The sequence below is a fragment of the Poeciliopsis prolifica genome, unplaced genomic scaffold (genome assembly GCF_027474105.1).
Source record: "Poeciliopsis prolifica strain line A6 unplaced genomic scaffold, Auburn_PproV2 SCAFFOLD031, whole genome shotgun sequence".
NCBI lineage: Eukaryota > Metazoa > Chordata > Actinopteri > Cyprinodontiformes > Poeciliidae > Poeciliopsis > Poeciliopsis prolifica.
The window spans coordinates 3,778,929-3,885,910 of record NW_026562406.1 but is presented as its reverse complement, the minus strand read 5'-3'; the positions used below and the strand labels follow the sequence as shown (position 1 = coordinate 3,885,910).

The 106,982-nt window shown below is 41.2% G+C and overlaps 4 protein-coding genes and 1 long non-coding RNA gene across 6 annotated transcripts; 2 read left to right on the top strand and 3 right to left on the bottom strand.

Annotated features, from left to right (window-relative positions):
- The first annotated feature begins 684 nt into the window (after positions 1-684).
- neflb (neurofilament light chain b) lies at positions 685-3,383 on the top strand. The gene is made up of 4 exons (XM_055050844.1): positions 685-1,991; positions 2,094-2,218; positions 2,305-2,720; positions 2,792-3,383. Exons 1-4 carry the CDS (start codon positions 864-866, stop codon positions 3,007-3,009), a joined length of 1,887 nt encoding a protein of 628 aa, XP_054906819.1. The 5' UTR covers positions 685-863; the 3' UTR covers positions 3,010-3,383.
- Positions 3,384-12,766: 9,383 nt separating this feature from the next.
- Positions 12,767-76,620, top strand: dock5 (dedicator of cytokinesis 5). Its single transcript, XM_055050843.1, has 51 exons — positions 12,767-12,943; positions 26,293-26,376; positions 26,520-26,560; positions 26,647-26,702; positions 26,992-27,088; positions 27,267-27,415; positions 28,483-28,618; positions 28,725-28,882; positions 30,392-30,473; positions 32,656-32,785; positions 34,016-34,088; positions 40,184-40,326; positions 40,512-40,637; positions 40,777-40,901; positions 42,516-42,614; positions 43,721-43,793; positions 43,907-44,010; positions 44,240-44,420; positions 46,916-47,013; positions 47,100-47,189; positions 48,862-48,962; positions 49,055-49,189; positions 49,311-49,422; positions 49,689-49,759; positions 49,993-50,099; positions 50,242-50,378; positions 56,529-56,624; positions 56,784-56,882; positions 57,259-57,429; positions 57,549-57,649; positions 58,967-59,025; positions 59,300-59,454; positions 60,394-60,479; positions 60,673-60,829; positions 61,788-61,828; positions 61,904-61,994; positions 62,104-62,223; positions 62,463-62,552; positions 62,817-62,921; positions 63,247-63,388; positions 63,993-64,074; positions 64,199-64,283; positions 64,984-65,070; positions 65,161-65,337; positions 69,112-69,195; positions 69,300-69,437; positions 69,684-69,841; positions 70,027-70,150; positions 72,799-72,958; positions 73,182-73,300; positions 73,455-76,620. Exons 1-51 carry the CDS (start codon positions 12,901-12,903, stop codon positions 73,536-73,538), a joined length of 5,562 nt encoding a protein of 1,853 aa, XP_054906818.1. The 5' UTR covers positions 12,767-12,900; the 3' UTR covers positions 73,539-76,620.
- Positions 76,621-82,066: 5,446 nt separating this feature from the next.
- On the bottom strand, positions 82,067-87,596 carry LOC129372923 (uncharacterized). The gene is made up of 3 exons (XM_055050524.1): positions 87,524-87,596; positions 84,006-84,134; positions 82,067-83,385 (listed from the first exon to the last, which is right to left on the bottom strand). Exons 1-3 carry the CDS (start codon positions 87,594-87,596, stop codon positions 82,358-82,360), a joined length of 1,230 nt encoding a protein of 409 aa, XP_054906499.1. The 3' UTR covers positions 82,067-82,357.
- A 421-nt stretch (positions 87,597-88,017) lies between these two features.
- On the bottom strand, positions 88,018-93,499 carry vsig8b (V-set and immunoglobulin domain containing 8b). Of its 2 annotated transcripts, none has more exons than XM_055050817.1 (8): positions 93,386-93,499; positions 93,005-93,081; positions 91,240-91,400; positions 90,936-91,134; positions 89,200-89,352; positions 89,003-89,122; positions 88,687-88,825; positions 88,018-88,599 (listed from the first exon to the last, which is right to left on the bottom strand). In XM_055050817.1, the coding sequence occupies exons 2-8, from the start codon at positions 93,072-93,074 to the stop codon at positions 88,359-88,361; spliced, it is 1,083 nt and encodes a 360-aa protein (XP_054906792.1). In that variant the 5' UTR covers positions 93,075-93,081; positions 93,386-93,499; the 3' UTR covers positions 88,018-88,358. The 2 variants fall into 2 exon arrangements, with proteins under 2 accessions (XP_054906792.1, XP_054906793.1); XM_055050818.1 differs by having other exon boundaries at positions 93,282-93,498.
- Positions 93,500-101,044: 7,545 nt separating this feature from the next.
- LOC129373081 (uncharacterized) lies at positions 101,045-106,294 on the bottom strand. Its single transcript, XR_008607313.1, has 3 exons — positions 106,045-106,294; positions 101,498-101,568; positions 101,045-101,395 (listed from the first exon to the last, which is right to left on the bottom strand). It is a non-coding gene; the product is annotated as an uncharacterized LOC129373081 (long non-coding RNA).
- Between the last annotated feature and the right edge of the window lie 688 nt (positions 106,295-106,982).

Below are 106,982 nucleotides of genomic sequence, written 5' to 3'. Positions count from 1 at the left end.
CAGTGTTTGGCAAAAGCACTGTATCGCCAATTACGCGAAGTGTTTATGAGAAAAGAAGTGTACGTCCTGACAATTTACAGCACTGTAACATAATTTTGATCTGGGGCGACTGAGGTGTTGTTTGTTGACCTCTATTCTGAAACATGAAGTCTTCCAGAATTTCTGACCATTACAATAAATACATCAAGATACATTTTTTTTTATTTTATTTCGTATAAAATGTATGATGTAAAAGTTGAAAGTAACGTAGAAATATGAGTTTGTATCATTCGTTTTTAAACATATGTTTTTAAATTTAAATGTCTCAGTAATGTTCGAGCTGCATACTAAACACACGGCCGCTAGAGGGCAATCGTGTTCATGAAGTCCATCAATTAACTCTCTTTATTTCTTTTTTGTTTTCTTTCTTCCCTCTTTCTCCCTTTCTTCTTTTCTTCCTTCCTTCTGTCCTTTTTTCTCTCCTGTACCCTTTCCTTTCTTTTTTCCAATTTGGACCAGTCAATTGTTTGATCCCTTCGCTTTCCTTTCACATGACATATGAAATAATGATGCAAAACTCCAAAAATGCTTGATAGACGTATATCAAAAGGCTGATATCTTCCTAAGGATTTATGCAGTAAAACTGTAGCTTCCTCTGCAGTTTTCAGGAGTAACAGTAGACTGTTAATGTCCTCGATGACCCTGTGTGTTGCAGCCCATTTTGCTCCATCGTTACTTATCCCCGCCTCATCTACCCACACACACACACTCCTCCCCATCTCTGCTGGCTGGCAAGGACCATAATCAATTCTTTCCGTCAGCATTGTGGAAGGAAAAAAAAAGCTTACGTCACAGTCATTACGGTCTCTATAAAAGCCAGAGTAATGCAGATTCACTGTGCAGACAACACAGCTACATACCCTGGCACGAGGCGGCAGAGCTCCGAAATCATGACTTCAACTGGCTTTGACCCTTATTTCCCTTCCACTTACAAGCGGAGAGTAGTTGTGCGCAATGCAGGATATGGAGCTGGAGGAGGGATTGGATCCAGGTCTGCTTACTCCACGCATTCAGCCCCAATGCCGTCTTATGTATCTTCACGCAGAAGTTATACAACATCCACCAGGGCTCCTTCGAGCTACTCCCCCATCGTTCCTGCTGCAGCTGCCACCGAGCTTCGCCTTGAGCAAGCGGTCCAAGTTAGCTCCGAGTTCAAACAGCTGAGGACCCAGGAGAAGGCTGAGCTCCAGGACCTCAATGATCGCTTTGCGAGCTTTATCGAGAGAGTCCATGAGCTGGAGCAGCAGAACAAGCTGCTGGAGACAGAGCTGCTGCTGCTCAGGCAGAGGCAGGCAGAGCCCTCCAATCTTAGGGCCCTGTATGAACACGAGATCCGCCACCTCCGTGCTGCTGTGGAAGAGGCCCGCCACGAGAAACAAGCCGCCCAGGACCACAGAGATGAGATGGAGGATGTGCTGAAGAACCTCCAGAAGCGCTATGAGGATGAAGTCCTTGGCAGAGAGGAGGCAGAAGGACGGCTCATGGATGCCAGGAAGGGAGCGGACGAAGCCGCACTGGGCCAGGCCGAGCTTGAGAAAAAGGTCGGCACCCTTCTGGACGAGCTGGCCTTCCTGAAGCGCCTCTGTGAGAGTGAGATCGCCGAGCTGCAGGCCCAAATTCAGTACAGCGTCGAAGTGGCTGTGGAGATGGAGGTCGCCAAGCCGGACCTCTCCGCCGCTCTCCGTGACATCCGGGGTCAGTACGAGACAATGGCACAACGCAACCTGCAAGCGGCAGAGGATTGGTTCTGCAACAAGATGAGCGTGATGACGGTAGGCTCCACGCGCAGTACAGAGACAGCACGCACCGCCAAGGACGAGGCCGGAGAGTACCGCCGACTGCTCAAAGACAGAACCCTGGAGATTGACGCCTGCCGGGAGATGATCCAGGCTCTGGAAAACCAACTGCAAGAGGTGGAGGAGAAACAGAGTTCCGAGATCTCTGCAATGCAGGTGAGCAAACACAACTTTGGAAAGTAGGGGAGAAGAGCAATGGGTAAACTCATTTTAGATGTCAGACAAACTTCAACTTTATGGTGCTTTCTCTTTTTGCAGGACACAATAGGTCAACTGGAGGACGAATTGAGGGAAAACAAGAATGACATGGCTCGCTACCTCAAAGACTATCAAGACCTCTTGAACGTAAAGATGGCATTGGACATTGAGATTGCAGCATATAGGTAAGTGCTCAAGTCACAGTCACTACAGAGTTTTTATGTACTGCATTGTAACCGTGAGACTTTCTCCTGATGTCTCGTCCCACTAGGAAGCTTCTTGAAGGGGAGGAGAATCGCTTGAATGTGCCAAAACAAGGATCCTTCAGCGTTTATTCTCAGGCCCTGGGCCCTGCTCCAGCCTACGGAAGAGCGCAGGTCTCCACCCAGTCTCTGTTGAGCTCTGCGGCTCCATACCTGCTGAGCTCCCGCTTGTACTCGCCGTCACTTTTCACTGAAGACGTGATAACCGCAAGCCAAGCCCAGCAGGCGGAGTCCATCCCTCCTCAAGAGGAAGAGGAGGAAGAGGAGGAGGGAGAGCAGGTGGGAGACGAGGAGAAGGAGGGAGAAGAGGAAGAAGGAGCAGATGAGAAAGAGGATGAAGAAAAGGCTGAGGAGGAAGAGGGAGAGGAGGGAGAGGAAGCGGTAGAGAAAGAAGAAGAGGGAGAAGAGGAAGGAAAAGGAGGAGGTTAGTGTTGCCATTTTACCTTTCTGACAATGAATAGGACATTTCGATTGTGCTCAAGTGTTTCCTTACAGATGAAGAGGATCACGAGGAGGAGAAGGAGGAGGGTGAAGACAAAAAAGAGGAGGAAGAAGCGGGAGAAGAGAGCCAACCCCAAGACGAAGATGAGAGTGAGCAAAAAGAAGGCGATGAAGAGGGTGTAAAGGAGGAGGAGGAGGACGGCGAAAAAGAAGCAGAAGAAGAGGTGGAAACCAAAGAGAAATCCGCAAAAACAACTGATAAGAAAGTTTAGACTGACGAATCAGTTTTCTGGTGCTCAATGTGCAGAGATGCCTCATGGAAAAAAAAGAGAGAAAAAAAAGATACAAACCTCATGAACTCTGAATATTCGGTCGCTGAGGCCTCTGTATGTTTTACTTGAAACACTAACAGCATGTATGCACATGTTTACATGGCAACAACAAAGGCAAATAATAAAGACGGGAGATGTCAGGAGATGTGTGCGGATCTATTCCCAGGTGCTTTGACTGTCACCAAAAATGTGCTTATCCAGCTGTCTTTGGGTGCAACGCGCGGTTTAAAAATGCCTTACCTCAACAACCCCACTGAGTCTCAAAATGTGCTGCACTGAACCCCAATAAAGCCTTGAAGCCTTGTCAACCTGAAGCTGCCTCCACGCCTTTCATTTTACACTTACATAAACAGGCGGGTGCAGTAAGGAGTCAATCCAAATCATCTTCACCACACACAGAAAATGCATATTCACAAAATTAGACTCAATACCCAAGCTGTGTGACTCACAAACAAGAAAAAAGGATTTTGCATGCATTTTTTTTTTTTTTTTAGCCTGGAGCTGCCTGTTTATTCAGAGCTTAAAACAACACACCTCATTTTCAACAGAATGTTAATGGAGGCTAGTGGAGGGGAAAAATGGAACGTAAATGATGGGCAGAAGTCCACAGCTTGTATCTGCACTGATATATTGGCCTACGGCGGAAAGAGGCGTGGGGGAGAGTGTTGGAGAAAACCAGCAGAGTCAGCAAGTCAATTGATGCAGTAAAAAATAAAAAATAAAAATAAAAATACAGGTTGAGCAGACACTGATTTCCAGATTTAGTGTCTGGGAAAGCAACAGATTTCTGGTAACTTGCACAATCGACATTTTATCATGTTTCAATCTGCAGTTGCTCTCCTTCCGTCTTTGTCTGAAATCAGCAGATGGTTTCCGTGCTGACATATGTCTTTGTGATCAGCGAGCTGACGGCTGTGCTTTTTCCCGCTGCTTCACCCACCGCTCCGCCCCACCTCCCCCCAACCTGCAACACACCAGCCCCTCATCCACATCACTGTCCATAAATCAGGCCACTGAAACCTTTATGACTCAGCTTCTGCTGCACTGGAGAATCTAGCCAAGTGTCGATTTAAGCAGAGTGGCAAGAAGAGTGGGGGAGTCTTAGGGGGGAAAGAGAGGAATGCCATTATTTCATTAGGAAGAGAGAGACAGAGAGAGGTGGAGGAGGATGAAGAGAGGAAGAGAGACATATCTTCCTGCACTAAAACCTTGACAGAGGACAGACTGTTTATTCTTTGGCAGCGGGGTGGTGGAGATGAGGGCATCTCTCCACTTGTCAAATATAAAGATCACTTGATATTTCCCAAGTAAGCACAAGACACAAATTCACAGTTGGACTATTTCTCTCTAGATAAATACACATATCCCGAGCATGAGTTTGAGCTTCTGTCTGGTTTGTCGGTAGTTGCCCTGGATACCACTTTATCTCTCTAGCATAACCACATGCAGCGTCTTCTAAAAGCTCCCCAAAACATGCAATGAATATTTGACGTCTGTTGTCTGGACAGACCGAAACAAAGCAGAACGTAGCTGAGAATTGGAGGGAAAAGACCATCTGGTACCAGGCATAAGAAGACCCTGACACACCCAAAACTCGCTGATAAAAAGAATGTATAGGGGCTCCTGAGGACAACAATGACAGGTATGTCTGGCAAAGCAAACTCAAGCAAGTGGAACACAATGGATGAATGGATCCTTTTCTTTCCACTGCATAATTATGGACTTCTTTGAGTCGAAGACACTGAACCTTGTGGCTGCAATCTGACAAACTGCAGAGAAGTTCAGGGAGTATAAATACTTTTACAAGGAACTGAGTGTGACCATACAGATTGGTTTATGTTTGATCCATTTGAAATACCCTTGATACCAACTCATCACTTTTTAGCACAAATAAGACAACATTAAACATTGCACTGGTAAATAAAACAAGCCACAGTTTACCAGCATCTGTCGCCCTGCCTTGCTACAGACTCAATCCTGCCCAAACAGGCACTTAAATTAATTGTTTGACATTATACTTTGTAGAAGATGCTTTCTTTTGAGTTCTCATTTCATCACCAGCAGACACAGCAATACTCCAAATGCTTCCTCACCGGATTACAAAAAAAGCTGCAGTGATAGTGATAATGCCTCTTACAACAGACACCGTAAACCCTTCTCCCACTTGCTTCGCCTCCACAGCTCCGTTAGCGTGTCTTAGTGCATCTGAGGGCACAGTGGGGCACAGATCCCCTGTAAATGTAGCATATCAAAGCGTTGCTGTATTATTTTTATCACACTTCATCTTTCACACACCGAGTCTCCATCCGCGTTTCATCTTCCACATTCGGGCTGTGAACCGACTGCTCCACAAATCCTATGACTCTTTGCTTCCTCCGGGGGCCACACTATGTCAGAGGGAGGGGAAACCTGGAATAGTTTAAAGGAGCAGAAAGAAGCGTCAACAACAACTCCGGTTTCTGGTGGAAAGGGGAGATTAAATGATTGTACAGCTTGCTAACACAAAAAAGTAAGAGAAGAAAGAATTATTCTGAATGTTGTGAAAGTTTCAGGGCTCATTTTTTTCTCCTTCTTGTTTGTAAAGCACTTTGTACAGCATGAGTTGGTGTGGGAAAAGATGCTCCGGTAAAATTAGAACTTTTTTGGTCTACATGCAAAACATGCCATGTGGAGGAAAGCAAAAACAGCACCTTACTATAAACCATGGTGGTGGCGGCATCATGCTGTGAAAATGTGATTCATCAGCAGAAACTGACAGACAGACAGACAGACAGACAGACAGACAGACAGACAGACAGACAGACAGACAGAAAGATAGACAGATAGATAGATAGATAGATAGATAGATAGATAGATAGATAGATAGATAGATAGATAGATAGATAGATAGATAGATAGATAGATAGATAGATAGATAGATAGATAGATAGATAGATAGATAGATAGATAGATAGATAGATAGATAGATAGATAGATAGATAGATAGATAGATAGATAGATAGATAGATAGATAGATAGATAGATAGATAGATAGATAGATAGATAGATAGATAGATAGATAGATAGATAGATAGATAGATAGATAGATAGATAGATATGCATGCAATACTTTTCAGAAAAAAACAAAAACAATTTTGCATTTCTTTTTTTTTCTTGTTACACAAAATCCCACTACAATACACCGAAGTTACTGCTTGTATCAACATAGGTAACCAGCAACACTGACTGTTGAAATTTCAGCAAAATATGAAATTAAATGGAAAAATCAGTAGATGTGTTACTAAAAATTCAAATTAGTGTTTTCCCCCCGATCCCCCTCTAAGATTGATGATCTTTCTTCTCATGAAAAAGCCCGTTTTTCATCAGGATAATGGGTTTTAAATTCCTGGTGGCCACACGCAGCATGCGGGCTGTCATACTGCGGTCTGTCGTTTCAGATATCACACAGCGACGCTGAGGCTACCCACAGAAAAAGGAAATCTAGATAAGAGCTGGGGCTCCCTCTGCTGATCTAAGGCAATCGCACTAATTAAAAAGCGTCCCAGAGAGAGACTTTCCGATCTCCTGGAGGACACCACACAAGAGCCGTTTCATGCAAAGGCAACTCACTTCAATTTAAAAACCAGATATTTCTTTCTTGATGTACATAAGGATTACAGCTTCAAATGTCAGACTGTTTCATGTGCTCACCGCACTGAGAAGCATGGCCTCGGGGTACAATCTTATCTTGTGAAGGAATCTGGAAATAAGACGTGAATAAAGCTGTGCAAAATCTTTTTTTTTTCCTGTACAGAATCAAATTCTGAGATTGCCTCCATTTAACTGTGAGCTTGCAGCAGTCAGGTTAGTTGTACTTTAAAGTGAGTGACAAAAAAAAAGAAAAGAAAAGAAAAATGGCTGTGCAAAAATTACGCAATTTTCCTGGAAGACATAAAGTTATAGTAATTTAAATCACGAATCTGACCTTATACAGTTGCAGTATCTTCAGAAAGTATTCACACTTCTTTAACTTGGCCACATACTTGATCTTCAGTGCATCTCCTAGTTACAGCTTAGCGCACAAAGCAGAAGGAAAATAACAATACACACATCTGAAATGTTTTTGTAAAGAAAAACGTGAAATGTTTGTTTGCAAAGAGCCACTTTTCACTGCAATGACATCAGTAAATCTTTTGGGGTATGTCATAGCAGCTTTGCACTTTTAGGGAGTGAATTTTCTTTCACAAAATGATTCATGCTGCTGGGTGAGAATGGAGGGAGAGCGCCTGAACACTTACATGTTTAAACATTGCCTAGAATTCAAGGCTATGATTCCACCCCAGCTCTGACTGGATGTCGAAGGTTGCACGCTGGACGGTGGGTGGATGTGTTTGTATTTGTCCGACCTTCCTCCTCCATAGAGTGTGACCGCCAGGTGAGGCCTCCAGCCGGCGCTCATCAGCCGCAATCAGGGAGCATGGAAGCGAGTTTCCTGAAGGAGACTTGGTCCTTGTGGGAAACTGGCTCACTCGTTTCCTAGTATAATAATAAAAAAAAGGATTTACTCTTTAAAATACATGTATTTGTGTATCATAACCCCCCCAACAACGGACTGTTTACATGAAGTGACAAAAATGGTGGTGCTAAAATAGCAGCCGGAAAGTAAACAGCTCAAAGGTGAAGCGCTGCCCTGCTCTCTGGTCGTTTCTCCCAGGATTGCCAGGTATTTAGCGCCACTCATTTTTTGCCAAATAACCCAAACCATTTTTCTGAATCCCAGCTGAAAGAGAGCCTCCTCACAGCATGAGGCTGTCATGACCATAAAAAATTGCTAGAATGTGGTCCTGTGCAGATCCTCAAGCATTACCGCAAATGTCTTTGCATCTCGTATTGATGCTGACCTTGCCAGACATGTCAGGTTAAGTTGCAGGTTTGCTGTTCCTACTTTGTCCCTTTTCAAATGATTGTCATGATTTTTTTTTTGAACTGTGCTCAGACTGTCAAAACTAGAGATTGCTGCTTTTGGTCCAAAACCTGAGCTTCTTTATAAACAAATGCATGTAGGTTTTAGTTTCAAGAGTTACCTTTTTACACAACAATCCTTTGTTTTTGATGTTTTTAAAGTGTAGATGTTGGTGCTGCTCCACTTTGTCTTTAAATTTTCCATTGGGGACAAATAAAGTTTTATTGAACTGAATTCTTTACAGTCTGACGCTGCTGAAGATTTTTCTGCAACTGGTGTGTTTCTTGGTCCTTATGATGAAGCTTGTTTCCCAAAGGCACGAGGCTTTCACATATTCACTGGATTTACGCTGAACATAAATTACTAATTGATCTCTCAGTAGACTAAATATTACCGGATTACATTTTGGGTTATCAGAATAAAGGCAGCAACACATTATTGTTGTCGAAAATAAGAGAAAATCATACACACTGTGGTGCTGTCTATCACCTAAAATCCCAAAATTCAAGTTTAAGAAGCTATACAAAGCACTGTATCTCAAAATAAATAAATGAATACATTTTTCCCAGCCGGGAAAGTTGTTAAGTGTGAACACGGCATCCTTCCACAAAAGCCAGCCTCAGACGTAACCTCAGCCGCGGGATGTTGAGTACTTGTTCACAGACAGTGCGCTGACCTATCCTCAAAGAGCTGCTCGACCCACCAATTACCGAGACCTGTAGGCAGACAAGCAGGTGGATGCTCGACCCCTATTTGCTTCTGGCATCATGCGGTTCTGGCTGTGGACCCATAAATCCATTAGGCCTGTTTGGTCTGCCTGTATCTGAGGAATAGGACCCCTCCCGCGGGCCGTCCGCCTCTATGTTCGGCTCACTCTGATCACATCCCCTTCCTTCCTCTGACACTTCATTTTGTTTAGTTATGCCAGCTACTGATGAAGACAATTCAGGGGATCCAGTAGGATGTGCCTCATCTTGAATGAATAAAACAGTCGTGCATGCACAGGCATTAAAACACGGACGCACACAAGCAGAAAAAAAGAAAAGAAAAGCTGTGCAAGGTAGGAGAGAGAAAGAGTGTTAGGTGGGGAGCATATTTATTAGTCTGTCTGTCATTGTCGATGTTCATTCATCTGTTTGGCAACACACTGAGAAGCCCATAGGCAGAGTAAACAGGCAGTATAGCTCCATATGAGGACAACAACGGTACTTCCGTGGCTGTGTTTTAATCCACAATGACTGAGCCGCTGCTCAGCAAGACTTCCTCCAGCCTTTCAAACGAGGCACGCAGCCTTTTTATGTCCCAGCTGCTCGGGATCTCTGTTGACATGTACACCTGTTTCCATTTACCACACACATCTGCTCATGGCTTGATTATAAATTTAGATATATACAGACCACCCTTGCTTTTTTTTTTTTTTTGGAAAAAATACAACAACATTATTACTTAAACATGGCACCGCGTGCTTCTGAGGCTTCTCCAGCACATCTGAGACGTTTCATGTGTTGAAGATGAGAGCAGACAGGATGTCCTGTAAAGGCCCGGCTTGTCTCTCTCTATCTCTCTTTTGGTTGTGGTGCATTCATGCCCAACTGAAACGCAGAGCTCTACGTGTGTAGATTTGATCAGGAACGAACGTCTCACAAGATGCAATAACGCAGGGCAGACAGGTGATGGCAATGTTGTAGTTGTTTTTGCAAAAAAAAAAAAGTCTTCTTTTTTTTTTTAAACATTTTGAAAGCCTAAAAGCTGTTCTTTCTCTTTGATTCAGCTGGGTTTGCTAAACTTATTATAAAAATCAAAGGTGAAATTGGCATGAGGAGATAAGAAGACCTACCCCCCCCTCCGTTCTCCCCGCCATGTAATAAATCTGAATTCTCTGCAAGCACCTACAGCTCAGCCAGAAATAGGTCACAGTAATCTTGTGAAAAGCTCAAGTCATAACCGAGGAAGATACAACATAAAGTACATGTATAGCCCCCCCTATTACTTACTGGAGGCCCAATGGATAAAACCACAAAGCAGATAAAGACAATCACACATGTAAGTAGAAGTGATCCCCCTGGCAACGTCTCCGTGTAACTTGACATCATTCTGTGGGGAAAAAAAAGGGGCGTCAGTTCAACAAAACAATGTCCAGTGAGCACAGAGATGACTTATGACTTACTTAACTTCCAGTCAATCAAAGAAGAAAGGGATGCAGCGTTGAGGACCGTGGAGGCTCTGGTAAACAAACCTGAAGCTGCCGTCATAGTTGAAGTGTAATATTGAAGGAGCTCCTCTTCGCTGTTCTAATAGAATCGGGTCTGCAACTGATAATCTGGGCTCTGAAGCCCAGTTTGAGATACATAAAATGTTAGTTTCATTGGTAAAACCACAAGAAAAGTAATTCTCAAGACTGTTTTAAATATTAGGCCTAATTTAAATTAAGAGATTTGTGATAAATGTAACATAGACCATGTCTGTTCACATAGACAGACCTATCGAGGTGTTGAGGGCGTCATGTAAGAACCGCCACTGCACAGATTAACTATCTTGTTAAAACCATTCTCAAGCCCTATGTATACGCTTTGAACATTTTCTTTTGCATCTTTAAACCAAGCACATTTGTTAATCTGTTCTGTGTTATTTTATGTGCTCTCCAAGGGCCCCCTACGCCAGCAGGGGGCCGGCTGTGAGTAAGCAGATTGTCTTTTCACCCATAGATAGCCTATATAGCAAAGCTGCTACTGCTGCTGCTACTATATATGGTGCATTTTTCAACAGCACTGCTCTGAATTTGCACAACTAAAAGCCTTCAATGAAATCTCCCAATCAGATCGTGTCAGCCGTAAATCATCAGGAGCTGTTTTTAAAGCGGCCATTTCCACAATAGATGGCAAAGGATGAATGATTGGCAGCCTCCCCGAATGACAAGAAGCCGTTGACGGCTAAGCACCACACACAGCGCCATTTGGTTGACCGGTGGGGCTGCACAAACAGAAACACACACGGCGGGCAAACAAAAGGCTGAGCAGACTACCGAAATCTCTGAGCCAACAGCTGTAAATTGCTTCCCTGGGCTGGGAAGTCTCATCTCACTGATGGACAAGCCACCAGATGCATCAATTAATTGTGGAGCTTGTATGAAGCATTAGGTGCAGTCAAAGCAAATCACGCTCACCCGGTCTACACAGAAGGTGCTTGTTGGAAACGGTCAGAGTGGCTTCCTGCAACGCAATTCATCGAGCTTTAATTAAAAACAATAACCAGGGTGATCATTTATTTATGACGCGCCAGCGATTTATATCTCAGTTTCGATTAATTACCCCAAGTCCCCTCTGAATGTCAAGTTGTGTGCAGTTTCCTGCTCAAAATTAACCATTCGCACTAAAAGAGAGATTCCTTCAAGCTGAGCAAACGTCAGTGGCTTCAATCTGACTTGACATATGAAGCTCATTTGGGAACTAATGAGGAGCTGTAAGGGTGAATTCAGGGGCTGCAAAGTAGGACGAGATAATCCAGCTAGTTTTAACACGTAGACGGTTGAAAGCAGACCACCAGAGCTACAGGACATACAGGATGTAAGTAAACAATGGGCTAAGGTCACCATTTAACAGAATGGTGATTTGTGAATTCAGAAGTAAGAGAAATACGTATGACTAAAAAAACATGTGTGATCTAAAATTGCATCAAAACAAGAGTTTTTAAGATTTCTACAATAACGTGTTGCCCGATTTACCGGATGAAATACGGCGTGTAAAGGGTGTAAGCCTATTTCAAAGTCTGCCATTTGCAAATATGTCAACACACAACCAGACAGATGGCTATACTGCAGCTATGCTTTTATTTGTTTGGCCTATATTTGACAGTAGTCTGACAGGAAGGGGGCAGAGAGAGAAGGGAGGAAAAGACACGCCGCAAAAGAACAGAGGATGTAAGTTGACCACGGGACGGCCACTTCGAGGACGACGGGACTTTTTAAATATGGGACTTAAAACTGTGATCTGTCATAGAATGTGCAGGATAACACACTTTTTGTTTTGTTGTGTAGTCCTTAAAATAAAATTAAAACAAAAACAGAATCAGACTGATTTGGAACAAACAGGCTGAAAGAGAACAAAGGCACCATAAGGATCAAACTGCATTTCATTAAACCAATTGGTAAGGCAGACCAATGCAGCTTTCAGGATTTTAAATCAGTCTGAAACCTGATTTATCTGTAGTCAGCAGCACTATACACAATTATGCACACTTGCCCTGCACAACTTTGAGGGCTGCCCACTTGACATTAGCAGGATGCAAATTGACACCAGAAAATCAGGGCAGGGCGCTTTCAAGGCGGTGATGCCCTGGGCAGAGAGCCATATCCAACCCGCATAGCAGCAGGAGTCAGGTAAGAGTGGGTGGTGCCTGTCCCTTTAAGAACAGTTACTTTTCTCAGCGGGACGTTTTAACCACTACCTTAATTAAGCGACAAGGGACAAAATGACTGCTAGTGATTGAGATAACTATGGCAAATTGGATTCGGCTTAAGAAGGAAAAACAACTGACACTGAAGAGAAAACGGTCCTTGCAGCGAAACCAAGGCGCAGTTGTCTAAATCTAATATGACTAATTCAATTTGAGCTCATTTGGGGATTTATGAGCAACAGTTCGAGAAATAGGAGCAGTGATGTCAGGAGCTGAATGAGCCAGGCAGCCCGGGCTGGTGCAGCGGGTGTCTGTGTGGGTGACTCCCGCCCGCGCGCCCCCCTCTCCCCGCCGGGCTGCGCCCTCCTCTCCCCTCCCCGCTCACGAGTCATGATGGCGGAACTGTGAGGCTTTCGGGACGAGCTGGAGCGTTGAGCAAGTGTACATAGTAATTTATTTATTCGGCCAATTTTTTTTCTCCCTCCCCCCCTCCCGCTATGACCCGCTGGATTCCCACTAAGAAAGAGAAGTACGGCGTCGGTAAGTGCTCGCGTTCAACTCGGCGTGTTGTTTCCTTGCGCTCAGCCGACTCGCAGCTCCCAGCAGCAACTTTCTCCAAAACTTCAAAACAAACAGGACTCGGGGAAAAGCTGGGGAACTTGTGTGTTTTCATGTCTTGTTGTCCGTAGGAATTAGAACAGGAGGCTCTGGCTCTTTTAGACACAAGGAAGCTCACCTTCCTGGTTGTTTCTAACTTGGGTTTTGTTTTTTTGGGAGGAAAAAAAAAACAGAGAGAAGGAAAATACCAAAGCTGAACAATGATCCGCAAAAGGTGTTATGGAAACATGGAAAAGAGCCAGGAGTTCAGAGAGCATACCAGGCATTCCTGAGCCTAATCTCACTGAAGGGAACCGGTTGAAGTACCAATGAACTTATATGAGTCCTCGCTTTGCCTGAAGGTATTTTATTGACCCCCGTCCCTGAAGGTCTCCTTTAGGGACTCCCCATGGAAGCGCCTGAGGCGGTCTGTACTGTATTGTATGTAGGCTCAAAGCAGATGAGTCTTATTTAGCTTAGCTTTACTTGCAACAGCATGGGTAACTTTACAATGCAGCACAGTTTTGTGTTACTTCAAGAAAAGGTAGTTTCCACAGGGTTTTGCAACAAGGTGTGGCTCCTTCACCTACAATTGTATCTGCAGTCTGCATGAATGTGCAAGAGATCAGGAAGCTATTCATGCCCACTAGGTAATAATCTGCACAGTTCACTTTATGAGTAATCCCAACCTGTTTTTTGCTGTGTGTGAGTGTGTGTGTGTCCTGAACTGGCAGATGAAACATTTAGTCATGTGGGTCTGGTTGCCTTGGAGTGTCTGTTCAGATTCGCTTCACAAAAAGAGGGGAAAAAAAAAAAAAAGATTTTTGTGTCTTGTTACAATTTGATTTCAGTGCTTCATAAATTAAAAACTCTCACTATTTTCTGAGAAAATAAGAGAGTGAGAGAGAAGAAAACAATCCTGAGCAAGCTTCTGTCTCTAAATGTGGTTTGAAATGTCTTGTTCCTTGTGTGAATGTAATTGCGTGTGCAGCTGCTTCCACATAAATGCTGTGTTGGTGACTTTATGCGTTTGTACAGACACTTTGAACTTTCCCGCATTTAATCACATACTTCATTGGATTTTATTGGGCTTTTGTGTGAAAAACAAACACAAAGTGGCTAATAAATTCAAAGTTTCAGGACAAGCATACAAGTTTTGCGAATGAAAACCAGAACATTGTGATGGGGATTCGCATGGAACGCTGCTGAATCGATACTTTGTGAACCCACATATTGCTGCAGTCGCCGGTTTTGCACATTCAGACCTGGAGTCTTTTGGCAAAAAATGCTTGAGCTTGTTCAGTTTGGATGGAGAACATCTGAAAGCAACAGTTCTATAAGCCTCGCCACACGTTCATAACTGGATTTAGGTCTGGACTTTGACTGGGCCACTTTTGTAGATGAATAAGCTTTGTTATAAACCATTTAAAATTACCTTTCACTATGTTGTGGGTGGGTGTCCTTCCTCCAATGTATTTCACTCAATTCGTTTCTGCCATCAGATTTGACCAGCTTCCCTTTTTAATTAATAATATTTCCACAGCATGATGCTGCCAGCACTATGTTTCACTGGAAGGCCGTGTTATGGGTCTGTCTACAACGTGCACTTCTTGCCACTTTTGCATAAAGACCAATTTAGATGGTAGGCCATTTGTTGTTGGGTTTGGAGTAGAGTTGCACCGATCCGATATTAATATCTGTATTGGCTCCAAAAAAATTCTAAATCCGGTATCAATGACAATGTGCCCAATCTATTCAGTGTAATTCTTTTTTTTTTTTTTGTTCTCTGAGGGACGTCATGGTTCATTATTTGTTTTACATTGCGTTTAGAATTCATAATTTCCCTTTCTGAACCATTTGAAAGAAGTTGTGTTAGTTTATTTTTGCACGTTGGACCAACGTGCAAAACTGTTTTTGTCAGGTTTTGAAACAGTTTTTGTCAGTTTCAGTTTCTTTGTCATTTATTTTACATTGGCTGTTCTACTCTTAATTGCACTGACTGAAAAAATCAGATCTGTGTTGTTTCTACGTGTTTGTGAAGCTATTGCTGTATTTAAGTGTGCTGTAATGGGGCAGAGTTATCAAATGTATTTGCAATTTAGTACATTTATGTCTGCGTTTAAAAAAAGTGTTTTTAGAAAATTCAGCACTTTTTTTCTGCAACCGCCGATAATAAACCTCAGATACCCTTGTTGGTATCAGAAGTGAAAAAAGTGGATTGTGCCATACTATTTACATGTCGGTACAACGGATCAAACAGAACAATATTGGATCTCTAAAGCTTTGGATATTTCTTCAGAAACTGACCCCGCATGAAGCCAGTTGGTACATAGTGGGAGAAGCTGCAGCAGTGCTCTCTATCAGGTTATTGTTTTATGACCAGCACATAAACAATAACCTGACAGCCTACCAATAACCAGGTAGGCTGGTTATTGGTTTTGTTAGGTTGTCATTCCATAAATCTTAGCTTGAAGTCACACAGAACTTTCATCAACATTTCCTGATCTAGAAGCAAACGTCCTTGTCCTGGAGAGGAAAGACAAAAAGCCAGAATGTGACAGCAGTGAAAACATCCAGTTCTTTGCAGTCGGTGTAAATGTGTACTCTGACCCGGCTAATCTCTCCTTTTGACAATATAAAAGGCTTGAGCAAAGTCTTTTGAGCTTGAGCCGCTGCCGCCGCTGTTGTCACTGACAATATTTCAACCCATAATAACAGTCCTACCTCCTGGTTATATATGACCTTGTGTAAACAGCTGATGTTCAGGAAAATCTTTTACGATCCACCGTCGGTGTTCCGGAGCAGCGAGTGTGCTGCCATTCTCCCCAGAAACGGGGGCAGAAGTCACTGACATTGTTCTTAATCTTCAAAATGCCATCGGACCCTGTGGAAGGCTTACATTTTTAATCCTATTAGTGAACCTCGACTGCGCTCGAACACAGACGGCAGCATCTTTGGGTGGAAGAAGAGAAGAAGAGGCTTTTTTTTTCAAAAGAAGAAAAGAAAAGAAAGTTTTTTTAACACCATCAGTTGGATCAGTGTTTCCCAACACTGGCACACTGCCCTACATGTTTTAGGTATTTTCTTACTTTAGTCCAGCTGATTTCAATTGATGACTGATTAACAGGCGTTTGTTGAACTGCAATCAGTTGCATGAGGCACATTAAAGCAGGGAAACCTCTAAAACATGTAGGACAGTGTGCCTTGAGGACCAGGGTTGAGTTAGAGTATGATTGCTAACTGGAAAATGTTGATAATAGATGGCTTATCTTTTATGGCAAATCTGTGACAAAGTCATAATGGGAGAGCTTCCTAATTTTACATCCGGAGGAGGAGCAGAACTCCATTGAGGCTCAGATGAAGTGCTGAAACCGGCAGGTCTTGGAACGAGACGATGCCTCCAGAAGGGGCTTTGGATGAATCACCTCATTTGATGCCACTTTAGTTGACTTTGCCTGAAAAACAAATCTGCTGTTGTGTGTGTGGGGCGGGGGGATGATGTGGTTTTTAGCAGGCCTCTATTATTGCTGTTGTTGATATCTGCCTGAGACGAGGCGTTTGTGACTGCCTTCACTATTACAAGCACGGCCCACCCAGTTATGCACACATCTCGTAACTGTATAGCCCGTTGCATACATCCCAGTGAAACATGTTGCAAATGTTTTCCAGACTTCATAATTACAGCACACCCTGTCATGTGACACGGTTTTGCATTTTGAAGTCGACTTCATTAAAGCTTTTCCAAGGATCACTCGACTGGTGGTTAACATTTTCAAACAGTAATGATAAAGAGCTTGAATTCAAAAGAAACAAAACGTCTCATTCGCTCTACACGATGTTTCTGAAAGATGCATTTCATTTATATGTCAGAATTTTTTTGCTCAGAATTTGAAGATTAAGGCGTAGCGCAATCAGCCCTCCCCATTCACAAGGTGAAAGTCAGACGTTTCATACCAAGCCCGCTGCAAAATCCAATGTGGTCGCATATAAAAGCCAACACCAAGCTTTAATACCATTAATAAAAAGAAAAATGGCCACACCACTGACATTGCTTTTATGCTTCAATTAAACACCCCATAATCCTGTGCTGCATCGCAATCGCTGTCACATGACCAAACGCCACATGACCAAACGCCACATGATCAGCCCTTCAGAAACGCATACAGAAACAAGGTGAAAAAATAAACATCGGTTCTTATCACCAGCCCGGCTTTACTTATTAACCAATATGTTAAATGCATCACTATCATCAGGCGACGCCAATGTTATTATCAACATAGCGCTAAGGTGAAACATTATTTATATAAAAGGCTCTTTCTATTTGCAGAGAAATGCATTGACTTGCTAATAGTAGATCAGCCTGGTCACTGAGCAGCATTCAGACTGATTTTCAAACTTGGAACGAGAACAGAGTGGAGGGAATAATTAAACTTTCATGAAGAGATGCTGTGTGAGATTATTATAGTTCTCTTACCTGCAGCAGCCTGATGTTATATCACTGAGTGTTTTAGAAAAGTGAAGAAATCTTCAGAGCGGAAAAAGGTCAACAGCTTGACTCCCTCTTTTTTTTTTTTTTTAGCTGACTTTAAGACAGATTTCTGCATCCTTGAGGCACAAAGTACTATTACTGCAGATCCTTCCTCCCATCGGTCTTTACAATTCTGCTGTTATTGGCAGTTTCCTCATTTTATATAAGATTTCTGTTATTGCACACTTTTTGTAAATACAGTTTTGTGGGGGAGGTTTTGTGCACATATATACTTTTGTTTCTTTACATTCCAGCTGCACATTTCTTCTAATCTGAGTGTGCTATTTTCAACAACTATACTGTATTATATTTTTCTTATTTTGCAGCTTTGCCTTTGACGTATAGTCTGCAACTCTGCATGCTCTCAATTACCTTAACTTCCTGTTGTGACACATGAATTTCCCCGCTGTGTGACAGTAATATGACTTTCTATTCCAGGGATATAAGCATTTAAAGTTTGTGTCGTTTGAATTTAACCAAAGTGAAATCAACTTCTGTGATGATTTCTTGACTCTGTTTGAAATGGCATTTATTTTCTACAAGCTGGGGCAAGTACTGATAACAATGCCACAAAACTTCATTTAAAAAAAACAAAAAGTAGAAAAAGTGAACTATCCCATTGTGTGTGATACCGTTATCAGATTCGACCAAATAAGTAGAACTTGTTCCTGGTTCATCATGGTCCACTTCAGTTCATACTGGGAGTTCTTAACATTTTCTCCACAGCACTTAATCTTTTGAGAAGTTTTTTGTGTGCTCCAGCTCTTTTTGGCTGCGCTCATTAGTTTGACATCCCAGCGAGTTTCTCTGTGTTTACCATGCTGCTAATGTGTCAAAATGTCTTCTGGGCACCAGAAAAGCTCGGCCCGAGTACCACAATTGATACTTGTACCACAGTTTGAGAACTGTTTGTTCCAGATGGTTGGAAATGCCAAGATGTACAAATCTGGCCAAAACTACGATTCTTTTTATGTGAGAATTATCCCTTACTTTTCTAGAGTTTGATCAGAATGACTTTCACTGTAACTTTTCTAGATTTGCTTCAAACTCGCCGAGTTTGCACGGCTCTCCTATCTTGAAATCGAAAAATGGGGCCGTCTCCAGGTGACCGGATGAGGGTAAAATTACAATCCAGCTCAAGGGTAAAAAAAACCTGGAAACCGTGACTCTTGGTGCAGCTTTTCCGCTAGCTTTCAACTGGTTCCAAGTGCTGCGTGAAATAAGGACATATAAATTTAGAACTGAAAATGTTCACGTTCAAACTTCTCTGTATTGCATATTTACTTTGGAAAAACTAGAAGGATTTAAGGCCAGTAATTCAGATGTTCTGCCATTACATGGTGCTAAAATAGTAAAGGTACGACAGATTAATGGATATTATTAGCAATAAATAAGAAGTTGCCGTTTCCCTTCTCACTTTGCACCTTTTTATATTTTTTGGCCTGTTTGAGGGTTGTTCAATTCCTTCCTGTTTCTGTAGAAATCTTACCATAGACATGCTTATATGCACGTGTGGCTTATTGTGTCACTGTGAGGACATCTCTTCTGTGCTGATCACTAAATTAGATTTCTTTTAGCCTGATGATCTGCTGGTCATCCGTAAAAGCAGGCCAAGCTGAAAATTGAATGATTCTGGTCACCGGTCAAAAAAGCGATCGGCGCTTATAACGATTGACTTATAACGTCACTCTGTCTTCGATATGCACATGCATACAGTTGGAGCCATAAGTTTACCCATATTGTGCAAAAAAGAGATGAGATGCTGTCTGATATTAAATCCATCCCGACCTTTCCTGTTTTAGATCTGCTTTTAGAATTTTTAAAAGCTTTTTTGAATTTCAAAAGTTTCCATTTTCTTAGTTTCTGGTAGAATTGTCTTATCGGACTGAGATCAGAGCATTTGGATTGTCTTTTTAAGACATCAGCTTTGTTGTCCTTCAGTCACTATGTTTGGGGTCATTGTCTGTTTGGAAGAGCCCAAACTCACCATCCGGGCTTTTTTCTCTAATTGTGTAAAGGCATCGTAATCTTAGTGCATGCAAGATTCTTCTGACTCAAGAAATCAAAAGTGAAAAATATTAACAAAATAATAATAACACTTGTGTCTGCATGACAGTCGAGCAATGATTTCTGGGAAGAAATTTTAATTGAATTTAACTGAATCGTTCTTTTGGATTAATAAAGTGCTTTTGAATTGAATTCTTGAAAAATCCAATATGGCTTTTAAAACTGAAAAAAATATATCATGCTCAGACTGAAGTTCAAGGTTCACACTGAATATCATTGTCCTACAAAATGCAGGTAACAGGAAAGTTTCAAAAGCCTTTCTTTCAATGAATTCCTTCACAGCAGCCGTTTTCATGGCGTTCAGGTTTACAGGTGGTGTTTATACCCATTTCAGCAATAGTGAACCCTGGATGCATTACTAGACCCCCCCAGCGAAGGGCCTCTTCAAGTAAAAATAATTGGTAGGCAAGATGTGATCAAAACATATACTGACGACTCCTGCGTTGTGTGCATTATATTTCTGTTTGGTGAACATACTGTGATAATGATGTCTTGCACCTCCATATTTACAGGTCCGCTGTGGTCTGTTAGTGTGCTGAGATTTCTGCAGGGAGCAGCCATTAACGTCACAGAGGCTGAATCACGGGCACGCTCGCTTTGGTCCACCGAGAAATATTTTAAGCAGCCCTTTGACTTGAATGTATTGAAAGCGTGTCAAGTAGCTAAAATGTGTTTTCTTCCAGACGTTCCCTCCATCCTCTGCATAAGAAAGTGAATTATTTTCTTTCTGTTTTGCGATCCGGATTTCCACTCGCCCATGAATCACGGTGATTAAATCTGAAGGCTCACCTTGCAGTGTCAGGTCTGATTGCAGGTTGCGATTCGGAGATAACTGCTGACCTTGTTCCCAGCTTTAATAGGCTAACAAAGATGGAGAGCCAGTCATGACGTTGAAAGCCTGGAGAAAAAAAATTAAGTATTTTAATATTCAGCAAACTGCGCTATACTCTCTTTGCTCTTTCTCCCCCCTAATTTAGATAAGCCTTACATAATCTACTCTGGTGCTAAATGTTGAGGCAGGATTTTTTTTTTCAAAAGCAGAATTAAGAGATGAAGCTTCACAGTGATCTAATTTTGTTCCTTTTTGCACTATTAGCTCTGAACTTTGGAGTTAACTCTCTGATTTATGGGTAGCCCTATACGGTCTGATTAGCTGGAGAACAGTTTTAGGAGCCACAGATCATCTTTGGCTGTCTAGACAGTAAGTGTGAGGCACAAGGCTTTTCAATTGAGCCCTTTGCTTCTTTTTTTTTTTTTCTTCCTGCGACGTCCTGCCTGAGCAGAATGGGCTCGAATACAAACAGGGGTGGGAAATTGTACCTCTGAATGCTTTAGTGGCTGACAATACCATGACTCTTTTTCCGGGGGATGCAATAACAGAATACCTGTAAATATGGTCAAACATGCAGACACTGTATTCTTAAAAGCTTAGATCATAATCACATTTTAACTCTCCCCTCCTGGATGGACATGTACTGTGAAATTTGGATGCTTGTCTTTTACAAAAATGCTTAAAAAAAAAAAAACCTAAATGGCATCGTTCATAAGTTTTTCCTCTTTCTCATTTAAGAAAAATCTGAACCAAAGTAGCTTTACGTCACTGGAAAGAAACATTTGTGCACATACCATCAAATATGGAGGTGCAATACGTCTGTGTTACAAATCGACTAGCCGAGATTAGCTTGATATTTAGCCTGCCTACGTGCTCAGGTAGCCAGATTGCGTTTAGCTGATCTTAGCGATAATACTTTTAAACAGTATTACCACAATAAGAGTGGCAGGTGGTGCTCTGTTTGTTTTCGTACCCGGACAGTCCAGAAATGCTTGCATAAAGTTGCATTTTGCAAGAGAGGGGTGCAGTTAGTATCCTTCTTTTAGCTAGCTAACCAACAGTGGAGAGCAAAAGTTAGTGGGAGGGACTGCAAATTATTTACAACCAGAGAGAAGAACTTTAAATCACTGAAATGGGATAATATTAGGATTGGGTTGGGTTTTTTTTTTAGCAAGGTTTAAAGTATTTAATGCTTAAAACTTTAGATGCCTTGGTGCTGGGAATCAGCCCCTTGGTGTATTTCATCTAAAGTAAGCTGCTGTTATATCGCTCGTTTAAGTGGCCCTTGGTAAAGTATAAATATCATTGTGCAATATCATAAGCAGAAGGCATACCTTTGTACGAATGTTTTTGTATCCCTTAAAGTAGGCTGGTAAGCCTCTTGTGGATCATAACATCGTTATTAGAGCTAAAACCGAGGCTTACTCCCTCAGATGAAACTGTGAATACACGCAGTTCAGATTATCAGCGTTGCTTTGGCACATTAACGGACTAAAGCATCGTTTTCTTTTCTGCTTGGTTCTTCAACTTCCACTGAAGCTGAAGAACCAAATTTGGATTGTTTGGATCCCCTGCCGAGTAATGAAAAGTTTAGCTTGGCCGTAAATGCGATTGGACCAATCTAGTTATGTCATAGTCATATTTGTTTTTCTCCCACCACCATCTGTGACGATCCCACTGTTACAGTAAACTGTCTCTTCCTTGCCTGAATAGTTTCCTGTAAGAAAAGTGCTCCAGCAAGGAATCATCAAATAGTGCTGTAGAGTAGAGGTCTGTTGGAAGCATAAGTGTTTGATTGCAACAATCTGTTAGAATTGATCTATGTCAGCCATTTTCCCCATAATTGGCTCTGGAAGGTGATCGGCAGACTGCATGCTGAAAAGTCTGTATGTATTTTTATTCATTTTTTTGTGGCTGGCTGCATCACATCTGAACTGACAGTTGTTTCTGTTTTGTAAGTGTACCAACAAAGATGCTTTTCATGCATTTGAGTTTATTGAAACTCAATGTTGTTGACTAGATTCAGGTGATTTTTTTTTTTGTTTTGTTTTTTTTAGCTTGGTTGCCATCTGTCAATTTTTGATTAATTCCAGGAAAATGAGCAAAGTTTGCCAATTTCATTCTGAGTTGTATTTAAAATAAATAAAATAATAATTTGGAAATGTTGGCAGCCTTTTGCAAAAGTGAAGGCACTAATATATATCCTTTAGAAATAGAGGCATTGTGTACTATTTTGGTGATGCACGCTAATATAAGATATTAAAGACCACACAATTGAATCTATCTTTGCTTTAGAAATCAGTAAAGTCCTTTTTCATCATTATTGCGCTCACATTAGGCTTTTTTTATTTTATTTTTTTACCTCTTGTGATGAGGAAAAAAAAAATTGCTGTAACAAATTGGTTTTCTCTAAAATCCTGTATTGGAAAGTCAAGAGAGACACAAGGATCAGCTGCACAATCGCAGGGAATCGCTTCTTCGTCTCGATTATTTTCTCAAAATCTTACATATTTACACACATATTGTGTGCTGTGCTTGGTACAATAACGATCATTTTCTTTTAGCTTATATTTCTCTTAGTTTGAATTAGTACATTGCCTATTTTCAACACCCTGGCATAAATGTATCTGTTTTCTAGATAAATCTTTAAAAATTGGCTCTGTAGAAACTTAATTTGCCTCCGTCGAGATGAAAGGAGTGGTTGTTGTTTTTGTTACAGCAGTGCGCGCCTTCCTCATTAGGGCCTTTAGTATTCGCTTCCAAGTTGTCTGCCGAAAGCTGTACTTGTAATTCCAACTTGTATTTCCAAGGATCACGTGCAAGTCTGCGTCAGCGCGCACCGTTTCAGATCGAATTTGAGAAAGTCCCCATCATTTCTATATTCCTCTTTCTCCCCGAGTTGGCAACGAGAACAAGGGTTTCTGGTCATGTTGCGTTAACGCTGATTGGCTGCCAGCTGCTGCTCAGACCGTTTCAGCCGTGGTGTTCCTTAATTGTTGTCTAATCTACTTCAGTGCTAAATGATTTAGAGTGAATTAGGCTGACTTTGATGTAACATCGGTATGCACATAAAGCTGAACTTGTGCCAGCCAGGCTTTATTAGAGCGCACAGGAGGGGCGGTGGGGCTCCAGCATCTGAAGTTCGAGCGGACTCGAGCTGCACAGATGAGCCGCGGTGCCTTCGCTTTAAACAGTGTGGCGTCCCATCTCGCTCTGCTTGGACTCCCACCCTGGGCGTGCTGCCACGCCGTTGCCAGGCCCCAGACGCCGTGTCAAGTCGGTGAATGGACCATTGTCTCTCCTGGCATGGTTGGAGGCAGATGTCATTTCTTCACTGTAATTTCCCGGTGATTCATGCGATTGTCTGCATTGTAAATGAATCACTTCTGACAGTTATCTCTTTAAATTATAAATGGTGGGGTGGAGGTCATTAGTTTAATTTGATTTGCACGATTTTGGTGGGTTTTTTTTTCTTCACTCTATTTCTTGATGACTCAATAAGGCATCTCACAATTACAGCGTGATTATTCTCACTTGTGGACATGCATGCAGAAGACTGCCGGCATCGTGGATTAATGTAATTAGGTCAGAGCAATACAATATCCATCAAAACAGCATAAATGGAAACGGGCCAAAACCTAAGATGTTGTGGTTCTAGAGGGGGAAATGATCCAAACTTATGCTTAAAAACAAGTCTAAAAGCTGACTTTGTGTAGTTTGGATGACTGTCTGTTTCAAGACAAGCCGGTGGAGAATCTTCCTCTGTGAAGGAAGTCACAGAAAAGACGTGTATACACATATTCACTGATCTGCCCAATGTTCGCATTCAGGCTGAGGTGCGATGAGCTGAGCCAGTCAAAGCGTGCCGAGAAATCTGGCCTCCAGTAACGAGCATTATCGCCGTGCAAGTCGGGGCACGGATCTGCTCATAGTTCCTGCGCCTCCTTGCGAGATTAAGCAGCTGTGCGCGGCCACGACTCCCTCAAGTCAAGACAAAGTCCTCAACCTTCAGCAATGTTGCAAAAGGGCTTCTCTTTCGCAATGCCACTTTGGTAGGTTAACAAGCACACGTCTGGGTGAGCGATCCCTGCCATAAATGTGGAGGCTGGAGGTGGGAAAGAAAGGTGTTGCCTTCAGCAGCACCGGAAGGTGGACGCGGGAACAAGCAGGAGAACGGCGTCTGCAGGTGGTGCCATTTGGCGCAAAGTAAACCAGTGACACTATTTATCACAGGCCTGCGAGAAGGCGGATGATCGAATGCTACCAGCTCATTGGCTGCGTCAGAGAACACAAAGGTTAAATGAAGCGTACAGTTTTACAACTTCCATAATTTGTTGTCTTGCTGTTTAAACTTCCGTTCTTGAGGCCAGAGAAATTGACACACTTGAATGAAACCCTCCCCAGATCTAGGGGGGATGTGGCAGGAGTGCCCCCACCTGTTGCTGTGCACCACCAGTAGACCAGATACTGGTAATAAAGTTACATTTTCAAAGTGTGAAAACCTTTTCCTCATACTGTTCCAATAATTTTCATGATGGGTAAGTTTTTAAGACAGTTGACAAACTTTAAGTTGGTTAAAAAGCTGCTGTTTAAAAAAAAAAAACTACAGTGAAATTCTGCAGTTCGTAACCATTTCCTGTGGCAAAATCCTAATTCTACCCAAGCAAAGAGTTTATTGATTCTGACTTCTAGTTATCATTCTGGTGAGGGCAAAATCCTATAATGTTCTCTGAAATAAACAGAGAACATTATAAACAATACACTCAGCTTAGGAGACAAGATACACGATATTGGGCTCATTAGAACAAAAATACAGTTCACTACTATTCTTTCTAAAATCATTTCTATAATTTATGTCCAAGTTTGACTTGCCTATTATTTGTCTCATTGTAAGGTGGTTCCGATATTTTTCCACCCATAAAATTTAAACTTTTCTTTAAAAATGTTTTTAATATTACAATCCCTGTTCTGGTCTCACTCTTTTAAAGAATCTCTGTTCACTGCAACAATCCAGTTGAGGTTTGGCGCTAACTTTAGCGCCATTAGCAGCTAACAGTTAGCCGTTTTCTATGGCAAGCCACTCCAGAAGTGGTGCTTATTGAATCTGTTCATGCAAGCGAACAACTGGAGAACTATTTCCTTTCTTACTTCAAAAGTAGGTCTTGAGGAAAGAGCTTTATTTAACATTTTGGAAAAAGGCCGTAAAGTAACAAAATGTGGAAAAAGTGAATCGCTGTGAATACTTTCCGGACGCAGTGCGTGCTCACAAAGAAAACTTCAATCTGACATAAAATCTGGTGTCCTCTTTGTATTTTGCAATAATTTCTCGTTTTTTCCACCTGCAATACTCGATACGTTGCATTGTTTTAGCAGCAGTAAAAATTAATGTTGACTGTCTTTTCTTTGAAAAAACAAACTAGTAGGCAGCTGCACAACCTGCAAGTTTTGTCTAAATAGCATGAAACTGGCATTTTTATTCAAAGTTGCCTATCAGACTTATACCTATTTGCAGCCTCACAGTGAAACACCAAACCCCGCCTCGAGGCATGAGATTTGACTGAAAATAGTCAAAAGGCCTCGGACGCCTGAGTCACTCAAGCTTGCTTGCTGCTCTAAAACTGAGGAATAAATCTTAGCTTTAGATCCTTTGTAGAGCAACAAGGAGGATGAACTGGCTTGATTTGTTGGTGAGAAACTGCAGACCACTCAGGCAGAACTTTTTTTTTTTTTTTTTTGCTTTGCTCACTGTGTTGTAATTGATTGAGGGAGAGGATTTTTCTTTAATCCCAGAAAAAGTCAAGTGAAACCACTTTTTTTTTTTTTTTTTGCCACAGTAATGAAACGGATATATTTTTTCCCCCTTAGCGATCTACAATTATGACCCCCGTGGCGAACAGGAGCTGCGTCTACAGGTGGGGGACACGGTGCACATATTTGAGAAGCTGGAAGGTGAGTGGCAACCATGACGTCTCCCTGTTCACCGCTCTAAAAACATGATCTTAGCGCGACGTCCTATGCGATGTGTGTGACTCTGTGTGGTGCTGTTCCTCTACACCGTGTCACTTCGGTTTTGGTCCATTTCTGATCCCCAGGCTGGTACAGAGGCTACACACTCAGAAAGAAGACACAGAAGGTATGGACGTCGCAAAAGCTGCATTGTGCTGTGGCTCATTCTGTGATGCGGATGTATTTACTATTACTTTCTGATTGTTTCCTCAGGGCATTTTCCCGGCTTCCTACATCCACTTAAAGGAGGCCACAGTCGAGGGAATAGGGTGAGATCTCAAGTCAGCAAGCACTTCATTTTGACGATAATCCACTTTGCTCTGAGTTTGCCGTGTTGCGTTTCTGTTTGCCAGTAGCATAAGCGCAACACTTGTAATTATCATAAGTAAGAATGAAGTAATGCTTCTCTTGGCCGTGCAGACCAACCGTTTCGACTGTTTTCGCTGTAAAAAAAAAATTCACTCGAGTCATTCCAGATTAAAAGACATGATCTGTGAGCGACAAGCTGCTCTTCTGATATCTCATTACTTTTTTTTCCCCTTTCCTTGTGGCTTATAGCCAACAGGAAATAATTACTCCTGCAGATTTACCCTTGGTGCAAGAGATAGGGGCGACCCTCAGGGAATGGGTGCAGATATGGCAAAAGCTCTTCGTGGTACGTGTGAATCACTCGGTTTGCAGAACACACAGTTCCCTCACTGCTGGGATATATTTTCATCTTTCAAATGTTTTATTTTTAATTTTTTTTGCTTAGAAAAAAAAAAGTTCACTGCTGTTTCTTCTTATGAACTGCGGCGTATATATAACAAAGTGTGCACGTGTTTTTCTGACAGGCAAACAAGATAATGCTGTTCAGGAGTGTGCAGCAGATGGCCTACAGCCTCATTGAGTATCGATCTCAGATTGTGTCAGGAACGCTGCCCAAGGATGACCTTGTGGAGCTCAAGAAGAAAGTCACAGCAAAGATTGATTATGGAAACCGGTACGGCTCCCGCGCTTTTCAACGGACCCAAAAGAAATATATTCTTCTAGAGGAATTGTGAAGTTTACACTTTTTTGAGGGGAGGGAGGCCCTCTTGGTGAAGTTGTGTCATAAATCTTAAAATAAATGCGTCTTTTTATGCAGCAACATAATCCTGCACTGAAAAGTCTTACAAATCTGAGTTGAGTACATTTACAGTTTCATCATAATAATGTATTGAAATGGTATTTTATGTAACAGACGGACACAAATGGTACATAAAAAAAATTACATAGTAAAAAAAATGGAAGAAAAATAACATTCAGTTATTTGTAAAAAAAAAAAAAGGAATCTGAAAAGTGTGGCATGCATTTGTATTTACACTTCTTTACTCTGATGCCCCTAAACAAAATTCAGTGCAACTAATTCCTGTAGTTTAGTTACTAATTCCTGTAGTAATTACTAAAGGAATTAGAAACTGTAATTAGAATATAGTCTACCATTAGTATTTTAATTTCAGCCTAGAGATTATCAGTTTTTTTTATTAATTAGGCTGATCTCTGCATTTTCATTTGTAATGAAAATGGATACATTTTCATTACAAATGTGTGCAAAATGTTTTCGAAATAATCTCAAAAGAAGGTGTGAAACTGCCACTTTGTTAACCTAAACAGGACAAAGTAGTGGCAGCATAATGCTGTGGAGAATGCACAGAGTTGATGGAGCTTTGAACCTGGCATCCCAGGAAGAAAACAATGAAATGATTTGCATCAAACACTGTAATTTATATGTCTGAATGGCCTAGTCAAAGTTAAAATGTATTTGCCTCTGGGTCTTCCAACAGAATAATGACCCTGATGCTGAACAGAGAGGAGGAGTTTTCTAAGCATCGTACCAAAAAGAATAATCTAAAGTTCCTCTCACTTGTTTAACTTTGTGTTAATTTTGTTCTGTTATCAGTTTTTTTTTTAATGGAGAGATTATGATGCTGCAATAAAAGATGAATTTAAGTTTTTTGTTTTTTGCACATCTGTACCAGCTGTTTTAATGTTTTCAACACCGTGTGTGCCTGACCGTCTGCCACGCAGGATTCTCGGGTTGGACCTGGTGGTCCGAGACGAGGCGGGCAACATGCTGGATCCCGACCGAACCAGCACCGTCAGCCTGTTTCAGGCCCATGAGACGGCGTCCCGCAGCGTGGACGACAGGATACAGGAAGAGAAGGCACGACCCCCGTTTGGTCTCGACGCTCGCCGCCGGTTCAGTCCGCTGTGGCTGCCGGCTCCGATTCAGGTCTCGCACTCGCTCACGCCGACTCGTTTTCACGCAGACGAGACTGCAAAACCTGGAGATGAGGCGGCAGACGCTGTTCAGCTCCGTGCACACCTACAGCCTCCTCATGAACCTCAAGAACTTTGTGTGCAACATCGGGGAGGACGCCGAGCTGCTCATGTCTCTCTACGATCCCGACCAGTCAGAATTTATCAGGTCAGTAGGTGTAAATGTCACTTGTGTGATATTAATTTGTGTTACCCGAGTCAATAATTTACCTCTAATTGGTTGTAAAGCCACTATAAAATGGTCTTTTGATTTTAAAGCCACACTATGTTACCACTTCCCTTGGTCTGTCGCTTCTCAGCAAAAGTTACAACATGATAAATGAAGAATTTCTTTCAGCTATGAATAATAAAAACCTATAAAGGTTGTTCATTACTGTCCTGTAACTCTGTGCATGATGTTGTAGCTCCGGCAGTACATTAAATAAATATGCGGAGGGTGGAATAATATAATGAAGTGCATTGTTTAGGAGCTTAAAAGCATGTTTTGGACTTTCTGAAGTTGCAAGATAAATTCTTGGAGAAAAAGGAAAAAGCACCAAAACACTCGTGTCTCTTCTTTGGGGGAGATTTGAATTTAAAGATGTATTATTCAGGAAGCAGTTCAGATTTGCAGGGTGAAATGGGTTTTCTTTTCAGATGACAGAAAAACTGACTCTTTAAGAGGAATGTTTTTAATCAGATTTGCCTCCGTTTTTGCTGCTACATGATGTAAAAGCACAACAACGGTGTGAAGCAAAGTGACCAGCTTTTACAGGTGATGTCCCGGGGTCGGGGTCACCAGTGCAGAAATCTGGGAACTCAGGTCTGGGTGAAAATATTTAGTTTTAGTGTTTTTAAAATGCATGGATGTTTTATGCATTATTTTAGACATTTTCATAGAAATCAAACCCTAATTAGTGTGAGGCTTTCAATCTTTTGAATTTTTTTTATGCTGATAAACAAGACAAGTCTCTTTTTACTTTTATATATATATATATATATATATATAGTCTTATCAGCATAAAAATTTTCAAAAGATTGAAAAAAAAAATATTAAAATTAGGCAAAACATGTTTTATTTTATATATACAGAGTATGCAAAAATCTGTACTTGAGATTACGTATGTAACTATTAAAATATAGTAATTTGGGCACCAAAATGGGCTCCAGCCCAGGAGCCCACATTCTGGTAATTGTGGCCCTGCACGTCACAGATAAGCCACTGAGACCTGAAGCAAGATATTATGTCCGTTTTTTAAAAAAAATGGAGGGCAGCTGTGTTTTGCAGCTAAGCCCTGCTCTTGGGAAGTGACAGCACTGATTATAAACAGCATGGATTTTTATGAATTTTAATATTGTAAAACTAAAAATAAAAGCAAGAGTATGAACATGGCCCGACTGCGGGAGCGTTTGGCGGCAATTAAGACAATAAGCTCGACTCATTCATTTTTAAGAGTGAAGAGTTTCGGAAAGCTCTGTTGGGATCTACGAGATGACATGGTTACTAATCAAACAGTGCAAGTAGTTTAAGATTTATGTGATGCATATTTTCTGTTTATCAGGTGATGGGGAAAGAAATTATGAAGAATTTCTGCATGGCCTGCTTCCATTTTTCCACTTGTTCCGATGGCTCAGATAATGCGCTGTCTAACTGTGATTCCTATTTGAATTCATGCAGCGAGAACTTCCTGGTGCGCTGGGACAGTACGGGAATGCCGAAGGAAATTGAAAAACTCAACAACCTGCCGGCCTTATTCACGGTAACTGAGTCTCAATCTGTTGACTGTATTCCCTTGGTTTTAAAGATGTAAACAGTCTGAACCTTACCTGAAAGACTATTTGTTTCTGCTCGAAATTTAATGACAGGTTTTGTAAATTACTCACTTTCACGGGTGGCTAGATCAGTGAGTTGTGCTGCTGCCGTTTGTTGTACTCACAGAGTCGTGAGTCCAAGGAAAACGAGCAACGGAGCTACCAGGAAGTGGAGTTTTGGAGCAGAATCAAACCCTTACTGTCAAAGGCATATGAAAGTTAATTATTTGTGTCCTACGAATTAATAAGTGAGAGATTTACAGACTCTTCAGATACAAAGTGGACGGTTTTCAGCATTTACCTCAACTTGCAGTTATTGAAAACCGCAACATTCATAATTTGAATATTGCACGAGGACAATAAGATAAAGATTATCAATGAAATGTGTGCCTACTGAAAGGTATGTCAATTTACTCCACAGGATTCACACTCAATATTTGATTGTGGTTCCTTTTGCATGAGTTAAGCATCAATGCAGCGTGGCATGGAGGTGATCAACCAGGGCTTCTGCTGTGGTTTATTGCCGACATCTTCCTCTTGACAATGAAACAGATTCAGTGTGGCAGTCATTTTAGAGCTACTTCCCGCTGTAAAACGAAACCAGCACCTCCTTACGGCTTGTCAGCATGAAGAAGTGCTGTCAAATTTCTTTGTATGTGACTGCTGAGATGTTGGACTCCATAAAGCCCAGTGGACCAACAGCCACAGATGACACGGCTTCTCAAAGCATCGCTGTTTGTGGAAAACGTCACGTTGGACATCAAGCAGCTTAGATTAATCTCCACTCTTCCTCCAGATGCTGGGACCATGATTTCCAAATGAAATGCAGTTTCATCTAAAAAGAGGGCTTTGAAGCGCAGAGAAAAAGTTGTCATTTTTCTCCTTGGTCCAGTTGAGACACTTCTAACCGTCTTTTTTATGAACACAAGAAACTCAACGGCTGCAGCTCATTTCCTGATCCATCTGTGTGCATAGTTCCTGTTAAAGCCGTAATTCCAGATTCAGTCCATGGTGGATTTCTCCCCAACAATTGTACGACTATCTTCTCAAGACCTGCATGTGTCCCATTACTTTTTCTTCCATTCAACTTTCCGTTAGATTGAATACTTTTTGAATAGCCAGCTTTTTATCATTGCTCTTCAGCGATTTGCCTTTCTTGTGGAGAATGTCTGTCGAATGGACAAAGTTTATTTTCCAAGATGGCGTCTTCTGTTGGCCTGTGTCACCTTCTGCTAATTGGTGATTTCACCACCAAACAGACAAAATTGAGGACTCTGGTCTCCTTTCTCTGTGACAGAATTTCAATTAGCTGTCAGCTGTAAATGTCTAAATTAGAAACGAATGCTTAAGATGCACTGCATCTGGAAAGTATTCACTGTGCTGCACTTTCTCCACACTTTGTAATATTGCAGCCTTTTGCCAAAATGAATTAAATTAATGTCTTCCCTCAGGTCTTCATTTGTAGTCAGTAAGAAAGGAAATAGTTCTGGATTTGTTGGCTTATGTGACAGTCGGTGAATAGCTGGCCATCAAAACTAGCTCACTGTTAGCCGCTAATGATGCTAACGTTAGCATCCGCCAGACCTGAACTGGACTATTGTGCACTGAACAGCGTGAGATCTGCCCAACTACTTTAATGTTGAAAACATATTTTTAAACGGTGTGTTTTTGCTCATTTATCAACGATTAAAAAAAAAAAAGAAATCGCATATATTCAAGAAATATTTTCCATATTGTCAAAATGTATGTAGAACTTTAAGGAAAGAGGTTAATTTAATACAATTTGGAACAAGGATATAATGTAAAACGTGGAAAAAAGTGAACACTTTCTGGATGCAGTGTATGTTTTATTTTTTGAAACAAATTACTAAAGTATAGATTTCAAATATATTTTAATCATTATGCATCCATAAAAACAAAGGCTGAGACACTAGAACACGGACTTTATCATATTTTCTCCCAACATTTACACTGTGCTTTGGTCCTGCAACCTTTACTGTCATGTCTGCGTCTCTGGCCATGTGATCGTTCATAATAAACTATCGATGACAGGAGAAGGTCACTGCCTTTGTATCTAATGTACCTCGTATGTCGCCGCCAATCAGCTTTGTTTGCCTTCCTCGCGTGCAGGACCTGAGCAGCAGCGATCTGATGAGGGAGCGGCTCTTCCTGGTGTGTCAGATCATCAGAGTGGGCAGCATGGAGCTCAAAGAGGGCAAAAAGCAAACAGGTGGCTTACGGAGGCCGTTCGGCGTCGCCGGTGAGCTGCTAATTTTACTTCATAACCATTGGTAATAAAAGCCCCTTTTTTGTTGTCACACAGCTGCAGAGGGCGGGTCTTTTAAGATGCAGGAATGAAAAATGGAACAAAAAGAAAGGGGAACACCTGTTTCCTGACCCAGAAAATGCTTTTGCTCTGCCCTGGCGAGAGAGTTGGTGGAAACGGGCTTTTAGGCTCTGGCCAGATGGTTCGTGAGTTAAATGAGAAATGGTTTCCTCCAGCTCTTAAGCAAATGGAATAAAAATCTGAGTGTTAGTTGAAGCCAGGAAAAAGGAGGGGGGAATAAAAAACAAATAAAAAAAAAAGGAAAACGCAGCCACACTGGCAACAGAACCGGGAGGAATTTAAAGGAATTTATCGGCTCAGGAAATCGAGAACCCCTCAATCTGTTTAGCTGCATGAGCCAAACAACTCGGCAACGTTGAGTTTCTCCTACAGCAGCATCCCGAAAAGCCTCATCTTTAATTTGGAGAAATGAGGTTTTTATGTTCTTAGCAAAGTCGCCAGTGATGCAGTAGAGTCCCCCCTGCTGTTAACAGGTTCTCCAGCCTTTGTTTTTGCCAAAAGGGAAGAAGAACATCGTCTTCTTATGTAGCATTTCATAAAATTGGGGCATTTAGAGAGAGGCATCTTCAGCTATTCTTCTTTAAATTACTTTTCTAAATCAGAAGTGTCCAAAGTTCAACCTGGTGGCAATTTTTAATTATTATTTTTTTTTTAAATTTAAGAATGATGTAGTTTTACCTCTTAGTCTTGGTGATTCATGTGCATGGAAACTTTCTTAAATTTTTCATAAGAGCAAAATTATTAACGACTAATTAAAATCCTCTTATCATAAAAAATGTTAAGTCCAACACAATCTATTAATCTATTTTATAACCAAGCTTTAATATTAAATAGTACCACAACAAATTACTGATTTTCACTGAAAAATGTGGCTTTGAATGTTGCACCGAAATCCTCTTTTAATTTGTTAAACTTGGTAACTTAAAGCAAAATTATTAGCTAAATCAAAGTAAGCATTATGCAACATTTTAACTTTATAACTCTGGAAACTTGGGGTGAACTTTTATTTGGACATTTCCTTACATATGAAGATCTGCTTTACTTAAATGACATGTTTGTTTTCCCCTATTTTTAGTTGCTAAGGCACATTATATTGACCTTCCAGGGAAGTAATCTCATAAATAAACGTGTTTATCGTTGCAGTGATGGACATAACAGACGTCGCCCGCGGCAAAATAGACGATGAGGACAAGCAGCATTTCATCCCGTTTCAGCAGTGAGTCTTCTCATGTTGTCATGCTTCATTTATGTGATGCCACCTCAGTAAGAGGAACTTGTAAGTTAGACTAGTGTTCTCCCTTTGATTCCATCTTCTTCTTTTCCAATCGTGCTGTTTGTAAAGAACGAACGAAGAAAAAAATAAATAAAAAGAACTTCCCGAGTGTTGTGGCTCGTCATAGACCGACCGGGCTTTCGTGGCTCGTGCACAGCAGGAAGGATCAGGATGGTGTTTTCACAGAGATCTTAGATGGAAGAGTCGTAAACACAGCCTGGTTGATTCTTGTTATGTAAACCAAATTTCGAATGCATTGAAGCGGAGTTTGTTTCTCTTTACTGCTTTGTAAATGGGATGCTTTCCCCCCTCGAGAACCTACAGATAAACAAACATGTCTTATTAGCCCAGAAGATAACTCATGACCTATCAATTGTTTTAAATATTACATGTGTGTAATTTTTCTCTGCCGCCCAACTGAAGTGGTCCTCGGAGGGTTGCATGCAAATAAAGAGCGTTTGGTACATTTTATCTCCTGCGCAGAGGATGAATTAAACCCGCCGGATTCTTTGTTGGTCTTCTCCTGCCGTGACAAATGAATTTCTCGTTCATTAACACCCGGCGACTTATTTTGCTGTCCTAACAGCAAATTGGATGGTTTGAAAATGATTCCAGCAAAAGGTCACGCTAAATGAAATTTTAGAAAAGCTAAAGAGCGGGATAACGGGGAGCACCGATATCTGAAACGCTGCCGTGCTTCTGAAATCATCAGCAAAGCCATCAAAGTCATTATCCACCGCCGGTTCAGCTGTGCTGCCAGTTTTTGTGAGAAAGTGTGCCACAAATGAGTCATAGTGCTGAGCTCCGTTTTGTATTTATGCCATCTCCTGTATGTTACATGTGTGAACTCACTTCCTGATATTAACCGCATGAAGCACTGTCTGGTTTTTGTGTGTCTCACAGAGGAGAAGCTTTATTATTGAAACTAGTTTCACAATTATAGCAGCAAATATGACCAGTACAGAGAGTAGTGCATTATCGTATTGTTGAAGAAACTTTTTTTTTTTATTATTTAAAGTTTGGATTATTGTTCAACATTTGTTCAGCACATACAGTTTTGAACTTCTTTTAAACACATTAATAAACTGAAAAGACAACAGAAATAAATGTAGAAATTAAAATCCGAGAAAATATTTTGTGATCTGCTCTGCATCCCTTCAATAAAATCCAGTGCAACCGATCAGTATTTACCTAATCTGTCTGTAGAGTCCACCTGCCTCTCATTTAATCGAAGTATAAATTTAGATGTACTGCAAAAACCTCAGAGGTTAGATTGAGAACAATACACTGCAAAACCACAAAGTCGTACCAAGTGTTTTTGGTCTAGTTTCTAGTGCAAATATCATAGTACGCTTGAAGTAAGACGAAACAAACCTACAAGAGACTTTTTAGCAAGATAAAGGAGAATGTTTTAAGTCAATTATTCCTTAATATTGAATTTAAAGAAGTATTTGTTCCATTTGCAGCTTATTTCACTTTTAATATGGGAAAAAAATATATATTTTTTTGTAAATGAAATAATCTGGCAGTGGAACTAGAACTTTTTCATCAATATTAAAGAATTATTGACTTAAAACATGCTTCTTCATCTTGCTAAAAACTTACTTGTAAGTCAGTTTTAGTCTTATTTCAAGTGTACTAGAATATTTTCCATAGAAACTAGACCAAAAACACTTGGTCACGCAGAAAACCGGTGAGATTTATGCAGGTTTAGGGAACACTGCAAATGTAATTCCATCCGATTGGCTTGCAAATTTTGAGCAAACTTTTAAAATGAAACACACACCCAAACAAATAAAATGAGACTTTGGCGTGTTCCAGTGACTCAACAAGGGGATGAAAAGCATAGTTTGACCAGATGTTGACGGTAGGTGTGCCTCTATAAAACGATGCCCACAAGATGAACCAAGCATCTCGGACCAATGGAGAGTCCGCCCCTCTGTTTTAGACTTGGGGAATTGTTTTAAATGTTACATGTGTTGAATTTTTCTCCGCTGCCAAACTGAAGCGTTCTTCAGAGGGTTGCATGCAAGTAAAGACAGTTTGGTACATTTGATCTCGGATCCTTTCTTATAATAGCAACTAAAAATGGAGAAAACTGAAGCAGGGATGTTCCCATTTAGTGCATTAACTCCATCTTGGAAGCAGATCTTCATATGTAAGGAAATGTAGAAAAAAAAATTCACCCCAAGTTTCCAGAGTTAAGTGAAAATGTTGTATAATGCTTACTTTGATTAAGCTAATAATTTTGCTTCATGCTGGCAAGTTTAACAAATTGAAAGAGGATTTAGGTGCATCAAAGACACATTTTTTAGTAAAAATCAGTTATTTGATGTCCTATTTAATATTAAAGCTTGGTTATAAAATAGATTAATATATTGTGTTGGACTTTACATTTTTCATTATAAGAAGATTTTAATTAATAATTTTGCTCTAAAGAAAAAATAAAGTTTCCATGCACATGAATCACCAAGATTAAGAGGTAAAATTACATCATTCTTGGATTCTGTTGTTTGACAGAACATCAGTGAATCGGAAAATTTGTGACGTTATAAATTATTCTGCAAATCTGTTCCCATCCCCGCTGTAGTGCATTAACTCCATCTTGGAAAAGCCAAAAGCAACCATAAGCGAGCGTAAAAACTCCTGTAAGGATAGACCACAGTGTAAAGTTTTTGCCTACCTGCACACCATCCTCACGAGAAAACGTCATCCCAAAAACGGCATCTCCTCTGCAACATGTAGTACATGTACAGCATCATGATGCGGGGATGCGTTTTATCACCAAAGAGAAGGAAGCAGACGCTAAGAGCGACACTGGGATGGTTTAGCGTCAAAGTGGAATCCTTTATTAATTCCTGACCAAAATCAAACTCTTTTGCAAGTCTGCATGCTAGAAGAATTTCAGTCTTTAGATTCACAATACTGGCAGAAGTTTTCATCCCCCAATGTCCTGCAGTTGTAAATCGAGGAGGTAGTTTTTTACTTGCAGAAACGTTTGAAAACTGTTGTGCTTCATCCAGGTCACAGATTTGCACTGCTTTGTGTTGGTCTAGCATAAAGTCACTATAGAATAATTTCAAATTTGTGGTTGTAACCTGACAAACTATGAGGCTTGATGGGTATGAATATTTCAGCAAAGCGTTACATCTGCAGTGTTGCAAATAACGCTGTGTGCACATTCATTAGGAACGTTTTATTTCAATTCTAGGCGTCGATACACCTGAAGATTAAATGTTTAGCAAAGGAAATGTGACCATTAACATTCTCAGAGGAAGGATATGTGAGTGCACAATTCCTTGGATACTTTCAGGATGCATCATTTCTCTCAAATAAATACAAGACTAAAGAAATTCCTTCTTACTAATTTAGTCAGAGAAAATCGAACAAATGAACTCCTCAGGGTGAACTAATGAACATTTTAGACATCTAAAAAATGTTAAGTACCCAATATAGCCTCTCTTTTCTCTACTAACTGGATTTCTTTCTTGAGTTGTATTTTTTATTTTTTTTTGTCCAGCTGTCCTGCTCTAAGAGGTGAACTTTTCCCTTTATGTTTTTAAACTTTATGCTTCTGAAGAAGTTCACAAACTCCATAGGTAGATCTGTTGTTTTTGAGGCTTTTACCCAGCTGGCTGATTGGTCAAGTGCCTTCGTAGAAACAGTGTTGCGCCGTCTTGCTTTTTTTAAAAAAACGTGCTGCAGACGGCTGCACAAGTTTGTGCTTGAAGACTTGATTTCTGACCTGAAATGATCCAACTAGTTAATCGTCAAACTCTTTGTGCAAACATGAGTCCATCCGCCTGATCCATCCAGCCTTTCCAACTGCTAGACATTACAAGTCGATTGCATTTCTGAACAACCTTTTAGAGTAAGGTGTTCATTGTAGTTTATGTCGACTTCTTTTTAGTTCCTTTTCTTCTCCAAACATATTTGTACGACCTTGTTGGGATTTACAACCAAACCTTTGGTTTCTGGGCTTTTTTTTTGATAACCATGGCTTAAGAGCTTAGTCATTTCAAATATGCTTTAACCTTCTAAAAATACTTTTTTTTTTTTAAGTTTTCCGTTCTTACTGAATCCCAAATTTAGGTCCATTTCTCCTTGCCGGAAGATTTTTAGGTGTTGATTATTCTACGTTGCTCATTGCACAAACACACCTGAACGACAGCCCCACGAGAATTGGATTCAGTGTAGCTTGTAAAATGTCCTCAGACATAATGAAGAGCTGAACTGCTCACCTGCTAAATATTTATGCACACAAAAAAAAAGCCACACACACACACAATGGGAGATTGTACAGTAATGAGGAAGGATCTGTAAACACACAGGATTTTATCCAACCTGGATCTGACAGCTCTTGCAGTACATAAAAGCCTCTTGGCATGTAAACGCCCGCCCTGCATGTTTTTGCTTTCCTGTTTTCATTTCGTTAATTCAGTACAATGCTTTTCGCCTTTTCCCCTGCGTATGGATAATTGCTTGTTTGTGTTTTTTTTTTTTTTCTTCTTTTTATTTGTCTGGGTTATAACACGGTAAGCATTGCTTAACATTAGTTGGATTACATTCATTTATTTTACATCCAATCTAAGATGTAACAAAGACACATCAACCAGTGAACCAGGATAAAGTGAGCAGTGAATGCATCATCGGACGGTTCTATGATCTTGTTCACAGACGGTGATGGCGACGAGCGAATGTGTGGCCTCTTCATTTCACAGTTCATAAAACATTTCATTTTGATAATTGGAGTGAGCCAAATATCCACCATTCGATGACTCGCCCCTAAGCTTCTCGTTCAAAAGGACACTGAGTACATGGCCAATCAGACAAATGTCCAAATCCAAGTTGATAACCAAGATTAGCTGGTTCGGTACTGGATGTTTGTGCTCAGAGTTTGACTACAGATTATGGGGAATCGCTGCAGTTTTAATAAACATAAATGCCATCTGATGATTTTAGGTAGTAAAATTAGATTGACAGAAGCCATAATTAATAACTTGTCCTTATTAATATCTTTCTTTCTCTTCATTTAGCATATATGTTTGTTTGTGCTGTAGGAATAAAAGTGCCAAAAACAAAGTGAAATTCCTCTAGCGACTCTGATCTCAAGAACAACGATTGAGGAAATGGAGACTGTAGGTGGTACACACCAATGAGTGAAGAATGTATTGAGAATGGAACGATTTTTCACTTGGAGTAACTGCAAGTTAGAAAAATAAAACATTTCAAAAAGCATAAACATTATAGTAATCTTACGCAAATGCTGTTCTGTCCCTCATTAGACAGCCTTTGCTTCCAATGTTTCAGTCACGCTGACTGAACGCAGTACTTTGATACATTATGTGTTATCAGTGTATGTTTCTCTCAGGAAGTTTTTTGGTGGGACACCAAACCCAATTTCTGTTAATAGTTATCTATTTCTATATTGGAAATACCTGATCACTGCGAATGTGACAAAAAATAAATAAAATCATAACAGCATAAACCGCTGGGACGTTTTTATGACTGGAATTGACTTTGGAAGCGTGGATTGGCCGCAAATGGAAAAAAATGTCAACAGAATTATATAACATTGACCTCACTTTATCAACTCTGAACTAAGGTTCTCACTCAAAGTTCACCGGAGATTTCACTAATTAGACAAATAGTTAAATCCAAATGGATACGTAAGATTGGATGGTGTGACGCTGGATTCTACATTTAGCGTTTAATACGGATTATTGAATTTTGCAGCTTTTCTAATTATTGCAAATGCAACTGAGTGATTTTTAATATGAGATGCAGCCAATTGCAAATTGTTTATTTTAGTCATAAGCAGCTTCACATCTCTTCAGCAGCTCTGAGATGTTTAGCATTTCTCTTTTGCATAAGAGCTGCGGTAAATGACATGTTTGGAAGCATAATGGCACACCTTGTCAGCAGAAAGAGAGAGCCTCTCGATGTCTGAGAGTCTCTGCCGTCCATTTCTTTGTCACCTGTCGGAGTCGGCGGCGGCTGATTTAGTTGTTTTCCTCATTCCGAAATGTCTCCCCCAGGATCGCCATGGAGACCTACATCCGCCAGAGGCAGATCATCATGTCTCCGCTCATCCCTTCCAGAGTCATAGGAGAGAATGAGCCGCTCACGGCTGTCTTCAACAAAGTCATTGCCACGCGGGAGGTCAATCATAAAGGCCAGGGTGAGGCGGAGCGATGGCAGACGAGGGCTCTCCCCTGTGGTTTTCCTTTTTTCTCTTTCTTTCTCGAGGGCCGCTCTAAATGAACCCTTTTGTTTTGGAGTAAAGTTGAAATCAGTGTGAGGGATCTGTGAAACGTACCCTTTTGGTGTCTGCCTCATTGAATTTCTTTACATGCCGTCCGCCAGGGCTGTTTGTGACCCTGAAGCTCCTCCCGGGAGACCTCGCTCAAGTCAGGAAGGACTTCCCCCACTTAGTAGACCGCAGCACGGCGATCGTCAGGAAAATGGGCTTCCCAGAAATCATCCTCCCAGGTGGGATTTAAAGCCTTTGTTGCTGGGCACTGCTCCGTGTTCGCTCTGATCGCGCTCGTTTGAGTCTGGCGCAGAGGTGCGGGCGTGCTGCGAATGCCAGGCCCGTCCACCTAATGATCTCCTCTTGTTCCTTCTCCAGGAAATGTTAGGAATGACATTTACGTAACCCTGCTTCAGGGAGAGTTTGACCGAGGCAAAAAGAAGACCCCGAAAAACGTGGAGGTCATTCTCAGCGTGCATGACGATGAAGGCAATCCGATGCAGGTAAAACGTCTGCGTCGACATTTTTCGTTTTTATTTCAAGTGAGGCCTTTTTTCTCTGTGCCTTTGTCCATCTCCTCTTACAAGAAATTGCTGTGTTTACGTTTTTCTAGTAGACCGAAGTTTCTATTTGGGAGTTTCTGATACATGACATATGCATATAGGTGAAGAAAGGCATGCAACCAGGTATGCACCTTACAGCTGCTGTATGTAGCTCAATCAGAAACAGTCAGAGCCAGGAAAAGGGTCTTTGTGCTGGCAAGCACGCATGTATGTACCCTCTGATATGCTACAGCTTCTTCCTGAAAGCAGAGCCTGCCACCGCTGGTCAAGCTAGTTAGCATGACCGCTGCTGACAGCAGATAAACAGTTTTCCTGAATCGTTAAGTTGCTTCTCTGTCGTTAGCACATTTAGCAGCATGTATGCAAGGTTGATTGACAGCACTAAGACCCTCCTCCTGGCTCTGCTTGTTTTCGATCAGGAGCGTTACAGTGATGGTGTCACTGGGAGAAGCCAGACGATCTCAATCTTTTCACATTCTTTCTCATGTTACACTGTGATGACATATTTTTACATAGTTTTATGTAAAAATATATGTATTTAAAAAAAAGTTATTCTCAGTATACGCCAAAGCACACCATGTGCCAGGTTACAGCTTCTACAGTTTAAAGTGGTAAACAGAGTCCACTTCTCAAAATCCCGTCTATCTAAAATTTTTTCTTCGATTTTGGACCAGTGTGATAGATCCCAGAGCTCTCCCTGCTATTTAAGTGGAAAATTGTATCTCCCGTCCAGTCTGGCTGAGATTTTGAAGTGTTTTGCACAGCAGACAGGGAGAAAATGTCTGTTTCTGGACGTCCAGTGACTTCAGCAAATTGTGGCTTTGCCATGTGTTAGCTCATCACAAAGGCCACACTGTCCAGTTTTTTATTGAAACCATGTCTCCTTTCCCTTGCATTTTAAAATGATGCATTACTTTTCCTCTGTTTATCACTTAAACCCCAATAAAATACACTGAAGTTCATTGATGTGACATGAGAACATTTTCGCAGGAGTTGAATACTTCTGCTATGCACTGTCAGTGTTTTTATTGCAGAACAAATTTGTATCCAGTTTTTTTTTGTATTTTTTATTTTTTTTGCTTTTTCTCTCCAATCATAATGACCATATAGGAATTCCTGTAATATCTAGTTAATAGTTGGTGCGTCTGATGGTTTATGTCCGATATGGATCCGTCATTATGTGAGAAGCTTCGTTTATTTTTATTTCATGACCATATAGTTCCAAGATTAATGACTCAGGGCTCCTACCTCAGATATCCTCACTTACTGTAGTGATGGTAAGTTTGTATTTCACCAGACGATGGAAACAGGGAATGAATAACCCAATATTTCAGTCTGAATGAACTGCTAGTATATGCACTTTTCTGTGCTAATATTTCTCCCCCCCAGCAGGTTTATGTCCCTTCTATGATTCAGAATTTTTATATTTATTATGTGCATATATTTCTGTCATAAATACATAATTTTATTTTTTTGGTCAAAGCAGATGGATATCAAACGCAGCACCAGAAAAAGCTCTGATAGTGTTCCTCTCCTTTTTCCAACTTTCGCCAGAAAGCGATATTTCCTGGGGCCGGTTATGACGGCATAACGGAGTACAAGTCTGTCATTTACTACCAGGTGAAGCAGCCATGTTGGAATGAAACGGTGAAGGTAAGCCCATCCGTCAGGACCGGCTCTGCACCCGTCACACAGAGTGACTGCTCATAAATGCAGATCAGATTTATCAGCACTCCTATTAAAGAGGTTTAATAAGCCTCCAAATGAAATTAATCTTTTATCGTACGATCCCCACGTTTAAAATATTGTGGGGAAACCCTTAATTTAAGGATATTTGATCAAATATTAAGAAGAAGCAGACAGAGAGGGATCTTTCCAACGATGGATCCTCTCTTTTGCTCTCGTCTCCTATGCTGTCCTCACATCTATGAATGTTTTGAGTCATTATTGAGTCGTAACTGCTGGTAGTTATCTAGATTTCTTTTTGAAAATGCCCTAATATTTCAACGAGTTCCTGATGTTTTGCACTCTAAAAACGGACCCAGAATCACATATCCAAGACGGAATCTTATTATACGTGTATGAAGCGACAACAAAAAATTAAATTCAGATGCCATTCCTTCCTACTTGGCAGTAGGTTTTACTGAGCTTTGGAGATTTTTCCTATCTCCCTTGCCATCCTTACTATGATCCATGGTTGCAGCATAAATATGGGTCAGCGGACAAGCCAGGGGCAAAAGAAATTGGCCTCAGTGCGATGTGATATTTATGCGTAATAGGAACAGAAACAAATGGATTACTCTTTGGTATTTCTCAGGAACTTTGATCATGTTATAGTGTAAATTTAAATATGAATTTAAAAAATGTATGTAAATTAGATTTTTGATGGGAGTTTTTCAGACTACTGATAACTGCGCCAAAAAAATTGTGATTCCTCAACATGGGATTGTTGCCCTCCCCCCCATGACGTGTGAATGACTCAAATATTAAAGATATCATATAATTTTTTATATTTTTCAGTGTGATATTATTCCACTACAATAAAACATTGAATTTTCCCAAATCTTTAGGACATGTGGCAACAAATACAGCTGATACTGCACTTCATGTTCCCTGTTTGCTTTTGCTTGCTTTAATTAATTTTTTTGGGATTCCTCCGTGTAGCCAAATAATTCTTGAGAGAAAACATGTGTTTAATGGACCCGTCATACCAATCTGACACCTTTCTGTCTATTGTTCTCTCCCCACGTTGTTGCAAGGTGACAATTCCCATTGAAGACGTGTGCCGCTGCCACCTGAGGGTGATGTTCCGACACAGATCCTCCCAGGACTGTGAGTTACTCTTGTGTTTTGTTTTTTTTCCTGTGGCAGATCCTGCCACCATGTTAAGCAAAGCTGCAGGTGAATCTGCTCCTTCCTGTCTCATGCTACTGTGTATCCTTCAGCCAGGGACAAATCAGAGAAGCCCTTTGGCATGGCGTATGTCAAGCTAATGAGAGGAGACGGGACCACGCTGAAAGATGGCAGGCATGAGCTTTTCGTCTACAAGGTAGCTCTCCAGGATGGCGCTCGAGTGTTTGCATCATAAATTCACAGAGCATAAAAGATAAGCATGATTATCCTAATTATGCAACGAGGTGTCATGAATAGCTGCCCGTTGGCAGGTGGATTATGTGCGGGCCTCTCTTTTAGTCAATAAATATAAGATTACATCTCCATCGATCAATGTGTTTCATTATTCATCCCCCCTCTGTCGTGAATTTTTAAATTTTTTTTAGGTTGATGTGAAAAAGGCAGACGATGCAAAGGTTTATCTCAGCCTGCCGGCCACCTTGGCCGAAGTGGAGCAGATTCAGAGGCAAACCATGAAGCCGTTCCACCATTCAGGGGTAATTCCAGTGACTAAAGACAGCTTCCAGATCGCGACGCTCACCTGCTCCACTAAACTCACCCAGAATGGTACGGCCGGGCTTATTTCTAATTTTACCTGTGTTGAAATGGCTCGGTGGTAATTGACAGGAATTGACAGAAATAAATGTGGGCTTACAATTTATTTTTGTAATTTGTTTATGGCGGGATAACTTGGACAGGTCTTTATAAATGCAAGCAGGTCTTATAAATGCAAGCAGGTCTAATAAAAGGTCTTAAACTTTTAATCATGTCAATATTTAGTTAGGTCTTAGATTTGCTTTTATTATTATTTCCATTCAGTTTTTGTATTTGTGCAATACTTTGCCTGAATTTGCCATGTCCTCGCTGGAAAATGTTGGAGTTATGACAAAGTAGGAGATGCAAAAAATAACTTTTTTGATTTTTGCAAGCAAAGGAAAATCTTCATAGCCTATTTTTTAGACAGATTTGTGCAGCAACAGGTGGAGGAGGGACACTGTTTCATGACTGTGCTCTATGTAGGCAGAGAAAACACAAATGCACTTTCTCAAGCATTTTACTAAAAGCCATGGTAACAATATAATGGAAAGCTTGAGTGCTTTACACTCTTTTTTTTATTTTCTTATTTTTAAACCCCATCTACTTCACAAAACCAGTAACAGTAACCAGTAACCAGCCCACATGACCTTCAGACATTCTGTAAAGGACAGCAAGAGAAGCTGCGACCGCCATACAGATCTCTTTAAAATGCCAACAAAACGATGTGAGTTGCTAATAATACGCTGACGCGACGATGTTACCAGCTGCAGGTTTAATTAAATTTGTATTTAAATTTCCGACGTTTAACAGAGTTAGCGTAATTGAATTTGTAACAGGTGACCTTCGGCTGTGCAGGATTGAAGGAGGACAAGAGAAGTTAGACCGGGACGTAAATGATTGAAGCTGAAAATGCTTTTTCAAGCAGCGGTGAAACTCAGGAAGAGAAAAATGTTAAATATACGGTTCTGGCAAATAGTGTGTGCTCTCCTGCAGATTTCTTTTCTTTTGGATGTTTTGTCACAATTATAGACGGCAGTTAATTAACGCAGTCGAGAGAGGATCATTTAATTTATGATCTTTCTAAAACGTTCAGCATATCTTTCAAAACCTACATTTGGTCTCTGAAAACACCATTAAAGATCTTGAAATTTGTTTAGAAAACACATATGTTGCATTTCTCCTGTATTTTATAGTCATTCTTTAATGATTCTGCGCTGCAGACGCATGTTGTCAGTTTTACATCGTGAACATGCACAGCAGGGGTAACTCACTGTCCTTAGGTTTCCAGAGAAGTGTGACTGACTGGTGGCGGAGAGAAAGCTTAATCCTGCTGCTGGAATAGCAAATAGTTTTCATGCTTTTGAAAAAAATTATGAAAATAAATAATTTTTTTTCTATTAGAGCAGATGAGAAAAAATGTAAATAAGGAGACTTTCTCACTTGCAGTTCTTCATTATGATAATCTCTCAAAGTTTCCCTTTAGATTTTGTTCTGTCATAAATTTTTATACCAGGTTGTATTGTGCTTTAAAAATTAACAGAGCTGACAAATGGAGCACAGAAAGAGTGACAAGTCTGAAAAAAAAATTAATTAACTGAGGTAGAAAAACTCCTCCAAAAATCCTTACAGAAGGTGTGAGAAAAGCATCATGATTTAGTCGATTAAAAACTTGGTGCCTGAATAATTCCTAAATTAGTGCCAGGTGGCTGAAGAAGAAAAAAAAAAAAACCCAAAAAATCAGAATAAAAAATTAATAATTGGATAAATTATTGCATATTATATAATCAAATTAGATCATTTTTATAATCAAATTCAATAAGTGAAACTATGTGAAATTTTCCTGGTGATTTTCTGTTAGTTTTGATTATATTAGCTTACAGCCAATAAAAACACTCTTTTCTCAAAAAAAGCAAAAAAACAAAACAAAAAACAACAATACAAGATCAATAAAAGTGATTTTTAATCCAGAAATGTTTAAACCTGTGTAATCATGAAAGACTGCATTCATAACACTTGTTCAGAACCATCGTCTCTTTTCATAATTAGGGGAAATAAGCAATGAAAGAGTCTTACATTTAGGCATAATAATGGAATGTTGAGTGGAAGGGAAACATGACTTTGAAAAGGATAATCTTGATCAAAATGAGCAACAACAAACAATTAATTAGCTATACTGGACAGTGTGTCGATTTGATATTAATGTAATGAGCATAATTCATATATATTCTAAGTCATTTGTGATTTAGACAAAGTGGCTTTTTTCATTATTCCTACCCTAAAGTTTTTCTTAGAACGTCATTCCAACTGCAATCAATAGAAACGTAACTTGAACACGTATTATATTTATTCACATTAGGTCATAAAACCTTAGAACTTGCAGCATATCACTTGTTTTATATTTATATATTAAATTAGCTAGAAATTATGCTGCTGTATTATAAAAACTCAACTATTTCAAGGTCCTATGAATGCCCGTTTGACTGCTGATGTGTTTTTATTTTTTTATTTATTTATTTATTCTGCAGTGGATCTGCTGGGTCTGTTGAACTGGAGGTCTAATTCCCAGGATCTGGACCAAATCTTGCAAAGGCTCATGGAAGTGGAAGGAGGGGAGATTGTTAAAGTGATTTCTTGCATGTGCTTAAATAAAAACAGTTTGCTGCTCTGTTGGATGGCATTTGTGTTAACATTTTCCTGTTTTGTCACCAGTTTCTCCAGGACACTCTCGATGCTCTGTTCAACATCATGATGGAGACTTCAGAAAAAGAAACCTACGACTCTTTGGTGTTTGACGCCCTGGTTAGTCCTTTTTGGAGATGCAGAGAAAAACTTCTAGCTGTTAGTTGAAGTATGCAGATTTGTTTTCCTTCTGCCTCTTACAAAGATTTAAGGCTAAAGTGTAAGGCATCAAAAACAGATTCTTCCTACGACCTCAGAAAGCCGCTGTCTTATTCCTACAAAGCGATGTGGATTTAAGCTTCTCTTTCAGCCTTTTTTTCCCACCCTAAATCTTGCATAGCAATTTTCCTGCATTTTTCATGTAAACAGTTGAATGCCTCCAAGAAGAAAAAGCCAGAAAATGGTTGTTGTCAGCTCCATATTTAAATGATATCATGTCCTGCCTGTTGGCTGCAGCTGCAAATTTGGCGATTCAAAGAAAAGCAGAGAGTGCGCTTGCTTCATCACATTACCCCCCACTTCTCCAGCAAACCGTTACCCTTAATGGAAAAAAGAAGTCAGACCCTGTTTGAATTATTTCCCCTCTTTCATATCAGAAGAGGAGTGAACACTAGACCTAAAATCAACCTCCAGACTTATTGGCACCTCTACGCTTTAAAAGAATAATAAAAAAATTGTATAAATCTAACATGATTTTAAACTAAAAATGGTTGAATACACAAGCTTTAAAGTACACACATTTATTCAAAATTATTTTGTTGAAACAAAATTAACAACAGTTGAAACAATCGCTGCTATGCTAACAGTTTTTGGGACGTAGCAACCGATAGCACGAGTCATGTTAAATGTAAGACTTAAGTACTTAAGTACATTTAATACTTGAGTATTAAATGTACCACTTAAGTACTAAAAAGTAGGTTTAACCTACATTTAGGTTTAACCTACATTTAACTTAGTTAAATGTATGTTTCTCAGGCAATAACATTTTACCAACAATGTAATAAGTTAACAAAAAAGTTATTTAAAGATGTGTTAACCTCAGTCAATAGTAATATTTCATAACTAGGACTGTGCCTCTTGAAAACATACTATTTATATTTACATATTTGACAATCGTATTTTCATTTATTCAGTGGTTTGTAATACGCAGCACTCATCAAAAGTTCTGGCGCCAAATTAAGAATTATTTTGCCAAACAAAATCTAGATAGAGAACCCTGGTCATGTGACAACCCTGGTCATGTGACCTCAATTTGTTATGCAGTCATTTGCTAAATTACTAAATGTTGTCATTGGCTCAAAAAACACAGCAAATTTTGCAAAGTCACTGTTATTAACTTTAGTGCATGAAACAGTTCAGATTATGTTGTTGACAGGTGTTACATTTTTGCCTGTTACGTTATTAGTTGAGTTTTGAAAGCTTGAAAGTTTGCATAATTCTACTTGGACATATTCGCCAAGAAAACTGAAATAATGTGCAAAACGTCTTTCTGCCCAGAGTTTTTATGTTTATGGTGGAGCATCCGTGATGCTGCAGACTTATTAAATAAAAATGGTGAGCATCTTCCCAGAAAACTGAAAATGAGCCATCAATTTAGCTTTTTGTGATTAACCCCAACCCTGGAAAAGGAACTGCAGTATATTTTCTGTGTAAAATTGAGCGGAACAGATTAAAGATAAATTTAAGATCCTTCAGACATTTTTACACAAGATGGCCTTGACTGCGGAGGATGGTGTACATAAAAGACAGATTTTATTTTTATTTTTTTTACCGTCTTTCTGTTTATCACCAGGTATTCATAATCACACTTATTGGGGACATCAAATTCCAGCATTTTAATCCCGTCCTGGAAACGTACATCAGCAAACACTTCAGCGCCACTTTGGCTTATAGGTGAGTTCACCTGCACAAGGTTTTCTTTTTGTGTTTCACTCCTTCAAAGAAGCAGAAAACCCCCAAATGGCAGGCTTCTTCGTTTTTCTCAGGAAGCTAACCAAAGTGCTAAACTACTATGTGGGCCATCCTGAGGAGCCCTCCCTGACAGAACGGCTCTACACAGCACTCAAAGCCCTCAAGTATCTGTTCAGGTTTATTGTGCAGTCCAGAGTCCTCTCCTTCAGGTACGTGGGGCATGAAATCTCTTTGCATTGAAATATTTTTATGAAGGAGGGCTTTCTGAAATGTAGTCTGCATTCTGAAAGAAAAGTCTATTTTTTTTGTTATTGTTTTTTTTTTTTTAAGATTTCCCGAGAACAGCGAAGATCCGGGCGCTTTCTCCACCTCCATACGTTTGCTTTTCTTGTCTTTCAACACGCTTATGGACAGACCTCTGGACGAGGGAGTGAAGATAAAGGTAAAGTGTGCAGTTTATGCTTATTTTCTGTCTGTTTTTGACTCCTGCGTGAAGAATTCAGTTATCCATCTGAAAGCACCTGGTGCTCTTAAGGCTGTTATTGAAAAGTCGTGCGACTGACAGCAATATAAAGACAACTCCCTGTTGGCGCTTTCAGTAAATGGAGGGAAGGCGCCGTTTGTTTTACTAGAGAACAAAACAAAAAAAAGAGAAAACCCTCCCCAAGCTCCAGTCTGATGCTTTCTTTTTTGTTGTTGTTGTTGCAGGGGGCAATATTGAAATACCTCCCCAGCATCATTAATGACATCCAGACTGTGTTTGATCCCGTGGAGCTCAGGTAACTCTCCAGAGGGTTTTGCGCCACAGGAAATGGTAATTGCCTGTCTCAGCGCAATTGATTATGCTTACTTCAGAGTAAAGGTGTTTCTCTAATTCTCGGCACTGTAAAATCAGGAGTGTCCTGTGTGTGCTCCTCATTAGCTCTCACCGACTATAATCACAAGTGGTGGAATGGATTTGCATTGTGATTGTCACAGCAGCCTTGTTCCTCCGTTTTCGTCTTCTTTGCAGCGTTCTCCTTTCAAAGTTCATCGAGAGCATCCCCGACTCCCAGTTTGTGCGTCAGAAACTGGGCTGCATGTGTAAAATCATTGAGAGCGACCTTTTCAAGCAACCAGGTAAGGTTTTTGTTGTTGTTGTTGTTGAAACTCCAAACACACATACTGGCATTTCAAACAGAATGAATGAGAGGGACGGAAGAACTCGAGTATAAGTTTAAGGTTTGATTCTGAAAATGCTGTCTTTTCTTTTTGGCTCCAGATTGTCGCGACGTACTCCTGCCGCTTGTCAACGACCAGCTGAGCGGGCAGCTGGATGACCACTCGAGTAAACCTGACTATGAAGCCTGCGTCCAGCTGCTCAGCACCGTGCTGGACACCCTGGACCGCAAAGATGTGGTAAGTAGTTTCAAAAGCAACATACAGAAGCATAAATTATGGAAGACGCTTTAAGTGTACAAATTGGAGAGAGGCTACTTTAGTTTTTTTAGTTTCCCTGGTGTGGATGATTGAAAGGAACATTGCAGTTTTCTGGTCAATCGCTGATTTTTAAAACGTCCGATGCTGCAGAAAGCATGGTCAGCCATGGTGAGTAGGATCAGCCGGAGCATCATGAGTTCTGGAACAATCTTTAGACACCGTCTATGCGTTCTATGCGTCACTTTGGATATTTGACCATGATGCCAAACCCTACACAACTTGTTAGTCCTTCCGTCGAAAACGTAAATATGCAAAATTCTTGACTTCGACTGAAACTATGTTTTTGTTGTTAGTGTTGTTAGTCAGATGAAATTAAGATCAAGGTCTTCATCAACATTCAGTCAAATTTATTTGCATGGTACATTTCAGCAACAAGACAGTTTAAAGTGATTTACATCAGAAAAACATTTAAAAAATTAAACACAATTGAAAAACTAGTAACAGAAGTTACATTTTGTCATGTATTGTCAATACATGGTCAGATATTTCTGTCAATGTGCCACTTATTATGGTTGAAAAGCAGCTATAAACAGGAGGGTTTTCAGACTTGATTTAAAGCAACTCAGTGTTTCGGCTGTTTTGCAGTTTTCTGGAAGGTTGTTCCAGATTTGTGGTGCATAGAAGCTGAATGCTGCTGTTTTTTCCCCCCCATGTTTGGTTTTGTTTCTGGGGATGCAAAGCAGACCAGTACAAATGAACAGAAATTAAACAAAGGATGAAATTTGGACATTGCCTGTTGAAAGTTCAGTACAGTGGAGGATCTGTGATGCTGTGGGCTCAGAAAGCCCTGGAAACCTGCTTGGCATCGCAACATTTTGAAAATGCATATCTGATAGAAAACTTAAGAAAAATTGAAGTGTATATCAAATCAAAACGTAAGGCCAAAACTAACAAAATCAAATTCTCATCAGACTTAGGTCTCAGTCCTCAGACCTAAATCAAGTAAAAACACCTGTTTTTTAAGCTGAAGGGAGCGAGGCAGAAAAAAAGGCATTAATAATTATGCCACCGGTGATTTTAGTTCAAAATAAATGCAAAATAATTGGACTCAGATGAAAGATTGAACTTTCATCTGAGCAACGGCAATAAAAACCTAATTCATTTTTAAGGCTCCTTACACGTCTGGGTGCAGATGAATTCACGGCACGTAGCGGGATTGTTGTGCTGAATATCGCTGGCCAAAGTGGGTTTAATCCTCGCGGCGTCTGACTGCGCCGCGTGAACCGGGGCCAAGGCACTCAGACGTCCGCGGGGACACGAGAGGAAAAACCGTTGTTGTCCCGCAGAGACGATTCATCTTCTCTTCAGAGGTTATCCAGGAAAAGTTCCGCTGGGAAGGAGGCCTGTAGGCAAACCCCGAGCACGCTGGAAGGGATTAGATATCCCAGCTGCCCGGCAAGAATCCAGAGTCGCAGCTGAATAGTAATTTTATTTTATTTATTTATTTATTTTTTGCCGCAGAGTGAAATGAACCAGAAGCATCAAAGAGACAAACACGATAAGAGCCTCTCGAATCGTCTAAATGCAAAGGAACATTTATTTGGTTCTTGCTTATCTGTACATAGCATGAGTTGAAGCATGCTTTATTGAAGGGAAAAGCTGATGATGCAGAGCCACTATTCATTAAGGCTGCGGCTTGCAACACTTTGAATGGTAACCATAAGAGAGGTTTGTCTTCAAGGGGATTTGAGATATATTTGGATAAGAGGGTGAGCAATCAAAGCAGGAAGCCTTGAGAATTTCAAATAAACACGATTTTGTAAAAAAACAACATATTACGCCGCTTTATTCATTTAAGCTGAAAATGTATGTATTTATCTATGAAGAAGAGTAGATTTTTTTTCTTTAGTTCTGAGAAAAACTAAGTCCAACCTAGAAACTTTTAAAGAAGTGAAGCGTCTGCTGAGCCTCTTAACCAGCCAAGAGCCTCCAACTAAATTCTGACGAGTTCTTGTCGATGATGAGGAAATAACTCGGAGACGACATCATGAACTTGTAAAAAGAAAGACGGTAAAACCTACTTTTTGTAGCGTCTGTTTTATTAACCGTCTTGTATGTTAACATTATATCATGGCTTGATATATTAAAGTCTAATGTGTTTCCGTAGTGTTTGGGGAGATACATGTCAGTCATATCTCTATAAGATTACAATAATTCAAAATGATTTTTTTAAATAAACTTTTTATGTTTTTTATTTTTATAAAACATAAGGCCTTGACTACTTATGTGACCTTTTATTATGTCTCTATGTAGAAGTATGTTCATTTAGCTACTGATTTCTAAGTGGTTTACCAAAATGTTTTTCCTAATTATTCCTTTCCCCCTCTTATTATTCAGATTTTTCAAAAATGCACTGTTGCATCTGAACAGTAATTAAGCAAAGGACACTTAATTATAGAGGGTCCTCTCTTTGGAATAACCTGCCACCAGCTCTTCAATCCACTAGTAATACTCAGTCTTTTAGAAAACGTTTAAAAATAATGCTAATTTCAAATGACGTGTGATTTCGATTGCTTCTTATTAATTTGTGTAGTTTTTGACTCTTTTTGTTTTTCCTTTTTCTTTTGGCTTTCTATTTATTTTATAATGTGACATTGGAGATGCTGCTGATATATTGGTCTTACGGTTTCTGTATTGTTTCTATGTGTAAATAACATCTTCTGTGCTGTTCTATGCTACTTCAATACAGTTCAGACCTTTAATGTCCCACAGAGGGAAATTTGGTTTACGGAAGCAGTTAAGATAACAAAAAAAAAGATAATTGTAAAACTGAAGGGCACAAGGCAACACACAGGTCATTACAAGCAGCCTGACCAAGTTCAAACATAAAATGAGATCAGAAATGAAATCGATGAATTATCTGTTAAAGGGGAGTGCTTTGCAAAATCAACTTTTTTGAGCTCTGTCATGTGGTTCACATAACCCAAACCCATTCCCTCATCGAAAACATGCCTGGACTGATTCGGGAGAATCCTTGAATATCCTGTGGCAACCAATGCGCCGCCTGCTTACCCAAAGCTTCGCTGTGGAGCTTCGGTCCCTGGCCGAGTCCCTGGCCGAGTCCCCAGCCTCACAGAGCCTCACAGAGCCTCACAGCCTTCCTTAACCCCCCCTCACACTGCTCCTCTGGACTAGCGGCAGCAACGGTTAGCTAAAACCTGGTGGAACTGCACATCTGCTCTGCTCCAAAGAGCGCTTGGATACGACATCAATGGCCAACATGCTTGTTGTGATGACTAGTGACAGAAAGGGCAGGAGGTTCTTAAAGAGACGGAGGCCAATTTCAAGGCATCAGAGACCGCTTTGATGCAAAGTAAAATTAAGATAAGTTTTGTTTTATACAGCATGTTCATAACTAGTGAAGGTATCGTAGTCCCTTGATTGTGCTATAAAATGACACAATGTGCCACAAAAATTCGTCGTACCGGCCCTTTAAAGTAAACAAAAATATAAAAAACTACTTAAAATGCCATGGAGGATTTGGCTTATTTCTGCATTCAGAGCAGAGAATGTTGATCAAACACACTTTTAATGAGACTGGTACTTCCCCGTTTCACAATGTTTAGGTTTGTGAGAATCCAAGTTTAAAGAGGAAAGACAGTTCAAAAAAAAAAAATCAAAAACATGTCGGTCTTTCTGGGAAATACTTGGTCCATTTTGAATCAATGTGACGGTCCATCCTACTAAAGCAGGCAAATTTTACCCCATGGTCAGATCGTGCAATATATAGTGAAAATTCCCAGGGAAAAAGCCAAAGAGCTGCAAATGAACTGCATCAAGACTCGGCATATTAAATGTGGGAAAAAAGAAGCTGGAACGTGTGTAGCGGCTGCCAGAAGAAAAGCCTCTTTTCTCCATAAAGAAAACTGAAAGTGTACATTTGTGTAGTTGAATCTGAACCAGTCGACAACACAAATGGGACAAAAAAAACATTCTGCACATAAATAGGACCGAAACGAGGGCCACGTGTGTCTAAAAACAAACGGCGTGTCGGCAGTAAGCTCCTCGTCTGTGAAGGTGACGAGGAGTTAATGATTTGGACCCAATTTCCCGCCGCAGGACCCGGGCACCTTGCAGCCAGAGACACAGTCCAGGGCATCAAAGTTTTCTGGAGCGAAATGCGAGGCCATCTGTGCGACAATGGAGGCTTTTCCGAAACTGGGTCAGGCGACAGGACTGTGATCCCAAAAGTGCAGCAGAGAATCTACAAAAGAACGGCTGAAAAAAAAAAAACAACCCCGAGTCACAGTGTCGCCGTAACTTCAGTCAAAATCCAGACTAAGACCCGATTGAAATGTTGTCTGAGCATGAGAAATGAAAACGCGCTTAAAGAAATGAAAAGGTTTCAGAGAACTTCTGCATCAAGTTGTAGCTGCTGAAGTCGGCTCTCTGAGCTGCTGCAAACATATGAGGGAGATTAGTTTCTACATTGTATTATAAATATCATGACTGTTTAATCGGCACCCTGCTGAGATTGAGACGAACGTTTTCTGCTCACCAGGACAGATTGAAATCTCAGCGTTAAAATGTCTTTTATTGGACATATCTTTGATTAGAAATATAGAAAAAAGAAAATAATTTTTTGAAATAAAGTTGCTGATAATTCTCAAAATTCCCTCTATTATTTTACTCCTTCTGGGTGCAGACGTGATCTTTCGATTGGTCCTACTGCTGAAATTTCTATTCTGTTTTATGATAAACCAACTCAAAGTCGTGTAAACTATCAAAAATAAAAATCAGAAAAAACACAGCAGCCATTTCAGTTCAGCCCACTTTTACTCCGATTCCCTTAAATAGAATCCAGAACGGCAGATGCCTGAAGAAGCTTTTTATAGAACATTAGTTACCATTATGTTTGCCAAGAAACACAGCAGATAAAGGTTATGAAACACTGTCCCAAGCTTTAAACGTCAGCATTCAATGCATGATGCAAAAACAGAATAAACATGTGACGACATGGTAAGAGCAGCATCATTCTGTGGGGATGCTTTCTTTGGCATCTGTCTGAAAGATGAATGGAGATAAAATGGAACAATCCTAGAAGAATACGATGTTTGTGCTTGAAACGAGAGTTAATTAATCATTGAAATAATTGCCAAATAATAGTCAATTGAGTCTGTAGACTCAAACGGCCATATTCTGAAAGAATAACACAGTCAGAGCAGTATTTAAGCCACAACTGCATGAAAATACACATTTCCTAGTAAGGATAGAAAAAATGAAAAATTTAAACTAAGAACTCATCAAATGGCAAAGTTTTAACTTCCGTAGAAAAAAATAAAACGCACAAAAACAAAAAAAAAAGCTCTTACACACAAACGCACAAAAACAAGCATAGCATGCTCTTACTAATTTGTTCATCCAACATATAGTCAACAGATCAACTCCACATTGTAGTGATGCTAGAAAAAATCTAAACTAAATATAATTAGGTATTTATTTGCATCTATCAATGTATTTCTGATGTTGTATAAGAAAGGCTTAAGTGATGACATGAAAAATTCACACAATTTGCCAGTTTTATTATCCGATTAATCAGAACAGTGGATGGAACAATCAATTACTAAAATAAGCGCTAGCTTCAGCCTGGCTTGAAAAAGGCAGAAAATGCAACAAAGTTATTGAGAGCTGATATATTAATGTGTTAAAACCAACCAGTCAAAGTTTAGACGTGAATCCAAGTGAGGTATAAAAATACATTTCACAGCCCCCCTCCGTGCAGCTTAACTGAACTTGACCTTTTTAGCAAAGAGCGAACAAAGATATCCGTCTCTACTTGTGTGGCGCTGGCAGAAACGAATCCCAAAAGGTCTTGAAACTGTAATTTAACCAAACTTTGCCTCTGCAAAGGGAGGCCGGACTCTTAACGCCCACTGAGGTCTGCAGATTTGAATTTGCAACACACGCCGCCTCTGACCCTGTACCCTCCCGGTTCTGATCTAATTTAGATTTGCTTATCACACAACAATCACAATAAAATGCACTGATGTTTGGTTTGCAGTGGCCCTTTTGACCCTGACATGTTTCGGCTGATAAGCGTTTCTCTTCTCTCTCTCGCTCTCTGTGCAGGGTCCGACCCGACTCCACATCCAGCAGATAATGGAGCGTCTCCTTCGCAGGGTCAACCGGACTGTCATCAGCATGGACCGAGCCTCGCCGCTCATCGTAAGGCGCGCCACACTCCTCCGAATAATAAAAAAAACAAAAAACTAGCAATGCGGCAAATTAGCGCGACGCGGGCCTTTTGTTGTGCAAGCGCTGCCTTTTGAGGAGGGGATTTTCCGCAGAGATCCGCTGAGTAATAGCTGTCACTTGTTTTGGCAGGGCCACTATCTCGCCTGCATGACGGCCATCCTGAAGCAAATGGATGACATGCATTACACCCACTACATCAGCACCTTCAAAACGAGACAGGATATCATTGTAAGTGTCTCGGCTCCTCCGCCGTTGGCTACATCGTGTCCCAGAGCATCCCATCAATAACGGGCAATAAAACAACCCGGCCACTTACTGCTCCTTAAGGGAATATTGATTACAGACATTTCATGCACTTGATTAAACTGACAGAATCAGGATGTTCCTGGACCTCTATTAAACTAAAATGTGGAGGTAGGGTGGAGCGGGCGGAGCGTGTGTGAGTGGCGGTCAAGAGCGCTGCAGCTGATTTACCTCGTGTGTGTTTGGTTTTTGATCCCTCCAGTGTTACTCAATGCGTTTCTTTTAAGAGACAGAACTGATGCGTTTGCAGTAAAGATTTTATCCTCCTCACCCAGAACCCTGCGATGTTTTTTCTTTTTAGGACTTCCTGATGGAGACGTTCATCATGTTTAAGGACCTCATGGGGAACGTGTTCCCTGCCGACTGGATGGTGATGAACCTGGTGCAGATGCAGGTCTTCCTGAGGGCCATCAACCAGTACTCAGACGTGCTCAACAAGCTTTTCCTGGACCCGGCGCACTTTGAGCTGCAGGTCCGCGCCGCTTCCCTTTAGCAGAGCGGACCGCTTCCGAAATGCAGATCAGGGTTTGGTGCTAGGCAGTGTCAATATTTTTGAAAGCTTGTGTCTTTTTCTGTTTTCATTCGCTGCAGCTCTGGAATAATTACTTTCATTTGACCGTGGCCTTCCTCACTCACAAGACGCTGCAGCTGGAATCTTTCTCCCAGGAAAAACGAACTAAGATCCTGAACAAGTGAGATGTTTTTACACGTAATCTGTAATGGCTTCAGTGCTGATCACAATTCTTGGTTCCCCTGGTAAAAATATGGAAAAACCCTTAAAACTGTTAACAAACTACCTTCAAAGTAAATGTAGCTGAAGCATTTTTCATTAGTGTTGATCAGTGATCCATTAGTCCCTCATTCCCTGAGTAAAAACCACAGGCTCTTTTCTCTTCAAGACGGGAGAGACAAGAGAACTCGCCATCCAAGTAACGCAGCTCTGATCCGACATTCAAACGACAAAAAGACAATACACTCGAGCTTAAACTTGCTTTTGTATCTAAAGTCGCAACTATATGAACAAAACAAACCCAGAACTGTGACAAACGTAGCTAAACGAGGGCCCGCATTTATCCTGCCACCATGTGCAGCATGATGGAAACATCTGAGAAAAGTTCACTCTCTGGGGACCGCAGCAAAAAGTGGCACCTTGAGGTCTCCATGGCAACAATGAGATGCTACCAACAGCTCCGGGTTAGTTTGCTTCTTCGCCAATTTGTACCCACTATCTCGCCATTTGATCTCCTCTTATTTCTCCTCCTACCTGTAAAAAAGGCTCTGCGCTCGAGCCGTGGCAGAAGAGAAAGGTTTTCACTGTAGCTCAGTGTTTTAATGATCCTCCGTGGATTATGGAGTTAAATCTCAATTATTGCAATAATTAGCAATAGTTTATTGTTAATTATTGTCTCAAAACTGCACTAAATTCAATATCTATTTTTATTTTGATTTGTTTTTGAGCTGATTCACTCTTGGTGTTAAATGTGGGAAATTTCCATCGTCATAGAAGGAAGCGAACAGCACAAGATGAGAGCAGCAAAAATGAAAAAAATAAATAAATAAGAGACTACAGAACAAAAGTACACTATTCCACTTTTCACTCAATAATATTAAAATAATGATCCATCTCAAAGATTGTCCTTGTCAGAAATTATACTTTGGAAAAACATTGCCCGTGAGATTCTAGCATCCACTGTCATGGATGTGCGTGTGTATGCTGCTCTGAAGCACAGTGATGTCTCTGTGATGCTGTGGGCCCCTTGCTTTATTGGGAGAAATAGAGAAATGTTCAATAAAAATCTGATTATCTCTTTAAGCAAATGTCTCATGGGGCATCGCTGGGCATTTCAACAAGATGATGCTCCAAAACCAGTAGACCAATCTACACAGAAGTGGTTCATCAGACAGATTTTTAAGGCTTTTTAGTTATTTTTACTACCAGTAAATGTGTCTTAATTTGTACCCAGAAGACGGGAGGTTTGTCGAACTGCTTGATCTGATCTGTGTTTCAGATATGGAGACATGAGGAAGAACATGGGATTCAGAATCAGAGACATGTGGTACAACATCGGTGAGCTTTTTGTCCTTCTGAAAACGCCGTTGTCGCCACACGGCTTGTCAGGGGGGGCCGCCTGCGACGTGAGGGGAATAACAAGACAATATTTTTTTATTGTCCAGTTTCAGAAAATGTGCCGCCGCCGCTGTTGTTGTCGGCGGTGGTGGTGGTGGTTTCTCGGGCACATTATTAGATTCCTCCTCTGTTTGTCGAGACGTGAAGAGGCAGCATATTGCCTTCTCAAGTCGTGCTGTAATATTTCTGCGCGATAATATTTTCCGTCCCTCAGGCCCGCACAAAATGAAGTTTATCCCCTCCATGGTCGGCCCCATTCTGGAGGTCACCCTGGTGCCGGAGCCGGAGCTCAGGAAGGATACCATTCCCATCTTCTTCGATATGATGCAGTGCGAGCACAACTTCAGCTCGGCGCGCACTTTTGAAACGGTAAAACTCTGCATGAATCTGAGTTCTTTCTGGGCAAGGGGGATAAATGCATATTAAGTTTCCCTGGTTCAGAGTTTAATTCAGGTTTATATTTGAAATGGTATAATGAGAAACACGAGAACAACCAGAGATTATGCATACTTGTATATTGTTTTTTAGTGCTAATTGGGGTTGGATGATGTGCCTGAAAAACGTATCATGATACGAGCATTTCATATCACCAGCTTGTCCATAGTTCTTTTTATTTATTTTTATTTTTTTGTCACGTCATTGGTTTTCAAAACATTTTCAAACAGTGATGAGGCTCAGTGGCGAAACCTGAAACTGCTGCTGCGCAAGTTACTCAACAGATTGTTGCTTAGCTCACTGCGGCTAAATCCTTTCGTCTGCCTACATCTCCCAGAATGCTGTGCGGTTCAGTGAATATTTTGAATATTGAATATTCTGTCAATACCTATTGATATTGATCATGTATCTATCACAATTGGTTTATTGTCCAGCCTTAGTACTAATGTTCATGATTATCAAACTAGGTAGATTTAAATATGTTGAGCTCATATAGAGTTATGTTCACCTTACCTGAAATTATATTGGAGATGCATCAGAAGAATGAATTTCACAAGTATTTCCTAGAAAAACAACTATACTGAATTATTCTTATTGTGTCATATTGATTGTTTGTATGAGTTGCTTGACCTATTGAAGTGAATATCATATTTTTCACTATCATTCTATTCATTTCTTTTTAAATCTATGCCCTCTATCCTGTATTTGTTTACTTTCGTAGTTTATTTTGAAGTTTTTTTTTTAGTGTTTATGTTGAATCCCAGGAAGAGTAGATGCAGGGAATTGCAACTGCCTGGGATCCAAGTTCAAGAGAGAAATGCATTATTTTATTTGTGCGAACGCGTCCCTCTGATTCCCCACTTTTCTTTGCAGTTTGAGAACGAACTCATAACAAAATTGGATCAGGAAGTCGAAGGAGGTCGAGGAGATGAGCAGTACAAAGTCCTCTTGGAGAAAATGTAAGGCGGAGGATCAGAGCAAAAAAGCATTTCTCTCTCAGCGAGACGTCGACGTCTTTGAAGTACACCGTGTCAATGCAAAGCCAAAGCAACTTCATTAAATTTATGGCGAGCTGCACAGCAAATGTGATTTTGAATCGGTTTGCCACACAACTTCCTGAGTTTCTCGGTGGACCGGTGTTTGCTTGTTCAGATTGTTGGAGCACTGCAGACGACACAGATACCTGGCCCAGTCCGGAGAGGAGCTGGCTCTGCTGCTGAGCAGCCTGCTGGAGAAACTGCTGGCGTACCGCACCATCACGCACGACGAGAGTCCAGAGCACCGCATGAGCTGCACCGTCAACGTGCTGGTGAGCCTTCAGCCTGCTCCCACTGGAAGGGGCTGAAGGGCCGGTTACTGTCAGGTTCTGTTTGAAACCATCTTACACGCTGCAGATTGCTCTCTTGGCAGCTTCTTTTATTAGAAACCCAGATCAGTTTGTCCCGGAGGCTGACGCTAACGGCTGCTTCAGGAGGAGTCTGAACAACTCTCGTCTTAAAACGGAAACAAAATTTTGTGAATTTTTAAACTGTTCCCCATGTTTGTATTAGACTCCATTTCCACAGATTATTATAAATGTTAGTATGAAACACTGGAAGAAGAAAAAGGTATTAGGCATCTTCCTGTTTGAAACTGCATGTACACATTAGCGGGGTAACCATGTTCGGAAAGAGATTGATTTCCCAGGTGGTTGATAATAATGTTTGTGTAGAAATAACCACCCAGTGGAAATGTGACGAGCTTTTAGTGGATCATAAAGTAACATCCGTTTCAGCTGCTAGGATGGTTTTGAGAATTACTTTATTTTAACACCGTAAAAGTTCGCTTTTGTTCTTGTCCGCTATTCGAGAGATGCTATTTTTTAAATATATATTTCATTGCATTTTCTTGCACAATGACAATAGAGGATTTATGATTTTTTATTTTCATATAAAGTTTTTTTTTTAAAAAGGTACGAAAACATTTTAATTATACTGCAAATTCCAATCCTTTATTCTGGCTTAAAAACAAAACAAGTAAATTTAAAACTTCGTAAATACTTTTCTTTTTCTTGACTCTTAGAAAAAAAAAATGACAAGAACATATTTAATATTAAAGTTAATGGCTTCCGTTGAGAAATAATGCACAATGCAATATTCCATCATGTTCCATAAGAGATTTTCCATCACAATCCTCTGACCTCGAACAACCCCTTTTGACATCACTCATTTAATTATTTCCAAGAGGTTAAGAGACTGTTTCTAATTCAATTGTTCTTTTTCCTGTAGAATTTCTACAAAGAAAAGAAGAGGGAGGACATTTATATCCGGTGAGTCGGAAGGAATCGGTGGCGACGTTCGTTTTTACCCTCGCCTGCCTCTAACTTCTCTGTTCTCTTAACCAGCTATCTGTACAAGCTGCGAGATTTGCATCTGGATTGCGAAAACTACACGGAGGCCGCCTACACACTGCTGCTACACGCTGAACTCCTGGAGGTCTGTCACCCTCCAGACTCCTAGAAATCTTTTTTTGGGGGGATTTATTTTCCTTCCGGCATTTAAACTCAACCAGTTTTTCTGTGCTTTTCTGTTTCGGCTCCTGCAGTGGTCAGACAAACCGTGCGCCCCTCATCTGATCCCTCGGGACGGAGAGCACGTTTGGACCCAACAGGAGCTCAAGGAGAGGCTCTTCCAGGAGATCATATGCTACTTGGACAAGGGCAAGGTAACTCCTCGGCATGACAAAATAACCTCAGCTTAGTCTGTGGTCGCATGGCGAAACCCACAAGTAAGCTTGCGTCAGCCCAGACTCCTGCCGCAACATGCCGTGTCGTAACGGCCAGCCATTTATTAACCGTTCAGCTGGAGGCAGGTGGCAGTCTGTGTTGCGCTCCGGCTTTCTAAGCTGGTGTTTTATGGTTCCTCCCCCCCCCCGTTAATTGAGCACATCCCCTGTCTTGTCAGATGTGGGAGAAGGCCATCGAGCTCGGCAAGCAGCTGGCCAAGATGCACGAGATCCACATGTTTGACTTCATGGAGCTGAGCGAGCTGCTGGTAAGAGCGGGCGGGCGGCAATTAAAGCGTCCAAGATTCTAAAGTTAAAAAGAATTCAAATTTTGATGTAAAAGTGATTCTTTTGCAAAAAAAAACAAAAAACCCACTGAAGACATAGACCTAAAACCGCCTACAAGGACAAAGAGCGCTCTTCTTTTCAGCTCTACTGTAATTGTTTCTTCTTCTTTTTCAATTTGCAACCGCTGACATATTTGCAACACACTTAATTACATCATGCTGTCTCAACGCCTTTTGTCATCGCAGAAAAAACAAGCCAAGTTCTACGAGCAAATAATGCACGCCATGCGGCCGCAGCCCGAGTACTTTGCTGTCGGATATCATGGCCTTGGATTCCCTTCTTTCCTCAGGGTAAGAAAATGATTACCTGTTTCAATAAGTGGAGACTTAGAGACAACCTCATATTGCTGGGCTTATGCAACGGGTTGGCATTTTGAAATATTTCTTGGGGCAATGTGCAATAATTCCAATAAAGGTTATTGGCTCTTTGATGCCACAAGAGAATGTCAGAATGAATGCAGTCTTGTTGAAGGTTTAATCATTTCCCCTCCACACACACGCACACACACACACACACAGCCTCATTAAGTATGTAAATTAACCTTGATGATAATTCTTTTTATTTATAGGCTTTGATTTGATGTTTTTTTTTTTTTTTTTTTCACATATTCTGCAGAACAAAATGTTCATCTACCGAGGCAAAGAGTACGAGTGGCTGGAAGATTTCAGCTTAAAGCTGCTCTCTCAGTTCCCGAATGCAGTGCGGATGACAAGCACAGCGCCCCCTGGGGACGACATCTGCAACTCACCTGGGCAGCGTATCCTTCAGAAGCCAAGCACTTAAAAGTTATCCAGTTTTTTTCTCCCTAAAAATTATAACACTCTTTGTTTTCATAGTAATAATAATAAAAACACCTACTGTGGAATTCCTTAGATCAAAACATATTCATGTGATAGAATGGCCCAGTCAAAGCCCAGACCCGAATGAGAATTTGTAGTGAAACCTCAAAGTTCTCTTGATCCAATCTGAGTTTGAGCCGCTTTGCGAAGAAGAAAAAATCCTCATCTAAATTTACGGAGCAGTTTCAGCGAAAGCCTGAAAGACAACCGACGCCCCCAAAAACCATAAAGTCCAAATAACACAAGTTGCAGTTTGTGGTTTTAAAGCGACAAAACAGAAAAAATATAAACTTGTATGAAACCCAACAAGGTATTGTGCTCAGAATAAGCGGTACCAGCTCAGAACGACATGTGTTAAGTTCCCCTTGTAAGCTTTCAGCTTCAAGTGCCACTCTATCTAATTGCAGCCTCGCAACTTCCAACAAAAAAGAAAAAAAGTACAACACAGAATGATTCAGAGCAATCTGTCTCGTCTCGTCTCGCTCGTTGCTTCTGGTTTTTATCCTTAACTGAGCCGGACAGACATCCAGTGCTTCACTGTGAAGCCTGTTCTCACGGTGCCACAACGATTCAAAGACAAGGGGGTTCCAGAGCAGATATTAAAGTGTGTGACACAACATTTAAAGGCTGATTTATTTCCTATTCAGTCTAAGGCCGGGGGCGCAGGTGGGGGTGTAGTTCTGTGGACAAAGTGCTAACTCATCGCTGTCCTCTCTTGTCCCCTGCAGCTATTATAGACACAATGAAGTGGACCAGTTCCAGTACTCTAGGCCCTTCAGGAAAGGTGAAAAGGACCCGGACAACGAGTTTGCTGTGAGCTCTTTTTACATTTATCTTTGAGTCTGTAGGGGTGCATTGTTCACACGGGCCCGGCTCGTTCCCTTCAATTGGACTGCAGTTTGTTTTACTGGACTTCGCTTGGGGAGGCGTGAACGTGCAATCAAACTCAACTCTGACACGGACCGAGAAAAAGCAAACTGCGGTCCGCCTGAAATCCTCGGTCTCGGTTTGTATGCATGTGCGGATGCCATAGGGCTGGAGACCGCTCCAAAAGCAGGGCATTCTGGGTAATTCCTGCAATGAGTCCAAATCCAATGCTTTTTCTTTCCCTACACTATATAACTGAGCAACCACGTGATCTGACTCTGCTCCATTTTTGTTTACATTTCGTGATGACACATTCACGTCTTCTTCAGAGGTTTTCATGTCGTTTCCTTCGTTAGCTTTCGGTGCAGCGCCACCACAGACGGTGAGGAGAACAATTTTGTCAATTTGTTTGGTTCGTTTCACACAGCACAGCTGAAAATGTAACAAATTTTGCAATTTTGCTCCCCAATCGAACTGATTGGGGAGCAATCAGTTCAGTGTTTTCACACCTCTCAGGTGTGAAAACACCCTACGACGATGGAAAAGCACAAATTTGGAGCAGCAGGGAAAAAAAAGAAAGCCCTTACATGAATGAAGCAATAAATGTTTTACCCCTTGAGCATTGAATTAATATTCTGCCCCACAGACCATGTGGATTGAGAGAACCACTTACATCACCGCCTACCGCTTCCCTGGGATCCTCAAATGGTTTGAAGTCAAATCCGCCTCGGTGGTGAGAAGCAGCACTCATTCCTAAATCATGTTGTTTTGTTGTATTGTCGTTTCTTAAGTTATTAATGACGGATGCTCGTCTGCGTGTCAGGAGGAGATCAGTCCGCTGATGAACGCCATTGAAACGATGGAGATGGCCAACGAGAAGCTGAGCAACCTGGTGCAGCAGCAGGCCTGCGACCGGTCACTGTCCATCAACCCGCTGTCCATGATGCTCAGCGGCATCGTCGACCCCGCCGTCATGGGCGGCTTCTCCAACTACGAGAAGGTCTGTCTTTGTGATTTAGTATGACAGATTTGCTGCAGAGTGCACTTTTTCTGCCTCCAGTGGTTGGATTCTTAAATATTTCATGTCATCTATGCACATATCCTTTCTTTTATTCAATATCTACAGAACAAACACAAGTGACTTTTTATTAATTAATAATATTTTTTTATTTTTTGTTGTCTTCAGACTCCACACACATTTCATTTTGGTGGTCAAAGGGCACTGCCACTTTGACCTTTTTGAACATCCTTTCGGTGGAGTCTTAAATAGTCGTAAGGTAGTAATAACACGATCTCGCGCGGTTGTCTGCTCGGGTGGAATCATAATTCGCTGACATTTAGCAATCAAAAGGTCAGACTGAGTGGCACCGAGTGTGAACTGGAGAAGCATGCCGCCGCAAGGTGCTAATTTTAATTTGGACTGCATCAAATCAAATGCGTAATTTAACTGAGTCATCCTGTAACCCAGTTTAGACTCAACATTTAAACAGAGGGTTTTTTTTTATACCTTTTTTACAAATAAATAAATAAATAAAATAAGTGCCTATAACAAAATGAGTAATTTCTGAGTGTTTGCCCAACAAACAGAGAGGCCTCAAGCATTTTGATTTGTGAAATCCACTCCCATTGTAAGTTTTTTTTTTTTTTTCTATTCAGTGCCTTTCTGCGTCATTAATGAACAATAATTGGATGTACGTTATGACGCATTAACGTACTAATGACAACAAATTGTTTCTGGCCTCCATGGTGCAGGCCTCAAGTTTGAAAACTCGATACAATTTTAATATTCTTAGGTCAGGACAGGCTTCCATTAGCTATAAAGTATTCTGATTTTAATGCAAAAGTTGCATAATTTTCAAAATTTTCCAAAATAAATATTATATCTGTTGTGTAACCAACCAACTTTTAAGAACTAAATCAATGCGACATGATTAAAATTCATTTTTCAATGTTGCTTTCTACACCTTGTTCTACTAATAACATTCTTCCATTTTTCTACCAAGTTAAACATAATTAGATTAGACATGTGGTGTCCATTTTCTGATCTCTGGCTTTGTGAACTTCTCTGATTTTAACTGACTCCATTTTGCTGTCAATCAAATATTACTTTTTGCTGCATCGCAATGTGCAAATTAAAAATCAATTTTATTTTATTTATTTTTTTACTTCTCAAAAACAGGCTCAGGATACAGTTTTGCAAACACAATAAACTGAGTTTTTTTTTTAACTTTGAGTATAATTCTGGTGAAGAAAGCAAACAATTAAAAAAACAACATATATTTTCTAATTCTAAATCTAGCTTGGTGACTAAACTCGATCCAATTTCTTCATATTTGCTCAGACATAAGCAAACACACAAATTGATCACTCAGATGTTTAATCTGGGCCCTGATCTCAGCCTTTCGCTGTCCTATATTTGAACTATTTGAACTTATTCTGACGTAAAATCCTTTTATGTTTTTAGATCAATATTTTTCTGCTAAAAGAGTAAAAGTACTCAGCAGTGAATAACCAGAGAAGCTTACTGATTCTCTTAAGATCTGCCTAAACAGAATAAAATTTTTATCTTTTGTTTCCTGTTAGAAAGGCGCCGACTGATCTCCTCGCGAACGCTGCGCCGCTCTGCCGCTAGACTAACAGACAGTAACGTCCTCTCCAACTCCTCAGCTTCATATCCTCCGCTTCCCTTTATAATAAATGTTTTTATGTCCACAACAATATCGAACCACCGCTCGATGCCAAAAGCTTTTACTCCAGTGAACACTTTCTCCTTCTTACTCTGCTGAATAATAAGTGAAGGAGAAGATTTCTGGATGAAGAACAAGAAGACTGGAACCTAGATTTCTTGTGGGGTTTTTTTTGTTTGTTTTTTTTGTTTTTTCAACCAAGCATGCAGTTGAAACCAGATGTTTATTTTTAATGTATAAAGAGACAGAACTTTTTTTTTTTTGTCACTATCCGACAATAAATCGGCCCAAACTTTTCTGGTTTCAGGTTTGTTGGGATTCACAGTTTTATTTTATTTGCTAAATCTTGGAGTAATAATCATATTTTCAGAGATTTCTGTTTTTAATCCTGAAGTATACATACAGTAAGACTATTGTGACTGGAAATTTTTCTACGAAAGCCCAAATAGTGAGACTAGGACTTTGCAAGTTCCCGGATGATAAATTAAGATATGAATAGAAATAATTTATGTGATTTAAAACACATTATTTTTAAGTGACATGACAAAAGAAATCTAAAGGAATGTAAGTCAAGATATTGAGACAACGGTTGTGCACCTGTACAAGTCTACCTCATCCTCGGCTACCACTTCCTGTTGTCCGAAGATGCCACATCTGCTCAAATTACTTGAAAAGACTGGCTAAGTTGTTGCAAATCTGCAACACCTGCCTGGAGAGGGTTCAATGGTTCTAATAATAATATGCGGCTCTGCACCACATACGAATATCCAGCCTTCATACGGTTTAGGAAGGAACCGAGTTTTGTTTCCCAGAGGTGAAAGTGAGCATCAACTCCAGAACAAAAGCAGAAGACCTTAAAAGATGAAGAAAAATAAGAGAAGTGCTTCGGGAGCCAATCAGAGAGGAAGAAGTCATTAGTTCACAAAGCGACATGGAAAGACAAGCTGCTGTTTGCAAATGAACTCGGGAGACAAACACATTAATATCTGGTGTGATAAAACTAAAATTAAACCGTTTGTTTGGAGGGACAAAGAGGAACCTTTCTGCCCTGATAACGTTGAGTGTTTTCCTACTGGAGGCAAAGAAAAAAAACATCAAGTGGAAATATTGAAGACTTTAGCCAGGAAGTTAAAGATCCGGCACAAATGGAGCTTCCTAATGGACAATGACCATATGTTTACCATTAAATCATTCGGTGTTTTGTAGTGGCCGACACGAAGTCCTGCTGTTAATCTGGGTGTGGAGGTGTGAGAGCACCGGACTCCGGTTCAGTCGGGAGGAATGGGTCAGGAAGGATATCCAGACTGTTTTAAAAGAGTCTTAAAAATAATTCTGTTAGGTTTGATTGTATTTCATTCATATTTTGGGGGTTTTTGAAGATTCATTTTTAAGCCATGTTGCTCTGTTCTCCGTCACTATTCCGACGTTAAGCTGAAATAATTGGAAATAATTATTTCACCTTTAATTCCAACTGACCTACAACAGGAAAGGCAGGGAAATAAAAAATATTTTTGGTCACACTTTATTTGACGGGGTGTGCATAAGCCTGACATGACACTGTCATAAACATGATATAATGTCTGTCATGAAGCTGAAGGAGTTTTCATGTCTGTGACGGTCATCGTGAAATGTCGTTTGATAAATAATGACACCTTTAATCAAAGTTGCATTAAAAGTGCCAACTTTGCATTATTTTGTAAATGTTGACACTTTAAAAACCCCGTCGAATAAAGTGCTACCTTTCTTTTTTTCTACACAGTGAATGTAAATATCTGGTTTTAACAGTATATATTTATACCATAGAAGTAAGGTCATACATGTTATTAAAACTGATGTGACTTAACATTTTTCTCTGCATTGAGGTGTGGGATATTACAGAGGATGATGAAGTCACTAATAAAGTCATCTGGCTGTCATTTAACGATGGCCGCCCACTTCTGTTTGACATGACTTCTGGTTTCCGCTCCGTTCTGAGGGAGCCTCTATGTAACGCTGCAGCTGCCGGCTCCATGTCGCTCGCAGCCACGTTTTCCAATGAGCGCGCTCACCATGCCGCCCAGTCGTCACCCACTTTCCATCTCCTTCAGGCGTTCTTCACCGACACCTACATCCAAGAGCACCCGGGTGACCGCGAACGCATCGGGCTCCTTAAGGAGCTCATCGCCCTGCAGGTAAATTTTTCCGTCACCTTTATCAAGAACCCTTTTTTTTTTTACCCCCTTTCTTTTTCGCCAGACACCTGTGCTCCACTTATGTCCTCTCTCGCCCCCGACAGATCCCGCTCCTGGAAGACGGCATTCGCCTCCACGGGGAGAAGGCGACGGAGCAGCTGAAGCCCTTACACAATCGTTTAGTCACGTGCTTCCGAGATCTCCGGGAGAAAGTGGAGAAGCTGTACGGCGTCATAACCTTGGTGCGTTGCCAGCTGAAAACTCGATTTCGTGCAGCGGGGTGCCAGCTTTCGCTATTGGCCTTCTTGCCTTCCTATCAAATGCTTCTCATTCAAAGGACAGTGTACATTTTATTAGCATAGGACCATAAATCTTCCTTTAGCCAGGCTTTTGCAACCTGTCACTCTGAATATTCCTGCCAAGATCCCCCCCCTGCTCTCTCCATCTCCCTCCACCCGGTGACGCTTAATCCCATTTGTGTGTCCCAGCCCTGCTCTCTGACTGAGAAGAAGAAGAGCCGCGTGGGCTCGGTCGTCGTGCCCTACATCATGTCTTCCACCCTGCGCCGCATGTCCACTGCGTCCACCTTGTCGAGCGCATCCTCAGGCCTCTCCAGCGGCTCCTCGGACGGGCCCTCCTCCCAAGAGTCAGTGCCTCCACATCCTCACATCACCCTGACTGATAGCCAGACATGTTTTTTTTTTTTCTTTTTAAAAAAATGACTATTCTTGCATAAACCAGAGTCGTTTGTCCCCTTTGTTTTACATTTTCCTGTGTCTGTTTCTGTGCCTGGGGCGGTTTCGCTAACCGCCCCTCGTCGGCTTGTCCCAGTGATCGCAGGGTTTCAGTTCTGTCCCGCTCCGAGGAAGACAACAGGATCGGTCGGAAGAACAGAAAGGAGTGGAGCATGAGCAAATCTCAGGTGCTGCTGGAGAAACAGTCGGATGCAGATGAGGTGAGGCTTTGCGTCTGCACAAATGTGCTATAGACAGTACACGGTGCCTATAGTCCTCGCCCTCTTGGGTGTTTTACCCTTAGTATTGCTTTTACATATTAATTGCCATTGGCAAAACTCTGCTTTTTTGACAAAAACACATCTTCAAAGTAGCAATTAAATGAAAAGCTTTAACGTGAGGTAAGCGCATAAATATTCAACCCCCTTTAAAGCGTCTGACCTAATTGAACAAATAGCCAGCCGGTAAAAATGGAAATCACCTGAGTCACTGTATTATAAAAACATTTGTGTCTGAAAGGTCCGTTTCCTGGTTAATCAAATTTCCCAGCATGAAGTCAAAGGAACTGACCAAGCAAATCAGAGAAAAACTTACTGGATCGTAAAAGTCAGGGGACACATGGAACATTTTTTGGCCATCGGACAAGACGCCATGTTTGACAGACACTAAACAGTACCCACACCACGACAAACACATCATCTCCTCTGTGAAGCATGACGGTGTCGGCGTCATGCTGTGGGGATGCGTCCCGGCAGCGGTCTCTGCAAGGTTCGAAAAGGTAGAAGATAAAACGAATGCAGAAAAAAAATAAATAGACAAACGCTGGAGAAGAGAACTACAGCTTCAGAGAACGTTTGTTTTTGAGACAAAAACCCAAAGCACAGAAATGTCTTAAACAGCGAGGCAGATGTTCTGGTCTAGTCAAAGCCCATATTTCTATCATACAGAGAATCTGTGGCAACTAATCCCCACGCAACATGTCGGAGCTCGGATCAGTTCTACACAGAAGAATAGAGACACATTCATGTAGTTCATATTGACAGCAAGGTCACTAAATACTGACTTTACAGGGTGAATATTTACGCCGTCACTTATTTAATGTGAAATATTTTTACTTGTCATTACTTTGTAGAAATCAGTTTTCATTTTTGCTTTTGGAGCTTTTTTTTTTTTTTTGCCAAAAATGCCAAATTATTCGGATCATGATTGATTTGTTAAAGCAATAAAAGATCCAAGGGGACAAACACATTTTTATAGTTGCTGAATGTTGAGCTCTGGCTCCCTACAGAATTATCCACACCTCTGGATATTTGTCACTTTTGTGTGCTAACTGCATACATTTGTGTATTTAATGCGACAGACCAACAGGAAATAGTGAATAGCTGAAAAGAAAGGCGTAAAAAGTTTTCAGCATTTTGCCCGGATTACAGCTGAAAGTCATTTGGGTTGAGCATCTGCCAGCCTGCATGTCTAGAGACTGAGAAACTCCCTCCTCCTCCTGTAATCTGCCTGCTCAATCTTAGTCAGATTAAACCGAGAGTGCCTCAGAAGGTCCACTTTCCAGTTTTGCCACAGACTTTCAGTTGGATTTAGATCTGCAGTCGGGCCGGGCCTTCCTGACACATTCATGTTGTTAATGGATCTGAACTGGTGCCAGACAGTAAACCACCGTATCAGACTGAGGAGCAGAACACGACAATATTAATTCAGCGACTCGGACAATACAACCATAAAGAGACTGAGACCAGCAAGGTCTCAGTCTCCGTAATTATGCCCTTTGACCTGACCGTCTGTATTTATGCCCTTTGACCTGACCGAGATCAGAATTTGTACGTCCATTTAGTGCCACTTGTAAATGTGTTTTCTTTTTTAATTTTTATTTATTTGCTTGTAATATGGAGCGTGCCACAATGCTTATGGGAATTATGTGTTTAGTTCAACATCATTAGGTTTAGTAAAGCCTCCCTCCATCAAGTTTCACCAAGGAAATGTTGTGTTCAGGGTTTTGTGGCGCGTTTGTAGAGTCTTCAGTACTTTTTAAGGCCTGAAAATGTCTTGAATTATTTTAAAACGTAAGTTGGCCGTTAAGTTAATCACAGGTCTTAAATATTTTAATATTTCACATTACATATATATATATTTATACAATTGTTTCAGGCAAAAGTTTGAGTCACACTCAGATTTATTCATTGCGTTCTGTGATTCAAGGCAGTGAATGCTAGCAGTAACTCACTGCTAAAATGTTAAAAAGCTAGCTAGCTAGCAATAAAAAGCTAACTAGATAGCTTTTTTTTGCGACTGTCTTGGGCAAGTGCACATTTATCGGTAGTCGGCTGGTACATTTCTGTGGAGATATAGGTCTTAAGTTGTGTTTGTATTGGTCTTTAAAGTCTTAAATTTGAGTTGCAGAATCTCTGTTATGACTTTACCCTGCTATAAATATCTCTACAACTCTCCATTTCATTCTGGAGCGCCCAAATAGTCCCTCTAGCTGAATCTGGGTCGTTTATTATGAGCTGAAGCTACACAGGACCGTAGTCACAGTTTAGCTAACTCCTGATGGCGGCTGGTTTCAGTGGATTTTATTTAGGGGTCCAGGAGGAAACGGGGCTCAATGCAGATCAACGCTGCACTTTTGTGGTGTGTATTTTCAGAACCATGTGACCCTTTTTTTTCAGTTCTCAATGATTTGTCTTGATTTGTCTGATAGAGTTCCAATAAAATAAAACCGATACAGTTGGAGAAGTGTGAGCACTTTTGCTCATTTGAAGTTATTTTAAGAGTAATAGTAAAAAACTGAGCACTTCTTTATGGTTTTCTGTGCTTTTTCTACACCTTTTTTTTTTCCACCCCCCTCACTACCACCCAGGTTTCACCAGACAAGCAGCAGAGACCCAAAAGTTTGCAGCTCGGTGACAGACGGCTTACCGTCTCCCTTTTCCAGGGCGTTTCATCCCAGCTCAACCTGTCTAACCAACTCAGCCCGCTCGCCGCCCCCCCGCACACTCCAAACACGCCGCGCAGCTCCAGTACGTAGCAAAGAGCTCCTTCCTCTTCTGAGAAGCACCACACTGCACTTCTTCCCATCTTAAAGTTGTGCTTTTCCACACAATAAAGGGGGGAACCTGACAGGCTTTTTTGGGTTTTTTTCTGGGGTGTAAGCACATTCTGGTCTGTGGAGCTAATCAGGTCACACACATTCGCAGACGGATGTGGTCTGAAGAGTTTTTATTCCCCCCTCCCCCTTGCTAGGTTATTCATCACTCCTCAGCGACAACGATGCCAATACTATCGACACCCCAGGGACCCCCCCACCCATGCCTCCGAAGAAGCATCCGCACGAGATTGACAACCTCGCCATCTCTTCAGAGGTACGTCTGCTTGCAGGAAATAACAGCCCCTCCCTAATGCATATTTAATGCCTGGTAAACGTGAATATACTCCGTTGTTTTTTTTTAAATTGTATTTTATTTATATTTAAAGTCTTAACACGAACCTTCGTCTGTGTTTCTCCCCCACCCCCAGTTCGTCCCTCCGCTACCCGTGAAAATTGAGAACAAGCCTCCTCCGCCTCCTCCGAAGACTCGAAAGTCAATGTTCCCCTTGTAAGAGCAACTCCCCAGTAAGGTGACACCCACGCACCGACCTTGGGAGTTTCATTAATTCCCTGATTTGGCTGCGATGAAAGCGCAGTCTCGTTTTAGACGTCATGGAGACGCCACAGCGGGGGTAACAGAAGAGGGCAGTAGCAGGGCTGACTTGTTTTCTTTTCTTTTCTTTTTGTTGTTGTTGTTTTGTTTGAGTAATTTGCTTCTTTTCAGTTCACTTTTATTTCCAAGCAGTCCTCCGCTCTTAAATCTGAGTAATTATCGGAGCGTTAAGCTGACGGGAAGGATGTGAACAGCAGAGCTGGATGCAGGATTTGGGATGTGATTTAAGGTACAATCTTAGGCTCTGTGGGCTTATTAAGGTAATGAAAGACTCATTCCCTCAAGATGGGTCACAGCAGTGCATTTTCTGTTCAATCAGTGGCAAACAAATGGAATGAATAATGGTACAGCGTCATGTTTTTATTTTTGTGTTTGTGTATGGAGCGACACTGGATGACTCACTCTCCCTCTAGCTGTTGAACAGCATTCCCTATACAAGAAGCTGCATTAGATAAATGTCAAACTTGACTAAAAGGCAGGGATTACTATGTACAGAAGGTAACTGTTGGTCTGAAACGGAGTTCGTCTGTGTCTGTCCACTGTGTTCCTGTTTTATTTGTGTAAGCACAGCCTTTCACTCCGACCCGCCAAGGTTTCCGAGACACTGGACGGCATTATTGAATGTGCAGCAGATTCTGCGCTCGTTGCTGATGACGAAACCCAACGCCATACCTGTTGATACACTACGCTGCAGCAGGTGGTTTTTGTTCACTGGGAAATGCTAAGCAAGAAAAGAAAGAACCAGGAAAAAGAGAAACGTTTGATACCGCTGTCAAACCTGCTTAAATGTAGAGCCGGAGCCAAAAAGCAAACAAAGCGAAACGCAATTCGTTTTGTTTTGTGCAAAACGTGATGTTGAAAAACCTGATGTTGAAGCTCCCTAAATACGCCTCAAAACAATTTTTCTCTTAACTTTTTATAATATCTACCATCTTGCTAAATCCCGAGCTCTCAGAGACCATCATCTTGACAAACGTTGATGGTCTAGTAACAGAATTTTGATTTTTTTTTCCCATTTATTGTGTTATGAAAGAAAAACAAGTTTTCCGGGTCCATTTTTTTTCTATTCAGATTTTAGCTATTTTTGATTTCTCTTAAACAATGTTGCTTTGTACCAAACAAAAATATATATGCTGTATACATTTCTAACCTTTCTGGGTCTTGGTCATTTTACCTCAAAGTCATCTATATATGGACCTTGTTGATTCAGGAAAAGTACAGAAATGAGGTTTCAAGTAATAACTCACCACTATGGCCAACCCAAATACATAGAAATGTATTTATTTATCCATGTGCAAAACATGGCATATATAAGAAATGTAGGCAAGTGGATGACGCAACACATACGTTTTGAAATTGTCTGTTTATGGGTAAGTGGCACGAAAGAGGGACATTATTTATATTTGAAGCAAAAGCAGCATCATTATGCTTTTTTTAAAGATTTGCAAACAAATACAATGATTACAATTTAACATTTTAAATTGACTTTGCAATTAGAGCAGTTAGCATGGTTAGCGTCAGAAAATCTGCAGTTAGATTATGCAGGTCTCTAATTCCAAAAAGCTGCCGAAATTTCCAAATCCAGCCTTTCCCAAGACGGCCAGGTTGATTGCTTTAAAAAAATCAAACAGCCATTTGGCATTTGGCCCTCTTGTTATCTGCTCAAAGTCTTGCTCTCTCTCATTTTACCGCAGCCCGTGTGACCCTCAAAATAATAGAATTTATTTTTAAAACCTTCTTACTTCTGATTTATTTGATGGATATTATTGATCCATTCCATTTTCTCCAGATGCTGAAATTCTGACAGGGAAAAAAAAAAAAATCACAGGTTCCAAAATAAAATATGGCCGACTTGCTTACACAATTTCTAGCTCAGCTGTATCTTGTTAAATTCTTTGCACAAACATTATGTGACCTCTGTTGATGAGCATACTGCTAAAGCATTAGCGTCCCTTGCTAACTACAGTTAGCCTGAATATCATTCATTGATTGTTTTATTTTTCATCTTAACTTTACTGCAACTCTTCCTGGCGTTCCAACTCGGCAAACAGAGAGCAGTTGGGTTAGAGCCAAGGTACGACGCAAGAGGTAAATAATATGCTAGCTACCAGAACTACTTCCTGCTTCAATGTAATCTGCCTCAGGGAGCTCTAGTACTCCTCTGCTACTTTTTATGTAAAACAAAAATGAACTTCTCTCATTTCCTCTGACCTCTACGTTGCTTGGTGTGTTCACAAACTCGGTGCAAATGCAGGAATTGATACTAAGCTTTCCTAACGGTAACGCTAAAGGCAAACCCAGATAGCACAGCCTGAGAAGCACGGCCTTTAAAAGTGATATGAAACCTAAATTAGATCTTGTTAACGAGCACGTTTATGAGGGCTTGGGCCCTCAGTCGCCGTGCTGAGCATGTCTGCTTCAGGCTCCTGGTAAATATTTATTGCAGGGAGCATAAAAGTTTCTTGTCAGGAAAGTAAATGAGCAAAGTTTCCAAACGTGTTTTTGCTGTGGACTTTAACAGAGCCATAAATACAAAACGTCTCTGGAGTTCACTTTAGCTTGAAAAAACAAACAAACAAAAAAAACTCCTCAGAGATTTGCACAACGGGTGTTTACATTATGTTGGAAGCAAAGTCATTTTACTGAACACTGTAAATCTTTTATCATTATTATATTTTTAAATAAGCAATACAAATGTGCCTTCGGAGTGCTGAATCTGTGAGTGCATACTGTTTTGATAGATATCAAATTGAACTGATTATTTTTCTATTTTTTAGACCGATGTTTCACAAGGGATTAATGTCATTGTATAGTTCAGATTTCTTTAAAAAGCAGAAATGTTTATGAACAATGATTCTACAGACATATTGTGATATTTTTATAATGAACAAACTGTTGACTGAAATAAAATAAAGATGTTGAAAAAAACCAAAACAATAAAAACAAAAAACAAAAACATGCTTTGCATGTCTCCTTTTGTTTGAAAAGTGTTTCCTCTCCGTTGCTTAAGTGCTGTTGTGTAATCACAGAGAACACAGGTTATTCTCTGTGGATACGCCGATAGTGGTTTGGATGCTGATGGCGTGACAAATTACAGATTCAGTTTCAACACATCTAACAAGCCGGCATGGAAGAAAAAAAAAAAAAAAAAGGTGATTTATGCTTTTCAAATACCACGGGTCAGATGAAGGTAAATGATGCCGCTGTGGCTCACGGTGATTCACACGGGGTTTGTTATCGACTGGGGTGGGGGGTTAGAAGATGTTTATGGAGGATGCGCGCGTGTTTGCGAATGTGTGTGTTTCTCTCTGCGTGTGTGTGTCGGGGCTTGGGTCTGGCTAATCAGGATTTTTAATGGCCTGCACCCCTCCTGTTAGATTGTGAGGTAAGGGAGATAACTCTGCCAGGAAACCTCAGGAGCAATGAACACTTGTACTGATGTTCGCTCATGCAAACAGAGCGGTGTTGTAGCTGCCAGTTTTAACTAGACGCTCAGGAACTCCTCTGTGGAAGTAGGCCTGCATAATGCAACATGCTTACAGCTTCATGCTAAATTGATTTAATTAAAAAAAAAAAAAAGATGCATGTTATTTGTAACAGCGTCGTTCTTTCCGTTCCTTTTCGTGTCTTTCCAGCTTCTGTGACGGCTCGGTTTGACTTCCAACCTTCGCCGTCTGCATTTTGTTAAACACTGTTGCAAACTTTTCTGAACATTTTTTTACATTTAGTACAGTCACAGCAGTTGGATTAGCTCCGCTAAAAGGGAAGTCCTAAGACCTACCACCTATTGGACGACTGCGTCCTCCTTTGCAGGAAGCGTTTGGCGATGGTCGCTTCCTGTTCCGACGTGACAAGTCAAACATTTCCCACAAACGCTCTCCCAGGTGAGCGGGAACTGTTACAGACGTGGCGGCGTCATCCAGGCGAGTCGCTGAATTTCACCCAAATTGGACCAGCTGAAATATTTGGTGTTAAAGTTCCTTATCTCTTCAGAGCCGTTGCATTTCCCTCATTCGCACAGCAACGGCACAGCTGATCACTGGAGAGAAAAAAATGGACAAAGATTTCAGTCTCTAGACGTGAAAGGCTGGTGAAAAAGGAGAAAAAAAAACCCATAAGACTTGCAGCTGTAATTGCAGCAGAAAGTGGTTCTGCAGAGCATCGACTCGAGGCCCTGAGTACAGATGCACAGCCTACCTTCTATTTGACAAATAAAAAATGTAGTTTTAAATGAGGCATGACAAAATGTAATGTTTGTCCTTTTTACATACAGCGTCTGATGCGAGTTTGACTCATTTCATCAGGTTCTTGACACAGTGAGGCATTCAAACTGGATTCAAAAGCCCATCAAGTAGCACAAAATGTTTGTTTTGTTTTGTTTTTTAAAGGGAGCCAAAGTGTCTCTGGTTAAATCCGGTCTGGAACCCATATATAAAAATGTTCATTATTGGGCAGCAGCTTTCTCCAGCGGTCTCATGTTGGACATGCGCTCTGCTGGAGTTTTTGTGATACCTGTGTGCAGAACACGAAAATCATCTCTGTAAAAATTTGCTCAGGTCAGGGTAATGGTTTCAACCACAACCATTCAGTTTCTGCTCTGTTTCCCTCGTTTCTGTTTATATATGTGTGTGTGTGTGTTTACTCGTAAACTGGAGGCACAGCTTGGTGCTCTGTCTGTCCATGGTACACACAGAGCTGTCTCCCTGAAGCAGCATGATTTTTTTCCTCTATTTTTTTTTTTTTAAATCAACACAGCTTCTTCGTGTGTTGCATGGAGAAACGCGCTGCTGTGATGCATTTTAGGGGAAAAAACAAACGGGACGCTCTTAGAGAAGAATAAACCACGTGACAACGTTTGTCACATAGGAAAGTTTGAAACATTTGGAATCTTAGGGTTTTATTTATTTATTTTCAGATCTAAAAATGTTTTATATAATCTCGAGATGAATGGAATTCATTAATGTGTAATCTCTTTGTCGGCACTTAGTATTAAATTTCTACACTTGAACTGGCTGTAAACAGTGGAAGTCAGACTTTTACCCCACCAGTCCTTTTGCAGAAGATATATTTATATATTTTTATCATTTTCTAGATGTTTCTGAGAACGTAAAAACTGTAATGTTAAAACCGCCTCCTCCTAAAAACCTTTAAAAAAAAAAGTAAAAAGAAAAAAAAGAAAGTAATTTTCTTGTTTTTTTTTTGGAGGGGGCGGGGGGTTTACATCAAGTGGAAGTGCAATCCTTAATTCATATTCACATGTGTTGCCGGATGATGTCACAAAGTTGCATTGACTCAGAATCTGTCCCGACTGGAGGAGACATTGATGGAACTCTTGGCTCGACCTTTAATCACGCAATGATGCTCTGAACGTTCATCCTCATTTCTCTGAACGTTCATCCTCATTTCCCTGCAAGTACTTTCAATTCTAATTTAGTTTTTTTTCCATTCAAATCCGTCTCTTCAATGCGCAAGAGGCGGAGTACATCCTGGACAGGATGCCAGTCTATTGCAGAGCAACACACACACGCACACGTCACCATGAAGTGCGACTGATGAAGCTAACATGCATTTTTTGTGGAAATGGAAATGGAAAAAAGCAACAACACCCAGAAAGAAGCCACACATGCATGGGCTGAACATGCAAAGCTTGTTCTGCATTATAGGCCAATCCTCATTTCATGATGCTGCACCCGATGATTGGAACAGTTGGCAAAATGCCATAGAAGCCAAGTGCACCAACTTCAACGCCAACCTTTATCCACTCGGTAAAAACCAGTTTACGATCCAAAACTGCTCCAAAACTATTGACTTAGCACCTCCATGGTATGTTTAGGTACTGTAAATGTGGTATTTTTTTTCTGTCTTCTGCTGTGGTGTGATCTTCTAGTGTTTTGTGTGGAAAAAAAAAGGTCGCGACCCCTACTTCTCCTGTCAGCACGACTCCGTCCAACAGTGGAAACTGAACGCTTGGTGCTTACATGCTAACCGCCAACATCCAGAGAGAGAGAGAGCGGCAACTAGCCGTGAACGTCCTGAGAGATTATCATCAGATTGAGTTGGAATTACTGATCCACAGCAGTTTCCGTCCAACCCGACCAGAACCCTGGGGCCGAACTGAAACGATGGTTTTCAAAGCGGGGGGCCACCATTGCCAGAATAAAAAAAAAAAGGAAAATTAAATCTACAACATTTTTAATATATTTTTTATGATAGAATCCAAGTTGCTTTTCAATCATTATTATAAAATATCAAGTTGAAATAATTTGCTGAAGTGTTGACCTCCTTGCTCATCTCTCACATTTTTCAAATTCATCGAGCTCACTTGCTCCTCCAGCTTGGAAATGCGAACGGCTTGGGTATCCTAACACATCCACGCTTTCGACGAGCTTTTATTTTTCCAATATCAGCTTCTTCCCGAGTTTCCTGTTGGGCAGGGGTCCAAATGAATGACTCAGTGTTGAAGAGTCTCCATTAGAAAAATGGCCCCCATCCAACATTTAGAGGCGTCCCTTCTTGAAAATGTGACACGGCTGAATGATTTATGCTAAAATGATCAATCTGTCAGGCTCACTGGTAAAAATGGATGTGGATGAATAATTCAGCCATGAATAATTTGCATGTAACTGTAATATTTTGTTAATTTTTTTTACATATAACGTTGATATGAAATTTCCCTTCTATAAGTTAATCTTACGGATGTTTATTATTATCATCTAGTCAAAGTCGGGATTTGTTTTCACTCGTGTGAACTGCAGCCCTGTGTTTGTGTTCCGTTTGACCCGCTCTGGCCTCTGCTGTGTTGGACCCGGCTCCTTCCTGGAGGCCCACAGAGACCGGCTCTGAAAGCACAACTTAATCCCTCTGCATCAGAGGAAAACATGCCCTTTCTTACTGCCCTCTCGACTGCAGGAGGCGCCCCCGTCCCTCTGCGCGCGGCCGGATTGACCGCGTCACCGTCTCCCGGCTGTGAACTTCACCACGTGGTGCCACAAGCTACGAGCTAATGCCAAAGCCGCAACGACAAGCCCGGCCTTTTCTTTTCTGAAGACGCTCCTGTTTATTCAAAGTCTTTATTTATTTATTTACTTACCTTTTGGCGCTTGAGTGCACTTTGACGCTCTGCTTCCTCACTACACATCCAACACACACACACATTTAAAGCCACAATCACACCTGGCTGTCAACGACAACCACGCGCAGTCTTAAGAAGAGCCAATCAACGCGCAGAGGAGGAGGCGTTCTCCCTCCGCCCCCATCTGTTCTTAATCAACTTTTCTGTTTTCTCTCCCGGAGGGTGTGGACGACTCCAGCTGCTGAGGAGGACGAAGAAGAAGTAAGGGGGACGGTGGGAACCTCAGGTTTTGTGCGCTGCCTTGTTTTATTAATACGCTCCGTGCTCTCACCGCGGTCGCATGTATTTTTTAACATTTAAGATGGGCACCGAGTTGCGTCATGTCCAGCCGACCATGCTCGCAGATACGACTTACCGGGCCTGGCTATTATTTGTCCCACTGAAATATTAACACTTAAGGCGCCGAGGTAGATAAGGTCGTGAGAAGGCGAGGCGCGGCGCTGTAACCTGGAGGTCCGCGCGTGTTCCTTCCCTAACAAGCTCTCTGTGACGCAGCAGGACGTCAGACATTACTGAGGCAGTTTGGAGAAAAGACCTTCAGCACAGAGATGCTCTGCCTTTCATGGAGTCTGACTTTTGGTCACATTATAACTTGAACAAAACAAAGAATTTTTGTTGTTGTTTTTGTAGCGTGGGATTAAAATGATGGGTATTTAACATATTTCCCACACAGAAATCTACAAAACTTTATTCAGCCACCGCACCAGCAGCCCGACCACGAGCTCCACCAAACATTTGGTTCGATTTATGGATTCCATGACCATCAGAGTCATTTCCATCATTAGTTTTCAACCATATATTGTGTTTTGTTTTGGAGGTTTTTTTCATGTAGGCCAAAAAATAATTAAAAAGTGACTAGAGCACCTTCTTCCACACGGTTGCTTCTGCTTTTGCTTGGTTTTCACGTCGGCGTTTGTCCACAGTGCCGTACAGCCGGAAGGATTTCTGACCTTTCTTCGAATATTTTGGGCAGAACTGACTAATGTTCTTCTAAGGTGCTTGCAGAGTTGCTGTGGAGATGAACTCTTATCTACAAAATATATCCCACAGACAGCTTGGTTGAACTAGATTTTATTTGGGGGGGATTCAAATTAAAGGGTCAGGACAGAAACGCTTTCCAAACAGTTTTCTTACCATTGCCTGCTGATGCACAGTTGTGCACGACACCAAACTCATTGTAGCTGGAAAAAATAGATTAATCTCATAAATGTTCTAGAGAAAACAAGAACATTTCTAAGTTTAAAGGTACAAAATTTGCTAAGAAAATAAGAAATTTTGATATTAACCTAGAAAAAGTGACCGTTTCAGAAACTGAAAAGTTAAAACATTGAAAAAGTCTATTAATCTCAGAATTTTTTTAAGAAAAATAATAATGGACATTTCTGAGTTTGAAAAGTCTAAAGTTGTCCAGTTTTTCTTTTTCTAGAAAATTTCTGAGATTGGTCTCAAATTTTAAACTTTTTGTTTTTTAGCAAATTTCAGAGATCAGCAAATGTATTTGTCTTATTTTGCTATTTATAATTGTAGTTATTTGCTGCTTTGTAACATGACAGAAGTACAGGAAAGGTGGCATAACTTCTGCATTGTCATTCTTTAACCTTTGGAGCACTGCCGGGTGGAGATTTTTGCTCGGGCAGCTTCAGGCAGGACAAACACGGATATGCGTCCAGACAGACGTTGATGTCGCGTATCATCGTCTTCCACAGAGTCTTCTTGCCGTAGATGAGGACCATGGCCGTGGCGGTCGTGTAGACGGACGTGATGAAGAGCGTGACGGCCAGGGAGTTCTTGTGGTTCACCACGACCTCGTAGTTGACGTACAGGTCGACGGCGAGGAAGATCAGGAAGTTCCCCACCAGGGCCAAGGACATCCGGACCACTCGCATCTCCGAGCCGAGCTTCGGCGGATGGGCGCTGTTGGTGCTGGCCTTCATGTGGCGCAGGTGAATGGCCAGGTGGACGGAGATGGAGATGCAGCACTTCAGCATGACCATCCCGGGCAGCACGTCCGAGAGGAGCAGGAAGATCACGTCATAGACCCGCCCGGCGGTCGTCTCTGGCAGCAGAACCCCACAGTCCATATTGTTGGCTTCCTCTTGGGTGTGGTTGGCCATGTGGAACACCACCAGAATCGGCATGCAGGTGGCCAGGCCGAGCAGCGGGATGACGCAAACCGCCAGGGTGGCGTGCTTGAGGATGGCGGCTTGGATTTGGGTGTAGCAGCGGTTGGGTGTGCTGACCAGCTTGGTGCTGTAGTAGAACGTGAGGAAGCTCGTGTCCCAGATGACGGTGAACTTGAAGCTGGAGATGATCACCAGCAGGACAGTGTAGAACATCCCCGCGATGTGGCAGTCGCTGTCCACCTCGTCCAGGGTCATCCAGGCGTAGCACGTCAGCTGGTAGGTGACGTCGGCCGCCGCCAGAGCCAGGATGATGGTTTCGCTGGGACTCCTGTCCTTCTTTCCCGTCTGGCTCCACAGAGTCATCAGAAAGATGTAGACGTTAAAGAAGACGGTGGCGACAGCCGTCAGGCTCGTCAGCACCCACAGGGACAATTTGCTCATTCCGAACTTATCGGGAATCTCGGAACGGAACGCATCGGAGCCGTAAACTCCTGAAAGTAATTCAATAACGCCGCGTTAGGCGTCCTTGTTGGGTTCGGGCGGGGGAAACCCTGCGGCGGCTCGATGTCGCTGCGTTCACATACATGACAAGGAGGCAAAAAATAAATAAATAAAATAAAATTAGGTTCACACACTTCAAACCAGACGATTCATCACTGGTGTGACAGAATAAAATTGGTCACAGTCACTGTCAGGGCGCCTTGGGACAAAACTCTCTCACTCGGCTTTTGAAATACAGAAAACAGACCCAAATAGGTTTTGATAACGTCTTCCATTACGCTTTCATCTGAAATTTAGACAGTAACGTGCAAATCAAGCTTAAATAAGGCAATAAATGTTTGCAAAATACATAATTTTTTTTTACCTCAAATGAAGCTCCAGATGAATTATTTCCCACTTCTTTTAGAAGTTTTTAAAATTAGTAGTTTTATCTGCAAGCGAAGCATTCTTCTCTTAAAGTTGAAGCCCTCTGTTCCCTCGCCAGGATTTATATCAAAGCATGTAATTTGCATCCCTTCTGGCCTCAGGTAAGTGGTGAGGCCCATTTTGCATGGACACTGGCTGGGCAGGATTTTCCTCCTTGTTGTGGGTGTTCGCTACCTTACTGTACGTCCGTCAGCGCTGCGTGACGACTCAGCCGGCCCGCAGGCCGCCGTCCACCACACGCCGCATGCAAATGGTAGTTCCTGCCGCAGCGCCGCACATTTAAAAGCGGCGGACCAGCTGCACACCTGTTTACCTGATAAGGGAAGCGAATAATCACAAAATTACTTTTGGGAGGCGTCCATGTGCAGGCGCCTTATCACTGCACGGCGTGCGGTGGAGGAGGGGAGGCTTGTGGACAGACTCAACAAGTCTGAGCTCTTTAAGGCAATTTTATCTCTTCGGAGGATTTTTTATTTTCTGTGTCAAACGGAAAATAAAAGTTTGGATTATTTTGTCTTTGGTGATGAGGTCCAGATTTCTCAGACTGCCATCACACTGATCTGTATCTCCCTCCATAGATTCTCTGTCAGATTAAAGTTGGGATTCTGGCCAGGTCTGCTGACGCTACTTTCAGTCAGTTGAAAAATGACGCTACTTTCAGTCAGTTGAAAAATGTTGGTGAAATTAAGATTACCTCAAACTCAAATCTGCCACGGTGTGAACCACTTTGGGCCAAGCTCAAGATGGTCAGTTTTTATCTAGTCCCTCCTAAAATGCTGAAAATCCCCTTAGTCATCAATAAACGACTACGGCAGAAGGACATTTCTGCAAAATTTATTTAATTCTTAAATGATCTGAATCTTAAGTTTTGTAGCAGCGGTAACAGATTTATAAATTGTAATTGTCACCTGCAGTAGGCGCCACTGTTCCTCTTTATTCTTAGTTCGAATACACTGAGAGAGGTCTGACATTTAATGACTAGTTTGAAAATAAAAAATAGATTTGTGCCATGTTGAAATATCTTCAATTAAAAATGCAACCGTAGCTCATGCCAGCAGTGTTTAACAAACCTTCGCATCACAGCTTTCTTAAAATTCATTCTCTAGGTCATTTTTGTTCTCTGTTAAAATCTCGTATGAACAGCCACTTTTTCTTAATGATTATGGTTCATGAATGACCAGAGAGCATTTCTAAGTGGGCTCTGATTTCTTCCCAGTTTTTTTCTTTTTTTTGTGCAGGATGGAAAGCCTCACTTCTAAAACCCTGAAGTTATGATGCTTCCTAAATATTAGAAGCTCATCAAAGAGCAAGAGCCTGTTTGTGATTATTGTTAAGTCATCAGTTGATAATGAAGTACGGGATGCCAGAGCTGCCAAGTTTATGGGTGTTGGCCGATTGACCCAGTGCTAAAGGTTTTAGAGGCAGAGCTCCTCAGAGGACTTCAGTGAAGTTTCCAATAACAAAGACATGATAAACCTTCATATAAATGATCTCCACTATGAAGCTGTTTTTCATTTATTTTTAATTTCACTTCACTATACCTCTAAAAGTGTTATCATGTAGAGATAATGCCTTTGGTTGTGAGTGATGTGTATGAAGTTTGGCACAAAGCGGGATAGCTATCTATATATTTAAGTTGGAAAATTGTTTTCATGCAGAAATAATTTCCAAGGCTAACTAATTAGAAAACTGAATTGATGTAAACAAACAAACAAAAAATGTTTCCTGTGATTTTAAGTAAACAAGATTAAAAAAAAAAAACTTTCACTAACTTTTATAAATTTTAAGTGTTTTGTTTGAAAATGAAGTGAAAATAAATGAAGTCGCATTAAATCTAGTTGAGTTACGACTGACCAGCTGTCAGCTGGAAATCTAACATGTTTCATCAAATAGACATTAGGAGAGAGCTATTGCAGGTAGCATACTATTTACTCATAAAGTCTCTACAAGACCTCACAGACTAAACTGAATTAAATTTGAAATGTGACACTGAAAAGTTGTTTGTATGATATATTGTAAAAATATTGGTTCAATGACTTGCAGTGTATCGTACCCTATATATATATATATATATATATATATATATATATATATATATATATATATATATATGCGTAGTTCATATATATATATGAACTACGCGTATATATATATATATATATATATATATATATATATAGGGTACGATACACTGCAAGTCATTGAACCAATATTTTTACAATATATCATACAAACAACTTTTCAGTGTCACATTTCAAATTTAATTCAGTTTAGTCTGTGAGGTCTTGTAGAGACTTTATATATATATATATATATATATATATATGCGTAGTTCATATATAGTAGTTCATATATATATATGAACTACGCAAAAAGGGAAAAGGGTTATTTTTGTTTTTGCCCAAAAAATAAAATGCAATTTTTTTTCCCGCTGGCCATGGTAAAAAATTTGAATTTATTTGCCTTTTTTTCTTCTTCTTTGCAATGCCAGCATGATGATCTGGGCTTCTAACCTCAATATCTTTTTGCCATTTCTGGGATTTCATTAGGCGTCTTCCTTCATAACAGTTCTTTTTTTTTTTTTGGCACAGAAAAAGTAATTATCTCCTATTAAAACATTTCATTTTAGCTGATGGTGGATTATTATTATTTTTTTTTTGGTTTACCCAAGTGTCAACTTACCTTTAAGAGAAGAACAAAAGTTGACAAAGTCAAACACAGCGGCAGTGCAGCTAAGGTTGAATGAGTACAAATAAAACAGTTCTGCTACATATTAGCACAGGACGGCTTGTGCCCTTGAGAGGAGCAGGAAAATAGGTGTTTTTTTTTTTCTTCTTTTTTTTTTGCTGAGTTCCCATAAACTTCCAGCTCCATCATAGGTGCTGTTATTAATTCAACAGACTTTCTGAAGATGGGATCATAGCATCGCGGGGCGTTTCAGAAGAGGTTGGACCGCGGGCAGGGTGCTGACTCTGCCTGCTGAGATGTCAGCTGCAGGTTAGGGACGCAACTGTTTGCAGTCGACTAATAACCAGTTTAGTGGCTGTTTGGGGGGGAAAACGCTGGAGAAAAAACAACACAAGAAGGCAATTTTGCACTTCTTTCTTCTGCTTTAAAAGATAAAAAAAATTCAGAGGGAAACGCACAGGGAGGAGGATTCTGGGCACCGCAGTCACCGCTTCATCCTTTTGCTCTGACTCACGGGTAGCTCACAGTTCAATTTCACATTGATCCACAAACACACTTGAGAGGTGTCTGTTTTCTCACTTTGAGTTTGAAAGCTTAGATTTATTTATTTTTTTGTCTTTTACCCTTGCTGAATCTGAGAGGTCAGGATTTGAAACTTCTTTTTGGTTTCTTTGGTTCTTCCAAAGAATGTTATAATAGTAATTGTAACCAATTTATACTTTGGTTTAGGGCAGGAAATGGACATAAAGAGAAGAAAAGGCATGTTGCAAAGGTCGAGAGTTGGATCCCAGACAACTATAGACCAACAGCCTCCATATTTACAAAGTCTTGACTTTCCTAAAAAGTTTTATATTCCCAACAGTTTTTATACATGTGCATTTGAGAATTTTGTGTTTCAATGAGCTGCATCATTCATTTCATTATTTAAAAATATTGGCCTGCTTCTCCCAAGCCTAACCCAAAGCCAAACAGTCACGTGACTGCAGGAAGTTCGTACTCCCACACACTCCCTACTGGCCAGCATCGTCTCCATACAGACGATCATTTTTTCGTCACTGGCAGAGGAAAACATAGCGACAAGGTCCATGGCGTGAAAAATGCCAGTAGGCATTTTGTAAACAATCATGCAAATGTACATAATGCGTCACCGCTTCCGATGAAAGGATTCACATCAGCTGCGGTTTGTATTGCACATGGCAGTCTAAGGTTTTCCTTGAAACATGTTCAGTAAATATTTCTATACACTTCCAGAGCTGATGTGAAGTACAGAAGTTTGGAGGTCTGCAGCAACCTCATTTACTGACCAAACGTTGTGATTTTAGGTTGACTATCACTTTGTGGAAAATGTAGAATTGTAACAATAGATTTTCTTCTGCAGTTGACATCTTATCTCAGCCTCCAGTCTGGATCTCCCTTTGAAAACTGTCGGCGTCTCAGCTCATTCAGTTTTGGTTTCAAAGGTTGCTCTCTGGTGCATAGTCATCTGAGACAGTGGGAGCTCCAACCAATGTGCAAAGATACATTTTTTTAATCTTTACATATTTAAAAATAAAACAGTATCACAATCATACAATACTTTTGTATGCTGGAGGTAAAAACACCTTAATGAATTATTCAAATGCTTGTTGCATACATTTTACATCAAGTTTCCGCTAAAATTTGTGCAATAGCGACTTAAACGACAAGAACCTGTCCTTCATATGAACGCAGACGAGAGTCACAGTGTGGCGCTCCCACTGGGATTGCACTTTGAGTAACTTGCATATTATACATCGTATTTTTCCCTTCACATGGCTTTTCATAATTTACATTTTGTACAGTTTTGGCCTTCCTAAAAGCACACTCGCAGCTAAACCGCATATCCGTATCGCTGATCATATTTCAGAGAAGTTGCTCTGTCCCCTGCTATGCTTGGCGGGTTGCTGCTGCCGGTGTAGATGGGACCCGATTCGTGGACACTGGGCAGATGACCCCTTACAGAAGAGTACTGTACCCCCTGGTGAGTACGGTACCCTGCCATCGATTGGAAACTGGAGTTCCTGCTTGGCTGCCTGCTGGAGGGTCTGCTCTCTGGAGCAGGGGCATCCTCCCTATGAGAGAAAGGGAAAAAAAGGCAAATCTCGATTAGTTGCTGCTGCGATCGGGGACCGAAGCGCTCGCCGGCTGTGACAAAATACCTAATTTCATTTGCGGCCTCCTTCTGGTAGCGCTTCTTCTGACAGCAGATGATGAGAAGCCAGATGAGGAGCAAGAGGAGGAGCAACAGCAGCAGAGCACCTATCACCGCACCAACTATGACACCCACTTTATTGGTAGCTGGAAGAGAGACGTCAGTGAAGCCTTAAAATCCAGCTCCCACAAGAGGCTTACATGGAATTTCTTAAAAATTATTTCACATGAGAACTCTGGCAAAAACAGCATCAAAATTAAAACGTAGCTTTGGGATATCCACAGGTTCAGAGTAAAATTTGCACAGTGATTTCATTGACGTACGGTTGTATGCACGCAGGTTGTATTTGCACTCTGCTTGTCCGACTGGATTTTTCACCGCACACACATACGTCCCGGTGTTGCTGTCCGTGTGGTTCTTTATCAGAAGCTCTCCACCTCCGTCTAAATGAAAGGCAAGGCGTCTCAGGACACACCTAAACCAAACAATAACGTCTGCCGTTACCTGTCGGTCTGCATACCTTGCGTCGCAGTGGCCGGCATCGCGCCTCCGGTCTCTCGCGTCCACACGTATGTGAGAGGAATGGATCCCTTGGAGGATTTACAGCGGAGGGACACCGTGGCTCCCTTTTCCTCACCTCCTTCAACCCAACACTTTGGCGTGGAGGGGGGCACTGAGGATGAGACCAAATACATTCAGGTCTTCCAGAAGCATCACCAAACCCTAAACTTCTTTGACACATTTCCGCAAGTCAGAGCCACGGACCTCCAAGTATTTTGTTTGCGGTTTTGCGTAAAAGTATTGTTTAAGTGTGAAGCTGCCCTGAGTCTATGCTTTGCTGAACAACCTGTTGCAGCATTTAAAGCTCCAGGTCTTTTGGAGCACGTCTTCACCACGCCGTTGTGGAGCCTACGACGCTGGAAGCACTCCGGGAGTGTCAGCACTCCGGGAGTGTCACATTTAGAGTTTTGTTTGTTATTGTTTGGATCGTTTTGGACGCTGTTCCACTGGAATGATTTCTGCTCTTCTGTTTTTTTGCTTTTTTTTTTGCAACAATGTGTTGTTTTTACAACTGGGAGCAGCTGAGTAACATCTCAAAAGCTCAAGTAATACCCAAACTTAAATCAGGAGTTGAACAGAACTGAGATTTAAAGGGGAGTGGCAAAAGCAAATGAGGTGGATTAGCGGAGTTTGCCAACAACCGATTCATGTCACATGGTGAAATATCACCTCTGCTGCCAGAAATAGAGCTTTGTCATTTATGTGTTTTTTTTTTTTTTTAACATTTTGTTTTAAGGATACCGACTGCTCCTGGAGGTCCATCCCGCCCACAACAACTCTGTGAAGATGCTTGAACGACATGAATTACTATATTTAATTTTCTTTCAGGATGAATAAAGTATTTCTTAAATGAGACTGAAGATTTTGTGAATTTTTCTTCTTTAAGTAACTCCGACCCTGTCGGACTGGACGGAGTGCAACTGCAAACATTTGCCTTCAACTCTTGCTACAAATCTTTAACTGGGTTTATGTCTGACGGAACAGACTTTGATCCAAATCATTTCATTGTAGCTCAGGCTGTTTCGGGTCGTAGTCCTCACAGAAGAGATAGCCTGTCCTGTACTGTTGGCTTGTATTTAGTTCAATCCATATTCTGTAACCAGGATAATGTCCAGAGGTTTTTTGCCCCACAAAGGATTTTTGCAGCACTTTTTGACTTCATCTGTGACTCTTGTCCAGTCCAGGTTTGCAGTTGTTGGGATGTTTTATAACCCAACTCTACTTTAAACGTCTCTCAGACTTTCTTCCAGACCCGTCTGTTGAGTTCCTTCGTCTTCATCAAGTTGTACGTTTACCAATGTTGTCTAAAAGAACCTTGAAGGTTTTCAACTACTTGATTTGAGAGCAGTGGATTTTCCTTTGGGGTCGTCAGAGTCAAGGTGGTTGAATGTATTACACTTTTCCAATTTGTGCGGCAAATGTTGGAGGAACTCCAACTTGAAGCCACATTCACGTCGAAATTTGTTGTTGGTCATCGCATAAAATCGCCAGACACACTGAAGTTTGTAGTTGTGATGTAGCAACATGTTGACTGTAATTCCCTGAATTCATTTGGGAGGTTTTGAGAAGCACGCAGGCCTGTGTGAGCCTGTGTGAAGTAAGAACTTGGGACATTCCAGGTGAATGACGGCGACAAACAGAGGGACAATAAACAGGTAAAACCGGTAAAAAAAAAAAGCAGAAGTTCCTCCTTACCCAGCACAACCAGTGTGACTTTTCTCATGTCCACGCCCGGAGCCCTTTTCACTTTACACTGATAAGTGCCCGTGTCAGAGGCCTTCAGGCCCGAGATGGTGATGGACGCGTCTCCCTGGTTCGGTTCCGTCAAAAATTTCATCCTGCTGGTAAACTCCGGGTCGTAGTTGTGCGTCTTTCCGGCTGCGTAAGACAAGAGCTGAGATGCAAAGTTTTGCTGTGAGCAGGCTGTAAAGATCTCAGATAAGCCCTTTAACACACAAGCCGAGGCTTTGTTTTCACCTCACCCCCGACTGCGGCTCACCAGCTTGTCCTTTTGAGTCATGTCCGGGCTGACGTTGGACCACTCGATGTCCAGCTCTCCTTTGTCCTCTGCAGCCGGCGTGAAGGTGCAGCCCAGGTTGACGGATTCCCCTTCCGCTTTCTGAATGGTCTGAGGCCCTGACGATGTTATCTCCATCGATTCTGTGACGGAAAGAAGATCCAAAATATCTCTTCATTAACTCATCAAATCCACTTTTTTTTTTTTTTGCCTCCCCCTCCCTCCAAAATTTTATTTTCACCAAAAAAAAAAACATGTAAGAGGGGTAAAAGATAAAAAAAATAAGAAAGAAAAAAACTAATTTCACTCAGAAGTGTATTAACAAGTTTTTTTTCCAGCTTAATGATATTCAAGCTCTGGGCCAGCGCTCCGGAGCATGCTCCGGGTGGGAAAGGAGTACAGATGTGAGACTAATTGGCCTCTTAAGTCAACGGAAGATTGAGGGTTTAGAGCTGGAATACAAAAAAAATAAAAAATAAAAGTTTTAAAATAGCTGAAGTTACATTTATTCTCTGAAATGAGCTACATCCTAATATAATTCTGGAGGCTCGTTAACCTCCAGAAGAAAATACACACATTGGTAAACGACGATGATAAACTCAGTGAAAGAAAAAAACCCAACAGAACTAAAATTGAAAACACACTCGACAGGTTGCAGTTTCACCGTCTGATGGGACACGCCCCGCTGACTCACAGATTACAGCAATGACTTTTAACTATCACGCCTGCCCAGAAAAAAACAAAACAAAAAACAATACCTACAAGTGTAACGGTGTAGAAACACCCAGCTTCTCCATTTGGACTCTGAGAAAATACATCTCTCCCACTTAGATCTTTAACCTTCACTGAATGCATAAAATTGAGTCTAAATCATTCTCGGCCCGGTTTATGCTGCCTCTTTAACCCAGCATTACAAAACAACAACAAAACAACGGCACTTCAGATTGCAGCAAAACAGACATTAAAAAAAAGCGTGTCGCAGGTATTTATGAAGGCATGGAAATGTCAGACGTGATGAGAGGAGGCAGGAAAGCAGCACAAACTAGTCAATCAGATGTTTACACAGTGAAACATCCCTCCTGGGCACAACAATGTGCTCCCCCCCCCCACAACACCCCTCCTGTTTTAGGAGGCTTGCCAGTGAGCCCAGTCACTAAGCTTGATACAAAGAGCTGAACATATTTAAATCCTTCTCGCTGTTCCACACGGGCAGCATCAGAACTTAATCAATCCAGCCTTCCTCTGGCACAATCGGGCCGCTGACAACGTTGAGGTGCGGATGCTTTCGGTTCAACCTGCTGGCTTGCATGTGGCTCACTCGCTGCGTTGTGCGTCTGTCACGAAGAGGTTTGTAAATTGAAATAGAAAGCTTGGAAGGAGCCCAAGAACTAATTTCTTTTTCTCTCAAGGATGGAAAAAGAAGAAGAAGAAGAAAAAAAACGCCCTGTCTCTCAGGGTTATATGCTGCTCATGCACATAACGCTCTGATCCTTAGCAACAGGAAGAAAAAAAAGAAAGTGTTACTCAAGGTGCTCATCAGACACCTGCATTTATGTATGTGGCTTTTTTTTTTTTGTGGTTGTTTCTGAGTGTCTGGAATGCAATCCATCAGTCAGATCAGGACCGAAACACAAAAATATCATCATGATCATCATCAGCAGCAGCAGCAGCAGGTGGGGGTGGGGCAGAGGGGCGACTCATCTGAGAAACACAAAGCAGTCTGTGTGGATGAGGAAATGAGGCTCACCTGTCCGCACTGCCATGAGAAGCAGCAGCACAGCCACCTTCGGCCACACGCTTCCACACACGGGATCCATCGCAACCCTGACAGCAAACATGACGTCATGAGCAGAAGAGGAAAAGGAAGACAAATAAATATTCTGAAAGTCGCTTCAGTCACAGCTTGTTATCTCTGAACGCTTTGTCCTTCAACGTGAAGCTGGACAAGAAACAAATACAAATGAATAAATAAATAGAAGATTCTTTAGCTTTTCAAGTAAGGTCTGGAATAAATCATGATTTACCAGAAGCCTGACAAACAGGGTCCTGTCTGGACGCACCGCAAGAATACCAAGATCTGCGGATCAATGAGAAGAAAGGAAGAAAAACACTGGCAGCTCTGATGTACCTTAAAGAGACGCGGGAAGGAAAAGAGTCCAGTTTAAGTGCGAGTCCTCGGAGGCCTGTCACAGAGGGAGCAAGGCTTGCTTATCTTGCTCTCAGGTGAAACTCAGCAGCTGTAACCAAGGCCACGCCCTCACGGTTCATGTGTGGCCCCTCCCAGAACAACACTGACTTCCTTCACACGGCTTTTTATGGGTTTAAAGTTCATTTTACTGGAACTAAGCGCCTCGATGTTGCCATTCAAAAGGGGAAATAAACTCAGATTGCAGCAGTTGCTTCTTTTTTTTTCTTTATTAAGAACTTAAAAGCGACATGATAAAACATTTTTTCTATTGTTAAGTCAGGGATTAAAATACCTGCTAAGTGTAGAAGTCGTCTTCAAGACTTTCCTGCGCGTTTTATGGTTTCCTTGTCCTGCTTTCTTACAAGATAACAGAAATAAAATATCAAGCTGATATTTATCTGGACTGGTCAGGCTATCTGCTCCGGTTCAGCTGCTTGACAGTCGTTCTTGTTTGTAGCAGTTTTTAATATGGGAGATATGACTCTCCACACAGGGTGCCTCAAACTCAGGGGGCGGCATGAGCTCCATGAGAGCTAAGTAAATAAATAAAACAAACAAATAGTAAAGACCTACATCTTACTGGCAGCAATAAATAGATGTAAAGTGATAGTGATGCATTCTATGCCAGAGGAAACTCAAGATGTAGATCTCAAAGACTTACATATTGGGAACTGCATGACAGGAATGTTTTTTTTTTTCCTGGTTTTAAAAGCACAACTATGTCAGACATTGGTCTGCCTGAGAGGGCCGTGCTTATCTGACTGATACTGCTCAATATGCATGGCTATGTGTGTGTGGGTGTGTGTGTGTGAAGCGGCTGATAGCAGAGATGAAATATTGTCCGCTCTTGAGTAGCTCAGTAACTATGTTGACGTTCAACTTTTTTTTTTTTTTTTTTGAGTTGTTCGTCCGCCGTGATTTGTTATTGGGAAGCTGTGCATATCTCAACTTCCTCTGCAGACTCACCTCTCGCTGATAGGGTTCTGAATGCTGTAAATTTGGTTTGGCAGAAGTGCACTAGTCTAAAATAATGACTGTTTTTTTTTTTTTAAAGCAGCATAACAGAAGTAACTAAGTCTGACAGGCCCCACAAGTTGTTTTCCTCTAATTCTCCCTCTTTTTTTACTTTTTGACAGACCCATAAAAAAAACACATTCACGGTTGTTGTTCCTCGCTGACTGACAGACGGCAGACAATAGCAGCCGCGAGGATTTGATGGCTGCAAATTCGGCGATGTAAACTGCGGCGTGACAGCTGCTGCTGCTGCTGCTGTTTGTGCTCGGAGTACAAGTTGTTGTTGTTTTTTGGGGGGGGGCAGGTTTTTTTTAGATTTCTTGTTAAATGATTGAAATTATCACAAGAGCCGCAGACGGCTTGAATTTTGTATCGAACGTGAAGGATCTGAATCACAAAACCCGACAATGAACGCATGGGTCGGAAGGTTTTGGTGGAATGCAACAGTACGACGGGAGCACAGCGTGCGACGTTAACCATTAGGAAACTCATGCGTTGCTTTAATGCGACGCTGCCAATAATGTTCTTTAAGGAGATTAACAAATTAGTAGCGCTCAGTATGAAACATGATCCGAATGCAGATTCCCGACCCGCCCTCCTCTCTCGCTCCGAGCGGCGTACTTTCACGCTGTGACCTCTGCTCTCGGTGCGGGGCGGCGGAGTGGCGTCGCAGGGTGTTCCAGAGTGCTGTGTGACAGGAGCCTGCGTTTCCATTACAAGTGTGAGCAAATCCTTGTCTGCTTTCTGCCAATTTTGCAATTGCGGCGTTCCCCATTAAGTAAGAAATGAGATTGAAATCAGGGGTGAAAGAGCCTGTTCAAGCGACAAGTCGTTGAAAAGCCGTGGCGGCGACAGATGTAAACAGTTACATGAGATAATATTTATAATTCAGCAATGGCGCTGGCGCTCATTACCCATCAATCATCAGAGAAAACGCCGGAGTCTTGTTCAGGCTTTGGAGGAGATAAAAGCTCCTTACTTTTAAGGGAGCGACTACTTACACAGCGTTTTCGGGGGAAATGGTAGTCCGTAATTTAATAGAGGAGTTACTGGATCCAACACACAGGTTTTTATTAACTTTGCGATGTGAGCTCTGCCGGAGTCAGCGAAGCACTGCCTGGGAAAAACAGAAACAACTACAAACAGGAAGGTCATGTATTTGGTAAAAGCAATCCATTATTCAGTGGTACTACTTTGTGTTCTTCGTGGAAGAGCACCAGGTGTGGCGCATGAGCGCATTGATCTCCCTGTGTTCTTCGGCAAAACGTCTAATAAAGCAAGTCGCGTCCACTGAGGTTCTGTTGAGTGCATGTAGCTCACTCATGAGAAAGAACGTAACACAGAAGAAGACTACTTCCTGTTGTCTTCTTCGTGTATTTCGCCAGCGCTAACATCCGGTGTCTCCATTACGGCTCTGTGAAACAACTCATCCCGGCTTAACAACCTTTATGGGGAAAATTTACATAGTTTTCTGATGCATTTCCTTGAAGTGAATTTGTGTTCATTTCAATGTTAGCATGGTTAACGGCTGCCTCACAAGCAGGTGTAGCTAATTGCTCGTCTTCCCGCCCGCAGGTGGCGGCGGTGGTCCTGCTGGCGCGTGGGACCGAGCCGCGTGACAAACAACGAGGCCGGATCACACGGACGTCACAGCACGCGGAACAACAAACAACACAGGTGCGGGTTTCAGGCGGACGGATAGGAAAATGCTCTGAACTCGTTGCATCCCAGCAACACCGGGTTTTTTCTTCCTCCGCCGTCTCCCGGCGTCTTCTTAATTATCCCGTTGGATGAAAAGCAGCCGGACTTCGGCAGCCTTCACAGCCAAGGCCCGCATTCATCTTTTGACGACGGGGTGGCGAGCGCGCCACCTCGACGGCTCTGCAAATGACATGCAAACATCGTAGCAGGAGAGGAAACAAATGAGCAGCACGCGGACGGGAGAGACTGGGGGGTGAGGGGAGCCTCAGACAGCACAGCGTCATGATTCACAGCGTCCATGTCAGAGAGCCTGATAGACGGATGTAGTTGTCTTCTAAAGGTGGAAAGTCACAGAGATGAAGATGTCGCCTCTGGCAGGAAGGAAGGGGAAGGAGGGCATTCAGTTGAAGAGAGACATGAGTCAAGTACAGCCAGACACCATTTATATATATATATATATGTATATATATATATATATATATATATATATATATATATATATATATATATATAAATAAATCGTGTATATATATATATATATATATATATATATATATATATATATATATATATATATATAAATCGTGTGTATATATATATATGCACCCACAATATATGCACCCACTCTGCAGTCTTTTTGTTGCTGGAACACGTAAGCTTTAGCACAGAGGAGAATCACCATCTTTAGATTGAGTCACCATCCAGGAGGAGCTTTTCTTTTTCTTTTTTTATCTTGTACCACCCGCCCCTCCAAAGACAAAAGACAGCAGGAAGTGTTGTACATCGGAACTAAATGAGTAAAGGATTAAAGAACGCGCCGTTCTTAAGTTCTCCAAGAGACGGTTTGGATAGTTCTGAGGAGCCGGCCTCCGTCGGGCGTGCGTCCTCCAGGAAACAGACTCGGATCGGAGAACCAGCTCCAAGGTTCTGCTGAGGCGTTCAGCCGGTCAGAGTATGAACATGGTGTCTTTTCGTCCTTCTCCCTGTCATGTTACTGATAAATAAAGGCCACTAGTGCCACAAAAACATAAAAAAGCAACAAAAAAAATAATCACAGTTACGGCATAAACTAGTTGTACATCAGCAAGATGATTTTCTTTGGCAACTGCAAGGTTAGAACAATGATGCATGATCAGAGGTGGAATACATCGCACACATCTTGGGAACATCATGTCCCGTTTAAAGCTTTTTACTGGTGGATGTCGCCACCACAAATTGTCACATTGTTTATAGAATAACCGTCTTGGGAGATTTTGGAAGAACTTTCTCGTGTCTTCAGCTGTCCTGAAATGCACCGCAACACGTTTTTCTCACAACAAAATGACGAGCTGTCATGTTTTACCATTACTTCATGGGAAGAAACACTCCCCATGCCCAATAGGGGATGGGGAGTGTTTCTTCAGAACATTACTGCGTACCCTCGCAATAATGTACTGATCAGTTCATGGGTCATAATTGATAATGGATAATGTTTTAACCTTGTGTATCAGGGGAAAAAAATAGTAAGACAATGGCGGATAAGGGTTGGGGGGGATGAACTTTTCACCTTATCTAGAGACAAATCAGTGAAAGGTTAATGGGTTAATACTTTGAACAAGAGACTGAGACCACAAATAGAAGGCATGCCAAGTAAATCACTTTTACTGCAAATCTCTGTCTCGTTGTGCTCAATTATGCAGCATTATATTAACAGCGGGGAGTCCAACTAACAAAGAAGAGAGTGCCAAAAACTTATCCTCTCTGTGCAGACACAACACTTCCCGAGGAGTGAAATTAAGAATGCTGTAGTTGAATCCATGTGAAACAAGAATCCCTAATGAGCCTTGAAGCGTTAAAATACCAACTTCTAAACATGAAAAGGCATCTAAAACAAGAAGGTAAAGAGGAATTTACCATCCACGCTTTTTCTTTTTTGTCTTTCTATGTTCTCAAGCCGGCCACTTATCCCACACACATACACAAACACTCAGCCTGCAGCGATATGAGAATAGACGGTGGACTCCATAATCCAATAAGTTGTGCTTCTTGTGCTAAACCCAGTGAAAGTCTGGCACACCGAGGGAGACCGTGGAGAGTTTGCTCCTCTAAGCCTGGCTGGTGAGGAGTGGGATGGAAACTGTACTCTGCGATCAAAGAAAAATAGTCTCCGCCGTAATGACGGCTCTTATTTTCCCATAAACATCAGAGAATTATTATTTAACGATGCCATTCCGAGCTCATTTATTTATTTATTTCCCCCCTGACCCCCATTTTGTTTTCTCATCTTCTTCAGAAAACACAAATTAAGAGAGAGGCGCGGCGGACTCGCCCACCAACCGCGCGGTGGAGAATAACTGGTGATGAGGATGAGATTGGACGGAAGACGTTCTGCCTCGCTGTCCGTCGTATCATCAGTCAATAAGAGGCAGGCATTCGTTTGAAAGGGAAATTATTTCTGTAGAGTTGAAGCTGCTCCGAATGCATTCGCCTACACTCTTAACTTGAAACCGACAGAAGAATTTGTGCAGTGATGGCAATTTTCCTCCACACATTTATATGTGGAAATTAATTTTCAGTCTATTGATGCTATTTGTTTTCCGTCAGAGCTGCAAATTGGCGAGTGTGACTTTGTTCCCTCCTCGGTCTTAATAAAAGCTTTTTTTTAAAAAAACCTTGCGTCTCGTCGTCGCACGGTTTGGAAGTGACGCTCGCTCTCGTCGTTTGCACACTGCTGCTGCCTGATCTCGTTATTTAAAATGTAGGCAAGCTCAATTCTAACTGCACACTGACTGTGACCATACGGCCATTGTTCTACTTATTTTTTTAAGTGCTTTAAATTGAATTTACAATTTTCCTCTGCACATGTAAATACTCTCACATGACTGGTTGGCTGAAGCATTTTTGGTTTCCATTGATTTGCTCAGGTAGCAGTTTGACACGAATACTCCAAAAGGTCAAGAAGTCCTCACACTCTGACGCTGAGGGGTTACCCAGAGGCGCATGTGAAATCAGATAACAGCTACACCTTCAAAAAAATAAAAGTAGATAAAACAGGAAAACCAATAGCTGAAAGTACTGGTCATCTTCATGAAGAGGTTGGTCAGAAAATATGTTGAAAACGTGACGTATTCAGCCCCACAGGTTCTGGTAGAAATTTCGAGCAAACAAAGAAGGTGAAGGTCAGACTTGATTAGCTCATTCAATCAACTCACACCACATTTTAATAGACATCCACCTGCATCTTTATGCTAATTTCTCTTCATATTTACATCGCTTGATTGGAGAGTGTCACCTTTTCTACGTATATCCCACAAGCAGTTGTTCAGGGGTTTATTTAGTAAATCCAACATACGGATAGTGTAGAGCCAAAGAACTTTCCCAATTGCTTTCTGCCATTCTAGGACGATGCAAAGGATCAAGAGGGAGAGCAAATTGACAAAACGACAATGACAGATGAATGGAAGCTAAACTGAAACCTTTGATTTGAATTTGTTGAAGGTTGTGCTGCTGTAAGAGCCATACTGCTTTTGGTTTTATTAAAATAGGGATTCCTCTGTGGTCATTTGAGGAAGAAATCAAATCAGGGAACCAACTACGGCAAAAATAACCTGAAGTAACTAAACTGATCACATCATCAGCAAAACTCTAAATATGGCTTTGGCACATTCGAGTTGTGTGTTGTTGTCATTTGGTTGTGAATAATTCCTCTAGTTTATGTCTTTAGTCTTCCTGAGCAGCGCCGTAACTTTGACCACCGCCCAGACGTCTCTGCGGAGGCATCCGGCCCCCCCGCAGGGGAAGCTCAGCCGTGATCCATATATCGTATCACCACAGGTGGGGGTCAGAGAAGAGCAGTAAATCAAGAGCTGCCCCCTTTTGGACTCCTGTCTATCTTCACGCGACAGACCGGATCCAAACTGGAGGAAAGAGTCCACATCAATTCTCACGCTTTTATTTCTAATGCTCACTAAAAAGTAGCTGCACCTCTATAGTGCCATTAACCTTCTCATCCGGTGTAGGACTATTGAGGTGTCAAAGAAAGCAAATGCTTCTTAAGTGCTTTTATACATCTGTGGTACTTTAACACTGTAGAGGTGAGAGATGAGGACTAGACAATGCAACTCAAGTTCCTGAATTGGGATCTAGTGCTGCGATTCAGTTACAAAGTCTGAATTGCAACATGGCGACGCCCATAAACATTGTTTGCAATAGCTCTTACAAACATGTTAAGTTTTACTCTCCATAGGCAAACACCACTTTTAGTTTGTCCAGTTTAGAGTTGGAGACGTTACATGTAACGTTGGTTTTCGGATGCACTTATTTAAGTGTCTTGTAAGGTGAACATAGTTCCACCACAGCTTTACCACTACGTCACAAAAACGCAAAATCTCAAGTAATTCGGTCCAACTTGCAGTGCAAATATCTTGGTACACTTGAAATAAGGCAAAACTATCTTACAACTAACACTTAATTTTAAGTCAATAATGCCTTAATATTAATGAAGATGAACTAGTTTGATTATTTCACACTTATGATGTTATCCCATGTTACAAGTGAAACAACCTGCCAATGGAACAAGAACGTTTTCATCAATATTAAGGAATTACTGACAAAGAAAGAAGGCTCCTAAATCTTTCTGAAAAGTTAGTTTTGCCTCATTTCCAGTGTACTGAGATATTTGCACTAGAAACTTGATAAAAATACTCAGTAGGATTTTATGTTTTTTCAGTGTGTTGGTGCGAAGTCCAGCTTCAATCTCGTAAATTGAGGGTAGTTGGAGTTGCTCCCGGCGTTCCAGGTGATTTGTCCAGCTTGGAAGTCTGAATTTCCCAGTTCTAAGTGCATCTTGAACGCAGCGTAAACCCGTCACGCTGCAGCTCAAACGATCCGACCACCAGATTTCCCCCTCCCCCCTCCATCGATGACACGACGGTCATAACTCACACTCACCAAGACACATGGGGTCCCTACCTCTAGCTTTGTTTTTCTGTTGTTTTTGCCTCCTTCTTTTCTAAACTGGTGTTGCTGCTGGAATAAAAACGTACGCCCACAAGGTTATTCAGATGAATGAGCGATGTGGGCGGGTGGGCCAGCGCTAAGCCGAGCTGCCCGTTCTCACTGGAGAGGGAAAAAAGGAAGAGTTTTGACACCAGACCAGCTCAACTGAAAACACACAGATGGCAAACATCACCCGGTTCAATAGGGATCACATGGGCTGAACCGTCCAGTCTGAGCAGTTTTTCTGTGAACCGTTTCCTAAAAAAAAGAAAACAACAGGAAACGTTTAAGAGAAAAGTGTTTAACCTGAAACATGCATGTGTTTCCATTTATTTTAACCTTCGAAAGGGTTTACTTTACCCATCAGAAAGTGTGACATTGGTGGAAAATGTCCTTAAAGACCAAGGTTTTTGTTGGATTTCGCATCATAACTATAAAAAAAATAATAAATGTCACATTTATAAAGTAAATATACATTTACTCCGTTAATATGAATCTTGTTTATTTTCTCTCTCCTTTCTGCTCCTGATTTCTCGTCGAAGTCCAGGGAAGCAGATTAAAAACATCCCCGTCATGGATTTTGGTCCTGAGACAAAATAATCAGACCAAGCTGTCATGTCTCAAGGTTTCATAAATTCAACTTTGTTGAAGCAGAATTCAATTTTCCGACTGCTGATGTGTGACAAGCCCCTGATAACGAAGCAGTCAGGCAGGTCAGTCTTCATCAAGATGGTTTAATGAGAATTTAATGATTGGCTGCATAAATCAGCAGAGAGGATCTGATAAGGCTTTGGATGTTACAGAGAAGCCTCTCAATAACAGAAAATGGATAAATTACATTGGATGGAAAACATTAATCCAAGTGAAACTTCTAATTAACTTCTGTTTTATCAAATTAAATGGTTATTGTAACTGTGGCTGCACATTCTTCAGTGAGCGATTTTTGAATGTTAGATTTTATTTGTTCTCCTCTTGCCTCTGATTAGTTCCTCTGGTTTGCTCAGTCATTTCCCCCTCTGCTTCAGTATTTTAAGTATTTCTTTGGTTCTCGTGTTCCGTGTCCTAATGACGCCACATTGTTCCTGTCGCTCGTTGAGTTTCATTAAAATTCTCAGTTTCAATCACAGGTTATTGCTCTGCATTTTGATATTTTTTTTTTTTTTGTCAACAGCAAGCATGATGTTTCCGGTATTATTGCCCCCAAATCTTTCAGGCGCGCTTGTATGCCATCTGACTTTTTGTAGTGAGTTTGACATTAGATGGCTTAATATTATTCTTCGTCATGTACAGACATAAGAAAATTTACATTATAATTTTGCAGTGTTTCACACTTTTGAGAGGAAAATTGAGCCTCGTACCAACTACGTGCATATTTGTGATGTTTGGTTAGGATTTGTAGGAAGTTTTGTACACTCCCCAGATAGTGTTGAAAAAGCAATTACGTGACTCCGGTTCCATTCCTGTGCAGGTTTGATACTTTTCGGTCCACCACAGGATATTTGGTTCTGCCGTGTGTAAATTTGCACAAGTTGTTGGGCTGTTTCATTCCCACTATGACAAGTTATGAACCAGTGTCATTCTCTATAAATTGCTAAAACAATACAAAAAAAAATTGTATAAGTGACTCCAGTTTCATACTTTTGTAGTTTAGGTACACAAAGGAACCATGATCCATGAGATGCTTTTGTGTAATGAACTTTTGGGAACCAAATAATTTAAAAAGCGTCAAGGAACCCACGACTTGTTCTGTTCAGGTTACAATACGTGGCAACAACCCTTTTGTTAAAGTGTGATGTGGGGAAACCAATTACCCAGGACCCTGTGATGGTCACGTATGAGGTTGCTGTCTGCTTTTTTAACGGCCAGACGTTCAGAGCATCAGATGATTGGATCATGCTGTGAGACGGCAACAAAGAACCATTTCAGTTTTTGCTGAAGGTCTTTGATAGCTGCTTCTGTTGATTATCTCCAAAGCGTCTCTGAGCTCAGACACTGGAGGATTATTATTTTCATGGTTTTAGTGACACGCAGTGTTTTCTCACATCGCTTCTGTTAGAAAATGTTTGACTGCAAGTATGACATGTCTACCAGCAGGGGTCGTTTGGGTAATTATCTGTCCCTCTTATTCCAAACAGGTGGCACAATTTGTTAGAAAATAACTTTCGGTTAAATTCTAAGTCCTTGTTATTTATAATAAATCCATGGATATGAAATAAAAGTTGAAATTGGCAGACAATTTTTAAATTTTTTTTCCAGTGGAACACGCTGTGAGAAACCTCTCAAATAAAGCTGGCAGCAAAACATGAGAATGTTTATCTTTTCTGAGATGTCATACGTTTACTTTTGCTATCTTCCTGAAATATTTTGCTCTCTTTGAAAATATTGTCGGAAGATTTGTGGTGTCCTGTAAACCAGGAGTCGCTGCTTTCTACTAAATATCGCTCTACCGATCTGTGCTTTGTTTTTATTTAACCGAAGGCCTGGAGTGTTACAGGAAAACCCAGAGGGAGCAAGAAAAGAAGAAGAAACAAATACTTACTGTAGTTAGTTTTTTTTTTTTTTGATTGGAGCACAAGCTTTACAATTCAAATAGATGTTCTACATGTCATGTGGATGTGTTTCAAAACGCCCGGCAGCTACTGCGCTCTGTAATCCTTTAAAGGTTGGGGCCGCCGACATGTCAAACAGTCGCATTAACGGAGAGCAAGTAATAAAACCCCACCGTCCCTGAGTGGCAGCGGCTTACTAGCCGTTCTGACACGTACACTTGCCTTTTTACATGCATTACAATAAATGAATGCGTAAAGCCTTTTTAAAAATGGCAAAATCTCTTTTGTGGCTCAACACCTATCTATGACAGCACATGGCCATACAGATGATCGTAACATTATCATTTTCACTGCACCCACAACAGAGTTTATAATAGTTCTAATAAAAGACATATGTGTTTACGTGCCATATGAAAATGCGCCAATCATACAATTGTGTGCGTATTTCCAATGTCTTTACAGCAACGTAACGTTATTTCAAAACTGAACATGACAGTCGACGTCAAATAAACAGTGACTCACTGTTTCTGGCCGCTAATGGACTTCATTGTTTTTGAGTCACACAGCGTTCGCTCGGTGTGATTAGTGTGTTGTGGAAGTAAAAGAAAACACCGCGCTGAATCCGTAGAGCTTTATCATGTCCCGCAGCAAAACCCGGGCTCCTTTTAGAAGCGAGGGAAAACATGGCGACCGAACAAAGGCTGTCCGTCTAAACGTCAGCCGTTCGCCGCGTAGCCGTTGGTGGCAGGAAGCAGCCTGGCTGGCGCTTGTGTTCAGTCAGTCCCTCAAAAAAAGACAGATGTTTCATAAGAAACCAGAACGACACGCATTAAATGCTACTAAAATGTTTAACTGCAAAAAAACAACAACCCCAAAGGCGTTAGCTTAGCAACACAAAGCAGTACCGAGCGTCGCTGCTTTTATTTTTATTTTTTTGTACTTTGACCGACTTAAAACAAAAAACAGAAAGCAGTTTGAAGAGAAAAAAAAATTATTGTTTTAGTGCCTTGCAAACATTTTTCATACACTGAACAGTTTAAAATGCTGCCGGATTGCAACCACAAACTTTTAATGAATTTGCTTGTATGACATTATGATTTTAGAAACAGTTTTAATGAGATGCTGTATTTAAGAAACGGATGGTTCAGGGAACTGGTGTGTGTGGTGCAGGTCGGCCATTTGCACTGTCACGTGCGATCATCGATGTACTCCAGTATTTAGAGAACTGAGACGTTACTGTAGAATGAGAGGGTTGATAAAATAAGGCATATCACAATTCCATGTGCTTTAAATCAGTGTGTGGTAATGCAGCTCTCTATATTTCATTTGTGCAGCCTGAGGCCACTGTCGTATTTCTTTACTTGTCTTTTATCTATTGTGATTTCTTTTCTTTTTTTGTGCATTTCCTATGTCACTTTGGAGATTGCCACGTTCCATCAGTAGTTACACAAGTAAGCAGCAAGACAGCTTTGTTTAATCTGTCTCAACTAAAAAGAATAAAATATACTGCATGTTAAGAACCCCAGTTATCGTATCCTGTGAGGCAAAGTATTTCCCGGGCTACATAAATGTAAATATCTACTCATTTTACTGTGAACGACGTCGAGTTTCGCGTTGCGCTCCAGAAAACTGCAAACATCGAGACCAATATGAGCAGCGCAATAAGCGGAAAAGCAGCCATGAATGAATGTGTCCGTAAAGCTGCACAACTAAACGCCATTATAATCTATAAGATTAAGGTAAGTTTCACAAATCTATGCAGCCATCTGAGTCGTGGAGCTGCTGTGCGCTGCGCTCTGACAGCAAACCCAGGGTCGTCTGCGTGCTGGTCGTCGCTGACTTCTTTCATTTCCCCCATGCAGATAAAAGAAGACGACGACTTTTTTATTATTTCATAATAAAAAAATTTAATTTTGGGTGCGGTCTGATTTGTAGTTCTTTGGTGACAGCTCTGATTTTTGGCTGCCATCTCCCTCTGTGCTAAATCGGAAGTCGAAGTGACATATTACAATTTTAAAAAATCTAAATCATTTTGTAAAATACATTTTTATCCGAAGAGGGGTCACAAGTGGTGCTGGTGCTTAACAGTCATCTTTTTAGACTGGGAGGAAGCCGGAGTACCCGGAGAGAACCCACCATGCACAGGGAGATGATAAAAACTCCATACAGAAAGACACCGAGCCGAGAATTGAACCCGGGACCTTCTTGCTGCAAGGCAACAGTGCTACCAACTGTGCATCCATTTTTAAGTAACATTTAAAGTTAAAGTTGAATATGATTGAAAATAATTGCTGTGGCAATTATTTAGTTCAAAGTAAAAAACCCAAACATGACAGAGTAATTAAGGAATCTTGTTACCAGAATCGGACGTGGAGGCTTCTTGGGGTCGGGACCGATGAAGGCACGGAGAGATCGACGGGGGATCGTCGATCTCCCGTCGATCCCCCGTCGACGGGGGGAGAGACTCGGGGAAGAGATCGACGGGGGAACTGGGTGTCGTCTCTACACCAGGACCGATGGAGGAACAGAGAGGCGACTCGATACCAGGACCGACCGAGGAGCAGAGAGGCGGAGACACAGGGGGGCGTCATGGAGCCGAGGTTGACAGACGCATAACATCTTTAAAAGGTATGTCACTTTGTGACATACCTTTTAAAGATGTTATGTGCACCAGAAAAAAGTCTCGTGAAAAACCCGGCTCTTTTTTTCTGGTGCTTCTCCAATTGGCTCAAAAGGCAGTGGACGATTATATTGTCAACGACCTCGTGCTCCATGAAGCCCAGAGCCCATCCGGCAGAACATCCACAGGTTTTCCTGAGGTCCCTAAAAACCTTTTTTGTTAGGCTAGGGACCCAGTCCACCTGGATTTCCACCGGATGGCCTTCGATGGCAGCGCAGATGTTGTTAACCATGCGCTCCTGTACCTCCATCAGACACAGCAACTACTTAACAAAGGGTCGCACTGTGTCCTTGCTCTGCTCCTCTAAGGACGCCCTCAGTCCTTTGGCGCTTCTCGCTGTCATCAGTTCGTGGATGATACTGACGACAGCTCGCCCCAAGGAACTGAGACCTAAGCCCGGCCGAAGAAGTGACACGGGGTCTTCGTCATCCACAGTAGATGTGACTGCAGTGATCAAATGCTTCAAGAAAAGCATGTCGATCACTGCAGCACACTCTCCGTGGATGACCGTGTCTTCTCCCATTGCCCAGGCAAAGGCCTGAGAGACCTGGCTTCCAAATATGACTTTTAGATCACCATATCCATAGACCAGGTTCTCAGAAACGTCCTTTACCAA

Excerpts from the sequence above, each read along its gene's own strand:
- neflb (XM_055050844.1), top strand. The coding sequence starts at position 864 with ATGCAGATTCACTGTGCAGACAACACAGCTACATACCCTGGCACGAGG. Across the intron at positions 2,219-2,304 it reads ATTGAGATTGCAGCATATAG|GAAGCTTCTTGAAGGGGAGG; the intron begins GTAAGTGCTCAA and ends TCGTCCCACTAG. Across the intron at positions 2,721-2,791 it reads AGAGGAAGGAAAAGGAGGAG|ATGAAGAGGATCACGAGGAG; the intron begins GTTAGTGTTGCC and ends GTTTCCTTACAG.
- dock5 (XM_055050843.1), top strand. The coding sequence starts at position 12,901 with ATGACCCGCTGGATTCCCACTAAGAAAGAGAAGTACGGCGTCG. Across the intron at positions 40,638-40,776 it reads CCCAGAAATCATCCTCCCAG|GAAATGTTAGGAATGACATT; the intron begins GTGGGATTTAAA and ends TTCCTTCTCCAG. Across the intron at positions 62,922-63,246 it reads GATTCCCTTCTTTCCTCAGG|AACAAAATGTTCATCTACCG; the intron begins GTAAGAAAATGA and ends CATATTCTGCAG.
- LOC129372923 (XM_055050524.1), bottom strand. The coding sequence starts at position 87,596 with ATGGACCTTGTCGCTATGTTTTCCTCTGCCAGTGACGAAAAAATGATC. Across the intron at positions 84,135-87,523 it reads TATGGAGACGATGCTGGCCA|GTAAACAGGTGTGCAGCTGG; the intron begins GTAGGGAGTGTG and ends TTCCCTTATCAG. Across the intron at positions 83,386-84,005 it reads GTCACGCAGCGCTGACGGAC|GAGTTTACGGCTCCGATGCG; the intron begins GTACAGTAAGGT and ends AATTACTTTCAG.
- vsig8b (XM_055050817.1), bottom strand. The coding sequence starts at position 93,074 with ATGGATCCCGTGTGTGGAAGCGTGTGGCCGAAGGTGGCTGTGCTGCTG. Across the intron at positions 91,401-93,004 it reads TCTCATGGCAGTGCGGACAG|AATCGATGGAGATAACATCG; the intron begins GTGAGCCTCATT and ends TTTCCGTCACAG. Across the intron at positions 89,353-90,935 it reads AGTCACACTGGTTGTGCTGG|TGCCCCCCTCCACGCCAAAG; the intron begins GTAAGGAGGAAC and ends TCTCATCCTCAG.